Source organism: Rhinopithecus roxellana, chromosome 19, assembly GCF_007565055.1.
Source record: "Rhinopithecus roxellana isolate Shanxi Qingling chromosome 19, ASM756505v1, whole genome shotgun sequence".
NCBI lineage: Eukaryota > Metazoa > Chordata > Mammalia > Primates > Cercopithecidae > Rhinopithecus > Rhinopithecus roxellana.
The window spans coordinates 61,190,766-61,330,279 of record NC_044567.1 but is presented as its reverse complement, the minus strand read 5'-3'; the positions used below and the strand labels follow the sequence as shown (position 1 = coordinate 61,330,279).

The 139,514-nt window shown below is 52.4% G+C and overlaps 4 protein-coding genes and 1 long non-coding RNA gene across 7 annotated transcripts; 1 reads left to right on the top strand and 4 right to left on the bottom strand.

Moving 5' to 3' along the window:
- Positions 1 to 15,443: 15,443 nt before the first annotated feature.
- Positions 15,444 to 20,206, bottom strand: LOC115894870. Of its 2 annotated transcripts, none has more exons than XR_004055091.1 (3): positions 20,084 to 20,206; positions 18,573 to 18,699; positions 15,444 to 17,640 (listed from the first exon to the last, which is right to left on the bottom strand). It is a non-coding gene; the product is annotated as an uncharacterized LOC115894870 (long non-coding RNA). The 2 variants fall into 2 exon arrangements; XR_004055090.1 differs by lacking the exon at positions 15,444 to 17,640 and adding an exon at positions 18,166 to 18,225.
- A 20,737-nt stretch (positions 20,207 to 40,943) lies between these two features.
- Positions 40,944 to 44,024, bottom strand: GPR142 (G protein-coupled receptor 142). Its single transcript, XM_030923504.1, has 3 exons — positions 43,931 to 44,024; positions 42,901 to 43,059; positions 40,944 to 41,815 (listed from the first exon to the last, which is right to left on the bottom strand). The coding sequence occupies exons 1-3, from the start codon at positions 44,022 to 44,024 to the stop codon at positions 40,944 to 40,946; spliced, it is 1,125 nt and encodes a 374-aa protein (XP_030779364.1).
- Positions 44,025 to 52,149: 8,125 nt separating this feature from the next.
- On the top strand, positions 52,150 to 57,936 carry BTBD17 (BTB domain containing 17). The gene is made up of 3 exons (XM_010387683.2): positions 52,150 to 52,277; positions 53,822 to 54,098; positions 56,622 to 57,936. Exons 1-3 carry the CDS (start codon positions 52,193 to 52,195, stop codon positions 57,694 to 57,696), a joined length of 1,437 nt encoding a protein of 478 aa, XP_010385985.1. The 5' UTR covers positions 52,150 to 52,192; the 3' UTR covers positions 57,697 to 57,936.
- Positions 57,937 to 58,558: 622 nt separating this feature from the next.
- On the bottom strand, positions 58,559 to 87,848 carry KIF19 (kinesin family member 19). Its single transcript, XM_010387684.2, has 20 exons — positions 87,686 to 87,848; positions 85,610 to 85,690; positions 72,405 to 72,515; positions 71,674 to 71,761; positions 71,230 to 71,366; positions 70,054 to 70,179; positions 69,449 to 69,643; positions 67,918 to 68,064; positions 66,533 to 66,655; positions 65,068 to 65,233; positions 63,844 to 64,018; positions 63,514 to 63,712; positions 62,272 to 62,542; positions 62,069 to 62,190; positions 61,467 to 61,600; positions 61,119 to 61,224; positions 60,839 to 60,926; positions 59,833 to 60,230; positions 59,448 to 59,607; positions 58,559 to 59,209 (listed from the first exon to the last, which is right to left on the bottom strand). Exons 1-20 carry the CDS (start codon positions 87,722 to 87,724, stop codon positions 59,079 to 59,081), a joined length of 2,997 nt encoding a protein of 998 aa, XP_010385986.2. The 5' UTR covers positions 87,725 to 87,848; the 3' UTR covers positions 58,559 to 59,078.
- Positions 87,849 to 99,539: 11,691 nt separating this feature from the next.
- Positions 99,540 to 134,496, bottom strand: DNAI2 (dynein axonemal intermediate chain 2). 2 transcript variants are annotated; one of them, XM_030923695.1, is made up of 13 exons: positions 134,314 to 134,496; positions 131,059 to 131,220; positions 129,131 to 129,252; positions 126,211 to 126,353; positions 124,813 to 124,926; positions 115,822 to 115,961; positions 114,185 to 114,307; positions 110,123 to 110,346; positions 104,881 to 105,016; positions 104,105 to 104,251; positions 102,012 to 102,239; positions 99,970 to 100,120; positions 99,540 to 99,658 (listed from the first exon to the last, which is right to left on the bottom strand). In XM_030923695.1, exons 1-12 carry the CDS (start codon positions 134,494 to 134,496, stop codon positions 100,025 to 100,027), a joined length of 1,818 nt encoding a protein of 605 aa, XP_030779555.1. In that variant the 3' UTR covers positions 99,540 to 99,658; positions 99,970 to 100,024. The 2 variants fall into 2 exon arrangements, with proteins under 2 accessions (XP_030779555.1, XP_030779554.1); XM_030923694.1 differs by lacking the exons at positions 99,540 to 99,658; positions 99,970 to 100,120 and adding an exon at positions 101,283 to 101,414.
- Positions 134,497 to 139,514: the final 5,018 nt, after the last annotated feature.

The window sequence follows — 139,514 nt, the reverse complement described above, 5'->3', positions numbered from 1 at the left end:
ACAAAACAAAAAACCCAACTCCATCCAGGTGGGGATTTCATCCCAAATCCACATAAGATATTTGGGGGAAGAGTTTTTGGCTACCTACATGCTGCCAAAAAGATGCACTGTGGGTATTGGAGAGAGATGGTCTGAACTCTAGGATGAAGAAACTGAAGCCCCCCATGGGTCAATCATGCTTTTGCTTATTTTTGTTTCATTCGAGCTTTTCTGTAAGGAGCTATGAGAGAGACTGCATCCTGATGGCAAGCCTCTTCTGTCTGTTTCTTGCCCTGAGCCTTCTGGCCCTCTGGGCCTCACTCTAGCTGTGGTCAGTAGGCATCTGCCATTATCCCAGGAGACCTGATTACAAAGCTGCTGTCCTCTTATTTCTCTGGGGAGCATCCTGTTTTGCAGTTCTGCATCTGACTTAGGAGTTGTAAAACACAGTCACTGTGATGACAGCAGCCCGGAAACCTCTAGCCCCCTGTGCTAACTCCCCTGGGCTGCCATAACAAATTACCATGAACTGGCCAGGTGTGGTGGCTCATGGCTGTAATCCCAGCACTTCGGGAGGCTGAGGCAGGTGGATCACCTGAGGTCAGGAGTTTGAGACCAGCCTGGCCAACATGATGAAGCCCCGTCTCTACTAGAAATACAAAAATTAGCCGGGTGTGGTGGCGGGCACTTGTAATCCCAGCTACTTGGGAGGCTGAGGAAGGAGAATTGCTTGAACCTAGGAGGCAGAGATTGTAGTGAACCAAGATCATGCCACTGCGCCCCAGCTTGGGCAACAGAGCGAGACCCTGTCCAAAAAAAAACCAAACAAACAAAAACACCCCAAAAAACTCAAATTGTCATGAATGTAGTGGCTTAAAACAACAGAAATTTCATTCTCACCGTTCTGGGGGCCAGAAATCTGAAATTAAGGTGTCAGCCAGGCTACTCTCCCTCTGAAGGCTTGAGAGGAGGATCCTTCCTTGCCTCCTCCAGCTGCTGGGGGCTCCAGGTGTTTCTTGGCTTGTGGCTGCATCACTCCAGTCTCTGCCTCTGTGCTCCCGTGGACTCATCTCTGTGCCTCCCACATCTCTGTGTCTCCCTGTGTCTTCTCCTTTTCTGTCTCATAAGAACACTGGTCACTGAATTTAGGCCCTATCCTAAACTAGAATGATCTGATCTCAAGATCCACATTTTAATTACATCTGTGAAGACACTTATTCCAACCAAGGTCACTTTCCGAGGTTCCAGGTGAACATCTCTCTCTTTCCCTCTTTTTTCTTTTAGAGGAGCAGGTGGGACACATTTCAACCCGCTCTGCCCCAGCCACCCTGTCCCCGTTGTGTGACGTTGCTGTGAAATAAATAACATCCAGACATAGAGGCTTCAAACAGCAACAACCATCTTATTACCTCCCATGCTTTCTTTGGCCAAGGAGTCCAGGCAGGGCCTGGCTGGGCATGATCTTAGCTCCCTGCAGCCTCCTCCCAGGCCTAAATGATCCTCCTGTCTCAGCCTCCTGAGTAGCTGAGACTACAGGTGTGCACCACCACTCCCAGCTAATTTTGTTTGTTTTTTGTACAGACCAGGTTCTAGCTCCGGGTCTTTCAGACAGGTGCAGTCAGGCAGTGCACGCTGCTGGGACAGCATGGGGCTGAGGTAACAGGGGACTGGCAGGCATCTGTGTGTCCTCCTTCCTTCATGTGGCCTCAGGGCCTCTCCCTGTGGGTAGTTAGGGCTTCCTCAGCGGGGCAGCCTTAGGGAGGTCCGCCTGCTTCCCGGAGAGCGAGGCAGACAGCACGCATTCTTTGATCTGGCTTTCGGCATCACAGAGAGTCACTTCTGCTGTGCTCTGTCAGTTGAGACAGCCCCCAAAGCCTGTCCTGCCCCAGGGTTTTCACCAAGTCTCAGCAGTAGAGCTCTCTTCAGCAGCAAACCTCCGTTTACAGCTGGAGAAATGACATCTCCCTTTACAGCTTCAGTAACTAGCTGCCAAGTTATCCTAACTAAGGGCAGAGCCACAGCTGGATCCAGGAAGCTGACTCCAGGGCTCATGGCTACTGCCTGTCCTTCCTCCAGCCTGAGAAAGGGGGCCTGTCTGAGTCGAAAACTGCTCTCCAGCTGGGCGTGGTGGCTCACGCTTGTGATCCCAGCTGTTAGGGAGGCAGAAGCAGGAGGATAGCTTAAGCCCAGGAGTTCAAGGCCTGCCTGAGCAATATAGCCAGACCCTGTTCTCTAAAATATAAAATAAGGTCAGCTGTGGTGGCTCATGCCTGTAAACCCAGAACTTTGGGAGGCTGAGATGGGTGGATCGCTTGAGGCTAGGAGTTTGAGACTAGCCTAGCTAACACGGTGAAACCTCATCTCTACTAAAAATACAAAAAATTAGCGGTGCATGGAGGTGCACACCTGTAATCCCAGCTACTCAGGAGGCTAAGGCAGGAGAATCACTTGAATCTGGGAGGCAGAGGTTGGAGTGAGCTGAGGTCATGCCACTGCACTCCAGCCTGGGCAACAGAGTGAGACCTTGTCTCAAAATAAATAGGCTGGGTGTGGTGGCTCACACCTGTAATCCTAGCACTTTGGGAGGCCAACGTGGATGGATTACCTGAGGTCAGGAGTTCGTGACCAGCTTGGCCAACATGGCGAAACCCTGTCTCTACTAAAATTACAAAAAAAATTAGCCGGGCATGGTGGCACACCTGCCTGTAATCCCAGCTACTCAGGAGGCTGACGCAGGAGAATCGCTTGAATCCTGGAGGTGGAGGTTGCAGTGAGCCGAGATCATGCCACTGCACTCCAGCCTGGGTGACAGAGCGAGATTCCATCTCAAAAAAAAAAAGAAAAAGAAAAAAAGAAAGAAAGAAAGAAAAATAAATAAATAATAAATAAAAATAAAAAAAGAAAACTGCTCTCCAGATGGTTCGAAGACAACAGGGATGCAATGAAAGGAGGCCTGTGGACCGGTAGCCAGACAACCTGGCTTCCAGCCCTGGCTTTGCCGTTTCTATTTGTGTGGCCTTAATGTAGTTTCCTGCTCGATCACAAAAGGGAGGATGCCTGCCCAGCTGCCTTTCATGGTTATCGTGGGTGAAATGTGATGAAATATATTAGAGTGCTTGGAACACTCGTTACTGCTCTTCAAATAAAAGGTATTGTGTGCTGTTTTACTCCTCCGAGTGCTGCAAACATCCAGCTGTTTTACAAATATTTGTGGATTTTAATGTAAAGATTTCCTATCAACCCCAGAAGGAGTGCCACCCAGCAACTCTACCCTATCACCCGGACTGGTCTCACCAGGGATACCACTAGGTAAAATCATTAACGAGGGGCTGTGGATTTTGGGGCTTGGGGGTCCTTGTGGCCCCCAAGTAGCCAGTGAATGAGGTTGGGAAAGGAGACGGCTGTGTGAACATGCTATCCCAAAACTTAGTGGCTTAACACAATTTATTTTTCTCTCTCATGGTTGTGTGGGTTGATGGAGCTCAACCGGCCAGTTCTTCCTCAGGGATCTCTGTGTAGCTGCAAGCAGATAGCCGCGGGGGCTGTGGTCATCTGAAGGCTCAACCAGGCTGGATGTCCAAGATGGTGACTCAGGGCTCCTCCATGTGGCCTCTCCAGCAGTACAGCCTGGCTGCTGCTGCTTTTTTTTTTTTTTTTTTTTTGTGAGAGGGGAAGGGTCTTGCTTTGTTGCCCAGGCTGGAGTGCAGTAACATAATTTCAGCTCACTGCAGCCTCCTCCCAGGCCTAAGCAATCCTCCCATCTGAGCTTCCCGAGTAACTGGGACCACAGGTGTGTACCACCACACCCAGCTAATTTTATATTTTGTAGAGATGAGGCGTCACTGTTGCCCAGACTGGTCTCCAACTCCTGGACTCAAATGATCCTCCTGCCTTGGCCTCCCAAAATGGTAGGATTACAGGTGTGAGCCACTGCACCCAGCCCCAGGCTTCTTAAATGTAAGCTCCTGGCTTCAAGAGCAGGTAGACATTGCCAGTTCTCTCCAGGGCTCCAGGCACACCTGGCACAGAGTCACATGCTGACACCACCATATTCTTTGGTCAAGACACCTTAGATTAAATGGGGTGGTGGAGAAAGGGACTGTACCCATCAATGGGACAGTGACAGGGAGGAAAGGAAGTGATGCCCACTACCACCCGGAACGAGGGCCAGTCCCAATTCTAAGCCTCCTCAGCTGCCCAGGTTAGAAGGTTTGTCACTGTGACAATGTAGGGGCCCTGGCTTTGGCTGGAGAGTGTGGGGAGCAGCAGAGATCCCTGAAAAGAAAAGCCGCTGAACAGCCTTAGCCCCTCCCCAGCCGTCCAGGTGCTGCTGGGTTGCCCGGTGCAATGGGAATTAGAGCCCTGGGCCACCAAGGTCAGGGCCAAGATACAGAGGCCTGTCCCTGGCCACCATCCAGCCTGGCCTCCCTCCCACATCCTGACCACAGCTCTGACCAGGCAGTTGCGTGGCTACATGGGGGTGGCTTCTGATTGTCCAGTGGGCAGCTGTGTAGGCACAGGTGCCAAAGCCAACCAAACAAACTTTTCATTGAACTGGCTATCTCTTGGGTAAAGAACTGGCCACAGCTCCACGTGTTTACATTTCTCAGGCTTAGAGGAGCCGGTGCCATGTGCAGCCAACCTCGCCTCTCCTGTGTGTTTTCTGGCCTCACCCCTCCTCCTGGCCCCCTGCAGTGGCTTCCCTTAAACTGGCACTGCTCCCCAGCTTTCCAAGCCATCCCCTGCCTCGCCAGCTGATTTCTGTCTTTCTTTGTCCCTTTATCTGCCCATTCTCTCATTCTACAATCATCACTGGGGACCTCAGAGTGGCTGGGAACCGGGGACATTGGGAACCACCCTCCAGATTTCACATATAAATGCTGGGCGTGGGGGCTTATGCCTGTAATCCCAGCACTTTGCGAGGCCGAGGCCGGTGGATCACCTGAGGTCAGCAGTTTGAGACCAGCCTGGCCAACATGACGAAACACTGTCTTCACTAAAAATACAAAACTTAGCTGGATGTGGTGGCCCACACCTGTAATCCCAGCTACTCAGGAGGCTGCACTCCGGCCTGGGTGACAGAGCGAGACCCTGTCTCAAAAAGAAAAACAAAACAAAACCAAAGTTCACACATAAAATATTCATTTCCTGTCACTGATGAAAGAAATTCTTATAAACTGGGTGACTTCAGAGATATTTATCCTCTCACAGTTCTCAGGCCAGATGTCCAAGATCAAGGTGTGGGCAGGGCGGCTTCCTTCTGGAGGTTCTGGGGAAGAACCTGTTCCATTCCTCCAGCTTTGGGGACTCCCAGAAATCCTCAGCGTTCCAATCTCTGCCCCATTGTCACAGGGCCTTCTCCTGTAAGTCTCAGTATGTCCTTTTTTGGTTCCTATAGGGACATTTTCATTGAATTTTGGGCCCATCCTAATCTTGTATGATCTTATCTAGGTCCTTACCTTCTTCTTCCTTTTTTTTTTTTTTTTTTTTTGAGACAGGGTCTCACTCTGTTGCCCAGTCTGGAGCGCAGTGACATAGTCACAGCTCACTGCAGCCTCCACCTCCTGGTGTCAAGTGATGCTCCTGCCTCAGCTTCCTGAGTAGCTGGGACTACAGGTGTGCACCACCACACTTGCCTAATTTTTGTATTTTTTATAGAGACAAGGTTTGCCATGTTGCTCAGGCTGGTCTCAAACTCCTGGGCTCGAGCTATCTGCCCACCTAGGCCTCCCAAAGTGCTAGGATTATAGGTGTGAGGCACTGCACCTCGTCCTTACCTTAATTCTATCTGTAAAGACCCTATTTCCAAATCGGTCACATTCTGAGATTCCAGATAGACTATTAAATAGTGAGGGATGCTACTCAACCCCTTATGCTACTCAACCACTGGGATGCTCATCCCATAAACCGCCAAGGAGCCTTTCCACCAAGGGCCATTAGCTTCCCAGGAAAGCCCGGCAGGTGTACCAGAGACAGGACCCCAGCTGAGTCCATGGTGGCTCAGAGGCACTGCCCTCTTCTTCTGCAAAACATGAAACCGTAGTTATCCCAATAAAGCTTCTCACCTGCCTTTTGTCTGTGGAGGTTCCCAAGGCTCCTCACCCACTCCTGTCCTTTTCTTCTTGTATATTGGCTTTCATATTTTCCTTTGTTTGTTTGTTTGTTTGTTTTTGAGATACAGTCTTGCTCTGTGGCCTAAACTGGAGTACAGTGGCGCGATCTCGGCTCACTGCAACCTCCGCCTCCCAGATTCAAGCAATTCTCCTGCCTCATTTTTTTAGTTTATTTATTTATTTATTTATTTTTTGAGACAGGGTCTTTCTTTGTCACCCAGCTACATTGCAGTGACATGATCCCTGCTCAATGCAGCCTCAACTTCCCAGGCTCAAGCAATTCTCCTGCCTCAGTCTGCCGAGTAGCTGGGACCACAGGCACGTGCTGCCAAACCTGGCTAATTTTTGTATTTTTTGTAGAGATAGGGTTTTACCATGTTGCCCAGGCTGGTCTAAAACTCCTGAGCTCAAGCTATTTGCCTGACTCAACCTCCGAAAGGGCTGGGATTATAGGCATGACCCATAAGGCCCTGCCTGAGTTTCATCTTTTTATCCCCATTTTACAGGTGAGGAAACTGAGGCTCAGAGAAGCAACAACTTGCCCAAGGGCACATAGATTTAGCTGTAGTCAAAAGGAAACTACGGGGCCAGGAGCGGTGGCTCACGCCTGTAATCCCAGCACTTTGGGAGGCTGAGGCGGGTGGATCACTTAAGGTCAGGAGTTCGAGACCAGCCTGGCCAACATACTGAAGCCCCATCTCTACCAAAAATACAAAACTTAGCTGGGCGTGGTGGCGGGCACCTATAGTCCCAGCTACTTGGGAGGACAGCTGATCCTAAAGAGTGCTCAGACCTGCCCTAGGAGGTGCCTGGCGAATTACAGCTGGGTCAGCAAACTACAGTCCACAAACCAAATCCAGCCTGCCACCTGTTTGTATAAATAAAGTTTTATTGCAACACGGCCATGCCCATTTGTTGCCTTGCTGTTTGTCTGCTTTCATGCTGTACTGGCAGAGCTGAATAGTGATAGAGACCATGTGGTCATGAACGAAGTTGAAAATGTTTGCTATTTGACTCTTTACAGAAAAAGTTTGCTGAGCCCTGAACTGGGGAGGCGGTGGGGCCTCAGGATGCGCTCTGCATGACATGGTTTCTGTCTGGGCTCCTGATAGAAAAGGGGAGAGATTTGTGTTTCCAATCAGAGACAGTTCATTGGATGTGGTATCTGTGTCTGTGTCCCAACCCCGCGCGCTGGACTTGTTCAGGAGGGGAGCAGGGTGGGGGTCGGAGTGGTGCTGACTCAGGACTGGGTCCTCCCCACCGATTCTCAGGGGCCACCCTGCTCACTGAGCAGCTGCAGCCCCCCTCAGGCTCAGGACAGCCACTAGCGCAGGACAACTAGTACCCCCTCCCCTGCAGGTCCAGGTAGCGGCAGGAGGACAGGACAGAACTTGTTTTCAGCACACAAGGAATCCCAGCCCCACCGTACCCAAAAATGTCTGCAGAGCCTGGGGCCGGGAGGTGAATTCCTGAGTGAGCCCCTAACGAGCTCATCTGTGAATGCGACCTGATTGGTGTGGCTGGCTGGAGAGGCTGGGCTCCCTGCCTTCCCTGCCCTCTCCACAGAGAGAGGTCCTAGGGGTTCTGCCCTCCTGTCATTGGTCAGAGTGACAGTCAGGACTGCCCCATTAGGAACAGCGGTGGTCTCTTTCTTGGGTGCCTTTCCTTGCTCCTGGGGTATCCTGGCATCTGCAGCTCTTTTCTCAGATGTGGGAGGGGCTCTGGGGAAGGGAAGGCCTGCCCTGGACAGATCTCAGCCATATGGGGGGATCAGAACACGTATTCCACCTGCGAGCGGCTTCCAAACAGCAACTAAGCACGTATAGAGGCACACGACCCCATTGCTCCTTGCTGCCCGGTGAAGTTGTGCCAGCCCCTGGCTGTGTCTTTGTGCTTGGAATACTGGCCAGGCTAGCCACTGCACCTGCTGAGCCGTTGGCATGCCCTGAGCCCCCAGCTGCACCAGCTCCTTGGGAGGATGGCCTCTGTGCCCAGGTCCCTTACTCTGGTGGGCTGCTGCCCCAGCGATTGATTTTTAAATGTGTTTTGTGCTGACTCTATTCTGTTCAGCAGCAGTGCTCTTTCTGGCACCATAGTGCCGGCCTGCAGGCTGGGCTGGCCAGATAGCCAGGGAGAAACACATGCCCCATGCCTGGGAGGCTCAGAGAGAGGAGGCAGAAGCCAGACTCACAGTCAACAGAAGCCATGGAGGGGACCTCAACCCAGGTCCCCATCCTAGCTGATTTCATCAACACCCTCAGGTTTCAAATATCCCTGGGCTCAGCCTGTCATGCTGTGAAACTGATGTGAGTGACTCTGAGCTAAGCAACTCACAACACAGGCTAAAAAGGGTAACTGGCAGCTTAGCAGGGCTGGAGACTTTTGAAGACCACAAAACACATTATTACATTACCATACATGTGAACATTTACAAACTTTTTTTTTTTTTTTTTTTTTTTTTGACACAGGGTCTTGCTCTGCTGCCCAGGCTGGAGTGCAGTGATACAATCATGGCTCACTGCAGTCTTGACCTCCTGAACTCAGGCAACCCTCCCACTTCAGCTTCCCAAGTAGCTGGGACTATAGGTGTGCATCACCATGCCCAGCTAATCTTTAAAATTACTTGTAGACATGGGTTCCACTCTGTTGCCCGGGCTGGTCTCAGACTACTGGGCTCAAGGGATCCTCTCACCTTCGCCTCCCAAAGGGTTGGAATTGCAGGTATTAGCCACCATGCAGGCCTATTTTTTATTATTCATATTAGAGATGGGGTCCCGCTACGTTGCCCAGGCTGGTCTCAAACTCCTAGGCTCAAACAATCCTCCTGCCTCGGCCTCCCAAAGTGTTGGGATTATAAGTGTGAGCCACCATGCCTGGCCTACAAACTTTTTCAATCACAAAAGGAATCCGTAAGTTAAACCATTTCGAAACAAGATCAGAATTAATTGAAAACAAAAGCAGAATAACCGCAGTTCTCTCCATTGGCTCCCATATCCTCTTCCCTACAGAAGCCATTCTGAACAGTTTGGGCTGCCTCTTTCCAGATGTTTTCTGGAAAACTTGCTTGATTGTTTGAGTCTTGCAACAATTCTGAGATGAGCAGGTCAGATCGCATAGCTGCCAGTTTATAGGTGAGCACAAGGGGCTTGAGGAAGTCATTCTTTGTCCCAGGTATAGTAGCAAGCCAGCGACAGAGCCAGAAAGAGCTCCTACATCCCAGGCCTCGCCCATTTCTCTTTCCCCTGGGACTGGCTGTCCTAATGAGTGGCCCATGACTTCTCTTCCCCAAGCTGATCATCTTGTTCCACAAACAGAAAACTCAGAGGCCTCGTTTCAGGTAGTAAACGAGACAGCGACCTGCTCTAGAGGCCTTGGCTCTCCAGGCCTCTCAGGGATGCAGGGAGGGCTGGAGCAGGGGAGTCTTCCCAGGTCCAGGACTGGGGAGCTGGGAGTGGAAGGGCAAAGGACAGCTGGCTCCCCAGTCCCAGGAAGAAGGCCAGTAGGATTCTTTTAGTGATTCCCACTCACTTCAATCCTTCTCTTAGCTTTGGTGTTGAGTGGCAGTCTTGTCTATTCTAGAAACCAGAGAATTGGAAGGCAGTGTGTTCAGATCTGACAATCCCAGAACAAGACAAGATGAACTCTCGCTCTACCTTTAGAAGAAATTGTAGGTGCAGTTTCAGGCAAGCTATTTGACCTGATGAAAAACATGTTTCAAAAGGATAAGTAATACCTTCCAGGACGAGTCAGAAGTGTTCTTACCATTTTGCTGTCAAAAACGTGAATATAACTTGGCCTTGCAAACTAGTGGAGAACAAAATGCACAGACCAACTCCACAGTGAGAAAAGAAAGCAAATCTGCACACTTCATATGCCTTAGGCAAAAGGCAATCTGTTCTCCCAAGAAGCAGGCGAATGGCTGTTTTTTTGAGTTTTCTATAAAATCAGCATTTCTCCCTTCCTTGGAACCTACCCAAAGGTTCTACCTAGAACTCTGAGTGTCAAAATCCTACCTAGAACAAAGAGTAAAATTGGGTCATCATAAGCCTATGCCTTGTAAAAATAAGTTAAAAACAAGGGGCCGGGCGCGGTGGCTCAAGCCTGTAATACCAGCACTTTGGGAGGCCGAGAAGGGCGGATCACGAGGTCAGGAGATCGAGACCATCCTGGCTAACACAGTGAAACCCCGTCTCTACTAAAAAATACAAAAAACTAGCCGGGCGTGGTGGCGGGCGCCTGTAGTCCCAGCTACTCAGGAGGCTGAGGCAGGAGAATGGTGTAAACCCGAGAGGCGGAGCTTGCAGTGAGCTGAGATCCGGCCACTGCACTCCAGCCTGGGCGACACTGGGCGACACAGCGAGACTCCGACTCAAAAAAAAAAAAAAAAAAAAAACAAGGAAAGGTGGTAGATACAGACAGATGATTCTAAAATGTCTATGGAAGGGCAAAAGAATTGGAAAAGCCAAACAATTTTGATAAAGAAGAATAATAAAGCAATAGGACTTATAATCCCACTACTCTCCTTGAAGACTTATGATAAAGTGGCAATCGTCAAGACAATGGGGTATTGGCAAATGGGTAGAGGCCAGCAGTCAATGAGAGAGAGTAGAGAACACAGACATAGACCAAACACAAGTAAACCCAACTGATTTTTGACAAAGATGTCAATTCCATCAGTTTTGACAAGACGTAATTTAACGAAGGAGAGCAATCTTTTCAACACATGGTTGCAATGATTGACATCCACATTTTAAAAAAGGAGGGGACCTCAACCTAAACCTCATACCTTCCTCAAATGTTAACTTTTATTATTATTTTGAGACAGAGTCTCGCTCTGTTGCCCAGGTTGGAGTGCAGTGGTACCATCTCAGCTCACTGTAACCTCTGCCTCCCAGGTTCAAGCAATTCTCCTGCCTCAGCCTCCCGAGTAGCTGGAATTACAGACACCCACCACCGTGCCCAGCTAAGTTTTGTATTTTTAGTAGAGATGGGGTTTCACCATGTTGGCCAGGCTGGTCTTGAATTCCTGACCTCAAGTGATCTTCCCACCTCGGCCTTCCAAAGTGCTGGGATTAGAGGCGTGAGACACCATGCCCAGCCAGTCTGTAGTACTTGTAGGAGCACAAAATGGAGTAAGACATTGAACTTCACCAAAATTAAAAATTTTGCTGTGTGAAAGACACTGTTAAGAGAATGGAAAAACAAAAAATAGAATGAGAGAAGATGCAAATCACATATTCCACAAAGAAACGTGTATCCATAATATATAAAGAACCCTTAAAATTCAACAACAAGAAATAAATAAATCCAACTTGAAAGGGGCAAAAGATTTGAATAGACACTTTACCAAAGTGGATACACAGATGGCAAATAAGCTCATGAAAAGATATTTAACATTATTAGCCGTTAAGGAAATGCAAATTAAAGGCATGATGAGATACCACCACATGCCTAGTATAATGGATAAAATTAAAAAGATTGACAATGTCAAACACTGCCAAAGATGTAAAGCACCTAAAACCTTCAACATTGTTGGTAGAAATGCAAAATGGTAAAGTCACTATGGAAAACAGTTTGGCAATTTTTTATAGAGTGAAGCATACACATATCATGTGTTATTCTGCTCGCATGCTGCTAATAAAGACATACCCAAGACTGGGTAATTTATAAAGGGAAAAGGTTTAATTGACTCACGGTTCTGCACAGCTGGCGAGGCCTCAGGAAACTTAAAATCATGGCAGAAGGGGAAACAAACATATCCTTCTTCACATGGCAGCAGCAAGGAGAAGTGAAGAGTGAAGGAGGGGGAAAGCCCCTTGTAAAACAATCAGATCTCGTGAGAACTCACTTACTATCATGAGAACAGCAGCATGGGGGTAACTGCTCCCATGATTCAATTACTTCCCACCAGGTCCCTCCCATGACACATGGGGATTATGGGAACTACAATTCAAGATGAGATTTGGGTGGGGACACAGCCAAACCATGTCATACCACATGACCAACAATTTCAGTTCTGTGTATTCCCAAGACCAGGGTTTCTCAGCCTCAGTGCTATTGATATTTTGGACCAGATCATTCCTTGTTGTGGGGACTGTCCTATGTATTATAGGTTGTTTTGCAGCATCCCTGACCTCTGCCAACCAGATGCCAGCAGCACTTCACCCTGACAATCATAAATGTCAGAGTCATTGCCAAATGTCCCATGGGAGGCAAAATTGCCTCCAGTTGAGAATTACTGCCTAGAGAAATGAAAACTTTTGTTCACACAAAAATCTTTGCACAAGTATCTACAGCAGCTCTATTCATAATCACCGAAAACTGGAAACAACCCAAATGTCCTTCAATGAATGAATGGATAAACAAACTACGGTATCCCCATACAATGGAATACTACACAGTAATTAAACCAAATGAACTACTGATATACACAACATCTGCGATGAACCTCAAAGGCATTATTCTAGAGAAAAGAGCCAGTCCAAAGGTTATATCATGTAAAATTCCATTTCTTTTTTTTTTTTTTCTCTGAGATGGAGTCTCGCTCTGTCACCCAGGCTGGAGTACAGTGGCACAATCTTGGCTCACTGTAAGCTCCGCCTCCTGGGTTCACGCTGTTCTCCTGCCTCAGGCTCCTGAGTAGCTGGGACTACAGGCGCCCGCCACCTCGCCCGGCTAATTTTTTTGTATTTTTAGTAGAGCTGGGGTTTCACCGCATTAGCCAGGATGGTCTTGATCGCCTGACCTCGTGATCCACCCTCCTCAGCCTCCCAAAGTGCTGGAATTAAAGGCGTGAGCCACTGTGCCCAGCCATAAAATTCCATTTCTATGACGTTCTCCAGAAGACAAAATTACAGGGACAGAGAACATATAAGTGATTTCTAGGCAGAGGCTGGGGTGGGGAAAGAATGTGGCTCCCTGAAGGGGACTCGAGGAGGTTTCTTGGGGCGATGGAACCATCTGTATCCTGATTGTGACGGTGATTATGCAAATCGAAGCAACAACGACAACAAAAATCAACTTTACTATATGTTCATTTTATTTATGTTTATATATTTTTATTTTCTGAGACTGTGTCTCACTCTGTCACCCAGGGCCCAGGCTGGAGTGCAGTGGTGCGATCTCGGCCCGCTGTAACCTCCATCTCTCAGGTTCAAGTGATTCTCCTGCCTCAGCCTCCTGAGTAGCTGGGATTACAGGCACCCACCACCACATCCAGGCTAATTTATGTATTTTTAGTCGAGACAGGGTTTTACCATGTTGCCCATGCTGGTCTCAAACTCCTGACCTCAAATGATCTGCCCTCCTTGGCCTCCCAAAGTGCTGGGATTACAGGTGTGAGCCACTGTGCCTGGCCAGTTTTACTATATATGAATTTTTGGAAGTAAATAGAAACAAGGAAGGGGAGGTGAATTAAGAAAAAGGAATTTTTTTTTCTTTTGAGACAGAATATTGTCTTATTGTCCAGAGTGCAATGGCGCGATCACAGTTCACTGCAACCTTCACCTCCCAAGTTCAAGCGATTCTCTCGCCTCAGCCTCCTGAGTAGTTGGGATTACAGGCATGCGCCACCATGCCCAGCTAATTTTGTATTTTTAGTAGAGACAGGGTTTCTCCATATTGGTCAGGCTGGTCTCAAACTCCCAACCTCAGGTGATCCACCTGCCTCGGCCTCCCAAAGTGCTGGGATTATAGGCATGAGCCACAGCGCCCAGAACTCTAGCCTCTTTTATAATTTAATCACCTCCCAAACGCCCCGCCTCTTAATACCATCGCATTGGAGAGAAAGTTTCAACATATGAATTTAGGTGGGGCACAAACAGACCACAGTCCAAAAAGTAACTCTCCCAAAAGTCACTCAGGTAGGATGCAGCTGAGCTAGAATCTGAAGCCATCCTCTGATAGCTGGTGCCTGAGCCCATATGTACTTTGGTCTAGAGTGGAAATGAGGATAGCAGTGACCCAAGACCCTAGGTCTTGGCTGCTATAGGGTGAGGTAGAAAAAAGCATGTGATGGGGAGCCCGAAAACCTGGATGCCGCTGGGTGTGGTGGCTCATGCCTATAATTCCAGCACTTTGGGAGGCTGAGGCTGATGGATCACCTGAGGTCAGGAGTTCGAGACCAACCTGGCCAACATGGTGAACCCCTGTCTGTACTAAAAATACAAAAATTAGCCGGGTGTGGTGGTGCATGCCTGTAGTCCCAGCTACTAGGGAGGCTGAGGCAGGAGGATTGCTTGAACCCTGGCGGCAGATGTTGCAGTGAGCTGAGATTGTGCCACTGCACTCCAGCCTGGGTGACAAGGGAAAACCCTGTCTCAAAAACAAAACAAAACAAGGCTGGGTGTGGTGGCTCACGCCTGGAATCCCAGCACTTTGGGAGGCCAAGGCAGGTGGGTCACCTGAGGTCAGGAGTTCGAGACCAGCCTGGCCAACATGGTGAAACCCCGTCCCTACTGAAAATACAAAAATTAGACGGATGTGGTGGTGGGTGCCTGTAATCCCAGCTATTTGGGAGACTGAGGCAGGAGAATTACTTGAATCCAGGAGGTGGAGGTTGCAGTTAGCTGAGATCGTGCCACTGCACTCCAGCCTGGGCAACAAGAACAAAACTCTGTCTCAAAAAACAAAACAAAACAAAAATACCTGGAGGTGAGTTTTGGTTCAGCCACTTGCTGTGCGACTTACACGAAGTCACCTCCCCTCCCTAAGCCTCCATTTCTTCATCCAAAAAGAAAGGACTGCACTCTGGATTGAAAGCAGCAACAGAAATGAAACCGTTTGCAAAATATGAATGTAAAATGGAATGATCTCTTCTCTCCACCACCTCGTTCTGTCCTGGAACTTGCTTGCCTCTCAAGTACTGGTGTCATTTTATCTTATTCCGTTACTGAGCTGGGGCTCACCTTTTTTTTTTTTTTTTTTTTTTTGAGACAGAGCCTCGCCCTGTCACCAGGTTGGAGTGCAGTGGCGCGATCTGGGCTCACTGCAACCTCCACCTCCCGGGTTCAAGTGATTCTCCTGCCTCAGCCTCCCAAGTATCTGGGACTACAGACAAGCACCACCATGCCCAGCTAATTTTTGTATTTTTAGTAGAGACGGAGTTTCACCATGTTAGCCAGGATGGGCTCGATCTCTTGACCTCATGATCTGCTTGCCTTGGCCTTCCAAAGTACTGGGATTACAGGCATGAGCCACCATGCCTGGCCTCACCTTTTAAACTGTTTTTTAAAAGTAAGTAACATGTTTGCCTAGTTCAAAACAATATTTTTGAATTTGTATTGCTTTTAGAGATGAGGGTCTCACTGTGTTGCCTAGGCTGGAATGCAGTGGCTATTCATAGACCCCATCATGACTCACTGCAGCCTTGAACTCCAGGCCTCAAGTGATTCTTCCGCCTCAGCCTTCCAAGTAGCTGGGACTACAGGCATGTGCCACCTGGCCCAGCTAACATATTTCAAAATGCTCAAGTTACAAAAAGGTATATGCTTGCCTCTGTAAAGCCAATGAAACCAATTTTGGGGTATCCATCCAGAGATATTCCTTAGCACACACATTAGACTGGCATAGACATTGCTTCTCTGTTACCCTCCTTTACCCAAACGAGAACGTGCCATTTCGTCCATTCATCAAGAGTTGATACCAGCCAGCCCCACAGCCTGTTCTGCTCCTTGATTTCTTTCGTTTTGTTTTTCCTCTTTCCAATGTATCTAGGACACGGTTCCATATTCGTCCATCAATGGTTCCAGTTATCTCTTCTGCCTACTGTGACCCATTGCATGGGAACACTGCAAGTGTGGAACCAGTCACCTATGTAGGGACCTCCAATTCTTTGTCATTATTACAAATAATGCTGCCTGGGTCATGTCATAAATGTGCACGCATAGCTGGGTGTTCCATTTCTACAAGTAGAATTGCTGGGTCAAAGAATGTATGCATTTAGTAGATAGATATTGCCAACTTGTCTTCCGAGGAGACTGTATCATTTTACAACCTGCTAGCAAAGCGGGGTAGTGGCTTCGCCTTCTTGCCAAGCGAGTGTGTCCCAAAAGCTTGCATTTCCGCCAATCTGCTCGGTGGAAAATGGGGCCTGGGTATAGTTTTCATTGGCACTTTTCTCCTGCTAAGTGAGGTTGAGCGTCTTTTCAGCGTCCAGCCCTATGGCTGGCTCCAGGTCCTCTCCGTACACAGCCTTATGATTGGCTCTGCAAGATCCAGGACTGCATTTGTGTTTCTGTCTTCCGGCTTCTCGCTGAGTCACTCCCAAGAAGGAAAGGGCAGCAGGCTCAGGTTATTTCTGCCCGGGCCATCTGAGCTGCCAGTCCTGGGAAGACCTTGGCCTCCTGCACTCCCTGTGGGCGCCCAGCACCTGTGCGCTGCACCTGTCAAACCCAGGCTTCCTGGTCCCCCTGGGAGGGATAGGGGCTGGCAGATAGGGATTAGGCCAGACATCTTTGTAAACCAGGCATCAGAGGACCCAGCTAGACTGGAAGAAGGAAGATTTGGAAGAAACCAGCGAGCAAAGCCCTAAGCTCTAAGTGACAAAACGAGAGGAATGAGGCTGAATGGAGGGAAGAGATTTAAGTTGTTGAGAGGACTTTGGGCAGAGAGAAGGTGGTGAGCCACCGCCGAGGGATGGTAAACTTGGGAACAGCTGTCACGGAAGTCACGTGAGATGCACTGTGTAGCTTCTACCCTGGCTCCGTGGCTCATCGTCACTTCAGGGTTAGTGCTAAGAGCTGCCTAGGGTGGGAAGTAGAGACGGCCTCTTGCCTGTGCATGGAGAATTCAGGCCACGCATGCAACCAGCCACAGGCCTGGAGAAGCCCCTCTCTCCACAGGGACCCTCTCTAAGCAGGGTCTGGGCATCTGCAGGGCAGCTATGGTCAGGTGGTTGTAATTTAAGCTCAGGGCCGCCCTGTACGTCTGGCTGAGTCTTGCTCACGGAAGGTCGAGAGAAGCCAGGAGAAGCCGGTGGCTGGATTCCTGGGCCCCTGGGGAGTCTGCAGCCTGTTATTTCCTGACACAAACAAAAAGTAAATTTGCACTGGAAATTGCTGAGGCAGAGTCATCCTGGAGCTCCTTGAAGGATGGGGACTTGCAATTTTCTAACCTCCAAGGCCTCTGACCCCTGGCAGCTGGGCTTTTCCATCTGTGAGCTTCAGTGGAGACCCTCAGGCCTAGTCTAGGCTCAACGACCATCCACAGTCAGAGCTCTCCTGCCTGCTCTGCTGGGGCCAGCAATCCCAAGCCAGACTACAGAAGCGGACAGGGAGAGAGGGTTGCGGTATCTGGGACCCCATTTCAGTTCCATCCAGGTGACCCACGCTGCTGTGTCAGAGGGAAGATGAGCCACCGCTGATCTTTACCCTAGTCCTGACCAGAGACCGACGCTGCTGCGGCAGGTGGCATCCTGCGTGGCGGGCAGGCAGGGTGGGGCCACCTTCCTGAAGCCAGCTTCTCAGAGTCTCTCAGTGCCACATTACCAAGCAGAGTTTTGAAGAACTGTAGCTAGGGATGCTCTCCTTCCTCCAGCTCTTCAGCCTCTCTGGGGGAAAAACACAAAAAGTTGAGGTTGTCCCTGGGGCCACCACGAAATGCTAAATTGCTTTCTGAGAGAATTGTCACCTCTTTCTGCTTTCCTCCACCTCTCTATTGCCCTTCTCCACCTCTACCCCACCACTGGAGGCTCTGCTAGGGGAGCTGGGACTGAAGACATGAGCTCCCTGACTGTGTCCCAAGGGAACCTGGAGCATGTACTGACTCACAGCCCACTTCTGCGACTGCGAGTCATATTACTTCCCATGTTGCTGCACCACCCTTTTTTTTTTTTTTTTGAAACGGAGTCTTGCTCTGTCGCCCAGGCTGGAGTGCAGTGGCCGGATCTCAGCTCACTGCAAGCTCTGCCTCCCAGGTTTACGCCATTCTCCTGCCTCAGCCTCCCGAGTAGCTGGGACTACAGGCGCCCGCCACTTCGCCCAGCTAGTTTTTGTATTTTTTAATAGAGACGGGGTTTCACCGTGTTAGCCAAGATGGTCTCGATCTCCTGACCTCGTGATCCGCCCATCTCAGCCTCCCAAAGTGCTGGGATTACAGGCCTGAGCCACCGCACCCGGCCGCTGCACCACCTTTGCTGATAAAAAAAAAGAACCCTATGTTTTGGGGGAATAAATGTGCTTTTGGCTGTGAGCCAGGCACTATTTGACAGCAGATGGATGATGGCCCAGGCCAGCTGAGTCAGCCAGACTTTAGAGCAAGCAGTGTGAACCAAGACAGGGATGGGAGCCAGCCAAGGAAAGTGAGGTACAGGGATATTTGAAGGTTTTCATCCTGGGAGTTTAGTCAGCACCTTGTGCAACTTGATTTACACTGGGGGCCAAAGAGGGACGTGTATTATGAAGGGTAGGCTAAAAAGCAGTCACAAATAGACTACCAAATGTATAACAGCTCAAATACCTTAGGAATTTATTTCTTACTCACATTAACAGACCAGGACGAGTGTTCCTGATTAGACAGTGGCTTTCCTCCATGTGGTGATTCAGGGACCCAGGCTCTTCCATCTCAGGGCTCTGCCCTTTTCTAGGGTCTCATTGGTACCTATATCCAGCTGGCAAAGAGGAGGGAAATGATAGAAGAAGCACACGTGCTTTTGATGCCTTGGCTCAGAGGGGCTGCACAGCTTTTCTGCTCACATTCTACTGGTAGGAATTTGTCACGTGGATACACCCAGTTGCAAAGGCAGCTGGGAAATGTAGTCTCTGTTGTTAGTGACAATGCTGTGCTATGACAATGCTGTGCTATGCATGGAGATTTTGGTAGCCAGCTAACCATCTCTGCCACACGTCCCAAATCAAGCCATTTAGGTCACAAGACCGGGAGAGAGAGCAAACTCATTTTGAGTTTTTGTTTTTGAGACAGGGTCTCACTCTGTCACCCAGGCAGGAGTGCAGTGGCATGATGATAGTGCACTGTGGCCTTGGCTTTCTGGGCTCAAGGAATCCTCCCACCTCACCGTCCCAAGTGGCTGGGACGACAGGTGTGTACCACCATGTCCAGCTAATTTTTTTGTATTTTTTGTAGAGATGGGGTTTCACTATGCTGCCCAGGCTGGTCTGAAATTTCTGGATTCAAGGAATCTGCCCACCTTGGCCTCCCAGAGTGCTGATATTACAGGTGTGAGCCACTGCGCCTGGCCTTTTTTTTTTTTTTTTTTTTTTTTTTTTTTGAGACAGGGTCTTGCTCTGTGTCCAAGCTGGAGTACATTGGTGCAATCATAGTGCACGGTAGCCTCAACTTCCTGGACTCAAGCAATCCTTCCACCTCAGCCTCCCAAGAGCTGGGACTACAGGTGCATGCCACCAGGACCAGCTAATTTATTTTTATATTTTGTAGAGACAGGGTCTCCCTATGTTGCCCAGGTTGGTCTCAAACTCCAAGGCTCAAGCTATCTACCCTGCCTTGGCATCCCAAAATGCTGGGATTACACGCATGAGCCACCGCGCCTGGCCATTCTGGGTCTTTAATTAGGGAGTCCTGCCTGAGTAACTTGCTAGAAAGGATTTTGCTTTTGCCAAGGATTGAAAGATCCAACAGCATCAGAACTGGGCAGAAATACAAGGGCAAATTAACAGAGAAGAAAACTGATAAGAAACCTGGATAATGATAATAAGAAGCTGTGCGATTCCCCTGCAATTGGTTTATCTGTACATAGTTCGTGCCCAAACTTCCCAGCCTGGGCATAGAAGCTTGGGCCTCTGGCAGAAGCTGTGCGAACAAAGACGTGGATGGTTCTTTGTGGAAGAAAGGGGCACAGCCAGAGTGCGGGGTGAGGCTGCAACTTCAAGGCTGTGGGAGAAATCAGAAGGCCTCCTTTGCCTCCTCCCCTGGGATCAACATCCATGCCCTGGAACCTTCACTGTGCAGGCACCTGTATTAGGTATTATTTCTGCATAACAAATTGCCACAAATTTAGCAGTCATTTATTTGCTCACGGTTCTGTAGGTTAGACATCTGGGGCAGTCTTCACTGGGTCTCTGCTTAGGATGTCAGGAAGCCAAAATCAAGGTGTTGGTCAGCCTGGGCCCTCATCCAGAGGCTCTAGGGAGGCGTCGACTTCCAGGTTCACTTAAGTTGTTGACAGAACCCACTTCCTTGTGGTTGCAGGACTGAGGTTCCTGTTTTCTTGCTGGCCGTTGGCTGGGGGTATCTCTGAGCTCCTAGGGACTTTCACAAGTCCTTTCCATGTAATGCTTCCTGCACCTTTAAAGCCAGTAAACGTGCATCCAATTCTTCTTGTGCTTAGAATCTCTCTGACTTCCCTTCTGCTATTGGAGAAACTCTCTTCTTTTAATAAGCTCGTGGGATTAGATCCAGCCCACTCAGATAACTGACCTACTTGGAGATCAACTGATTGGTAATGTTAATTACACTGCAGATCCCTTCTGCCATATAATATAGTATCATCAAGGGAGTAACACACCCAGGCACAGAGATCATGAAGCCGTCTAAGAATTCTGATTCCCACAGTGCCTGAAGCTGTGGGTCTGGGACCCAGAATGGCCTACATTGAAGCTAAAAAGACTTTTGCTTTCTGGCCAAAGAGTTGCCCCACTTGGTTGCACACAACTGTGGTGGGGTGATCGCTGGGCCTGGTCCCAGCTCTTCCCATACACACAGGAGATCTAGAGACAGAGAGGAAATGGCCCCTCCCCCTGCAAGCTCCTTTCTCTTGTCAAAAGACAAAATTACAAAAATGTAAAGATCTTAATTGGCTTTTACTTGGATTCTAGAATTGGGCAACACCTCACCTTATACAATAGAATGAGTATTCGGATTGAGCTGAGCAGTAGAGGTTGGCTTTGAAAGCAGAAACAGAACAAACATCAGATTTCAAAGTTATTTTCCTTGTAAGATTAAAGCAGAGGGGACTTCCTTACCACGCCAGCTAAAACTGGCCCGTTTGGGGATCTGGTTATTATCCCTCCCTCTCCTGATCACTTGGAATGTCAGATAAACAACGTAGTGTCAACTGGGCGACGCGGAACTTCAGCATGAGTGACTCCATTTCGGTTTGGTCTGCTGGGCCTCGTGCAGGGGCTCAGCCCAAGCCAGTGGCTTTCTGTACATTTCATTGAACACCCTCAGAGCCTCATGGTGACTGCACATCCTGACGAGAGGCTCAAGACTGTGCGGAGCACTCTGAACCCAAAACAAATACAGCCTGGTGGCCAGGGCGGCGGCTCATGCCTGGAATCCCAGTACTTTGGGAGCCCAGGAGTTCGAGGCCAGCCTGGGCAACATAGTGAGACCCGCAGCTGCTACCAAAATTTAAAAACTAACCAGGTGTGGTGGCGTGTGCCTGGAGTCCCAGCTATTCAGGAGGCTGAGGTGGGAGGTTGAGGCTGCAGTGAACTGTGGTCGTGTCACTGCACTCTGTCCAGCCTGGGTGACAAAGTGAGACCCTAGCTCAAAAAATAATAAAAATAAGAAAAAGAAAGAAAGGAAGAGAAGGAAAGAAAGGAAAGGAAAGAAGAAAAGAAGGAGGGAAGAGAGAAAGGAAGGAAGGAAAGAGAGAAAGGAAAGAAAGAAAGAGGAAGGAAGAAAGAAGGAAAAAGAAAAATAGAAAGAGAGAGCAAAAGAAAGGGAGAAGGAAAGAAGGAGAAAAAAGAAAGAGAGAAAGAAAGGAAGAGAGAAAGAAAGAAGAAAGAAAGAGAGAAAGAAAGGAAGAAAGAAACAAAGAAGAAAGAAAAGAAAAAAGAAAGGGAAGAAGGGAAGGAGAAAGAAAAAGAAGGGAAGGAAGGAAGAGAGACAGAAAGGGAGGAAGGAGGTAAGGAAGGGGGAGGGAGAGAGAAAGAGAAAGGAAGGAAGGCAGGAAGGAAGGCAGGCAGCCTGCCTGGTCCCACTACCAGGGATCTCACCCACTAATGGCCCCAACCTGCCTCCCTGATACTCCCCCACTCTCAAACTCTGGTCTCATGCCCTGAAGAGAACCTCAGAGTTTTCTAATCTCCCACCTGCTTGCCTCCCCACTCCCCCTACACCCCCTCTTAGGGAAGGGCAGGCCTAGGCACAGTGACTTCAGGACTTGGCTCTTTCTGGGCATTCCCTGGCCCACCTCCTGGCCACCCAGATGGTGTTCAACCCAGAGAGGCAGCTCCTGGCCTGTGCCCTGCAGATAGCCTGATATTGGGCAGGGTAGGGCAGGGGAAAGAGGAGGGGGAGGACCCTGCTCACGGGGCATCCCACAACCATTTCTCAACCCGGCCGCTTGCCTGGCTGTGGGCACCCAGATTCCTTGAGAGTCTGCCCTTAACACACTTCCAGGGCTTTGCTTAACGTGCTTCTAGCTCCCTTCAATGCTATTATTTGTAGCAAGGCCATGCGGGAGCCTCCTCTCCCCTCACCCAGACCCCTCTCCCCTACAGTTACACAAGAATGTAGGGCACCTGCAGCAAAAACCACCAAAAGCGTTTTCTTAGCTGCAGGGCCTCGCCCTGGGGTCCCACTGAACAGAACAACCCTTTGAGCAGCTACCTTATTCCGGCTCACGAGCTGATGTCTGAGACTCAACCTTGGACTTCCCCTTCCTTGTCAAGTTTCAGGTCCTGGAAGATTTGAAAAGGGGCCTCCTCTCTGCAGTTAAACAACTTAATTCGAAACTCCCATGCAAAGTCATCTGCCTGGTCTTGTGGCCCTTCCTTCCCTCTGGGATAGCAAGAGGCATGGCGGGATTGTCTGCAGAACAAGGGGTGTGGGTGGTCAGAGAGCCCGGGGAGCCAAGATTCCGTGGGGCCCGGAAACTGCAGTGGCAGCTGGACAGGACAGGATTTAGCACAGCAAGGGCAGTGAGACTGGTGTGGCTGGATATGTCTGCCCTTTCAAAACCAAAAGGAAGGTATCCGATTGACCAGAGGAGATAAGCCTGGAGGAGAGAGGCTGGGAACTGCTGCTGGAACCTCAGAGAGGTAACAGAGGCTTCTGAACCAGGCTCCCTCTCCTCCCAGTAAGGACCATAAGCCACTGTAGATTCTAGGATGAAACCAAGAGTACCTTTTGCCAAATTCGAGTTGTTACCCAACCAAGCAGCTCTGTCAGGGAAGCATTTTGTCTTGCAACTCCTTTGTTTCTGCATTTTTTCATCCTGTCTCCTCTAAACCTCTGGTTTCTAAACCACTAAGGCACTCCTTTCTCCCAGGGACTCCATCTTCAAACCCCTACTGTTGACCGGGTGCGGTGCCTCACGCCTGTAATCCCAGCACTTTGGGAGGCCGAGGTGGGTGGATCACGAGGTCGGGCGTTTGAAACCAGCATGGTCAACATAGTGAAACCCCATCTCTACTAAAAATACAAAAAAAATCAGCCGGGGTGGTGGCAGGTGCCTGTAATTCCAGCTACTTGGGAGGCTGAGGCAGTAGAATCGCTTGAACCTGGGAAGAGGAGGTTGCAGTGAGCCGAGATCGCGCCATTGCACTCCAGCCCAGCTGACAGTGCGAGATTCCGTTTCTTTTTTTTTTTTTTTTTTTGAGACGGAGTCTCGCTGTCACCCAGGCTGGAGTGCAGTGGCCAGATCTCAGCTCACTGCAAGCTCCGCCTCCTGGGTTCACGCCATTCTCCTGCCTCAGCCTCCCGAGTAGCTGGGACTACAGGCGCCGCCACCTCACCCGGCTAGTTTTTTTTTGTATTTTTAGTAGAGACAGGGTTTCACCGTGTTAGCCAGGATGGTCTCGATCTCCTGACCTTGTGATCCGCCCGTCTCGGCCTCCCAAAGTGCTGGGATTACAGGCTTGAGCCACCGCGCCCGGCCCTGGGATTCCGTTTCAAAAAAAAACAAAACAAAACAGAAAAACCCTACTGTTTTCGTCTCTCCTTCTGCTCCTGCCCAGCCCATGCTGCATTCCCTTCTCTTTAGCTTTCAGGGCCCAAGCCTTCTGCTAGACCCCTTTCTGGAGAAAAGAAGGACAAGAGGAGGCTGAGGACCTGAAGCTGAGACGCCTGCAGGCTGGATGCGGAGACCCTTGTGTTACCATCTCCCGCAGCAGCAGCATAGTCAGAAGGGCCACCTGCTGAGGTGGGAGCAGCGAGGGGCCACCTCCCCTCCCTGACTCATGCTCCTCCTGTGTGATATTTTGTGGTTGGTGGGATGGTCCCGGGCTCTGGGACTGAAGTCTTTATTGGGTTGTGACCACACCCCTTGTGGATGGCCTGGGGATTTTCAGCCCAAAGCCGCCAAGCCCTTGGAAAAATCAACAGCCACACCTGTTTCTCACAGATAGTCTTTTTTTTCTTGTAGGTGTGGCTCTTCCATCTTGAGGTCACAGAGGAACTGAGGCACAGGGAGAGTGACCCGGATGCCGCAGGGATCACCAGCCAGCCCGCTCACACGGCAGCCACTTTTCAGGAGTGATTTCTTTGGCTTCTTCCATAGGCCCAAGAAACCACTCGCACTCACCTGACCAGCCGGAACCCAGGGGAGCCGGCCTTAATCCTGGCCTCCCTGGGGCTCAAAAGAATCTGGATCACAATAGGTAGGGTTAGATTACTTGGGCCAGCGCCTCACTTCACAGATGTAGAAACCGGGGCTTAGGGAGGGGCCTAGGGCCATGAGGCCAGTCCAGGACATGGTGGCACAGGCAGCCTGGACACCTGGACCCCAGGTCCACAGGACCTCCCAGTCACTGTTGTTTCCTTGGGGTACCGTTTTACTTTCTTTCCTTTTTTTTTTTTTTTTTTTGAGATGGAGTCTCGCTCTGTCGCCCAGGCTGGAGTGCAGTGGCCGGATCTCAGCTCACCGCAAGCTCCGCCTCCGGGGTTTACGCCATTTTCCTGCCTCAGCCTCCGGAGTAGCTGGGACTACAGGCGCCCGCCACCACGCCCGGCTAATTTTTTTTTTTTTGCATTTTAGTAGAGACGGGGGTTTCACCGTGTTAGCCAGGATGGTCTTGATCTCCTGACCTCATGATCCACCCGTCTCGGCCTCCCAAAGTGCTGGGATTATAGGCATGAGCCACCGCGCCCGGCCGGGGTACCGTTTTTCTTCCACCACAAATGCCTTTCACTGTGTAGCCCTACAATATGGTCAAGGGAGTAACTCTGGGGACAGGGATGGAGTCCATGGAGCCGGCTTAGAATTCTGCCTTCCCTAGTGCCTGAGGCTCCTGACCCTCCCCACCTGGTTGGATCCCCAGGCAGCTCCTGGGAGGAAGTGCCCTCCCCCTCTATTGACTGCCCCGCCTCTCAGTGAGACCTGACAGCTGTCCCCAATATATTAATTATAACAATGTAACACCGTGGGGTGCACACTCTCTTGACTCTCACCCTTCCGAACTCCAGGTCCCTCCTGGCCAAGCTGACCCAGACCCACAAGTCTCTCAGCCGGTAGTTCCTGGCTCCAACCAAGGACCTGTGATTCTTGCAGGACGCCAGAGAAGTGGGTGGCCAAGAGAAAGAACCCAGCGGTGTTGTTCTCGTTACGCCTCCTCAGCCGAGACCCCTCCCTCTCTTCTGGCCTTCCTCTCTGGTTTCCTCACTGACGTCATAAAAATTTGTATTCATTCATTTAATAAATACTTATTGAGAACATGCTTAAAGTACTGGGGTAATTAAGAGTGGGAGACGGGGGAAAATGAGTCAGCTGTGAACTTTGCCTGCAGAAGACTGAGCGTATAAATGCTCAGAACCAGCAGATTCCTGTCCAGGTTCCGAAACTTACTAGTTCTGTGACCTTAGCTACGTCAGCTCACTTTTCTGATTCCCAGTTTACTTGTCTGAAAAACTAGGATGGTACTCACAGACTGTTGGTGAGAGACTGACTCCACAAATGGCCAGTGGCCAGACCAGACATAAAAATAGATCTCTGACCCACAGTCTGCAACAACCGGCCCAGGAAGCCCTGCCATCCTCTACAACAGCTGGCCCAGGAAGCCCTGCCATCCTCTACAACCGCCGGCCCAGGAAGCAGCCTGCTATCTGTTGGCTACAAGTCATACTTGCGGAAGTCAGGCCACCAGCCCTAATGACTGGTCCAAGAAGTCAACCAATTGACTCCACTTGGCCAGGACTTGATTTGTAATTGACAGTTTCCCTAATTCTCATCCCCACTTTCAATTTGTCCCCATTTCCAAGAAAAAGTCAAATATGGGCTGGAGGCAGGGGCTCACACCTATGATCCCAGCACTTTGGGAAGCTAATGCGGGTAGATCTCTTGAGCCCAAGAATTTGAAACCAGCCTGGGCAACACAGTGAGACCCCATCTCTACAAAAAAATATAAAAATTAGTCAGGCGTGATGATACACACCTGTAGTCCCAGCTACCTGGGAGGCTGAAGTGGGAGGATTGCTTAAGCCCATGAAGTCGAGGCTGCAGTGAGCCCAGATGGCACCACTGTACCCCAGCCTGAGCAACAGAGTGAGACACTGTCACACACAAAAAAGTAAAGCCAAATATGCCCCTCTAACCAATCCCATAGGATGCCCTGTCATCTTCTAGTGAGCTGCTTCCAGTTTCCTAGGCCCACAGCTTCCATCAGGGTAAACCTGAAGCTGCCCTTTCCTTTCCCCCTCCCCTCCCCTCCCCACCTTTCCCCTCCTCTTCCCTCTCCTTCCCTTTCCCTCCTTCCTTCCTTCTTTCCTTCTTTCTTTTTTTCTTTCTCTCTCTTTCTTTCTTTTTTTCTTTCCTTTCTTCTCTCTCTCTTTTTTCTTTCTTCTCCTTTTTTTTTTTTCAGGGTCTCATTCTCACCCAGGCTGGAGTTCAGAGGCACAATCACAGCTCAGTACATCCTTGAACTCCCGGCTCAGGTGATCCTCCCACCTCAAGCCTCCCAAGTAGGTAGGACTACAAGTGCATGCCACCACACTCGGCTAATTTTTTGTATTTTTTGTAGGGATGGGCTTTTGCCATGTTGCCCAGGCTAGTCTTGAACTCTTAGGCTCAAGTGAGCCCCCTGCCTCGGCCTCCCGAAGTGCTGGGATAACAGGTGGGAGCCCCCATGCCTGGCTGAGTTACACAAAAACAAACAAAAAAACCTTACCTTCCTTTTGTTCCCAGACAGCTGTCATTTCACATGCTTACTTTATCTTATGTAAAACACAGATTTATTAAGCACACCTCTTTTCATGTGTAAAATGTGGATTCACTGAGTACTAATCAAAGCCTCACAAGAATATAACCACTTCCCTCATTGCCTGCTCGCCCTCCCTTCTCCTTTCTTCCTTCCCCTCCTGCCTGCTCGCCCTCCTTTTTTCCTTTCTTCCTTCCCGTCCGGCCTGCTCTTCCCTCTTTAAATTTATTTTATTTATTTATTTATTTATTTATTTATTTATTTATTTATTTTTGAGACAGAGTCTTGCTCTTGTCGCCCAGGCTGGAGTGCAGCAGCATGATCTCGGCTCACTGCAACCTCTGCCTACTGGGTTCAAGCGATTCTCCTGCCTCAGCCTCCCAGGTAGCTGGGATTACAGGTACCCGCCACCACACCCAAGTAGTTTTTGTATTTTTATTAGAGACGGGGTTTCACCATGTTGGCCAGGCTGGTCTCCGACTTCAGGTGATCCTCCCGTTTCGGCCTCCCAAAGTGCTGGGATTGTAGGTGTGAGCCATCACGCCCGGTCCCCTCTTTAAATGTTGAAGTCCTCAAAACTCTTTGGAAAAAGCACAGGCCACAGATCCTACTGCAACGTGTGTTTCTCTTTCTCTGGTGCCTCCTCAACCTTGGCAAATAATCCTCTAAATCAATCGAGTTCTGTCGCAGACACTTTTTGGCTTACACCACCCGAAAGCTTCCCTACCTCGCCCGCCTTTGAGTACCTCTCAAACACAGGTGGCAGTGGCTGCCCCTTGTTATACAGCAAGCCCTGAATCCCGGCCTTTGCACCTTCTCCTTCATGTTCTCTGTTTATTTTTATGTCGGAGTAGAGGAGTGAGGGAGTGTGGAAGAGCTGGTGAGTCCAGAACTCCAGAAATGTGAGGTGGGAAGCCCGTGGGCAGGAGAGCGGCTGGAGCCTCCACATCACTGTGGGAGCTTCCTCCAGGCCACTGACCTGAGCTCTGGCGTGGACACTGGTTTGGGGCAGCCTCCTCACATGCAGCCATGCGAGCCCTGTAAGCACAGGCCCCTGCGCCCCTTGGCATCAGAAGTGGGGCAAAGGGAGTCCGGGCACGGTGGCTCATGCTTGTAATTCTAGCACTTTGAGAGGCCGAGATGGGCAGATCACTTGAGGTCAGGAGTTCGAGACCAGTCTGGCCAACATGGCAAAACCCTGTCTCTATTAAAAACAGAAAAAATTAGCCAGGCGTGGTGGTGGGCACCTGTAGTCCCAGCTACACAGGAGGCTGAGGCAGGAGAATCACTTGAACCCAGGAGACGGAGTTTGCAGGGAGGCGAGATTGCACCACAGCACTCCAGCTTGTGCCATAGAGCGAGACTCAGTCTCAAATAAATAATAAATAAATAAATAGGCCGGGTGCAGTGGCTCACGCCTGTAATCCCAGCACTTTGGGAGGCCAAGGTGTGAGGATCACAAGAGGTCAGGAGTTCGAGATGAGCCTGGTCAACATGGTGAAACCCTGTCTCTACTAAAAATACAAAAATTAGTTGGGCGTGGTGGTGGGCACTGTAGTCCCAGCTACACGGGAGCCTGAGACAGGAGAACCGCTTGAACCCAGGAAGCAGAGGTTGTAATGAGCTGAGACTGTGCCATTGCACTCCAGCCTGAGAGACAGAACAAGACTCTGTCAAAAGAAAGAAAGAAAGAAAGAAAGAAAGAAAGAAAGAAAGAAAGAAAGAAAGAAAGAAAGAAAGAAAGAAAGAAAGAAAGAAAGAAAGAAAGAAAGAAAGAAAGAAAGGAAGGGGGCGGGGAGGGAGGGAGGAAGGAAGGAGGGAGGGAGGGAGGGAGGGGGGGAGGGAAGGAAGGAAGGAAGGAGGGAAGGAAGGAGGAAGGAAGGAAGGAAGGAAGGAAGGAAAGAAAGAAAGGAAGGAAGGAAGGAAGGAAGGAAGGAAGGAAGGAAGGGAAGGAAGGAAGGAAGAAGGAGGGCAAAGGGGGCCAAGCAAGAAGAACCTCAGAGGTGGGGCCAGGCCACCAGGCCAGCCAGGGCAGTGCCTCTCCATCCATCTCAACCACCCTTCCCTTCAGACCACCTCTGGGTACATGTTCAGAGCCCAGAGGGATACTTCTGAAAGCCTGGACCCAGGGCTAAGCCCCCATGGGCACAGGATGCTCATGGGGAGGGGGAACTGAAGCCCCTATTCTCAAATCTCCTAGGGGATTACGTCATGACCGAGTGGAGCGCTGCTGCTTCTCTCTCCAAGCCTCTTGCACCATCCTCCTTCTCCCTAGAAGTGCTCCCGGGACCACAGAGGGTGTGAGTATTCCCTCCCTTTGCCCCCAGGTCTCCTCCAAACCCAGTGTACCCTGCAGAGTCCTCTGGCACCCCTCCAGCTTCTCCCTGGCCTCCCTGTCTCTTACCTGGGCTAACCCTCTGGCCTCCTAAGGGGTCTCTGGCCTCCTGATGTATCAGTTCATCCTCCCTAATACCCCCAGCAGGATCTTTCTAGAACATGCCCCTAAGAACCATCAGGAGCTCAGTGTGCTGTATGAAGACCTTCAGTGTCAGCACCAGCCCACCATTCCAACATTATCTTCCATCACCCCCTTTCTACCCACTAGGTCCCGGACACACCAAACTACTCACCGTTTTTATCTAACTCCCAGCATTAGAGTTAAGGGGTATGTGCTCCTGTGTGCTCAGACACACAAAAGACTGACTGACTTCACCTTGAACCTGCCTTCTAGACCCAGGCTCTGCTAACACTAGCATCTCCCTGTGCCTTGCACACATGGCTAGATGTACAGAAGCCAGAGAGCAACAGGCCGGTTCAAATCCTGCTTCTCCGACTAACTAGTGTTCTTTGGGCAAATTGCTTAAACTCTCTGGCCCTCAGTATGTCCACGTATAAAATGGACATGACAAGAATTCCTGCCTCGTAGGGTTATTGTGAGAATGGAATGAGACAGTGCATATAAGAAACTAGGCCTGGCCAGGCGCACTGGCTCACGGCTGTAATCCCAGCACTTTGGGAGGCCAAGGCGGGCGGATCACCTGAGATCAGGAGTTCGAGACCAGCCTGGCCAACGTGGTGAAACTCCGTCTCTACTAAAAATACAAATATTAGCTGGTCACGGTGGTGGGCACCCATAATTCCAGCTACTTAAGAGGCTGAGGCAGAAGAATCACTTGAACGCGGGAGGCGGAGGTTGCAGTGAGCCGAGATGGTGCCATTGCCCTCCCGCTTGGGTGACAAGAGTGAAACTCCATCTCAAAAAAAAAAGAAAGGCGGAAAAAAAAAGAAAGAAAGAAAGAAAGAAGGAAAGAAAGGAAAGAAAGAAAGAAAGAAAGAAGAAAGAAGAAAAGAAAGAAAGAAAGAAAGAAAGAAAGAAAGAAAGAAGAAAAGAAGAAAGAAAGAAAAGAAGAAAGACAAGACGAAAAGAAGAAAGAAAGAATAAAGAAAAAGAAAGAAAAGAGAGAGAGAGAGGACAGAAAGAAAGAAAGAAGAGAGAGAGAGAGAGAGAGAAAGAAAGAAAGGAAGAAACTGAGCCCGGGGGGTGGGTGTGGTGGCCTATGCCTGTAATCTTGGCACTTTTTGGGGCAGAAGCCAAAGGATTGTTTGAGGCCAGGAGTTCAAGACTAGCCTGGGCAATATAGCGAGACCCCACCTCTAAATAAAGAAAAACAGACAAAAAACACAGAACCCAGTGCCTGGCACATGGAGACGCTCACAGGCTGTCTGTATTCTGTTAGGTGCCTCCAACAGCGAGCTCTGTTTCTCCTGCTTCTACTCTGAGCTAAGGCTTAGGTGCCTCACGGGGAACTGAAGTTTGGTAACATTTAACTAATTAATTAAATTATTGTTTAAAGACAGAGTCTCCCTCTGTCACCCAGACTGGAGTGCAGTGGCGAGATCTGGACTCACTGCAACTTCTGCCTCACAAGTTCAAGCGATTCTCCCATCTCAGCACCACGCCCCCAGTTCCCCGACCAGCATCTGGGATTACAGGCACCCGCCACCACGCCCAGCTAATTTTTGTATTTTTAGTAGAGATGGCGTTTCACCATGTTGACCTGGCTGGTCTTGAACTGCTGACCTCCAGTGATCCGCTTGCCTAGGCCTCCCAAAGTGCTGGGATTACAGGCATGAACCACCGGGCCTTCATGAAGTTGGGTAACAGAAGTGACCACAGATTTCATCTAGCTCAATTTGCATTTTGCAAGTCAGATAACTGAGACTCTGAGATTAGAAAGGACTCTCTCAAGATCACATGGTGAGTGGGTGTGGCGGAAGGGCCTGGAATCCTGGGCTTTTGTATGTGCTTTGCCTCAAATCACAGAGCAGCTTACGTGCCTTTATTAACTTACTTTTATTTTCCTCTGGAAATAGTATCAAGTCAAACAGTGTCCTTATAATTTGCAGGTACTAGGAGAGGGCCCTTTGGGAAAGGGTTGCATTAGCTGCCTCCCTGAGGGTTCATGACACAGAAAGTTCTAGAAAAGTGATGCCCCTGGTTAGGGGAATCAAAACAGGATCAGCTGGCATGGCTGGGTGGCAAGCGGACCCTGGGTTGCTTCCAGAGTGGGCTGCTGCTAACTGTAGCAAATCAAGTCTTTCTCTGCCGGCTGGAGGAGCTGCTACTCTGGTGTGCAGGTACCCAAGGCCTTAGCAGGTGTGGCTGGAATGCCACTGGGTCGGGAAAATGAGGTCTAGGACAAGCAGGAGACTCTCTTGGGTCTAACTGGGCTGATCCATTCACCTAGGAAGAAGAAGAAAGGAGGGGCCGTGGAGATAAGCCAGTAAGGCCAAGCCCTTTGTCCTGGCCCCTGGGGACAATCCTGGGACCGGAAAGCCAAGATCTCCAGAGATATCCTTCGGCCCTAGGCAAGGGTACAGACTCGCCTGTTAAAAAAACAAGCAAGCAAACCAAACATCTTCTTTGTGAACTGAACCTCCAGAGGTCCCAGGTACTTGGAGGAACTGGAATAAGGTGATTCACAGGTTTCCCTACTTAAAGTCAAAATACAGCCCTTAGCAACCAGTCCCGCCTAGTGGTTACCTACTGAATACATTGCTCTCCCTGAGGGCAGAGCCCTTGGAAATACTCTCCAAGGAGGATGTAGAAAAACCTGTCTGCCCCTGTCTCCACTGGCCACACCAGAGCTGCTGTCCCAGAATGAAAGCGCAGCTCTGAGAGGGTGGTCACCTGGACTGGCCAGGGCTGTGCTCCTACGGTGCTCCCTGGTCAGGGGTCCCAGCCATTTCAATAGGTGGTAGGAGCTCTTCCAGCCAGCCCTGCCCCATCACCTTCCCCGTTAAGCTGTTTCCAGTCCTTTTTCACAATCCTTCTACATCCCTAGGAGACAGAGTCATTGGGCCCTTCTTTCAGGGATACAGAGCAACCTCCTCCCCCAACCCCACACGCAGGGCCTCAAAGTCCTCTCTGAGACCACAGCCTTCCTAGGCTGTGGTTAAAGCCACTTAAAGCCAACTCACATACCTGCCCCTTCCCTCCATTTAGATGGGTCCCCTCCTCCATCCTACCCGGCTCCCGTGGCACTGCCTGCCCACCCCTCCCTCTGAAGAGCAGTGTGGTAAGGCAGGGGCTGCGGTGCCAGGGCATTTTGGCATGCCTTTCCCTCCCTACCCCGCCCCGCCTGCTAAATATATATCTTGGAGGAGTCCAGGAAGGAGCCACCACAGATGTGATTAACTCTTTCACCTCCGGCACCGTGGAGAGAGGGCAGGCTGGAAGGAGCAGTGGGAAGTGGGGGTACCCAAGTCCAGACTAGAGGAGCCCCCCCCGCCCAGGATCAGCTGGGGGATGGGAGGACTCAGCCCCTCACACCAGGCTGGGAGGAAGGGGTCCTGGGATTCTGGGAGGGGGCTGGTCTGTGGGAAAGAGACCCTGAGTGCCCTTACTGTCCCCATCCACTCAGCCCACCTCCACTGTTCAGAAGGAGGAAACTGAGTCAGGAGAGCTCAAATCTCATGGCAATCGTCTGGTAAAGTCAGGCCCTGACCCACTTTCTCCAGAAAGAACTGAAAGAAGACCTCAACTCTCTTTTCAAGAGAAGGTGAGGGAGGCCAGGCAGGAAACACACCTTCCCCCAGGTGGGCCTCTTCCCAGGCCCCTGAAGTGAGGTGTGCAGGCCTCAGATGGAGGAGGTGGGTGACTCAAGGCAGGGCTCTGGGTTACCCCTCACCTTCCCCTCTTTCCCGAGTGGCAGCACCCAGCATGGCCCCTCACTGAGAGCTGCCTGTGCGCCCCCTGAAAGGCACCCCAGGGGTTCACCAGGCCCTGCTATCTAGGTTTGGGGGGTGGCGGGCTGGAGAGGGTTGGGGTCGGGGGGAAGCAGGGAGGGGAAAAGACTCTCCCACGTCTGCCTGGTGACAGAGGGAGGGTGTCAGCTCTAGGCCGTCTCCAGGAACAGCCCCCCAGGGTTCCCTGTCCACCACTGCTCACGACCCACCCCAGTCTTTGGCCATCTCCCTCTCCTCACCTTCCTGACCCTTTCTCTACCCTGTTGGGCGGGACTCCTGCCAAGGCCCAAACACTCTTGGAGGGCAGGATGCCTAAAGCTGCCGTGAACAGGAACCACTGACCTGGGTGGATCCAGGTGGAACTACTGGGTGGGGCTAGCCAGACCCCAGAGACTCTGACTGAAGCCCTGGGGCTCTGCAGCCTGGCAGGCCAAGCTCCTCAGAGTGGGGAGGGCAGGTGAGCAGAACCCGAGGCCAGCAGGATGGGCTGGCGGGACCCTGCCGAGGAGAGTGGAGAGAGAAGGAGGATGAATGAGGAGAGGCCCTTCACACCACTGTGCACAGGAAACCACCAAAGTCATCTGAGAAAATTGCAGGGCCCTGTAGCCCCGGGGCTGGCCAACCCCAGCTTGGCAGACGTGGCTTTAGGGTGGAGGAGACTGACAGAGGGTACAAAGGCTTCCCACCCAACTAGTTGGTGCTGGCTGCTGGCTCGGGGCAGGCTGTTTCTTTGCAGTAACTCGGATCTTCCTTTGAACCTGGCTTAAAGGCCTGCCCTCCCACTCCCTGGCCTGATTGTCCAGCCAGTCCTGCAGCGCCCCCTGCTGTCTGAGCTGACAGGGACATGCAAAAAGGGAAGGTGGGCAGAAAACCAGCCAGGGAGCTCAGGCCACCCCCACCAACAAGAAGGCCAGGGAGGAAAGATTTTTCAAGACGCCCCCATGCCAAGGGCTGTCCCTTGGTCCCTGCCAGCCAGCACCTCTGTAATCTGGTCAACCAAAGGGCTCAATGTTTTCTTCTTTTTTTGAGACGGTCTGGCTCTGTCGTTCAGGCTGGAGTGCAGTGGTGTGATCTCAGCTCGCTGCAGCCTCAAACTCCTGGGCTCAAGTGATCCTCCCACCTCAGCCTCCTGAGCGGCTGGGATTACAGGTGCCCACCACCATGCCCAGCTAATTTTTTTTTTTTTTTTTTTTTTTTTTGTATTTTTGGTGGAGACAGGGTTTCGCCACGTTGCCCAGGCTGGTCTCAAATACCTGGTCTCAAGTCATTCTCCTGCCTTGCCTCCAAAGTGCTAGGGTTATAGGCCTGAACCACTGTGCCCAGCTGGCTAAATGCTTAATTTGGAAAATATGGTCTTGCTCTCTGGGCCAGGGTGCTGAATGGATTCTGCATGATCCCTCTGGAAGCTTGTCTCCCTGTCCCCATCATGTCACCCACCCCACCATTGGTAAGCCATCTCCTAGGCCCAGGCATGGCGAGAGGAAGGGAGTCTTGTCGCCTTGTCAGAATCAAGGGACACTCACGTCTGTGGACTTGAGCTCCATGAAAGATCCCAGAGCAGAAGCGACAGATGTGGCTCCCTTTTATCCAGCCAGCATGCCTCCTCTTTCAGACTGAAAGAAAGAGGGGAAGGGGTAGAGGAGCAGAGCACTCATGGGGGCGGACTAAAGTGAGCATGGGAGTCAGAGAGATGGGCGGAGGCTGCGTGTGCAGTGGGGCCTGAGAGCATGCCCTGGAAGCAACCTGGGTGCGCTGATATCCGTTCCAGAGACAAAAAGAAACATGCTGCTAAGGCCAGGCATGGTGGCTCACGCCTGTAATCCCAGCACTTTGGGAGGCCGAGGTGGGCAGATCACCCGAGGTCAGGAGTTTGATACCAGCCTGGCCAACATGGTGAAATCTCGTCTCTACTAAAAATACAAAAATTAGCTGGGTGTGCTGGCACGCGCCTGTCATCCCAGCTACTTGGGAGGCTGAGGCGGGACAATAGCTTGAACCCGGGAGGCGGAGGTTGCAGTGAGCCGAGATCGAGATCGCACCACTGTACTCCAGCCTTGGTGACAGAGCAAGACTCCATCGCATTAAAAAAAAAAAGAAGAAGAAGAAGAAAGAAAAAGAAAGAAACGTGCTGCTAAGGGGGAGTGTGCAGTGATAGCACTGCAAACCAGAGCAACTGGGAAACCCAACAGAGGGAAACAGCTGCTTGAGGTCTGAGCAATGAGGAACCCAGAAAAGGTGCCAGCAGCAGCACGACACCCCACCAGAGATCACATAAGAGTGGCTGAGGGAAAAGGGGGCCCGGAACCCAATTGTGATTAAGAAAATCAAGAAGGGCCAGTGCCGTGGCTCATGCCTGTAATCCCAGCACTTTGCGAGGCTGATGCAGGAGGATTGCTTGAGCTTACGAGTTGGAGACCAGCATGGATAACATAGGGAGACCTCGTCTCTACAAAAAAAAAAAAAAAAAAAAAAAAATTAGCCAGGCATGGTGGGTGATGCATGCCTGTGGTCCCAGCTACTTGCGAGGCTGAGGCCAGAGAATTGCTTGAGCCTGGGAGGTTGAGGCTGCAGTGAGCTGTGGTCGTGCCACTGCACTCTAGCCTGGGTGGCAGAGCGCGACCCTGTCTCAAAAAAGGAAAAGAGGCCTGTAATTTCAGCACTTTGGGAGGCCAAGGCAGACACATCACTTGAGCCTAGGAGTTCAGGAGCAGCCTGGGCAACATGGTGCAACCCCCATTCAGAAAGAAAGAAAGAGAGAGAGAGAGAGAAAGGAAGGGAGGGAGAGAGGGAGGGAGGGAGGGAGGAAGGAAGGAAGAGAATGAGAAAAGAAAGAAAAGAACCTTTTCTGAATGAAAATCTCAGTGTGGAAATTAACAGGCCCGCCTCCGGGTACCTGTTCAACAAGATTGAATCTTCAAAAACTTCAAAATCTTCCAGGAAGAAAGGAGAGATCATGTTTAAAGATACGAGACTGGCTTTGAGTCCTGTTACGCCAGCCAAGGAGAAGCGAAAGGTGGGGACGGTTCGTATACAGCCGAGAGAAAAGTGACTTTTATTAAAGCCTGGATCCACAGCCAAGGAACATTTGTCTTTAAAATACCCATAGTTTCCCCTGAACCAAATTCATATGTTGAAGACCTAATCCCCAGTACCTCAAAATGGGACTGCATTTGGAGATAGGGCCTTGAAAGAGGTGACGAAGTTCAAATGAGGCTGTTAGAATGCGCTCTCATCCAACCTGACTGGCGTCTTTATAGGAAAAGATTAGGACATGCAGGAACACTGGAGGTGTGCACGGAGGGAAGGCCATGTGGGGACACAGGGAGAAGAAGGTGGCCTTCTGCAGGGCAAGGAGAGAGGCCTCAGCTCTAGAGGTCCTAGAGACCGAAGCTGCTAACACCTTCTTCTTTTTCTTTTTAGACAAGTTCACCCTTTACTCTGTTGCCCAGGTTGGGGTGCAGTGGCGTGGTCTTGGCTCACTGCAGCCTCGACCTCCTAGGCTTAGGTGATCCTCCACTACATCCAGCTATTTTTGTATTTTTTGTAGAGACAGGGTCTTGCTATGCTGTTTAGCCTGGTATTGAACTCCTGGGCTCAAGTGATCCCCCTGCCTCAACCTTCAGAATTGCTGAGATTATAGGTGTGAGCCACTACATTTGGTCGATACATTGTTTTGAACTTCCAGCCTCCAGAACTGTAAGAAAACACATTTCTGGCCAGGCACGGTGGCTCATGCCTGTAATCCCAGCACTTTGGGAGGCTGAGGCAGGTGAATCACTTGAGGTCAGGAGTTCGAGACCAGCCTGGCCAACATGCGAAAGCCTGTCTCTACTAAAAATACAAAAATTAACCAGGCATGGCAATGTGTGCCTGTAGTCCTCGCTACTTGGGAAACTGAGGCAGCAGGATCACTTGAACAAGGGAGGTGGAGGTTGCAGTGAGCCGAGATTGTGCCACTGCACTCCAGCCTGGGCGACAGAGCGAGACTCCATCCCAAAAACAAACAAACGAAAACACGGATGTTGTTTAAGCCACCCAGTCTGTGGTATTTTGTTATGGCAACCCTTGAAAACTAATAGAGTCCAGGAAACAATTTGTCAACCAACTTCCAAACAGCAAAAATCATATATAGGCTCGGGAAGAAATGAAAGACACGTGAGAAATAACCATCCTCAGATATTAACAAAGGATGATTGATAGTAAGATCAACCAGCACATCAAACGTGTGGAGGGAATTGTTAGGAAAGAAGCTCAGACTCTCAAAAAGGATTTTCTTTAGCTAAGATATTTCAGCAGATGGGTGGGTAGGGTATGGAGGGAGAAGGGAAGAAGGATAAACTGAAACCATTTAAGTCTTTTTCTCCTCTAGAAGCCAGTTGAGAGATTGGCAGATTTAATAATACTTTTCATTTACATTTCAGTGACATGCTTACCAAGGCGATTATCACTTCATTTTATTAAAGGTTACATGAATGCTAAAAAGAATGTTACCGTGTGTGTGTGTGTGTGTGTGTGTGTGTGTGTGTGTGGTGTTTTGAGTTGAAGTTTCACTCTTGTTGCCCAGATTGGAGTTCCATGGTGTTTCCATGGTGCAATCTTGGCTCACTGCAACCTCCGTCTCCTGGATTCAAGTGATTCTCCTGCCTCAGCCTCCGAGTACTTGGGATTACAGGTGCCCACCACCACGCCCAGTTAGTTTTTGGACTTTTCAGTAGAGATGGGGTTTCACTATGTTGGCCAGGCTAGTCTCGAATTCCTGACCTCAAGTGATCCGCCCACCTCTGCCTCCCAAAGTGCTGAGATTACAGGCGTGAGCCACTGCGCCTGATCACCTAATGCATTTTATTAGGAAAATGTGATACTGATTCTCACATCGGATAAGCCCAGCACTAGAAGTTCTAAGCAATGCAAAAGATCCCCGAGAGTGATCTGCCTCTAATCTTCTACATTTGAGAGCACCTGCAAGGTGTGGGGTGGAACAGCAATGGACCAGGAACCAGGAGACTTGGGTTTGAGTCTCAGCATTGCTCTTGAGCAGCTCTGGGCTAGGGGTATACCATTTAATCTCTCTATGCCTCAGTTTCCTAAGTTTGTAAAACAGTCACAATACTCCGGATGCAGGGGTGTTTGAAAACACGGATATTGCCCCAGCCTGTTGGTATAAGTGAAGTTATAGGAATATTAACACTGGGGTTATGGTGGCTCAATGCAAAATTGCTCGACCAGCCTGGCCAACGTGGTGGAACCCCGTCTCTACTAAAAATACAAAAATTAGCTGGATGTGGTGGTGTGCGCCTGTAATCCCAGCTACTCGGGAGGCTGAGGCAGGGGAATCACTTGAACCCAGGAGGCGGAGGTTGCAGTGAGCTGAGATCGCGCCACTGCACTCCAGCCTGAGCGACTGGGTGACAGAGTGAGACTCCATGTCAACAAAACAAAACAAAACAAAACAAAACTGTGTCTTGAAAGAGCTTCCCTAACAGTTTCTGGAAGTTCCTGGTTTCACTGGTGCTCAGAGACAGGTGAGCTAATCTTGCAGCTGGCCTCCTGGAAGACAGCCCCCCAAGACAGCTGAGGAAGGCATCCTGTCTCTGGCCTAGACCCAGCTGCTGTTGCCATCCATGGAGACACAGATGCTCTTCTCTGATACTGGGGTCTCTCCTGCAGGGTCCCTGTAGGATGTTCTATCTAGTTCTTCATCCATGGAACTTTGTGCTTTCTTCTCGTGCCCGCTTCTGTAGGGCAGGCTCAGGCTGGGCTGGGGCCGACATTGTCCCCTGCCTGGGGACACATCTGTGTGTGCACACGGAGGTGCGGGCAGGGGGGTCCTCCATCCTCAACAACTGCTCAGCGTCAGTGTAGACCATCCTGGAGCAGAAATGTTGGGCTTACAGGCCCTCAATCCTTTCTCTGAACTCGGCACCACATGTGTCTTGGAATTCAGAATACGTCAGAGCAGAGGAAGGTGCTGTGTGGATCTAGTGGTGTGTGTTTGATCACAATCTGTGGGGTGTGGACAGCAGTGCATGATCACTCCACTAGCAGTCCCGGGTGGGGCTTGCAGGATTCACAATCACAGGACAACATCAGGACCAGAAATCACGTCAGTTCAGGTCACATTATGCACTAAATGTGTTTGTGGCAAATTTTGGAAACATGTTTTGGCTTTTTGGAGTTGAGAATCATGGCTAACACATTGGAGACCCACATTATCCTCTTTCTGGGTTAGCTGAACCTCCCTGTCTGGACATCCCTGCTCTGGGGAGAAGCAGAGAGGCAAAGTGGAAAGCCAAGCATCGATTATGCATTGACTGTGTGCTGGGAGCACAAACAGCTCTTTCACTGATGTCATCCCACTAAGAGGGTGGGGGCAGGTCTGAACCTCCCATTCAGGACAAAGGTCAGCTCAGCCTGACCAGGAAGCAGAAAGTGGTACTGGCTGAGCGCTAATGTGTTTACCCACAGCCTGAGCAGGTGGGAGTTCCATCTGCTAATGTCTCCCAGCTACCTCTCTGGGATGGTGGTGCTGAGGAGAGAGGGGCCCTGGAGAGGTGCCCTGGAGAGGCTGGAGGTGCTGAGCAGAGCTCCTCATGGCTCTGATCGGCTCTGCCAACTCCCCCTTCCCATTGGTGGAGGAAAAGACCTTTCCCCAAAGGGCGTGGGCTCGGGGCGCTCAGCAGAATCTCAGGGTCATCTCCGGCTAGGTCCTCCTTTCCTATTCTCCTAGTACCCTGGGTTAAGAGACCATTTTCTTTCTCCTCATTGGCAACAACAAAAACTACAGCCCCAGTGCTGGTTCTGGGCCCATGAACCTGTTCTGGCTTAGGGCAGGGAGTAATGTGGAATCGAACCAGGGTGTTGGAGACCTATGGGGCTGTGTCTCCTGTGGCTGGACAGACATGGGCCTGGGCTCCTCACATCTGATTTAAGATCACCCCTTTCTGGCTGGCCCTGGGGGCTTTTGTCCCCCAAGCAGTCCCCTCCCATTGTTCAGCTCAACCTCTTTGATTCCCCCAGCCTAAGAAATGCTTTAGGTCCTGAAGATATCTTCCTTTTCAAACTCTTGGCATTGCCACTGGGAGCTGGAGAGGTGATCCATTCAGGGAATGAGAGGCAGGCACCAGGAAACGGGGGTGGGCTGGAGACAATTCACATCCATCCATCCATCCATCCATCCATCCATCCATCCATCCATCCATCCATCCATCCTTCTGTCCATTTTTCCATCCATTCAACCAACATTTATCTGCATTCATGATGAGCCAGGTAAAATGCCCCCCTCAAAGGAATGCCCACAGCACTGATGTTATTAGCCTGTTCCTGGCAGTGCCCTTTCATCTTCCCAGGAAATAGGGATTGCTGGTGAAGCAAATGTGAGAGTTGGTTAAGTTGTCCTCCTCTCTACCTGGGAGCCACACCCAAACGAGGAGCCTCACCCCCACCCAAGGAAAGCAAGTTGTTGATAAACATTTTTTGAGCACAACCTCAAAGGCCCCAGTACATATGGCCATGAGCCACCCTGAGCTCCCCAGCTGGGCCCCTTTCTCTACACTTCTGCCCCTTTGGGGAGTCCCAGAGGCTCCATCACAGGCTTTGCCGCCTTGCCCTCTGGCTGTGATGCCAAAGTGCAGGGCAGGTAGGCATCGTGGATGACCTGTCGGACAGTGACCCGGAAAGTCTTGCTGACAAAGCAGTAGAGGCCAAAGTTGACTGCCGTGTTGAGCATGGCCACCATATTGGCCACATCCAAGGCCAGGTGGACCCTCCAGTCGCGGTGGACAGGGGCCACATACATGTGGTAGAGCATGACAAAGACCCGGGGTGCCCACAGGAGGGTGAACAGTGTGGTGATGCCCAAGAGGATGGCTGTGCTCTTGCCCACCCGGGGCTGCAGCCCACTCTGGCCCCTCCTCCGCAGACGGTGGATGATGGCCGAGTTGGTGACCAGGAACACACCACAAGGGATGAAATAGACAGTGAGAAAGTGAGCCCACTTGAGGACCTCGTCCAGCGTGCTGGGTGAGTCAGCGTCTCTCCACACGTCCAGCCACCAGTAGAAGGGGATGCCGGTCAACAGGGCAGCACTCAGGATAGCAGCAATGGCCCGGCGGGTCCGGCCTGGGGACGAGGCGGCCCGATGGTGCAGGGGGTGGCACAGGGCAGTGTAGCGGTCAACCGTGAGCAGGATGGCGATCCAGACTGAGGCGTGGTTGGCAGCAAACTCCAGGATGTTGGCCACGCGCACCACAACCTGGGGCACCTGGCGGGCCAGCAAGGCTCCCTGCAGGAGGAAGCCCGCGAACACGATGACCACCTGGATGATGATATCCGAGGCCGTGAGTGCCAGAAGGTAGTAGTAGGAGGGCTTCCTGGTCCTGGTGGCAAGGCGGCCCAGGGCCACTGCGGTCAGGAGGCTGACTGGTCGCAGCCGAGGTCAGGGAGGGGAGAGGCAGAGGCATCAGAAGAGAGCTCAGACTCTGTTTTCCAAGGTGTCGCCATCGCCCCTCCCCATCTGTGTGTGCAGAGGCTGTGCTGGCTTCTGTTTTTTCTCCTTCTAGATTCTTCTGAAACTCCACTTTGCCCAGAAGGCAACCCAGGCCAGCTCTGCCCTGTCCATCCACTGCAGGCCACTGGCTGTACCCTAGTTATACACAGGTAAGTGCACATGGCAGGGTATCCTCAGAAGCCACCTGTCCTGGCCGGGCATGGTGGCTCACGCCTGTAATCCTAGCACTTTGGGAGGCCAAGGTGAGCAGATCACCTGAGGTCAGGAGTTTGAGACCAGCCTGACCAACATGGAGAAACCTCATCTCTATTAAAAATTAGCCAGGCATGGTGGTGCATGCCTATGATCCCAGCTACTTGGGAGGCTGAGGCAGGAGAACCACTTGAACCTGGGAAGCAGAGGCTGCAGTGAGCTGAGATCACACCACTGCACTCCAGCCTGGGTGACAGAGCGAGACTCCATCTCAAAATAAATAAACAAACAAACAAACAAACAAATAAATAAATAAATAAAGAGAAGCCACCTGTACTATGGCATTGTCCTTCAAGTCCTTTTTAGGTTTTCTATGTCCTCCAGAATGGAGGCGTCCCTGGCCACAGGCATGGGTTTAGCTATCAGACTTGGGGAAAGCTCCAGGACTGAGACCACCCATTCTTCCCATATCCGTGCACCTACCTCTGCCCCCAACTCTGCTCTCTGAAGGCATGGGCAGCACAGGGAGCTTGGTACTCAGCTCAGCCAGTTCCTATGTGAATTTTGTTATCCTAAGAGGGTGTTCACTGCTGGGGAAAACTTGGGTTTAGCTGTGAGCACCCCCAATCCTAGCCCCTTACTTTTATTCCCCTCCAGTGACCCAGAACACCCTGACAATGGCAAGGAAAGACCAGGGGTCTATGATCCAGGGCCTCAGGGGTCAACACAGAGGACTGGCACCCATTGAAGAAGGATCCCCGTTTCTGGCCAAGCCCAAGTCCCCAGACCCTAGCTCCCCACTCACCAGGCAGCCCCAGGCCCAGCAGGACACTGTAGTAGATGACAGGGATGACGCCAGCTACACATGGGGACCTCTCTGGGATCTCTGGCCAGTGGCTTTCAAACTCCTGGCTCAGCCCGCTGCCGTTGGGTGTGGGCAGCAGGGTCACTCGTGGCTGGCCAGCTAGAAGGGGCGGACGGGCAGAGTCAGAGCCTCTGGTCTATTTCTAACCTGGCTGGGCAGCAGCCCCGCCCTGACCTGGGGTCTTTCTAGTCACCCTGCTCTGTGCAGACCCTCTAGTCAGACCCAGCTGAGTGCACTGTCTGTTGCTGTGAGAATTCTTGCCAAGACCACCCTCACCCCCACCCCACCCTACTCCCTCAGTGGCCCGGCTGCCCCACTAATGGGAAGTCCGTGGCAGCCATAGACACCACTGCTCCCCATGGGTCCTCACCCTGCCTAGCAGGGGCTCGGAAACAGGATCACGGGGGCACTTGTGGAGATGCAGGCTCCTGGGCCTCCTCTGGGCGGGCTGAGCCAGAGGGTCTGAAGCGGGGCTGCAGCAGCCATGCTTGTCATCAGCATCTGGGCGATTCTGACCCAGGTGACGCCGGCCACACACAGGGACCTCTCTGGGAGGCCCACAGTGGAGGCCCCAGGGCTGCACAGCTCCACTCAACAGCTGTCCCCCTCTAAGGAGAGGCTGTTGCTAGGGCCCCTCTTTTCTAAGCTAAAGAGACCCTCTTCAGAGGTGAGCACCACTAAAGCTGGAAGGGCCCAGGTCCACAGAGGGGGAAACTGAGTCCACAGGGGTAAGGTGGCTGGTCTAGGATGAGCACCGTCCACTCTGGCCCCTGTTCCCCTGAAACCACACTGCATGTCTCTTTCAGGTAGAACTCCAGCTTTTCGTTTCCTGCTGCAGCCCAGGGGCTCACTGCTCACTCACTCTCAGCTTCGGCCCCTACTCCACCCTCTAGGTCCCTAACCTGCCTCCTGTTCCCTCCTGCCTTTCCACCTGATTGCCCCCAGCACACCCTACTTCAAGATGCCTTACCTGTCTCTCGTCCCTCAAGCCCCATGCTCTGGGGAGCTGAGTCCTGGGTCACCTGTGGCTTTTCCTGAGGGTCCCCGCAGTCCCCTGTCAGCATCGCCAGCTGCACCTCTCACCCCTTGGCTCTCCAAGTGGTTGCCCCAGGATCCTTCCTGAGACACTGAGCCTATTAGTGCAGCGGGGTGGGGCGGGGGAAGGAGGAGGAAGGAATCGGTGGGCGGAGGCACCAGGGAAAGAGCGAGGGTAGATGCTGGTGGAGCAAACCAGGGGCCTCTAAGGCGCGCAGGCAGGAGAAGGGGTTGGGCTGGGCAGGGGCTGCAGCTTCAGGAGAGACGAGCTGAGGGTGGCGTGAGGTTCACAGGTCTGTCTATGCCTGGGGGAGCAGGAAGTGAGGAGAAGAGGCAGGATGGCAGGATGGGGGTTCTGGGGGGCTGCCTCCTGCCCCAGGGCACTCTGGGAGCTGGCCTGGGTTCAGCTGGGGTCACATCCTGAGGCTGAGGACTTTGGGGACAGGCAGAAGGACTCAGGGTGCTGACTCTGAGCATCCAGACTGGGAAGGAAGAGAGAAGAGCACCTCTGCGAGGAGTTGGGGGACTCGTGCCAGGTAGGAGGGTTGAGGCTGCCACAGACAGGGCTATGATCCCAGGAGGCCCAGGGGACCAGCTGTACAGGGTCAGTCCTGCAGTGACCATGGTGGGGGAGGTGGAGGCTGCCCCCAGGGGCAGGGTGGCAGGCAGTCATGCACAGGGTGGGGCATCCCCTGGGAGCAGCCAGACCAGGCTGCCTGCAGCCGGTGCTGGGAAACCACAGTCCTGCAAGCTGTTGTTTTCCTGGCCCTAGTGAAATGGATCATCCCTCAAGAATATCAATCCCTGGCAAATAAACACCAGCCGGTGCCGGTGAGCACTCAGAAGAGACCAGAATCTGCAGCTCTGGCTCCCCTGCCCTAGAGGAAGAGTGACTGGAGCAGCCCACAAGCAGGCACCTGGTACATAGATGCCCCATAGACGGCCTTGGGAGGAGAGCTCAGGCCCCCCTGGAATCACCTCCCATGGCCTGTCCTCTGGGAATGCAGCAGAAAATATGGCAGGAAATATAGGGAGCTTCCCAGCTCTGGGAGTTAGATCTCACATCCGAGCCTGGAATCCCCTGCCCCAACACCCCCTCGGATACTCACAGCAGAGGCTCTGCTGTCCCCTGGTGGCCACATCCTGACCCCGCAAGCCTGAAAGTCCCATGGTTTGGCCAGGCACCCTGGGTGGCACAGTGAGACTGGAGAGGGAGCTGCCTGCTCAGGAAATGTCCTCTGGTGGAGTGCTGGGACCCCAGCCCCAGAAAGTGCAAGTAGCACAGATGACACCCCAGGCCACCACCTCCTTGCAGCTAGGGTGAGAGAAGGCAGGACCTCTCTTCAAGGAGCTGCCATGGGTGAGGGGCAAGGAGGGTCCCCGTCAACATTTACCGAGTGCCTACCCTGTCCCTACACCTTTTAAAATTTTATTTTATGTATAGATATATAGAGAGTTTGGGGTCTCGCTGTGTTGCCGCGGCTGGTCTGGAACTCCCGGCTTCAAGTGGTCCTTCTGCCTCGGCCTCTCAAAGAGCTGGGATTACAGGTGTGGGTCACCATGTCAAGCCCACTTTGTTTTTTTGAGGGATGTACACTTGATTGGAAACTTTAAATATTCTTCAGACAGAACACAATGGTTTCAACCAAGGCTCTCACACAGGCTACACACAAAACTAGAGCTCCCTGGATTCAGAGAGAGGAGAGGGAGAGATGGAGGAGGGGACTAAGTTTGCTAAAATTATGCCCCATGCACGTCCTTCCAGCAACTTAGAATCCCACCCCATAGAAGGTCTGTTCTGGGTTCACCTGGCAGAAACTGCTGGAGTCCTTGGATCGTCCTTTTTTTTTTTTTTTTTGAGACGGAGTCTCACTCTGTTGCCCAGGCTGGAGTGCAGTGGCGTGATCTCGGCTCACTGCAAGCTTCGCCTCCCAGGTTCACACCATTCTCCTGCCTCAGCCTCTGAGTAGCTGGGACTACAGGCGCCCGCCACCACACCCGGCTAATTTTTTGTATTTTCAGTAGAGACGGGGTTTCACCATGTTAGCCAAGATGGTCTCGATCTCCTGACCTCGTGATCCGCCAGCCTCAGCCTCCCAAAGTGCCGGGATTACAGGCGTGAGCCACCACGCCCATCCCCTTGGATGGTCTCATTCGGAGGTCCCAGCTTCCCCGTGTGACCTGTGGAGACCTCAGCCACCTGGAATGGCTGAGCCAAGAATGCTGGCTTTTCTGTGCATGGGACACTATTGATTTGTCTTCCTCAGTATATGCTTCTGTACCCAGGACAGCAGTGATGTCTTGCAGGGAAGTGGGGTCCCACTGGATCTTGTGCATCCATGGGCAACATCATAATACTCATTGCTGACAACACTGGGATCCATGGTTCAAGAGGTGGAGCCTGGAGATGTCTGGCTCAGTGGCAGCAGCAGACAGGACAGGGCAGCCAAGTCATCAGCCAGCACACAGCCTGTATAGAGGTGAGAGGCCCCTTCTTGGTGGTGGCATTTCTTTCCAACATGGTGTGGTATCAGCGGCCAGGGTAGGCTGCTAGCCCACGGGGGAAGGGATTCTATCCACAAGGCAGACAGCTCTGAGTCAGCCTGGGCAAGGTGAAAGATGTTATGAAGACCCAGCTGTACACCTTAACTTTTTTTTCTTTATTTTTTTTTTTTGAGATGGAGTCTCGCTCTGTCACCCAGGCTGGAGTGCAATAGTGTGATCTTGGCTCACTGCAACCTCTGCCTCTTGAATTCCAGTGATTCTCCCGCCTCAGCCTCCCAAGTAGCTGGGATTACAGGTGCCCACCATTATGCCCGGCTAATTTTTGTATTTTTAGTAGAGATGGGGTTTCACCATGTTAGCCAGGCTGGTCTCGAGCTCCTGACCTCAGGTGATATGCCCACCTGGGCCTCCCAAAGCGCTGGAATCACAGGCATGAGCCACCACGCCCGGCCACACCTTGACTTTTTTGGTCTCTGAAGTCTTCAGCTCTGATCAGTCCAGCCAGAGCTACCAGGCATGAGCACAAGGGTCTCTCTCTTTCTCTCTCTTTTTTCCTTCTGCCTCCCCATGCTTCAAGACAGGGTCTCACTCTGTCACCCATGCTGTGGTACAGTGGTGTGATCATAGCTCACTGCAGTCTCGAACTCCCAGGCTCAAGCAATCCTCCTTTCTCAGCCTCCTGAGTAGCTGGGATTATAGGCATGTGCCACCACACCCAGCTAATTTTTGTATTTTTTGTAGAGACAGTGTTTCACCATGTTGCCCAGGCTGGTCTCGAGCTCCTGGGCTCATGCAATCCACCTGTCTCGGCCTCCCAAAGTGCTGGGATTACAGGTGTGAGCCACTGCATGTGGCCAAGGATTCCTTCTTATTTAAGGTTTTTTGTTTGTTTATTTGTTTGAGACAGAGTCTCGCTCTGTTGCCCAGGCTAGAGTGCAGGGGTGCAATCTCAGCTCACTGCAACCTCTGCTTCCTGTGTTCAAATGATTTTCCTGCCTCAGCCTCCCAAGTAGCTGGGATTACAGTCACCAGCCACCACGCCCGGCTGATATTTGTATTTTTAGTAGAGACAGGGTTTCACCATGTTGCCCAGGCTGGGCTTGAACTCCTGACCTCAAGTGATCCGCCTGCCTCAGCCTCCCAAAGTGCTGGGATTAAAGATGTGAGCCACCGTGCCTGGCCTCATATTTATCTTTATGTGCTCCCCTAAGTACACGGGTCCTGAAACTTAAACCCATGATTTCCTGTCCCCAATCCAAGTGACCCAGTGACTCAGGGAACCCTAAATCAGGACAGGAGGCACTACAGATGCAAAGGAGGATGCCAGGTAGGGCCAGGCTGCGTCTGGAGCCCACCCCTCTGAGGTGTTATCACAGTCCAGTGTCTGATCACCCCCTTTGCAGATTCAGAAACTCTTCATCTGGTCCCAAGCTTGCAAGAGTTTTCCATTACTTTTATAATACTAGAGATTCCTTGTCCAAAGGGATCACTTATCACAATGGGAAAAACTTTCCTCAAAAGACAGCATGGGCCGGGCGCGGTGGCTCACGCCTGTAATCCCAGCACTTCGGGAGGCCGAGGTGGGTAGATCATGAGGTCAGGAGATCGAGACCATCCTGGCCAACGAGATGAAACCCTGTCTCTACTAAAAATACAACAATTAGCCAGGCGTGGTAGTGGGCACCTGTAGTCCCAGCTACTTGGGAGGCTGAGACAGGAGAATCGCTTGAACCCTGGAGGCAGAGGTTGCAGTGAGCCGAGATTGCACCACTGTACTCCAGCCTGGCGACAGAGCGAGACTCCATCTCAAAAAAAAAAAAAAAAAAAAAAAAAGACAACATGGGGTTGTGGAAAGAAAAGTCAAGTAGCCAGGTGCAGTGGTTCACACTGTGGTCCCAGCTACTTGGAAAGCTGAGGCTGGAGGATTGCTTCAGCCCAGGAATTTGAGGCTGCGGTGAGCTATGAAAGTGCCATCACACTCTAGCCTGGGTGAAAGAGTGAGACCCCATCTCCAGCAACAACAAAATCAGAAAAAAGAAAAGTCAAGCAGAACTCAGAACTCGAAAAATAAATCCTGCCTCTGAGGTTCCTGGTCCTAAGACCTCAGACACATGGCTGGGCTATAAACACTCCCGTCTGGGGCGGGAAGTAACACTCCTCTCTGGGATGGTGCTGGCCTGTGAACTCATCAGACTTGCCTTCAAGGAATTATGGAGCTCCCAGATCCACAGGGCCAATATATGTGTATATATATGTGTGTGTGTGTATATATGTGTGTATGTGTATATATATGTGTATATGTGTGTGTTGTGTGTGTATGTGTATATACATGTGTGTATATATGTGTATGTGTATATATGTATATATGTGTGTATATATGCGTGTGTATGTGTATATATATGTGTATATGTGTGTGTGTATATGTGTCTGTATGTATATATGTGTATATGTGTGTGTATATGTGTGTATATGTGTATATATGTGTGTGTATGTGTATATATGTGTGTATGTGTATATGTGTGTATATATGTGTATGTATGTGTGTGTATATATGTATATGTGTGTATATATATAAATGTGTGTATATACATGTGTATATCTATCTATCTATATATATATGTGTATATACATGTATATGCAGTGCTGCAGATCCTTCCTCTCAAAGACTTGGCCAAGCACTGTGGCCCATGCCTGTAATCCCAGCACTTTGGGAGGCCAAGGTGGGAGGATCACCTGAGGCCAGGAGTTCGAGACCAGCCTGGCCAACATGGTGAAACCTTGTCTCTACTAAAAATACAAAAATTAGCTGGGCATAGTAGTGCACACCCGTAATCCCAGCTACACAGGAGGCTGAGGCAGGAGAATTGCTTGAACCCAAAAGGTGACGGTTGCAGTGAGTTGAGATGGCGCCACTGCACTCCAGCCTGGGCGACAAAGTAAGGCTCCATCTCAAAAGAAAAATAAAAAAGACTGCTCAGGGCAAACACCTGGCTTCCTGTCTCCCGCCCCAGGACACTCTCCCATACATAAATATGCAAGTACACACACCACACACACATATCCACAAATATGCATGCACACACAACACGCACACACACATATCCACAAATATGCATGCACACACAACACGCACACACACATATCCACAAATATGCATGCACACACAACACGCACACACACATATATAAATATGCACATGCACACACACACTGCATACACGTGTGCATATGCGTAACACACACAGAGCACACATACCACACACATGCATATACACACACAACACGCACACACATATAAATATGCACATGCACACACACACTGCATACACGTGTGCATATGCATAACACACACACACACACACACACACAGACACTCCAGCAGTGCTCAGTTAAGAAAATGAGAACAGAGCATGCCTCTATGTGGAAAGCTAGTTTCTAAATCATTCGAAGAGGGCCAGGGATAAGGGAGGTTAGAAATAATGGGAGGTGGGGCCTGCCAGAGACGGGGAGTCAAAGGTGACTCTCCCGGGTCTTCTTGATGATCCAGGGCCTCCCAGCTTCCTTCACACTTGAAATGCCACCAATCTAACTCTAGTAGGTAGAGCTTGTCTTGGGGTGCGTGTAACAATTGTCTGGGAGTACTTAGAAAATACAGACAGCCAGACTCTGCCCCTGAAAATTCTGGTTCCAAGGTGGAGCATGGGAGATTCTAATGCAGGTGGCTACCCTTCAAGAATGACTGATACAAAATTAGCTGGGCATGGTGGCACTGCCTGTGTCCCAGCTACTTGGGAGGCTGAGGCAGGAGGATCGCTTGGGCCTAGGAGTTTGAGGCTGCAGTGAGCTATGATTGCGTCACTGCACTCCAGCCTTGGTGACTGAGAGATTCTGCCTCTGGAAAAGCAACACAAAACAAAGAATGACTGATGCAGAGGCTGAAGGAGGCTGGAGTTGAGAGGCACAAATATCAAATGACAGTTTTCTGAATAGTGGGTTCTCTTATCATCAATAACATTCCTATTGAAAGCACTGTGCTTGGAAGCTGGGATGCCCTCAGGGACAAGGGCTGCCCTGCTGTGTGGAGACTCGGACTTGCTGGGTTGAGCCAGGACATGGTACAGCCCATGGGAAGGGCAGGCGGGCAGCCAGTGGGCAAGGGATAGTGGATTTGGATGAGGGGAGCCAGGCATGAAAGTCAGGGCAGCCGGAGGGGTTTCCGCTGGGCTGGAGATCTCTAACTCTGCCAACCCGGACGAGGCAGGTGCCAGACCCAGTTCTTGCTCTCTCTGTGGTTCCAGAGAGGGGGTGGAGCTGTTGGGTCTCTGTGCCAGCCAGAGGCAGAAATCAATGCATCGAGCTGGCTCCTGGGATCCAGAGAGCCAGGGAGAGGAAGATTCAATTCATCCCCAACCCAGAGCCCTGCCTCCGAGTCAGATCCCTTGGGAGCCACCCACTTCAGTTAGCCAAGCTCAAAAGAGTCCCTCCCATGAAGAGCTGGGGCAGACCCTGCTGGCTCCCTGCAAAGGTGAGGACTCACAGCATGCTGCCACACACACACACACACACACGCGCTTCTGCTGAGCTCTACACCTCACTTTCCTCTCTCTGTTGCCTTTGTTTTTAGAAGAGCACTCCTCTGCACTAACCCAACTGAGACTGCAACCTAGCTCCCTGCCTCAGTCTCCCTACAGTGGGAGTGAGACACCAGGCCTGCAGCATGCCTCCTCGGAACTCTGGAAAAGGAAAAATTACAGTTGGAAAGTAGACAGAAGCTGGTAAAAGAAGCCTTCCAAGGAGGTGAACTCAGAGGCCTGAGGTCACTTGGAGAAGGAGAATTCAAGTCAGGAAACAGCAGGGCAGACAGCACCCAGCCTTGGGCTGGCTGGAGCGCAGAGCTGGAAGGTGGCCAGCTCCGCTCTGGGCAGGGGTCGCCCATGCAGTGGTACACAGGGCAGGGTGCATCTGCTCTATGCCCAGCCCTGCCACCTGGCTCAGCTTGCCCCTGGGGGAGGTGACAGTGACAGTCCCTACGGAACTTTCCTGCCAGCCCATCACCCTCCCCACAGCACTCCAGGAACCTTCTTCAACAAAGAATATGAAACTGATACCAGTTGCCCATGGGCCCCTATTCGAGAGACCCCTGAGCTTTTCTCTGAGGAGCTGACCCACCCCAAATGGGAGTGGGGGAGGGGTGGGAGCCTCAGCCGCCTCTCCTCTCCTCTTCCAGGCCCTTCCTTTGCAGCCGGCTCACCATGGCTCTCCAGCCACGATGCTGCCAAGTGCGCTCTGTGCCAGGGCTGAGGCCTGGGGTTGGGGGAGGCCAATGGCTGCCAGTGGTCCTGGAGCCCCTTGCCTATTCTCCAGAGAGCCTGAAACTTTCCAGGGAGAAGCACGGCTAGCCCTGCTGGGTGGTAAGGAGATTGGGGGAGGAGGGTTCCGGATCTGTTCCCCTTGGGGGCCCACAGGCAGCACAATAGCCCCCGGGGCTGCCGCTCTCTGGCTTAAATGGTTGCCTGGGCAACAGCTGGGGCCAGTTTCCACCAATCCATGGAGGAGGCTGAGTGGGGGAGGGAGGCCAGGCAGGAAGGGGGGTGCCGTCCCCTTGTGCTGGATCCTTTATAAGGAAGAGGGATGTGAGCAGAGTGGTCTGGGCTTCACCGTCCCTCCAGTGGACTTGGGGGCTGAGCACAAAGATGCCTAGGAGAGGTTACTCCAAGCCTGGGTCCTGGGGCAGCTTCTGGGCCATGCTGACCTTGGTGGGCCTGGTCACCCGTGCAGGTGAGTGGGCAGTGGGCCAGGTGCGGGGCAGGGTGGAGCAGCAGGATGTCCCAGCGCTGGCTGCACTCAGCCGTCCGGGAGGGGGCGGTGTCCAGCTGCTGGGGAGAGCACGGGGTGGACTGGACAGCTCCACGGACTCATTTCTCTGAAGGAAGGAGGGGCCGGGCAGGCAGGCGGGCAGGGGTCTTAAGGACAAGAGGACCCTCCATCGCCCATTGTCCTGGACAGAGGCTGAATGGGGACGCCATCAGCATTCAGGTCCTTCAAAGTGACAGCGGGGGGAGGCAGGGCTGGGAAATGCACTACCCGCTTCTCTCTCACCCTCCCTTTCTCCCTTGGCCTCCCTCTCTCATGCACAGATGCTCTGCTTCTGTGTGAGCCTCCTCTCCTGTGTGCACCACGGGCCTGCGTGTGCTGTGCGAGCGCATGTGGCCGGGGCCCATCTGCTGCTATCAGGCCCCCGCCCGCCTCCCTCTGCAAGGCTCCCCTTGCTGTTCTCGCCTTGGGAAAGCTGCTGACAGTTTCTGTAACTGAGTGCACATCCCCATCTGACTGTCAGGGCATCCGTGGAGCATGAGAAAAGGGCCGGCCTAGCCAGCCTCAATGCTTAGTTACCCAGGAAGTTCTGTTCCAGCACCAGCTGGCCCTTAGCACTTTCTCCTGTCCCCTGCTGGCCACCCACAAAAAATGGGCTTCTGTCTCAGAGATCAGGACCCAAGAGGGAAGGGCTGGGCCTGGAAAACAGCTTCCCTTCCACACCTGCAGCCTCATCGCACACCCGCCCCTCTCTCCTGCCACTGCTCTGGCCTCCCTAACACTCTCTCTTCTCCCAGTACCCCAGGCCCATTCCCTTCAAGGGCCTTTGCAGGGCTGGATCCCGCCTTGGCACTGGTTCCCTGGCTGGCTCCTTTAAAACTGGAGTGCTTATTTGTGTGCGTCTTACCTGTCTGATATGTCAGTTTGTGCTTTTATGAGCATAAGAACTTGGCTTACTTTGTCCACTGCCATATCCCAAGCTCTTAGGAGAATGTTTAGCATATAGTAAGTGCTCAGTAAATATTTGTTCGTGAAGGCACCAAGGGGTTAGATGGACAATTTGTTAGTGAAGGCACCAAGGGGTTAGATGGACAATTTGTTAGTGAAGGCACCAAGGGGTTAGATGGACAATTCTTTAGGAGGTGAGAAGGGTGGGACCACGAGTTTCCTCAACCCTTGCCTGGGGAGCTGGCAGCATGGAAATGAGTTCTGGGCATGTTGTCCCAAACCTGAGCACAACCTCTCCCTGCCTGAATGCGCCCCCGTCCAAGAGCATCCTCTTGGGGTTTGCACTGGCATGACCTTCCCACCCAGGATGTGTTTGTGTGTCACAGATGCATCCACGCGCCTCGTGGGCACAAACAGGTGTGCCCACACAGTCTGCCTAGGCCCACCTTGCCCTCTGCTCACACCCATGCATATGTCTCCAGCTGGTCGCTCTCCACCCCCGACTGAGGTCCTGGGCCCAGGCGCCCTCTCAGGCTATGCTGTGTTCCTCCCTGCTGCAGCCCAGAGAGCCGATGTTGGCGGGGAGGCAGCTGGCACCTCCATCAACCACTCCCAGGCGGTGCTCCAGCGCTTGCAGGAGCTGCTGCGACAGGGCAACGCCAGTGACGTGGTTCTGCGGGTGCAGGCTGCAGGCACCGACGAGGTCCGGGTCTTCCACGCCCACCGCCTGCTGCTGGGACTGCACAGCGAGCTGTTCCGGGAGCTGCTGAGTAACCAGAGTGAGGCAGTGCTGCAGGAGCCACGGGACTGCGCCGCAGTGTTCGACAAGTTCATCAGGTGGGACGGAGAAGACTAGGGGGAGGCTTCATCCCTTCCTCAGCCCCCGGCTCCTCCACCTACAGGGTCAGGGAAGCCCAGGCCCTTAGAGGTTGTTATGCCCGTTTCCCAGGACATCACTGGGATGACAGTGACCCCTGCATCCCTTCTTCCACTGTACAGCTCCCTGTTTTTACCCATGTCATCTGCACAGTTTGATGTCACTTTCGGTTCCTGGTAACCCCCTCAGAGCTGTTTCCAAACCTGGCCATGGGACAGCTTTTTAAAACTACAGTTTTGGGGCTGGGCATGGTGGCTCATGCCTGTAATCCCAGCAATTTGGGAGGCCGAAGCAGGCAGATCACCTGAGGTCAGGAGTTCAAGACCAGCCTGGCCAACATGGTGAAACCCCGTCTCTACTAAAAATATAGAAAATTAGCTGGGTGTGGTGGCATGCAACTGTAATCCCAGCTATTCGGGAGGCTAAGGCAGGAGAATCGCTTGAACCTGGGAGGCGGAGTTTGGGTTTGCAGTGAGCTGAGATCGTGCCACTAGACTCCAGCCAGGGCAACAGAGCAGGATTCTGTCTCAAAAAAACCAACCAACCAACCAAACAAAAAAACTACAGTTTCATGAGTCCCAACCTGGATCATCAGTTTCAGGTCTAGGGTTAGGACCAGCAATCATTTTTTATTTTATTTATTTACTTTTTATTTTCCTAAATATTCCATTATAGAGGAATATTTTTTATTTCAAAGCATCTCTGTGGTTTTGGTGTTTGGCCAGGTTTGGAACCACAGGGCTAGGGAGTTGAAAAAGTTAGACAGCTCTCTCCACCTCCTGCCTCCTGCCATGGTGCTGCACAGGGAGTGCCATTCACACTAGTGTCTAAGAAAGTAACTCTGTTCTAACGGCTCAGACGAGATGCCTGCAGAATTCCATACATTGCTTCCAAGTTCCAGGCAACAGGAAGGGGGATAAGACAGAAGGGCAAAAAGGGTCTTCCTGTTATCCTGAATCAGTTGCATTTAACCAGCCTTCCTGCAAATCCCAAACTGTGCCCATTGACCAGCAGTTAGTCGCATGGCCATGCCCACTATCAGGGAGCCTGGAAAATGTGGTCTTTTATTCCCAGAGGCAATCACGCAGGGGAAAAGGGAGAAATGGATGTTGGGGAAGATGGCTGGCAGTGGCTGCCGCACTCCTATAGGGGAAAGTGCGGTGCCATGTGCCAGTGGGGACTGGCAGGAAGGGTGAGCAGCGGGACAGCAGCAGATGAAGTGAGAGGGAGAGATACTCAGTACAAGTGATCATCAACAGTAGGAGAGGAAAAAGAAAGGTGACGTTGGCCGGGCGCGGTGGCTCAAGCCTGTAATCCCAGCACTTTGGGAGGCCGAGGCGGGCGGATCACGAGGTCAGGAGATCGAGACCATCCTGGCTAACACGGTGAAACCCCGTCTCTACTAAAAATACAAAAAATTAGCCGGGCGTGGTGGTGCGCGCCTGTAGTCCCAGCTACTTGGAGGCTGAGGCAGGAGAATGGCGTGAACCTGGGAGGCGGAGCTTGCAGTGAGCCAAGATCGCGCCACTGCACTCCAACCTGGGTAACACAGCGAGACTCCGTCTCAAAAAAAAAAAAAGAAAAGAAAAGAAAGGTGACATTGCAAAAAAGAAATGGGGGGCTCACACCTGCATTCCCAGCACTTTGGGAGGCCAAGGTGGGAGGAGTGCTCAAGTCCGGGAGTTTGAGACCAACCTGGGCAACACAGAAAGACCCCATCTCAAAACAAAACAAAACAAAAAAAAGCTGGAGTGTAGTGTCATGATCGTAGCTCACGGCAGCCTTGAACTCCTGGGCTGAAGCTATCTTCCTGACTCAGACTCCCAAGCAGCTGGGACTACAAGTGTGTATCACCAAGCATGACTAATGTTTTAACTTTTTTTTTTTTTTTGTAGAGATAGGGTCTCGCTATGTTGCCCAAGCTGGTCTTGAACTCCTGGCCTCAAGCAATCCTCCCATCTTGGCCTTCCAAAGTGCTGAGATTCCAGGTGTGAGTCACTGGCACCCACCGGGCCTGTAGCAAGATTCTTTATTCTCCTCTGGTTGTCACAATAACTCTGAGGAGTGTGTGCCACTCCCCCTTTCCTAGATGATTAACCTAAGGTTCACTGAAGTTAAGTGACTTGCCCAGACTCATGGCAAGGAGAAGGCAGGCCATGGATCCCAACCAGACTGTAAACCCCAACGGCAGGAGCCACCTCTGTTTTGTTCTGGCCTAGAGCTGCAGGCCTAGTACAGGCACAGTCAAGGCAGGCAATTTCTGCATCACCACGGAAACGGAAAGAAGAGCCTGTGAAGTAAGAATGGGCTGGAAGGGTCCTTGAAAGGAAAACATGGGAAGCCTCAGGGTGGGGCTTCCACTGTGTTTGCACCTGAACTGTGAAGCTCCAACTCCAGGCCGGGTCCCCTGTGGACTCAGAAAAAGCTATGTTGGGAGGTGGGTACCGTCCTGACCCCACCCCACCTCTCGGTCTCTCCCGCAGGTACCTGTACTGCGGGGAGCTGACCGTGCTGCTGACCCAGGCCATCCCCCTGCACAGGTTGGCCACCAAGTACGGCGTGGCCTCCCTGCAGCGTGGCGTGGCCGACTACATGCGCGCGCACCTGGCGGGAGGCGCGGGCCCGGCGGTGGGCTGGTACCACTACGCGGTGGGCACCGGGGACGAGGCCCTGCGCGAGAGCTGCCTGCAGTTCCTCGCCTGGAACCTGTCGGCCGTGGTGGCCAGCGCCGAATGGGGCGCCGTGAGCCCCGAGCTGCTATGGCAGCTCCTGCAACGCTCGGACCTGGTGCTGCAGGACGAACTGGAGCTATTCCAAGCGCTGGAGGCCTGGCTGGGTCGCGCGCGGCCGCCCCCTGCCGTGGCCGAACGGGCACTGCGCGCCATCCGCTACCCCATGATCCCACCAGCACAGCTGTTCCAACTGCAGGCGCGCTCGGCCGCCCTGGCGCGCCACGGCCCCGCGGTGGCCGACCTCCTGCTGCAGGCCTACCAGTTCCACGCCGCGTCGCCGCTGCACTACGCCAAGTTCTTCGACGTCAACGGTAGCTCCTTCCTGCCCCGCAACTACCTCGCGCCCGCCTGGGGCGCCCCGTGGGTCATCAACAACCCGGCCCGCGACGACCGCAGCACTAGCTTCCAGACGCAGCTGGGCCCGAGTGGCCACGACGCGGGCCGCCGGGTCACCTGGAACGTGCTTTTCTCGCCGCGCTGGCTGCCCGTCAGTCTGCGGCCCGTTTACGCGGACGCCGCGGGCACAGCGCTGCCCGCCGCGCGCCCCGAGGACGGCCGACCGCGGCTGGTGGTGACGCCGGCCAGCAGCGGCGGCGACGCGGCGGGCGTGAGCTTCCAGAAGACCGTGCTGGTGGGGGCGCGCCAGCAGGGCCGCCTGCTGGTCCGCCACGCCTACAGCTTCCACCAGAGCAGCGAGGAGGCCGGCGACTTCCTGGCGCACGCGGACCTGCAGCGGCGCAACTCGGAGTACCTGGTGGAGAACGCCCTGCACCTGCACCTCATCGTCAAGCCCGTATACCACACCCTTATCCGGACCCCCAAGTAGCCTCGGGGTCGGGGAATAAAGGCCTGGCCTAGGTGCTCCTTGTGGGTCTGGGAAGGGCAAGGCGAGTGTGGAGGTGGCAACAAGCCTGGTACCCTGGATGGCCAGGTGCCGGCCACCCTAGGGCTGGGGTGGAGTCCAGGTGAGGCGTGGTAGACAAGATGACTGGTTTCAAGAGCTGATTTCACAGCTGACTTGAAGGAACATTCTTGGTCCTGAATAAACCGATGCTCAGAGTGGTAAGGGGATGATTGAACCACTCAGTTTCCGGGTAAAAACAACCTGGGGAGGATCCTACAAGCCAGGGGGTTTAGGGGTTTCACTCCCCTCTGTTGAGCTTTTCCCCCCACCCAGACACAGAACTAGGCTAGGTAAAAGCATCCACGTGGTCACAGCAACCCACCTGCCTGGGAGACAGGGAGCACCACATTCCCCTTGCAGGGGAGTCAGGGAGCGCCCCATTCCCCTTGCGGGGGAGTCAGGGAACACTCCATTCCCCTTGCAGCAGTTTCCTCACTTTGAGGCTGAGGGGCTTAGCTGGGCAGTTTCTGAGCCCTGACCTTGAGGAGCAACCGCCTCATCTGGGTTGTGAGACTTTCTGGCATCTGGGCCGCTCCGAGTCCCTGATCTCTCCTGGGAGGGTGCCTGGGCAGGTGTGAAGACCGGTGGGCTAGGGACATAATGGATCTTGCCAGCCCTACCCTGGGGAGAGGCCTCAGGATCCACAACAAAACCCCTCTCCCCCAGGTATCTGTAGGTTGGTGTTATACAGTGAGCCAGGGGTAGATGGGGACTGGGGGGAAGGGTAGAATCTTAGTCATGGCCACCCCACATTCCAGACAAGGTCAAATTTCCAACACAACCATCAAGACCCAAATGGGATTTTATTGTTAAAAAAGGAAAGGGGAGAAAAGGCCACTGCCAAGTAGCAAAACCAGATTCCCTCCCTCACCCACATCCCCAATTGTAATAAGTGAAGTGCCTGGCGGCGCCTCCCCAACCATCCAGGATGCCCGTGCCCCACACGTGGGCCAGGAGCCCCGTCTCACTGCCAGCGGCTTTCCTCCATTTCCAAGGCCAAGGCTGGCCTCATGGCTGTGCAGGGTTTTGGCAACAGCATTCTGTCCAGGGCTGGGAGGCCAGGGAGCCCAGCCATCCCAGCCATGTCCCCTGGCCTCACCTCTTTTCCCCGGTGGCACTGAAAGCATGGGAGGGTTGGGCAGACACCCCAGTTCCTGGGTCTCAGGAGCCCCAGCCTGCTGAGATGCTGAGATCCTGAGCTCCTACTTCCTGGTCATCTCCACCTGCCCAGCCTCCACCTCCCATGCCCTGTTAGACCCCATTCAGTCTTGGGCGGCGAGAGAGCCTGTTCCAGGCAGGGCCCCTCAGTTATGCCGGGAGCATCCATCTTTGCCACGGGTGCTTGTGCCGTGGGGCAGGCGGGGCCCACGGGTAGCCCGTCGAGAACCACCAGCTGGGTTGGGGGGAGCAGCCAGGGGTGAGGAGTCCCCCGGGCCTGCAACAGGGAAAGGGGCAGGATCAGTGGTTTCGGAATGCCTCCCCAACTCCTCTCCCATCACCCAGTGGCCTTGAACTCTATGGGCACAACGCCAAGATGCCAGTCTCATGAATATTCTGCTAGAACCATGCTTCCAGCAAGGGGCAGCCAGAGGCGCAGGAAATGCAATGTGTCTTCTCTGCTGCCCTGCCTGGTGGAGACTTCCCCTCCCCATCCCCTCCTTGCCCATACTGACCTGTGTTCTGGCTTGGAGGGAGTTTGACTTTGGCCAAAGGTAGTGTGACCTTTCCCAGATGCCGGATACCAGGGGCTGGGTGCCTGCACACTGGCATCCTGTGGTCTGAGAGGCACTCCGCCTGATGGGACCCCAGGAGGTGTGTCTTGGGGCGGGTGAGCTGTGATGGTTGAACAGTGGGGTGAGGATGAGAGCGGCACAGGGATCTGCTACCAGGATCTGTCCCAGCTACTATACCGGGCTGGGGACACAGACTTTGTGGAGGGTGGTATCTCCAGGTGTGGGGTAGGCTAGAGGTGCCCTGGAGCCTTTGGAGAAATCCAGCCCTCAGGCCCCCAGCTGCTATGGGAGTGCCTAGACACCCCACCCCTACGCCTTGCCTCACCCCTTGCCCGGCGACTTCGAAGGATCGGGACCTCCGCTTTCTTCTCTTTGCCTCCAGCGACTCCTCCCTTTTCTTGCCCAGGTTTTTTTTCTGGCCACGCAGCCAGGGCCCAGGGCCGTCCCCATGATGCCCGACTGCCCGAGACGGGGCCTCGCTCATGCTGCTGGACAGGTTGTCCTCACTGGCAGCATGCTGCAGCATGGGGCTGGGTGGCCGCTTGCAGGCCAGCAGGCCTGGTGGCCGCGCATCGTCGCCCTCGCTCAGCGAGTGCAGGGACAGGCTGCTGCGCTCTGTCGCAGGTGCCAGCAGGTGTCGCCCCTCGGTGCCCAGGGCCTGCGAGCGCCGCCGGGCGGCCTTCACTGAGATGCACTTGGTGCCAGTCATGATCTCCTTCCTCTCTGCAGCGGGACACAGGGAACCCCCAACCCGAGATCAAGGCCACCTCTTAACACCCTCCTCTGACATGGCAGACGTAGGTAGGAGCCAGACTGCCTGGGTTTCAATCCCAGCACTTTCCAGGGGTTTGCTATGCAAGAAACTTGGGCCCATTTCTGAGCCTCACTTTCATCTGCAAATGGGAGATGGTAAAACTAATGCCATCGGTTATTTCCTGGATTAATTGAGAAAATGGGCTCAACCTACATTTTCAAGGGGGTAGCCATTGAATTGATATTTGCTATTAGAGTGATTACTGAGTGGAGGCGGCGGCGGGGGGTGGGGGACACAATTCTCCATGCCACATGTCTCTTTTCTAACTTCCAGTTTTGCCCCGGTCTCTCTAAAAAAGAGACCTTTTTGCCTCAAGGTCTCTCCTTGACGTAGAGGACCCTTAAGTGTCCTTGACTGACTAATCCTCAGGGGCAACGGTGCCTCTTCAGAATGTGTAGGACCCAATGCATGGTTGCACTTGGCAGTGAAGAGGGTAGGAAAGGGCTTTGGACTGGGTGATCTGAACAGTTTAGACAAGGCCAGGCGAGGTGGCCAGGGCAGCAGAGGGCACACATACCTTTGTGGGACAAGGGGATCTCCAACAGGATCTCACTGCTGTCGGGGGAAGAGCTGTTCCAGCTGCCCAGGCTGTCCTGAGCCGGGGCCTATGAGGTGGAGTGGTTGGGAGGAGAAAATCCTTAAACACAGCAGGGACCCCATGCCCCATTCAGCAGAGACAGTGGGGCCTCAGGCTGGTGCCGTTTGGGAAAGGCTCCATTCCAACTGCTGCTGTCCACCCCCATGTCCCGCACCCACTGCAGGGGAGCTCGTGGGGCCATCAGGTACTGAGAGCTCACCTCCTGCATCACCAGGCTGCCGAGCTGGATGGGAGGTGGGGTGGGCACAGAGGAGCTTTTTGCCTGCCAGGCCCCAGTACCAGCCTTGAACACGTGGTGGCCTTCACTGAAGTTGGCAGAGGAAGATGAGTGGCTGTAGACCAGGCTGTCTCACCGAGGTCCCACCCCCACCCCCGGGGAGAAGCTTTTGGTGTGAAAGGAGAGAGAACCCAGGAGTCCTGGCTCCAGACCTGGGCCACCTGCTCCCTCTCATTGCTGCTCCGTGTTCACCATTTAGCCTTAGTCTGGGTTGGCCTCTCTGGGACAGGGCACAGGGTGGGGGCTGGGGCAGGTGGCCCCCCTTCTCACCTCTCTGTGCTGAGGGGAGGGAGAGCGCTGTTCTGCAGGCGCTGGGCATCAGAGCTCAGTGTCTTCACACTCTCCGGGTCAGAATCTGGGGTCAGCGAGGTTCCTGCTGGGGTAATTTTGGGCAAGGAGCTGTCCTGGGGAGGAGGGAGCCAGGATGGAGAATTAGAAGATTTGGTCCTGGACCAAATCAGCACAGAGTCACGAAGGCTCACAGGGTGACAAGGGTTGTAAGATGGCCTGGGAGCCGCAGAAGGGCAGTGGGCTGGTGTTTGGGTCCTCGGGGGTAAGCTGTGGTCTGCTAGGCATCCCCAGTGGCACTGCCTGATGCTTGGTCTCCTGGAAGGGCACCTGGGGCCATTTGTGATATCTCAGATGGCCAGCCCTGACCCTCAGACCCTGGGTGGGAACAAGCGATGCCCAGGAGTGCTCAGGGATGAGGGTCTTACTCAGGCTCGACAAGGCTTTGGGTGGGGTAAGAAGGAAAGGGAGTCAACTCCCTGGGGTGCCAGCCAGCCTGGTCCTGTGCCCTCCAGCTGCCTGCAGGCAATGCCTTGGTCATCAGCACATGTGCCCATGTTCAGGCCACCCAGGCGCCCACCCACCTGCAGGGCCCTGGAGGCCACTTGGTCCATGATGGTGGCCCGCTCCAGGCTGCCCTCCTCCAGTTCCCGCAGGTACATTTCGTAGAGCTCTTCCAGGCGCTGCGGGATGGCCAGGTTGTAGTCTGCCAGGAAAGGGGCAGGGCTCAGCGAGTGCCAGCGGCCCCCCCGCGGGTGGCTCAGATGCGCGGGGGCGTGGGCCCTACCGTCGATGATCTGCCGCTGGCCCTGGATAATCTCGTCGCATAGACTGCGGTGCTGCTCCAGGCGGCGCACGGCCTCGTGGCGGTGGCGGAGCGCACCGTCGCGGAGCAGCGCGTGCGACTGCATCTCGGTGTTCTCCACCTCGAGCTCGTGCACACGGCACAGCAGGCTGAGCACCTCGCGCTGCTCCTCGGAGCCGATGCGCCGGGGCAGCGTCTCCTCCAGGCGCCGGCCCCGCACGCGCAGCTCCCGGCAGCGCTGCTCCAGCGCCAGCTGCAGGAGGCGCAGGTCAGCACCTGGCAGCGGGGAGAGGGGTCCAATCCGCCTGCCCAGCCCGTCCTCGCCCCTCCAGCGCCTGAACTCCAGGCATCTGTCTGGAGCTCCAGGCTGAGGCCAACCCTGAAAGCTAAATCTTGGGCTTTACAATCAGGGACTGCTCCAAGGTGGCCCCTCAGTGTCCACCTTCTTGCCATCCTGACCTCAACCCACCCCTGGAACTAGCTTGGGGGATAGCTACTTAACCCCAGCCCATGTGACCCCCTCAGGGCTCATGACACCCTACAGCCCCCCTGGTCTGGGTATGCCCCAGAACAGAAGGCAAAGATCTGTTATTGGGAAAACCCTAATTATATTTTTTTCTTTTTGAGACAGGGTCTTGCTGGACCCTAGGCTGGAGTGCAGTGGTGCTATCCCAGCTCCCTGCAACCTCTGCCTCCCAGGTTCAAGTGATTCTTATTCCTCTGCCATCCGAGTAGCTGGGATTACAGGCATGAGCCACCACACCAGGCCGTTTTTTTTTGTTTTGTTTTGTTTTTTTTTTGTATTTTTAGTAGAGACGGGATTTCCCCATGTTGGCCAGGCTAGTCTTGAACTCCTGGCCTCTCAAGTGATCTGCCTACCTCAGCTTCCCAAAGTGCTGGGATTACAGGTGTGAGCCATGGCGCCCGGCCTGGAAAACCCTCATTATAACATTAGTTACCATTTTTTGAGTCCTTGGTATGTGCCAGGCATTTATGTAATCTTCCCAGCAACCCCATGAGGGCTGCACCATGGACTGCTCCCATTTTACAGGTGGGGAATGTGACACACAGAGAAGTTAAAGAACTTAGCAAAGTCACACAGGATTTGTGGCCTGAGTTCCCAGGTCTCATGGCTACCCCCACCCCGGCCCCTCCGCCTTGCCTCTCAAACCTGCTCACCCTGTCCCCTAAACCCGCTCTCCCTGCCCCCCAAACCCTGGACACCTTCTGCTTGCGCAGCTGCTTCTGCTCGCCCACCAGGGCTGCGATGCTCTCCCGGGCTGCAACCACCTCGGGCGGCTCCAGGATGTCTGGCTGGTCATCGCCTGTGTCTGAGTCCCTCTCACTGTCGTCCTTAGCGTAGCACTCCTTCCGCTGTTCCTCCCGCCATTTGAGGGCCCTGCGGGACTTCTCATGCTTCCAGCTGCCACAGCCCCACCCAGAGAGACAGGGCATTCAGGCCATGGGGGCAAAGCACAGTGTACAGCCACAGCTCATGCTCCTTCGTCCCAGGCACAGGGGTGGGGCCTGGAGGGTCCTGGGCAGGGGACTTACCCGGCGATGGTGAGCAGGTGTCGGGAGGTGTCAATCTGGACCTCCATGGCGCGGTTCTCCAGTTCCATCAGGCGCCTCCGCACATCCATCTGCTCCTGGAAGGCGCTGACGAGCTGCTCCCGAAGCTGTCCCATGCCAGCCTGCTCACCCTGCCCGCTGTGCAGCTGGACCTCAGCTGCCGGTGAGGGTGGGTAAGGTAGAGGAGGAGGCAAGTTCAGCTAGGAAAGCCTGGGCCCACCTGGGGCCCTCCCCTCCCTTTCTTCCCAACTCAGTGCTCCCACTTCCTGTCCAACTATTTCCTCCAGGAAAACCCCCTAGATTACTACATCCTCCCACATCCCACTCCCACATTGAATCTTCAAGCTGTTGCCCAAAAGCGATTTCCAGCTCCTTGGTATGAACTGGGCTCCTGCTAACCCTTACAGCACCTCTGTGCCAACAATAAGAAGGGGTGCCCTTAGAAACTTTACTGTCTGTGGCCAGGTGCGGTGGCTCACACCTGTAATCCCAGCGCTTTGAGAGGAGGCCCAGGCGGGCAGATCACCTGAGGTCGGGAGTTCGAGACCAGCCTGGCCAACATGGCGAAACTCTGTCTCTACTAAAATTACAAAAATTACTGAGGCGTGGTGGTGGGCACCTGTAATCTGAGCTACTTGGGGGGCTGAGGTAGGAGAATCGCTTGAACCCGGGATTCAGAGGTTGCAGTGAGCCTAGATCATGCCACTGCACTCCAGCCTAGGCAACAGAGCGAGACTCCGTCTCAAAAAAAAAAAAAAACTTTATTGTCTGCTCTCTCTTATATTAGTAATTTTTTTTTTTTAAAAAGAAGCTTTACTGTCTGTTGGAAAACCATCACAGCAAATATGCAGGTCTATAAGGAAACAGAGCCCATTCCGGTGCTGCAGGCATGACCTCACAGTCCTACGCCACAGACCTTAGTGTGTGCCCTGTACAACTCATTGCTCACGTGCCTCTCCCTTGTGGGATCCCACCTACTCTTCCAAGGTGGGTTGTAAAATGGGGTTGTGATCTCTGGCAACTGTCTGAAGCAGAGATCACAACCCCATTCAGCAGCTGAATGCGAGGAGGCTCAGAGCTGGTGAGTGCCCAGCCCCACCACCCAGCCAGGAAGAGCCCGATTCTGGATTTGAACACATGGCCTGATCCCAGAGCAACGTGAGGCTGCCTGGAGGGGCTGCCACCCACACAGACCCACAGGCGCACCTTGGATGTGGCGGATGTCACCCCGATCCTGCCGGCCCCGGGCCTGGCCCCGCCCAGTCTGCGCATCAATCTTGCACTTGAGTCGCTGGATCTCGCCCCGCAGGTCAGCAATGATGCTGGTGTACTGGGCGATGTGGTAGGAGACGTTCAGCAGGTTCTGCTTCACCTGCAGGGAACATGTAGAGAGCGGAGGGGATGCAGTCAGCCCAGGTGCCAGGTCCTGCCTCCGTGCACTCACCAAGGCCTACCTGCAGGGGCTGCCTTTCTTCCCCCTGCCTCTCCCAGTCTTTCTAGGTGATAGTAATGGCCTCCTTTCCTCCACTTCCACAACCTCTTGTCACAGTCACTGCTAGAACTCATCAACCTTCAGTAGCTTCCTGAAGGAATGAGGGAACATCCTCATTCCTCCACCCATTGTTGAAGGGCCATTCCCATCTCTCTGTTTTCCTCTGGGCTCACCGTTCCTGCATGAACATCTCGCTCCAGTCGAAGGCCTGTCCTGCTCCCCCCATGCCCACCACAGATGCTATCCCCTTCCTGCCTTTGGAACCTGCACCCTCCCTGCTCCTACCCTTCTGGAATGTTTTCTCAGCCTTCAGGGTCCCACTTACAGTCTCCAGAGAGTTCCACTGGACCCCAACAGCCCATCCCCACCTCCTGTTCCTGTCTTGCCCCAGCACCTACCATTGGCATCATTTACCCGCTATTAGTAATATTCTGAACCATCAATGAGCTGTTTCAAGAATGTGTCTCCCGTCCCCCATGGAGGGGTTAGAATAAAACTTAAAGCCCTCAGGACAGCAGCTTGTGTTAGGTGTTGGGAGAATGTTCCCTGCATGCTAACATACATGTATCCATTCCCACTCCTCTGCACACGAACAGGCAGAAATGGATTTCTAAGTGGATGGCAAGGGTTCCGACATGCTTACAGACAGGTAAGGACACGGACTTGGAAACGGGGCAGATCTAGTTTCCATCCTCAGCGTCATCACTGACCAGATGGGAAGTCACTTAACTTCCTTAAACCTTGCTGTCCTAATCTGTATATGGGAACAGCAATAACACTGCTGTTTTTTGAGGATCAAAGGAGGTGGCATGTGAAAGGGCTGAGCAAGGGCTCAGTGAAGCTTGCCTCCTTGCTTCACGTCATGAAGAGGTGCTTTGGAAATGCAAAGGTCTAAATGAGCATCTGAAGACGAGGAAGGTAAGAGAAGAGGGGGTGAGGCAGGGGGAGCACAATCCTGGGACTGGAGGAAGCGGGGACCCTTGGGAGCTCTCGGCTTCCAGGCAGAGGAGCAGGGTTTGGAGGTGCAGGGAAAGTGTACAGGTGACAATCAGCTAGGGAATGAGGCCAGTGCAGCAGTGGCTGGTTCCAGAGAGTGGGGTGGGGTGGCAGGGATCAGCCCAGGGGCTTGAATCTCAGCCCAGGAAGCTGTGTCCTGGTGGACAATCCAGGGGCCCTCACCCTAGTCTTAATGTTCTTGGCCCGGCCGGCGTAGGTCAGGGTGTTCCGGGACTCCTCGAAGGCACTACTCGCAGGACTGATGTGAGCGATCATCACTGTGCGGCTGTTTCCTCCCAGAGAGTCCTGGATGGGAGGTGGCTGTGGTCAGTGGGAACTGCCTCCCCAGGCCTTCCTCCTGCCAGGCTGTTCACGATGCCCTCCCTGGTGAGTGCAATCTCTCTCTCTCTTTACACTCAAGGGATCTGGCTGCTGAGCGTCATATGGTGTGAGGCTTGGGAGGAAGAAAGCCCTGCTCCAGCAATTACCAGCTGTGTAAACTTAAAAAAGCTCCTTCACCTCTTTAGTTCTTTTTTTTTTTTTTTTTTTTTTTTTTGAGACAGGGTGATCTGTCGCCCAGGCTGGAGTGCAGTGGTGCTATCTCGGCTCACTGCAACCTCCACCTCCCAGATCCAAGCAATTCTTGTGCCTCAGCCTCCCGAGTAGCTGGGACTATAGGCGCCTGCCACTACGCCTGGCTTTTTTTGTATTTTTAGTAGAGATGGGGTTTCACCATGGTGGCCAGGCTGGTCTTGAACTCCTGACTTCAGGTGATCCACCTGCCTCAGCCTCCCAAAGTGCTGGGATTCCAGGCATGAGCCACCACGCCGGATCTTCCTTGTTTTTTAAGGGTACAGTCCTTTTGCAATTGTCCCCACCTCCCCGGCTTCTAGGTGTAGTCGTGACGGCAGGTGATGGCAATGTTAATTAAGTAAGCGGTGACTCTGATATTAGACCAGAGAGGCCTCTGACTGGATCTTACTTCCAGCACTTACTAGTGTGAGCCCTTAGGAACATTACCTAACTGCATTGTGCCTCAGTTTGCTCATCTGCAAATGTAATCCCTCACACTCATAGAGTTGTTGACAAGATCTAAGGAGCTAACAGAGTGAAGTACTGAATTCACGAGTCCAGCCAGGAGTGGACGCTCAGTGATGCCACTATAATTTAAGGCCAAGGACACCCCTGCACAAAGGAGGCCACCCCCAAACAGCAGACCTGTGGGGCTATGAGGCTGACTGCCCACCTGCACCCCCAAATCTAGACGGCTCTGACCCACAGCCCTGGGTGGGGGTATCATGGGCTCCTTTCCCTTCCCGTTGCCCAGCCTTTGGTTAGGGTTGCCAGATAAAATATGGGATACCCAGTTCAATTTGAATTTCAGATACACAACTAATTTGTTTTAGTATAAGAATATCCCAAATATTGCATGGGACGTATTTACACTAAAATAAATTTTGCTGTGTATCCTGAAGTTGGAATTTAGCTGGGTGCCCTGTATTTTCATTTGTTCAATCTGGCAGCCTCACCCTCGGTGCCCAGTGCCCAGGCCCAGCTGTGGCTGCTACCTTCAGGAGTCGGGTGAGCTTGCTGTCACGATAGTTGATGTACTTGTTGCTACCCTTGTCGCTCAGGGCGTTGATGCAGTTGCCCAGTGCCAGCAGTGAGCGGTTGATGTGGGCCCCCTCCTTCATGCGCTGCCCACGATTCTGTGTCTGGGGGTGAGCAAAGGGCACAAGTGTGGCCTGATGAGGCCGGGGACTGGGTTTCTCCCCAGCCACCCCATCGATGACCTGGTGATCCTGGGTAATAAATCCCCAAGGACCTTGTGGCCGTCCTCCCACCAAGGCCATTGAGCGCATTGGAGAAGGTTAAGAGACCCGAAGGCCTCTGAACAAGAGTGATGGGCTGACAGCTTCTGAGGAGGGCTGAGATGGCCGGTTCTCCCCAGGGCAGGTGCCGTGGCACAGCCTGACACACAGTGCCATGGATGAGATGGGAGCGAGGTTGCTTTCCAGGCAGCCCAGTTGAGAGCCAGCAGGACCACAGGCACTCCAGAGGGTGCTCCAGGGAGCAAGGAGGGAAGTACATGCACATGCATGCAGAATGTGCATGGTGGCGGAGGGCAGGTTCCTCTCCTTTTCTTGGGCCTGCAGGAGCATGTCAAAGCCAAGGAGGCCCTTTCTGCAGCTCCCCGTAGGAGGTGGCTCTGCCCAGCCTGGTGAAGCCGGGACCAGCTGGCTCCAGTGGCTGAAGGGCACTCTCCTCCCAGGCCTCTCCTCTGTATCCCTTCCAAAAAGCCCCCTAGGCTTTACTGGATGGGAGGGGTGAGTTTCTTGAAACTGCCCTGTTCAGATCCGACCCCACATGTTCAAACACGAAAGACTGTTCATTCTTTCTGGTGCTGTCATTCCCCTTGCATTTGTTCCAGTGCCAGCAATGGTGACATCACCCAGCCTCATTGCTCGGGTGACCATAAAACCCCCAAGATTGCCTGCACGTGGGAGCCCAGACCTACACCAGCGGGGTGGTGCCGCCACCGAGGCTGCAGAGCCCAGCAAGCAGGGCTTCATGAGAGGGGACAAAGATGCTGCCAGAAATGGGTGATGGGGACCTTCTCCTCTTCGTGATGTGACTGGCTGGGTCCTCTCCCAGGATGTCCCAAGTGCCCCCCAGTCAGGGGATACTTGTCTCTCCCTGCCTCCAACTACTCCTTTGGGCCCATTCATTGTCTTCCCGGATCTCTCTCCTAGGGCAGCCAGTCTCCTTCCCTGGAGAAACCCACATCCTCCTTCCCCTTCCCACAAGAGCCCCTTGGCTCTTCCTGGGATGCCCTACCCCATTTCCCCCCACCCTGCTCTTCTGGGACGTTCCTCACTTCATTAACCCAGGGGTCTCCACTCATCCCCGCCACCTCATTGTGACATCCTCCCCGCTCCAACTCCTAGGAAGCTGAGATGCCAGCGTCCCTGTCCCCACCTCCCAATCTTTCTCCCCTGTACCTGTGGTGCTGGCCTCACATGGGAGTCACCGTCCCTGCCCTCCGCTCCTCCTTGGGTCAGCCCTCCCTCCTCTGCCCAGCCCAGGTCCCAGCCTCACCTGGGAGGCACGCTCCGAGCCAGCCAGGTCGATCATGAACAGGCGGCCCTGCCGCACCTCCTGCAAGATGTTCTTGACCCGGCTGCGCTGGCGCACGGCCACCTGCAGCACTGCGTGGGAGCGGGAGGACGTCTGGTTGGCAGCCGTGGGCTCCTGGGTCCTCTGCCGGTTCCCCTTCATCAGCAGCTGCATGATCTGGGTGGGAGGGAGGAGAGGCAGCTCTTAGCGACTGCTGGAGATGCTCCAGCAGAGAGGAGCCTGAGGGGGCTGGCAGGGAGGGTCCTACTTCTGAGCGGTTGGGAAAGGGCAGGCTGGAATGGGCTGGGCTCCATGCGCCGAGAGGCCTGGGGTGAGCTTGGCTCTCTGGAGGACAGGGTCTCTGGGTAAATGGAGAGGCAGTGTTGCCTGGTTACCCTCCCAGGGTCAGCGTGGTAGGGGCACTGGGGCAAGTGTGAGTCCCCTCCTTGCTGCCACTCAGGGTTCTGCCTATCTGTCCCAGCCTCAACTGAGTGGGCAGCAGCTCCGTGGCTTCAGTCCCTGCCCCTCCTGCCCCTCAGGCGGTGAGCTTCCTCTCAGTGGCTCCTGGCTGGCCATACAAAACTCGCCTCCTTGGCATTGATGGTGGAGACTTCGGTGATGCCGGCCACCTGGATCACCCCCTTGGAGTCCTCCCGCAGCTCCAGGTAGCCCAGGGAGGGGTTCAGCAGGTCCCGGATCATCTCATTGTAGATCTGATGGGACAGTTCGGGGAGGGATGGGTGAAGGGAGTCTAAGGGCAAGAGATCAAGGTCAAGGCCGAGTCCCCTTTCCTTTTGTGCAAGAAAGGGACGAGAGTTCACACTTCCTGAGCCCAGGCTCCTCTCAGAAGAGCCCTGACTAGGAGGAAAGGCCCTTTCTTTCCTATGGGGTCAAGGGCTTTAGCATCCACAGGAAACATCGGGCTGCTGGAGCCATGGTTACAGGAGGCTTCAAAACCAAGGATCACTCCTTTCCAGACAGGGTGGGCACCGGGCAGCGCCCTGAGTTTGAAACCCCCCCCCCTCACTTACTGTGTGACATTGACCTAGTTGCATGGGGACCTGACCAATGACCAGAACCCCTTTCCCCCACCCGGTGAGGAGCCCTGTTCATTGCTAGGCAACCCCTGTGCTCTTTCTGGGGGCACCCCCACCCCATAAAGCGAGTCTTGCTGGCTGAATCAACACCTTGTTGGCCAGCAGCTGCTGGTGCTCTGCCTCACTGCCTCCTTAAGATGTCACCCAGGAGATTATCAGCTCCCGGAGGAGCCAGACGAAGTCCAGCCTCCCACCTCTTCTGGACTCTGTGTGTCTCCCCAGCCCCTGATATCCCATCACTGTCTGGTGATAGTACTCCCACGGGGTGGGCACCAGGAGGCTGTGGCTGGGTGGCAAAGGCCCATAGGTTCCAGCCTGTATGTATATGTTCAGTTTTCACTGTACTCACACACACAGAGTCGCTGGAGGCAGCCTGGCAGGGCAGACAGGGTCTGCTCTAAGGAATGGGCCCGTGAAGATGGTGAGGTGTTGAGCCTGGCACAGGGCAGAAGCTGCAGGGTCCGGAGTTTGAATCCCCGCCCCCTCGCTTACTGTGTGACATTGGTCTAGTTGCCTAACCTCTCTGATGAGCCTGCAATGTTTGTAAAGTGGAGCTCACAATAGGCATGTGGGAGGGCAACAGTGATGAGCGCCCTGGGAAGCTGCCCAGTGACCAGCCCCAGGGAGGTAGGCCAGCCCCATATGAGCCTAGGCTGGGGGACTCACCTCCAGGTAGGACATGGAGACCTCATACTCCATGTCATTGCTGGTCTCCTCGATGGCACGGAAGAGGTCATTGAGGGTCCGAATGTAAATGCCGGGCTCCTGGTCTGTGCCCAGCATGGTGTAGGTCTTCCCACAGCCTGGGGCAGACCAAGGTGGAGGGTGACCAGGGTGGAGTTGGGAGGGAGGCCTTGCTGGGCAGGCACTCCTGGAAACTGGGGTTTGTCCTCAAGGCTGGGCCCTCTCAGACGGCCAGGGAGGTGGTGGGGAGCAGGGAGGATGATGCTCCTGGCTCGGGATGGGGCTTCTGGGGCTGGAGGGCCCTGGGTAAGATTTGGAGCGACCACATCCTTGATTCCTGCCCCAGCTGGGGTCGGACTAGTTGGAGGGTGATGGGGATTACAGGAGCACTGCAGTCCTCGCCCACAGTCTGGGCATTCCCCTCACCTGTGGGGCCATAGGCAAAGACAGTGGCATTGTAGCCTGAGATGACGCCTTCGATGAGGCTCTTGGTGGTGGCCTGATACACCATCTCCTGTGAGGAAGGAAGCCTGTCGGGGCCGGGACACAGGCGGGGCACAGCACAGGCACCCACTGGCTCGTCCTGACCTCTGATAGGAGAGGGTTCTGTCCCTGGAGCCCCAGCCCCAAGGTGAGTGGGGGTGGGGGGTGGGGTGGGGGAGGGAATGTCTCTGCTTACACTCACGGTGGAGGACGCCAGGCTGAAAGGGAGCCCAGGACACCTGAGACGCCTCCCTGCACAGCTGCCTCCTGGCCCCCAGCCCTGAGGATGCATCACACCTGTTCCTGGAAGCATCCCGCAGATGGGCAAAATGGGGGTCCCCGAGGAGGGTGTCAGCTTCGCCGAACCCACCCTCTGTCCCTGTCCTCGCACCAGATGGCCTTCAAGCTCCTTTTCTGGCTCGGTAGGAGCCAAGCGAGGTGTCCCATGTAGGGTGGTGTCTGAGTGCCAACGCCAGTGCATCCGTGTAAGAGGCCAGGTGTGTGGGCCTTGTGTGCATGAGAACTTTCCTGAATGGGGAGGGCTCAAGGAACAGAGGGTGAGCAGGTGGAGTGGAGGCTGAGGTTCAAAGGCAGGGACCCTGGAGGGCCCCTCCTGAGTGGGGCTAAGGGTGGGGAGGGGCTCCTGCATGTCTTCAGCCCAGGCCCTCCCTCACCTGGGTGGCAGTGAAGTCAAAGGCCACGTCGAACAGGTAGGACTTCTCCCGGGAGCGATGTGCCCGCAGGATGTCATCGGGATCCTCCATTGGGTCCATGAGAACCACCATCTGCAAAGGTCCCCGGAGGGAGACCCACGGTCACCTGGGATCCCCAGGTCCCCATGAGGTCAACCCTCAGGGATTAACAAAGTTAACCCCTTTGTCGATCAGAGGTAACAAAGCCCATCTGGGCTCTGACCCTAGCCCAGGACGTGGGCAAGGGGTGGGAGGGGCCAGAGGCCGAAGTCCAGGTCCCAGGTCCCACTGGAGGTAGGTCTCAGAGCCACAACCCAAACCTGTCCTATTCAGCTTTCCCATGTCGGGTCAGGCTTGCCATCACCTGGCCTTGGATACCCAAAGGGGACACCTTCCTGACAACAAGCAATTACCCCTGCAAGGCCGGTGCAGCCCCAGGGGAGCAGAGCACACACAGGTGATGCCCAGGCTACCCTGGGGGCCTGCCCCTCACTGCAACACCACCCCCCATGCGGCCTCTGCCAAAGAGGAGCAACAGCAGAATGGAGAGCATCTGTCAGGGTTCATTTTGTGTCAGGACCTGTTGCAAGCACCCACACACACAGTGTCTTTTATTTATGTACTTATTTTTAAGACGGAGTCTTGCTCGTTGTCTAGGCTGGAGTGCAGTGGCGTGATCTCGGCTCACTGCCACCTCCACCTCCTGGGTTCAGCGATTCTCCAGCCATAGCCTCCCAAGTACCTGGGACTACAGGCGCATGCCACCTGTATTTTTAGTAGAGATGGGGTTTCTCCATGTTGGCCAGGCTGGTCTCAAACTCCTGACCTCAAGTGATCCACCTGCCTCGGCCTTCCAAAGTGCTGGGATTATAGGCATGAGCCACCATGCCTGGCCTCACACAGTCTATTTCAACCCCAGCCATGACCCCAGGCTAAGGCCAGCTATGACTCCCACCTTACAGATGAGGAAATCAGGGTCCAAAGGAGTCACACCCCCCAGGTCGTCACACATCAGCAAGGGGAGACCCAGGGTGCCAACCAGGCTCTGAGTTCAAAGTCCACTGACTCCTGTCCACCTCGCTACAGCCCTGCCTGCCCCGCCTCACCCCTCCAGGGCAGACCCTGGGGCAGGGCAAAGAGTCGCAGGCAGCTGGGTGGGGGTGAGGTCAGCACGCTGGGCTTGGGGAGCTCTGCTCGCGACTGAGAGGGGTGAGGGAACTGCACCAGTGGCCCTTTGCAGCTTTGAGCCTGAGCTGGGAGTGGAAGGGGGGCAGAGGGGCTTGGGCTGGCAGCCAGGACAGGGCATGGGTGGGCCAATCCCAGCTGGGGCTCCCCTCCCTGCAGGGTAGGAGTGGCAGCACTGTGTGTGTGTGTGTGTGCAGGTGTGCACACCTCCTGGCATGTGTGTTGAGACACAGAAGGGTCCTGGCCGGGTTCTTCCCCTCCTCCAAAGGTGACTGAGGGACCCATTTTCCACTCTGACCCTGCCTCTGCCCCTGTGCCCTTGGTGTGTGTTGAGCCTTGTCCCGAGCTCTATGCAGAGATGCAGAGGAAGGACGCTGCATCCTTGCTGGGGGCCCTAGTCTAGGGTAGGGGTGGGGACAGAGTCAATGCCAGACTCGTGGAAATAACGGGAGACATTCAAAGACGCGTGGGAGGGCGTGAGTTTGGAGGATTTAGGATGAGGGGAGCAGGGGCAGCAGAGGAGAATCAGTGCAGGCGCTGAGGCCCTTGTGACCTCTTATTGGCGGTCAGGCCTGGGTGTAACCTGCCTGAGCCTCCGTCTCCTCCGCTGTCAGATGGGACAGCAGCATGATCCACCTGCAGGCTGGGAAGACCCTGGAACAACGTGTAACGTGCTTGGGCACAGAGCTGAGCATGTGCCGAGAGCTCAACAGTCTTTGTTCAAGGGGCTGTTAAGAGGGCAGGGGTGGAGACTGAGAGTGGCCACCTGCTGCCCGCACCCATGACTCTGCCATCAAGTCGAGGCCCACAACCCCACCCTCACCATGGAGAAGGTCATTGGGATTCCACAGGCCCTGCACCTGCCTGAGGTCCCTTTGAACCATAGTCCCTGTCCTTCTCATGCACCACCCCCAACCACTGCACCATGGAGGTGCCCCCTGAGAAGCAGCTGGCACCTCTAAATGCTGCTCTGTGCCTGGGGATGCCTGGGCTCCCTGGGGTCCGGGCTCGTGCCAGCCAGGGGAAAACGAGCCACCACCACTGTGCTCTTCATGAGAAGGGAGGACACTCCCTGGGGCCATGGGTGCTGAACGGAGTGCATGACGGCAGCCTCAGCCAGCAAGCGTGTCTCATGGGTCCCCTCCTTCAGTGGGAGGGAAGGGGCGAGGGAGGTAGGGCATGGGCAGCCTTCATTCCCAGCCCCTCCTCCCAGCACAGAATCACCATGATCATCGTAACCGAACCCTTCACCTTGAGTCATCACGATGGTGATTCTCAGACGGGGAAGTTGAGGCACAAAGTCATGTTGCTAGGAAATCGCAGAGCCAGGACTGGGGCCTGGCAGTCTGGGTCCTGGCTGGCACCCCGCCTACCCTCCTAAACCACCTCTCACGCACACACTTCCACCCCTGCTCCCAGGGGGGCCTTGTGGGGTGGGGTAGGTAGGGGAGTTCCCACCCCGTCCCTCAGTAGTTCCTGTAATTCCAGGAAGCCCCAACACCCACAGTGTGCATTAGCCTGACCTAATTCAACCGGGAATAAGATACTGTCCGAGGAGGTAAACCAAGTCCTAACAGCGGGCAGGGTGCTGAGGAGGGTGGGCTGTTATAGCGGTGCCCCATGGAAGCAGAGACAGGGGTTATGCTTCCTTCCTGGGTCAGCAGGGGAGCCAGGGCTGGTGACAGTCCCAACAAGGGCTTGGGAACAGATAAGGCATGAGGGGTGGCCGCTCCGGGGTGAGGAGAGGTGGTGAGGGGGCAGCAGGCAGCAGAGCTGTGAGCACAGCCGGGCTCCGTGGATCCAGGAGGTCCTCGTAGGTCCCTCTGGGTCCACCCAGATCGAGCTCGCAGATTTAGGACGCCCAGTCCCAGGAGGATGACAGCCCTGGGGCTCCCACCAGACTCCCACAGCATTCTACGTGTGCCCTGGGTCAAACCCCCTTCCTTCACCACCTGGACTCCTAGGGTAGGTTCACACCTGTGCTCATTGCATCGAAACTAACCTATCACCACCAGGTATCCGGCAAGGCCCCTTCTGGGATTCTCAGTGGAGGAGGGGAGAGGGAGGCGGCTTTCCAGGAGGCCTGACCCTGGCAGCCTCATGTGGAAGTCTTTCCCAATCAGATGGGATTCCAGGTCAGCCAGCTACAGGAGAGAGCTCTAGATAGGACGGACCAGGGAGCTTTGTGCGGGGAAAAGAATGAGGCCACTCACTCAGGCTCCCTGCCAGCTGATCAAAAGCTAGGTGGTCACAGTGAGCCTCTTCCAGGATCTGGACCCTGTCCCAGGCCCCAAAGCTAGCAGCATGAGCCCTGCTCTAGTGTCTGACCCGACTGAAGGTAAAACCTGGCTCCGAGTTCCCCAGTACAGGTTCCTATGGGACGCAACCAGAACCCAGCCAGCTGCTCCCACTCTTATCTCAATGCCAGTGGTCCTGTGGACACAGGCAGGACCAGTGGCCTGAAGAGCACCCCCTGGGAGAGGGGCCTTCAGTGCTAGAGAGGGTGAGCGGCATGCACCAATGACCATCCCACCCATGACCTTCAGACAACCTCCAGACACTGCCAAGTTCACGGTGTCCTGGGCATTTGGTTCCTTTAGCTAACCAGGCTCCTGTAGTACAGTCAGGACAGCTGCCACGATCCCCGCTTAAAGAGGGCTTTGTCTGGGTTCCATCTGTCTGGGCTCCAACCCCTACCCCACCCTCGAGAGCATCACCCTATTCCTGTCCCCTCTAGCACACAATGGAGCCCTTGTGCCCCTCCACCAGGTGAGCTGAAGCTGAGCTGGGGAGGGGTGGGGACAGGTGCTCTGAGCTGCCCGGGAGACCAGCACGGGGTGTTCAGGCCAGGTCAACACACTTGCTGAGCAAGGTTCCAGAGAGAGAGTGCAAAGGGAGCCCAGGTTTCCTGCCTTCCGACACTCAAGGATCATTTCAATAACCAGGAAAGTGCGCGAGTACAGGGAGGCACCTAATCCCACACCTAGAGGAAGACTTCCTGGAAGAGGTGGCACTAGCATTGAGTCCTAAAGAATGAGAGATGTGGAATGGAGAGAGAATTTTGGACAATTACATGAGCAAGAAAAAGAAGCGATGGGCAGGCTGTGGCACTGGTTCTCAGCTCAGATCACTGGGGTTTCTTGTGAGAAACACAGGGTTGGGAAGAGAGGGCTGCAGCTTCACCTTCCATCCTCCATGCCAGGGATCTTCACTGCACAGACCTGAGAACTGATGTGTGCATCCACAGAGGCCAGCACACGAGTACCTCACCCACCCAGGCAGCCCCCACCCCCATGAGCACAGGCAGTCCCTACTCAGGGAGGCTCCTCTACATCCTCTGAGCCTCCCTCTAAAGACTCCCCTGGTTGGCACACAGCAGATGTCCAAGGGACGTGTGCTGAATAAAGCTGCCATTTTTGGGGAGTGGTGATTGTGCCAGGCACAGTGCCAACAGCTTGGCATGTGTTTTCCCTGACAGCTTAAGAGTGGGCACTCTTGCCAGGCGCAGTGGCTCATGCCTGTAATCCCAGAACTTTGGGAGGCTGAAGTGGGTGTATCACTTGAGGTCAGGAGTTCGAGACCAGCCTGGCCAACATGGCAAAACCCCATCTCTACTAAAAATACAAAAATTAGCCGGGCATGGTGGCACGCTCCTGTAGTCCCAGCTACTTGGGAGGCTGAGGCAGGAGAATCACTTAAACCTGAGATGCAGAGGTTACAGTGAGCCAAAATTATGCCACCGCACTCCAGCCTGGGTGACAGAGCGAGACTCTGTCTCAAAAAAACAAAAATAAACAAATAAAAAAAGAGAGGACACTCTTATTATTGCTTGCCTGGAGATGAGGAATCGGTTGGGTTAAGTAAATTACCTAAAGCTGTACTGCCAAGTGCAGAGCTGGGCAGATTCAGAGCTGTGGGTCTCAGAACCCAGCCTGCCCACCATGCCTCTCCAAGTGCACGAGTGGACAAACAGCTGCCTGGCTGGGAGGGAACACCCGCTTGTCATAGGTGGAACTGTGCCCCACCCCCCCCCCCCAGATTTCATGTTGTGAAGTCCTAATGCCCAGTGCCTTAGAATGTGACCTTATTTGGAAATGGAGTTGTTGCAGGTGTAATCAGTTGAGGAAGGATGAGGTCATATTGGAGCAGGGTGGGCCCTTTATCCACTATGACGAGCGTCGTTATAAAAAGGGGAAATTTGGGCACAGATCTGCATAGAGGGAAGCCACTAGGAAGAGACACAGGGAGAAGATGCTCATCTAAAGCCAAGGGGAGCCAGGCACGGTGGCTCACGCCTGTAATCCCAGAACTTTGGGACGCCGAGGTGGGTGGATCACCTGAGGTCAGGAGTTCAAGAGCAGCCTGGCCAACATGACAAAATCCCATCTCTACTAAAAGTACAAGAATTAGCTGGGCGTGGTGGCGGGCGCCTCTAGTCCCAGCTACTTGGGAGGCTGAGGCATGAGAATCGCTTGAACCCAGGAGGCAGAGGTTGCAGTGAGCTGAGATCGTGCCACTGCACTCCAGCCTGGGCCAGGGAGTGAGACTGTGTTCCATAAATCAATCAATAAATATAAAGCCAAGGAGAGAGGCCTGGAGCAAACCGTTCCCTGCTGCCATGTGGGCTGTGGACTTCCGCCTCCAGAACTGTGAGACAGTAGGTGGCTGTTGTTGAAGCCACCCAGTGTGTGGCACTTTGCTACAGCAGCTTGCAAACTAATACGACATCCAAGGCAGGCCCACCTGCCATAGGGAGCTGAGGGTTGCCACACCCCAGGTGGGGCTTCGGCCAGCCCCTCCCCCAGTCTTAAGCAGGTGGGCTGAGCGTGGGCATTCTCTCTCACGGCCTCCCGGGGAATGCATTCTCATGCTGGCTGCACACTGGGCACCTGTCCCTGGGAGGTTTCAATGGGAACTTTGCTCACATGGGAGGCGGGCAGCTTCATGCCAGAGCTCTGCCCCTCCAAGCCCATCTGCCGCTGCAGCTCCAGGCTTCCAACTCAGCAGAGGCTCTGGCTTGAGACTCCACCTCCATGGCCTCCTCTCCCAGCCCTGCTCTTAGTTCAATGTAGATTTTGACCTTTCCAGAGTTCCAGATGGAGTTGGAGTCTTTAAGCCTGGAAACGCAAGATCCTGTAGGGAAGTGGGGGCCTCAGGCCAGGGAAAGGAGGTCTCATCCATAAGCTGCATCCCCATCAGGGGACCAGGCTCATCCCAAGCATCTCCTAGGTGAGAAATACTTTGCACATAGCATGTCACACTACTAAGCTGCAGCTGCATTTATCAGCTCTGCAGTTTTAACAGGATTCTTTCTGGCCCTCAAATGGCTGAGCACGGACCAGGCTTTCTCAGGCTTGGCACTGTTGACATTTTGGGCTGGATCATTCTTTGCTGTGGGGGCAGTTCTGTGCATTGTAGAATGTTGAGCAGCATCCCTGGCCGCTACCCACTAGATGCCAGTCGCACCCTTCCCCCTGGTTGTGACACTGCCAAGTGTTCCTGGGGGCAAAATCGCCCTGGTTGAGAACCACTGACTTAGATCATTCCTCCTGCAGCCTCCAAGGCTAATGGCAAAAATCTCTGAGGGAGGGGGTGCCACAAATGAGGCTCCGTTTGACATTGCTGTGTGACTTTTAGGAAGCTCCAACGTTTCTCTGGGCCTCAAGTTTTTCCCGGTTAGAAGTCAGGAGGACCAACAGGGCTGTAGCCTTGAGAGAAGAAATCATATTATATCAACACCCCCATCCTACTCAGGAAGCCTCAGCAGAGAATCTGGCTCTGGCGTTATCTGCAGCCCAGGGGGCCAGGCCACAGCCCCTTCATTCCTACAGGTAAAAACAAACCATAACAAAACCTGATTCTAGGTGGATAGCACACTTGTAAGGCTGTTTCTATTTTTGTTTTTTGGTTTTTGGTTTTTGTTTTGTTTTTGTTGTTGTTTTTAAAGGAGAATTTGTTGCTAGTCATGTTTCTAGTTGTAAACATACCATCCTGGGAGTCCTCAGTAAAGGCAACGTTTATCCCAGGAAGGGTGTCCCTGGGGCCTGTCAGCCTTCAGGCTGGATGGAGAAGGCCAAAGTTGACCCTGCTGAGCTCATAAAGCTTAGCTTTATGCCCAGCTGGCTGCTTAGGACACAGCCACGCCTGGCCGATGTCCTGGTCAGATCCCCACCTTGTTATAGGATTCTGAGACCTGGAGGCTTAGGATGGGGAGCATGTATAACCGAGAATATACTAGGGCTGTGTCTCTCAAAGGGTCTGCAGATACCTTCCCCAGAGTCACCCAGGGAGCTTATAAAAATGCAGATTCTCAGGCACTTCCCACACGCACAGAGTCAGAATCTGGGGGGAAATGGGCCCATAAATCTGCATGTTAACAAGCACCCTTCCTTGTACCCATCCAGACGCTGAGTGGAAGGATCCTTGCAACCTAGAGGATTATGCACAACAGCCAAAAAGTGAGAACAACCCACAGGCCCATCAACTGATGAAAAGATAAACAAAACACAGTGAATCCACACCTCAGACATTATTCAGCAAAAGGAGTGAAGTTCAGGTGACTGGATACAGTGGCTCACACCTGCAATCCCAGCACTTTGGGAGGCCAAGGCAGTAGAATTGCTTGAGCCCAGGGGTTTGAGACCAGCCTGGGCAAGATGGCCAGATCCCATCTCTACTAAAAATTAAAAATCGACTGGGCATTGTGGCATGTGCCTATAGTCCCAGCTACTCAGGAGGCTGAGGTGGGAGGATTCTTTGAGCCCAGGAATTCAAGGTGGCAGTGACAAAGTGAGACCCCCATCTCTTAAAAAAAAAAAAAAAAAAAAAAAAAGGAATGAAGTTCTGGTAGGAGCTATAATGTAAATGAACTTGAACTTCAAAAACATTAGGACCAGTCGGGCACAGTGGCTTATGCTTGTAATCCCAGCACTTTGGGAGGCCAAGGCAGGTGGATTACTTGAAGTCAGGAGTTTGAGACCAGCCTGGCCAACATGATGAAACCCATCTCTACTAAAAATACAAAATTGGCCAGACATGGTGGCACACACCTGTAATCCCAGCTACTCGGGAGGCTGAGACAGAAGACTCACTAGCACCCGGGAGGCAACAGTTGCAGTGAGCCGAGATAGCGCCACTGCATTCCAGCCTGGGTGACAGAGCCAGACTGTGTATCAAAAAAAAAAAAAAAAAAAAAAAAAAAAAAAAAAAAAAAATTAGGACCACATACTACATGATTCCATTCACATTAAATGCCCAGAATGGCCAATATGGAGATGGACAGTACTTTAGTGGCTGCCTGGGGCTGGGAGGGGCTGGGGACACAGCGGGGTGGCTAAGCGGGGAGAGGTAAAGAATCCCAACCCCCTCCCCCAGCTCAGCTCTTGGGGCAACAGGGCCAAGCAGCGTCCAGATGGTCGGTGTGCAGGGAGTTTCCCACCTCGCTGCCCCCAGGCAGGCAGGTGGGCTAAAGATAGCTGTTCCCACAGCACTCCCAGGCTGGGGCTGACGTCTGTCACCTTATACTTTATGTATCTTTCCCAACAGCCTCCCAGTTGCGAGGCTGCAGCACCCCCCTTATATTATCTCCTTTAATCCTCTCGACAGCTCTCAGGGTGGGTGGGGCAGGTTTCCTGTTCTCCTGTCTTCTGATGAGGAAGCAGAGTGCCCAGGGAGGGTTTCAACCTCCCCACCAGTATGCGGCCAGGATGACATGGCAGGGCTGAGAAAGCCTGGGTGCTCTGGTTCCCGGTCCCGGGCTGTGTAGCCCCGTTCTCGGGAGCCCAGGGCTCCTCTTGCCTCCATTTCTCCTTTCCATCCCAGGACTCGCACTGTCCAGCCCGATGTCCCCCGGTGGCCCTTCTGCCTTCACTCCTCTTTCCCTTCCCACTCTCACCCTGCCCTCCTGGCTCCGGCCCCACAGTTGGGCCTGGTGGGAGCCCTTACCTGGCTCCACAGCACCTCGGGAGTGGAGGGGGATGGCAGTTGGACTTCCAGCAGATAAATGCTAATGATGGGATTATACACATGGTCAGTTGACTTAAATCCTGCAGACAAACACAGCCTGGGAGAGCTGGGAGGAGGGCCCACGGGCTGCAGGCTTTGGGAGGGATGGGGGACGGAGGAGGTGGCTGCTTGGTCTGTAGTTTTTTCCCCCACCTGGAATGCTGGGGCCCCACCAGCCTCTCAGGCTGTCCCTGGCTCCTCTTGGGCCCCAGAGGTAAATTAAACCAGGCCCACCTGGTGCTTCCCCACTTCCTGTGTTTACGCATTAGGGTCTGATCTCACCCCAGGAGCTACTAAGACATGGAGCTCCTACCATACTTCCAGGAACACACACACACACACACACACACACACACACACACACACACACACACACACACACTGAGGTGTCCATTTGGGAACTGTCCTGAGTGCTCTGACACAGGAAGAGGGAGCAGGAAGGCTCAAGGGCCAGGTTTTGTTTACCTCTGGGACCCGAAACCATCCCATATTTCAGCCCTTGAAATACATTCACATTTATTAACCCCTATGTAGACACGTGCCAGGCACTGTGTTATGCACTGTGCCTACGTTAACCACAGGGACCCTCTAAAGAAGGCATTGTGACTACTAATGGAATTGAATGGGGCCCTGGAATCACAGGCCTTCCAAGGCACCTGGACTATCCCCATTAAAAATCTAAACCAGCTGGGCGAGATGGTGCCCGCCTATAGTCCCAATAGTTTAGGAGGCCAAGGTGGGTGGATCACTTGAGGTCAGGAGTTCGAGACCAGCCCGGTCACCATAGTGAAACCCCGTCTCAACTAAAATTAGAAAAAATAGCCGGGCATGGTGGCACGCGCCTGTAATCCCAGCTACATGGGAGGCTGAGGCAGGAGAATTGCTTGAACCTGGGAGGCAGAGGCTGCAGTGAGCCAAGATCATACCACTGCACTCCAGCCTAGGTGACAGAGTGAGACTCCATCTCAAGAAAAAAGAAAAAAAAAAAAAAATCCAAATCCGAACTCCAGCTTCCCCAGAATCCAAGCACCCTGGGCTCCTATTCCAGAGGACCCTCCATCTGTGGGAATGTCCCCTTCTGCCAAGCCTCATTGCCACAATCTCCCTCATTTGAAGTGTCCCCAGGAGAACAATGCCTAGACTAAAGCAGGCTGTCCTAGGACCCCTCATGGTGGCCCAGCCCAGTGGGTTCCTGCATCCCCAGTCTACCTCTCCCCACTCAGGATACACATGTCCTGGCTCAGCTCCCAGATACACCCACTTGCCCATGGGGCCTCCAGGCCTTAGGAGGAATGACAGAGGCCCCATCAGTGAAGCTGATGAGGACTGGACCCCCGAGCCTCCCTGTGGGCCAGGGCTGTGGGCGAGCTACAGAGCCACTGGAGTCGGGTGAAGGTCAGGAGGTGGGGGGACTGGTCAGGTCGGGATGAAGGGTAAGGGGGGTCCATGTCCATTTGTTATTAGGAGAGTCCCAGCCTGGTAGTTATGACTGCTCCTAAACTGCAGTCCTCCATTAGAAGGGCTGGGCTGGGTCCCTGGTGCAAGCCAATCTTTGAACCCACTGGGGACAGAAGGAGCTTAGGGCCAGAAGCCCACAGGAAGTTTGCATGGAGAGCCCTCCTCAGTATCAACCCAGACAAGACTCTCTGCACCTCCAGCTGACAGAGGAGCAGCCCTGTTAGAACCGCCCAGCTCGGAGGCCTTCTCGGAGGTGGAGGTGTATCTTGGCTGGATTACGCCAGACCCAGAGAGGGAGCCCCTCCCGCTCCACATGCAGGGATAGAAAGGAACCAGTGTTTGCCATGTGTGGGCACACAATGGGCTGTCCCCTTGACAGGGAGCATTTCCATCAGCACCAGTTAATCTTTATCAGCCCCCACGCAGGCTAGGAGCCAGGAGTAGCAGAAAGAGTCAGCATTGTCCCAACCCCAAGGACCTGATGTCTTCGGGACAAGTTGGACAAATAGAGTGGCTTTGCCTGGAAGGAGGTTTCTCTTCCTGAGCTCTATGGCTCCTCTCCTGGGCCAATCCAGCAGCCCTGGGAAATTTCAGTCTCTAACAGACGTTGATAAATGACATCTATGAAATGTCCTACGTGCCAAGCACTGGGTAAGCAAGTGCATACATTAGCCTAAAAGACCCTCTAAAGAAAGCATCATGACATCTATCTCCACTTACACATGAGGCAACTGAAGCTCCTGGAAGCAACCCGCGCCCCCCCCACCCCCGCCGCCCCCCACCCAAGTCTGCACAGCTGGCAAATGGCAGAACTCCTCAAACTACTGTTTATGTGCGTTCATTCTGCTCCAGCTGAGCCTGACCCATTTAGACAGGGTCTTCCCAGTCATCCCCTGCTTTCCCCAAGGTCTTTGAGGAAGCCCAGCCTTTTCCAAGAAGGAATATGGGAAAAGAAATGAGGACGCACTACCCATGGCTCTGCTGTGCCCACAGTTCCACCATCACTGCTGAAGAAAGGCTTGAGTGGGCCCCTCGCCCTCGGGAGCCCAGAGGCAAGCAGGCATTGGAAGTGTGCCATCTGCCTCTGGTTTGCTTATCCTGGGCACGGGGTTTCATGAGTCCAGCCCGTGGGACCTGAGCCCAGGTGCCTCAGGTGCTCCCGTGTGCCTTTCTCTGCATTGTGCTGTGCCACCCAACTTCTCTGAGCCATTAGCACAGCCTACCACCATGATGCTCCTACCTGGGCACCAAGCCTGCCCCTGTTGCCCCCACCACTGTGCCTGTGTGCATCCCAGCATGAGTCCTCAACTGCCTACCCAAACAAACATCCTGGCCATGGTCTACAGGGTATGTGGTTTGGCCCAGCCCATTTACACCTCTTGCCCCTTTCCCTCCTCCTTAAGCCACACTGGCCTTTTCTCAGCTACCCAATTGCATCCCAGTCCCTCTCACCACATGCAAGCCCCTTTGCACATGCAAGCCCCTCAGGTCAACATTTCTCCATTCTTGCACACTACTAATGAGCTCTTCACCCTTTATGTTTTCAGCTCAAGCACGGTTTCTTTTTTCTTTTTCTTTTTTTTTTTTTTTTGAGACAGAGTCCCACTCTGTCGCTCAGATTGGAGTGCAATGATGCGATCTTGGCTCACTGCAACCTCCACCTCCTGGGTTTAAGCGATTATCCTGCCTCAGCTTCCCGAGTAGCTGGGACTACAGGCACGTGCCACCACGCCCAGCTAATTTTTTGTATTTTTAGTAGAGACTGGGTTTCACCATGTTGGTCAGGATGGTCTTGATCTCTTGACCTTGTGATCCACCCTCCTCGGCCTCCCAAAGTGTCAAGCACAGTTTCTTAAGGAAGCCCTCCCTGACCTCCAGGTTTACGTGTTATCCCCTCTTACCTACTCTCATGCCGCTAAGCATTTCTTTGCAGCCCTTGTTAGCTGCAAACTCATGTTTGTTTGTGAGGCAATTCTTTGATGAATGCCTCATCTCTCCACACTAGACTTAAGGTAATGGAGACAGAACAGGGTCTTTTCTGTTCACCACAGTTTCCCAGTTTCTAGCACAGTATCCAGCATGCTGCTGGTACTTGATAAACACTTATTGCCTTGTGTGCCCTGCCTTCCTCATCCTGGTGACATGAGGACAAAGATTGCAAACAGAGAGCCAAGGATTTTGCCACATGTGAACACCCTAGAGGTGAGTTTTAGCTCTCGACCATATACATATGTGCTCTGTGGGTAGTAGGCATATTAGGGTGGGAAAGTCAAGCAATGGGCATATGAAAGGTAAAGGATCAGGACCCACCCAGGCTAGGGAAGCTCCCAGTTGTCCTTGGATCAATCTAGGAAGGCTTCCTGGAAGAAGGGCCCCCAGCTTCCTTCCTAGGTGGTGTCATCAATAGCACAGCCAAGAGTTCAGTGAGTAGAGGAAGGATGGTGCTGCAAGCCACAGGGGCCCTTTCTGCCCTCACCAGGTGAGTTGAGCCATCTGAGCAGACCTCTGTACTGTAGCTCCTGCTGCAGGGCCCTGCATACCTGCTCATCCACTTTATGGGCGATGAGGGTAGCTCCTTCCTCCAGCTCTGCCACGCTGATGGGCCGGACCCGAAGTGCCACCTGGGAAGGAAAACCAAGCCCCTGGGATTAGAGGGAGAGGACTATGCTGGCCTTAGAGAGACCCCAGGCAAGAGCCCCTGGCTTCTCTAGCATTCAGCCATCTCAGGCCTCCTTTGTCCTAAGGAAAACTGTGCCTAGGTCAGAGGACAGCAAGTGTTGTCCTGTGTTGGACTGTGTCTGAGTCGATGAGTCTCCCCAGGAGCCCTGGTCTCCAGGGGAGAGAGCTGTCTGCTCCTCCAGCCTGCCTCAGCCTCATGCCCAAATAAAACACTCGTAGCTCCCCTGGGCTTGAACTTGGGGCACCGGCACTGGAGCAGCCTGTCTGTGTTTCTGTGAATGATGTGCTGCAGGGGTAGGTGCAGGCACGGCTTTGGGATGAGGCCTGGTAGGTGCGATGGAGCAGGGAACATCCCCCATCATTCTAACAGCCTGTGACCACATTCCTACACCGAGGAGAGTGTCACCTAGAGCCCCCACCTCTGTCTGTCCTCCAGCCAGTGCGAAATGGGTCTCATCCTGTGCATGAAGCTCCCTAAAGAACTGGGTAGAGTGGGAACATGTGTTCTGCTGATCAAAGGGAAACTGTTGCTGGGTGTGGGGGTAGAATGAACGGCCCTCTGGCTGAGTGAAGACTCCTTCAGGACTGGCATGATGGCTCATGCTTGTAATCCCAGCACTTTGGGAGGCCGAGGCGGACGGATCCTGAGGTCAGGAGTTTGAGACCAGCCTGGCCAATATGGTGAAACCCCGTCTTTATTAAAAATATGAAAATTAGCTGGGCATGGTGGTGCATGCCTATTATCCCAGCTGCTCGGGAGGCTGAGGCAGGAGAATCACTTGAACCTGGGAGGCAGAGGTTGCAGTGAGCTGAGATCGCACCACTTCACTCCAGCCTGGGTGAGAAAGTGAAACTCTGTCTCAAAAAAAAAAAAAAGTCACTTTCAAAGGGACCTACACTGCCTGACGGGGTCATCTTTATTGGCCTCTTCAGCCAAATCCCACAGGCAGGAGGGGAGAACCCTTCGTCCCTGCTCCCAGGGGCACACAACACACGCCAAGGCCAACCATTTTCAAAGAGACACATTCTAAACAGCAGAGAGGATGTCCTAGAGCCCAGGGCTTGCTTGGGGGCTGGAGCCGAGGCTCCTGTTTGGAGAAGCAAGCCCACACTTGAGAGATAGGGGACTCTGGGGGCAACATTATCCTCCAATTACCTTACTGTCCACCTTCTGGTGATGAGGCCCTTCTCCAGATCTCAAAAATTCGGGGATGAGGAAGCGGCTTGCTGAGAGAGACACCTACCCACCCACAGTCGGTGGTGGCCTCAAGGTCACTGAATCATCCCCCTTGTTGCTCTGGCCTGGGCACCACTGATGATCAGGAATTCGACCTTCCCCTCCACAGCCCCCACTCTCACCTCCCCGTCTGTCCCAGGCCCCCGGGCTCTGTGGGGCCATCGTAGCTGCATCTAGCACTTCTCTGAAAGTGCTACATCTGTGTTGCAGCCCAAGAACCAGGCACTCCGGGCCCCATCCTGATACCAGGGGCCCTTGTCTTCCTACTGGTGATGCCCAGATTCGTTTAAACTCCTGACCTCACCAGGGCTGGGGTAGCCTCTGCTTAACCGGAAACCCCCCACCTTCCTTCTGGGGGCAGTTAGGTCAAGCCCTCCCTGCGCCTGGCGTTTCTGAATGAGAGAGCAGAGATTCATCTGCACACGCTTTGAGGGCGGGATCCCCCAATGGGAGGGTGGAAAGGTGGGGGTGGAGTTGAAGTTGGGGTAATTTTCAGGCTCAGCAAAGTCTAAAAAGGCCGTAGCGCCTTCCTGACACCCAACCTGCAGGACTTGGGGAAAGTTGCTCTGAAGAGTCCCGGCCCTGGCCGTTGCCTGCCCTCTCAGTGGGGTGGCGGCGAGGGGACAGGACTCTGTCTGCTGGAGGCCGACTGAAGTAGACCACGGAGCGGGACGGGGAGGAGGGTCTGAAAGGGTCTCACCATAAGTTGCTGGTCCTTGGAGTCCCCGCTGTCCTTCATGCTTGCAGCAGATGGAGGGGCTCAGGCCGCGCCACTGGGCATGGCCCAGCCGCACCCCCACCGCCGCCGGGTCGCGTCCGCCCGCTGCTCGCTGCCCGCAGCCTCGCCCGCTGCCTGACAACCCGAAACCAACAACGCGCCAGCGGCCAAGGACGCTGACCGGAGGCGGGGCGGGGGGAGGGCCTGGACGTCGCCGCTCCGCCCCCGGCGCCCGCCCCTCCCCGCGCTGAGGGCGAGAGTTGGCCGCCTCCGCCCGGGAGGCCCCCGAGCCTGCGCCGCTGCGCGACGATGTGCGCCCGGCTGTGCGGCCCTACGGCTCGGTGCGTCTGTGCGTCCGCCTGGCGCCTCTGCGTCGGTTCGCTAACTCCTGCGCGCCCGCCAGCGCCCCTCGGCTCGCGGCGCAAACCCGTGCCACTGCCCTTTAGGGCGCGCCCCGCCTGCCACGCTGCCCCTTGGGACACACGCATCTGCCGCCCGCCCGTCTGCCTGTCTCTGGGGTCTCCAGGGCGGCGGCTGGCGGCCTCAGGTTGCCATACGCGCCACGTGCATCGCCACAGGTGCCTCTGGTGTGGGTGTCTGCACCCACTGCGCATTGGCATGGGTGGTAAAAAGTTGTCCCTGTGCTCAGGCCACCGCCCAGTGGTATGGAGCGAGCACCTCTATTACCTGGGGCGTGCTACAGAAGAGCCTGACTCAGTGCATCCCACTAGCAAACAAGTCTCTACCCCTGAACCCAGAATCTAGGTCACGATGACTGGGTCCGTGCGCCCTGCTGGCTCCCTGCCTGCTGCTGGAAGAGCCACAATACTGTGCAAGAAAGTCTAGGTCTGACGCTACCGCCTCCATTCTTGGCGACAATAACAACGGTTGCACTCCCAGGGAACACAGGGGAAAGGTTCCTGTCCTCAGGAGGCCCTGGGAAAACAGGATTTGTGTCCCAGCTCTGCCTCCAACTCGCCCAGCCACCTGGAGCTGGTTTTTCCTGCCTCCCTGGGGCCTCCGTTTCCTGGAGGATGTTGGTGCACCCTGCCGATTCTGATGTCCATCCTCTGTGTCCTCTGCCGCCACCGAAGCTGAGGCCGGCAGCCCCAAGACTGGGAGAGGAAGCCACGACGGGGTTCACTTTCCAGGGAAGGGGCTGGGAAAGGAAGCACTCGTGTCCCCAGGGCTGCCTCAGACTGCCTGGGGCCCCTCAGAGGCAGAGGGTGATGCCAGCCTGTGCCCTGGGACTGGCTGCCCCTGAGGAGCCTGTGTTGGGAATGGTTATAAATAAACAGCAGCAAGAAGCAGTCGTCAGCCTTGGCTTTAATAAATAGATAAACCAGGTAAAGCTTGGTGGAAACCAAACTCTCCTGCAGGGGATCCCAGATTTTGTCCTGTTCTTTGGCCTAGGCTGCCCCTTAGGCCGGACAGTTTGCAAATGGACATGCTGTGACAAGAAGCGGGTCGGGTTTTTTGCTTTTGTTTTTTTTAAGACAGGGGTTCACTCTGTCACCCAGGCTGGAGTGCAGAGACACAATGGCACGATCACGGATGGCTCAGTCATGGATGGCTCACTGCAGCCTCGATCCCTCAGGCTCAAGTGATCCTCCTGCCTCAGCCTCACAAGTAGTTGAGACTACAGGTGCGCACCACCATGCCTGGCTAACTTTTTATATTTTCTAGAGACAGGGATCTCACTGTGCTGTCCAGGCTGGTTTTGAACTCCTGGACTCAAGCAATCCTCCAATCTCAGCTCTCAAAAGAGAATCAGGTAAGTTTTAGGGGTGTGTTGTGCTTGCATTTTGGACTCTTGAAAAGAACCTATTTGGATTAGTCAAAGAGGCCCCTGGTCAATTGAGCTATCGCTATTTTCCTTTTTCTTTTGTATTCCTCCACATGCATCAATCCCACCCAGAATGGCCCATAGTGATTTTTGGTTTTGTGGTTTTGTGGGTGGTTTTGTGTGTGTGTGTGTGTGTGTGTGTGTATTTTGACAAGATCTTTCTCTCTCTCTCTCTTTTTTATCTTCTGCCTCCCCAACCCTCAAGACAAGGTCTCACTCTGTAGCCCAGGCTGGAGTGCAGTGGTGCAGTCACAGCTCACTGTAGCCTCAACCTCCTGGGCTCAAGCGATTCTCCTAACTCAGCCTTCACAGTAGCTGGGATGACAGGCGCATGCCATCACGCCTGGCTCATTTTTTTTTTTAAATTGTTGTAGAGGCGGGGTCTTGAACTCCTGATCTCAAGCGATCCTCCTGCCTCAGCCTCCCAAAGTGCTGGGATTACAAATGTGAGCCACCGCGCTGGGCTTATAGCGATTGATGGGTAAAAAATAAGCTTCTTGACTGGGTGCAGTGGCTCATGCCTGTAATCCCAGCAGTTTGGGAGGCCAAGGCAGGCAGATCACTTGAGGTCAGGAGTTCAAGACCAGCCTGTCCAAATGGTGAAACCCCGTCTCTACTAAAAATACAAAAATTAACCAGGCGTGGTGGCAGCACCTGTAATCCCACCTACTCAGGAAGTGAGGCAGGAGAATCGCTCAAGCCCGGGTGACAGAGGTTGCGGTGAGCTGAGATCGTGCCATTGCACTCCAGTCTGGGCGTCAGAGTAAGACTCCATCTCAAGAATAAATAAATAAATACATACATAAACAAATAAGAAACTTCTAAGCAACAAATCCCCACCCATCTTACATAAAGACTCATCACAGTCAGCTATGTTCTCAAACAGTGTCCTCTGTTTGACTTCTGGGTTTCGTCAATTAAACCACCATCCCCTTTGTACCCACCCCTTTAAGGCACTTTTTACTGCCTCTTTTTTCTCATCTTCTACATTCAACTCCTGAAGGTTCTACATCTGCAAATGTTTCTTCTCTTCATCGTCTCTTGCCAAGCCCTGAGCTCCAGTTTTTACCCCTTCTCACCTGGACAATGTCATGGCCTCTTGCTATGCCCTGGCCCCACCGTTTTTTGTTTGTTTGTTTGTGTTTGGTTTTTTGTTTTTTTGAGATGGAGTCTGGCTCTCACTCAGGCTGGGGTGCAGTGGCGCAATCTTGGTGCACTGTAACCTCCGCCTCCTGGATTCAAACGATTCTCCTTCCTCAGCCTCCTGAGTAGCTGGGATTACAGGGGCCCACCACCACACCCAACTCATTTTTGCATTTTCAGTGGAGAGGAGGTTTCACCACGTTGGCCACAATGGTCTCGAACTCCTGACCTCAGGTGATCTACCCGCCTCGGCCTCCCAAAGTGCTGGAATTACAGGTGTGAGCCACTGTGCCTGGCCCCAGCCCCACTTTTGAAAGGGGAAGAGATCTGACAGGCAGAGACGTCCTGTGTTCTCTAACACAGAAGTAAAGGCAGACACCTTACTCTCTTCAGCCTCCTGCCTGGCTTCATTTAAACTAATTCTGCTCTGTGGGCTTGGCCTTCCCCTCACCTTCACTGCTTGCTTATTATCCCAAATAAATACTAGAGCCAGGCCCTACACTGGGACCTTTGCTCATGCCAGTCCTCCAACCCGGTATACCCTTTCCAGCTTACTTCTGTCAAATTTCTCTTCATCCTCTATATCAGACCCCTCCTCTCCTAGTCCACGGAACTCTCATTATGCCCTTACAGAGCGGGAATCAAAGTAAGCCTTGCTCGGGCAGAGACCCAGGCACTTGGTGTATGCTCAGTCCATGTGTTCTGCATCCTGGTCCTGCCCTGGAACCCGTTCCTGTCCCTCCTCTCCACTCCCATCACTGCTGCCTGCCGCCTGGGACTTCACAGTTTCTCAACTGGATGACCATGTACACTGCCTGGTCTCTTGCCCTGGTTTCTTTGCCTCCAGTTTGGCTCCATTCCCTCACTGCTCTAGGACAGATGGGTGTCGTGACCTTACCTGAAATCCTGCCTGCCATGGTGCCCCATTGCTTTCTGTTTGGGGTTGGCCCTTTAGCCTGTAGTTGCAGCCTTCCCTGCTTCTTCTTGGCTCATCCGCTTCTACCACCCTTGCTCTGGCCATGCTCAACCACATGGAGTCCTCTGCATGAGCAGCTTTTCTCTCCTCCCTGGGCTTTGTTCCTGCCGCTCTGTCCTGGAAGTCTGTTTCCACTTATCTATCTGGCTAACTCCTTCTTCCAAGCTCAATTTACGTGTCACTTCCCCTTTCCTTGGGGGAACTGCCTCTTCTCTAGTCCTTGTCATTCTGGTGGAGCCCATCACAGCATCCTGTTCCACTCCCAGCCGTGGCAGAAGGCATGCAACCTGGGCTTGGCCGTGGTCATAATGATTGGTTCAAGGGGATGGGCTATGACCCACATTAGGCCAATCAGAGCCTTTCCCTGGAATTTTGTTATACTGGGAGGGAGGAGCTCTCTCCTGCCTTTTGGATTACTGGCTGAGATGACTAAAATCGGTGGTGGGGGGGTCATATCTAATTCCACCCCTTATCCAGTGAAAGCAGCTTCACTAAAGCAGAAGTGCATAAAACTGAGGCAAAGAAAGAAGCTGTGCAGAGAGATACCAAATGACAATATCTGAGTTGCTGGATGCAGCCACACCTGAAGCTGTTAGCTCTGGTCTTCCAAGTTTCTTGAGCCAATAAATATTCTTTCTTGGCTTTAGCTAGCGTGGGTCTCTGAAACGTGTGACCAGGAGTCCTGACAAATACAGGGGTGACAGCCTGAATCCCACTGGATTAGGTCTCTCTCTCTCTCTCCCCCTCTCTCTCCCTCTCTGTGTCCTCTGTCTTGCTTTGTCACTCAGGCTGGAGTGCAGTGGCGTGATCTCAGCTCACTGCAACCTCTGCCTCCCAGGTTCAAGCAATTCTTATGCCTCTGCCACCCAAGGATCTGCGATTACAGGAAGGCGCCACCATGCTGGCTAATACTTGTATTTTTAATAGAGATGGGGTTTTGTCATGTTGGCCAGGCTGGTCTCAAACTCCTGAACTCAAGAGATCACCTGCCTCAGCCTCCCAAAGTGTTGGGATTATAGGCATGAGCCACGGCACTCGGCCTAGGTCCTTTTTTCTATATACTTCTCTGTAACAGCACTCACCACTGGAGATCACAACCATCAGTCCATTTGTCTCAGCTGAGGGGCTGGCTCTGTTGCCCAGGCTGGTATGCAGTGGCACTGTCCTGGCTCACTACCACTTCTGCCTCCTGGGTTCAAGTGATTCTCATGTCCCAGCTAATTACAGGCACGTGCCACCATGCCCAGCTAATTTTTTCTATTGTTAGTGGGACCCGGTTTCACTGTGTTGGCCAGGCTGGTCTCAAACTCCTGGCCTCAAGTGATCTGCCTGCCTCAGCCTCCCAACGTGCTGGGATTACAGAGATGAGCCACCCGCCTCCAGCCAAGCTGGCTCTTAACTTGGTATTTCCAGTACAGTGTCTAGTGAGAGTTGAGTCAATGAATGGCAGAAAATCTACTCGAGCGAACCTGCCCACACACAGCAATAGCATTTGATTTAGACCCGCATGCAAACATTTAAGATCCTTGCAAACAGCTGACATCGCATCAAAAAAGGGATTTAAGTCAGATGTGATGGCTCATGCTTATAATCCCAACACTTTGGGAGGCCGAGGCAGAAAGATATCTTGAGCTCAGAGTTTGAGACTAGCCTGGGCAGCATGGGGAGGCCGCCCCTGTTCCCACCACCATGCTGTCTCTAAAAATAATAAATAAATAAATAAGCCAGGCATGATGGCGCACACCTCTAGTCCCAGCTACTCGGGAGGCTGAGGTGGGAGGATCACTTGAGCTCAGGAGGTTGAGGCTGCAAGTCAATTATGATTGTGCCACTGCACTCCAGCCTGGGCAACAGAGCGAGACTGTGGAAAAAAAAGAAAAGAAAAGAAAAGATAGAAAGGAAGGAAGGAAAGGAAGGAAGGAAGGAGGAAGGAAGGAAGGGAGGGAGGGAGGGAAAGAGAGAGAGAGAGAGAGAGAGAAAGAAAAAGAAAGAAAGAAGGAAGGAAGGAAGGAAGGAAGGAAAGAAAGAAAGAAAGAAGAAGAAAGAAAGAAGAAAGAAGAAAGAAAGAAAGAAAGAAAGAAAGAAAGAAAGAAAGAAAGAAAGAAAGAAAGAAAGAAAGAAAGAAAGAAAGGAAGAAAGAAAGAGGAAGGAAGGAGAGAAAGATAGAAAAGAGAGAAAGAAAGAAAAGAAAGAAAAAAAAAGAAAAGAGAGAAAGACAGCCTCAGCTTTACCTCAGCCCAGGAAACTAAGGTTTAGCATGCACCTGCAATCTGCCAGAGTCACGTTAGGTGCTGAATATGTGTTGTCACAGTTAATCTTCACTAGAATCTCATATTTACCTGTGAGGGTCCTAAGGCTCAGGGATGTTGAGAAACTGCTGTTCGTGGTCAAACCACATACATCGAAGGTTACTAAAAACTTACTTGGGCTCAGGCTTTTGTGAGCTCATTGAAATCTTCATTGATTTGCCTGAAGTGAGTCCTCCAATGGGCAAAACCTCTCTTGCTTAATAAAAAAGCTGTTGCTGCCAAAGCAAGTGTGGATGGCATTGGTGACCATCTCCAAGTAGCAATGATATTTGCTTTCTTCTTCTTCTTTTTTTTTTTTTTTTGAGACAGAGTCTTGCTCTGTCACCCAGGCTGGAGTGCAGTGGTGCAATCTCAGCTCACTGCAACCTCCGCCTCCCAGGTTCAAGCGATTCTCCTGCCTCAGCCTCCCGAGTATCTGGGATTAAAGGCATGTGCCATCATGGCCAGCTAATTTTTGTATTTTCAGTATAGACAGGGTTTCACCATATTGGCCAGGTTGGTCTCAAACTCCTGACCTCAGGTGATCCGCCCACCTCAGCTTCCCAAAGTGTTAGGATTATAGTCGTGAGCCACTGTGCCCGGCCTGATATTTTCAATCAGAGATATATGACATTCTCCATCTCCCCCTGAACCCACCTGCAGTTGGAAGCCACTGGTTTTGATAAGCCCTGAGCACTTTCTAAAGCCCGTTGGCCCTCTAGAGCTCTGGGGCAGCCTGGGCAAAGTCCCACCTCCTCGTGTTCTGGGCATGGCTACTCACAGGCTTGGCTCCTGGAGCTATGATGCGGGAGGTGAAATGGAAGAGAGTTATTGGGAAAACAAAGCGTGGATTGAGGACTTTTCTCTGAAACCCCAGCATTTTCTTCCAAAGTTGGGGTGCAGATGCTGAAAGGACCCCAATAAACAAATCCACAAGTCATTCTAGTAGCTCCTGTACTAACCTAGAACTTGCCACCGGCCATGAGGGCCATCCCAGGTGGTCGTCAGATGCTTCTAAGTGAGGGAGGTGATAGACGTTTATTGAGCACTTCGTTTGAATCCAGTGGCTCATGTGTTATTTCATTTACTCGCCCAAATATTCCTGAAGGTAGATAGCAGAGGTGCAGAGAGGTAAGTAATTCCGTGGCCATCACCCCACTCCAAGCTGCCATCTCTTTTGCCTGACACCAGTGTGCTCCCAACCAGCCCCCAGGTTCCTCCCTCCAGGCCTCCCTCCACCAGCAAATGCTTCATCAAACCACACCCCTGCTTCTCAGTGATCTTTGGAGCAAGGTTAACATCCTTTTTTTTTTTTTTTTTTTTTTTTTTTTGAGACGGAGTCTTGCTCTGTCGCCCGGGCTGCAGGGCAGTGGCCAGATCTCAGCTCACTGCAAGCTCCGCCTCCCGGGTTTACCCCATTCTCCTGCCTCAGCCTCCCGAGTAGCTGGGACTACAGGTTCCCGCCACCTCGCCCGGCTAGTTTTTTGTATTTTTAGTAGAGACGGGGTTTCACCGGGTTAGCCAGGATGGTCTCGATCTCCTGACCTCATGATCCACCCGTCTCGGCCTCCCAAAGTGCTGGGATTACAGGCTTGAGCCACCACGCCTGGCCAAGGTTAACATCCTTGACATCAAGCCCTGCCCCAGCGGACTCTTGCTGTCCCTGGCTGGTTCCAGGCTCTAGCCCTTACTCTCTCCAGCCACACTGATGACTCCCTGTTGGTCAAACAGAGCAGTACCAGCTTCTTTCCTCCTTCTGGAATTGTGTGTGCAGCTGCCCTGCCTGGGGTGCCCCTCCACACAGATGTGCACGTCATCACACATGCACACAGATGTGCTCGCATGTGTACACACATCTCTGCCTCATGCTTGTTCTTAAGGTCTCAGCTGCATTGTCCCTTTCTCAGGGAGGCCTTCTGGCCAGCTCCTTCTTCTCTGGAGTCTAGGTTAGTTCTTCCTGTTATCCCTCTCATGGCACCCTGTACTCATCCTTAACATGTACTTTGCACAACTGTCGTTCTGTAGGTATCTGCCTATCTATCAGCTTTCCCTGCCTCCCACTGGTATACAGGCTCTGGGAGGCGGGGCCTGAGTCTGGTTTATTCTCCACTCGTGGCCAGTGCCTGGCACAGGGCTGAGTATAGGCAACATTACCCGGACGGCAAGCTCCCGAGCTGGGTTCAGACTTCCTGCCTGGAAACGCCGTGAAAACACTGCCTCTATCTACACTTCCCACCAGTGCTGCAGGCTCCCGCAGGACCTCAGCACACAGAGAGGCTGCCCGGGGGTCTCTGGATGCTGACCTTGGTAGGCCATCAGTAGTCACTTAAAAACATTTTTAATAGGCGGAGTACGGCGGCTCACGCCTGTAATCCCAGCACTTTGGGAGGCCGAGGTGGGTGGATCACTTGAGGTTAGAAGTTTGAGACCAGCCTGGCCAACATGGTGAAACCCCGTCTCTACTAATAATACAAAATTAGCCAGGCGTGGTGGCGAGCACCTGCAGTTCCAGCTACTTGAGAGGCTGAGGCAGGAGAATTGCTTGAACCTGGGAGGCGGAGGTTGCAGTGAGCAGAGATCGTGCCATTGCACTGCAGCCTGAACAACAAGAGGGAAACTGTCGCAAAAATATATATATATATATATTTATATTATATTATATATATAATAATATATATGTATAATATGTATAATAATAATATACATATATATGATAAAGATGAGGTCTCCTTAGTTTGCCCAGGCTGGTCTTGAACTCCTGGGCTCAAGTGATCCTCCTTCCTTGGCGTCCCAAAGTACTGAGATCACGTGTGAGCCACTGCGTCAGGCCAGCAGTCACCTTTGCCTCCTACAAATTCCCGGTGAGGCCAGCATGGGAGGTCAGTGAAGGTCATCGTGCAGGTTGGCAGCGTTGACACCGCACCCACTGAGCTCGTGCTGCCCTTTGCGGTGTGCCATCTGCGGGGCTCTCCTCTCTGCTTCTATAGCCGCTCCTCAAATGCCTCTTCAAATGTTGTGCTTGCCCGGTGGCATTCTCTGCACCCACGAGGGACCTGCTGACTCCAGCAGGCGGCCTCCTTTTGCAGGCACAAACCAAGGGCCAAAATTCCAGTTCAGCAAAAGAAGGTCATCCTGCGTTCGAGTTCATGGTGCCAGTCTCTTACAGGGGCCTTCAGTGTGCTCAGGTTAGCGTGTGCAGAGCCCGTACTTTCTCTTGGGACACTCCACTTGGGTAGATTTTTCTCTAAATTGGGCCTCTCTACCATGACTCCACTGTCTAAAATGCAGGATGCCGAGCAGGGTCCCTGTCTCTACCCACTCAATGCCAGGAGCACTCCCCTCACCAGTTGTCCCCAGACACTGACAGATGTCCTGTTGGTCGCAAAATCTTCCCCAGTAGAGAATCGCTGCTCTAAGTAGGGTGCTCCTGAGGACAGCCCTGGGGCTCTGTGTGTCCCCGCGCAATGAGGGGCCTGCTGGCCCCTCGTGGCCCCCTCTGTCTGATGCTGGAATGACAGGAAGCGGAAATGGCCCAGCCCACTACTCTTACCAGGGTCCTGGGAGTGCAGTGTGCATGGTGTAAGCTGTAGGGCTGGGACTCTGGGCTGAAGTCTCAGCTCTGCCACCCACTCCCATTAGACTCAGCAAGTTACCCACCTCTCTGTCTCGCCTGCCACATCCATAATGTGCGGATTGAAGATAGTGAGATCGCTCCTGGGCTGCTTGTGAAGAACAAGCACTCAGTGTAACCTGAGATTGTTTTTATCAAGGTTAACCACAGTCGACAACTGAATTTTTCTCTTTGGGTATGAGAGGCAGCTGGCCCTCGGTCCCTTCTCAAGGAGATTATTTTATTTTATTTTATTTATTTATTTTTGAGATGGAGTTTCGCTCTTATAGCCCAGGCTGGAGTGCAATGGCGTGACCTCAGCTCACTGCAGCCTCTGCCTCCCAGGTTCAAGTGATCCTCTGTCTCAGCCTCCCGAGTAGCTGGGACTACAGGCGTGCGCCATTAAGCCCGGCTAATTTTTTTTGTATTTTTGGTAGAGATGGGGTTTCGTCATTTTGGCCAGGCTAGTCTTGAACTTCTGACCTCAGGATCCACTCACCTCAGCCTCCCAAAGTCCTGGGATTACAGGCGTGAGCCACCACGCCATTTTATTTTATTTTCAAGACAAGGCCTTGCTCCGTTGCCCAGGCTGGAGAGCAGTGGTGCAATCGTGGCTCACTGTAGTCTCGAGCTCCTGGGCTCAAGTGATCTTCCCACCTCAGCCTCCTGAGTAGCTGAAATTACAGGGGTGCGCCACCACACCAGGCTAATTTTTGTATTTTTTATAGAGATGGGGTTTCCCCATGTTGCCCTCGCTGGTTTTGAACTCCTGGGCTTAAGTGATCCTCCCACTTTCGCCTCCCAAAGTACTGGGATTACAGGTGTGAGCCACTGCACCCAGCCAAGGAGATTCTTAACATGGGCATTTTTCTTTCTCTTTTTTTTTTTTTTTTTTTTTGAGACGGAGTCTCGCTCAGTCGCCCAGGCTGGAGTGCAGTGGCCGGATCTCAGCTCACTGCAAGCTCCGCCTCCCAGGTTCACGCCATTCTCCTGCCTCAGCCTCCCGAGTAGCTGGGACTACAGGTGCCCACCACCTCACCCGGCTAATTTTTTGTATTTTTAGTGGAGACGGGGTTTCACCATGTTGGCCAGGATGGTCTCGATCTCCTGACCTCGTGATCCGCCAGCCTCGGCCTCCCAAAGTGCTGGGATTACAGGCTTGAGCCACCGCGCCCGGCCCTTTTCTTTCTTTTTCTAAATTAGAGATGGGGGTCTCACTATGCTGTCCAAGCTGGTCTCGAGTGATCCTCCTTGACTCCTGGGCTCAAGTGATCCTCCTGTCTTGGCCTCCCAAAGTGCTCAGGTTACAGGCGTGAGCCACGACACCTGACCAACACAGGCATTTTTCAAGGGCACTTTGGGTCCCTGCCAAGGTCACCTGCCATCCACAGGATGATGATGGTCAGGGCATTGTTCCTCATGCACGGCTGGCACTGAGGTGCCCTCTTGACCTCCTGATGTCTCTGGTAATGGTCAATGACTGCTCTGTTGAGCTGTGGTTTCAGGGCACCCCCAGGGCAGCCCAATTCCCACCATGGAGTCCCCGAGAGGCCTGCGCAGCCTCTGGCCCACAGTTGATGACTGTGGGCAGGGTCAGGAATGAGCTGCCTGGGCTCCTGTTCCCGCTCTGCCCCGTCACAAGTTCTGAGACTTGGGCATGTCCCTGTACCTCTCCTGGAGCCTCCTGTATAGTGTAAAGATGATAGGAGCACACAGTTCCAGGGATGTCGTGAATGAATTACACGAGTTAATGTCAAAGGCTCTGGGTGCGGGATGCATTACACATACTAACTCATGGCATTGTTATGATTCATTTAATTTTACAAGAATTCGGATAACAGAAAGCATTCAGTTGCAGCAGAATAGCCAAGCTCGTTCCGCCCATACCCTCCCACACACTTGGAGGCTCCTGTCGTGGCAATGTGTCCACATGGTCAGGGAACTGCCTGGAAAGGCATTTTCAAAGTGGACAGACTTTCTGTTCCTGATTTGTAGATGGACGAGGAGGGTCGATCGTGGAGGAGCAAGCCTTCTCCGCTCCCGAAGGTCTTCCTGAGGCCCTGCCATGGCCAGCGCAAGTCTGGTTGAGGGTCTGCAAGATTACAAACAAGATTGCTGGGGAGCCTATGAGAAGATGAATCCCAGGCAACATCCAGGGCCAGGACTAAGGTGGCCTCGGCCTTGGGGTGGGCTCAGGATGGCTGAGACAAGGGGGCAGCCAGGTCCGGGACAAGCCCTGCCCCTTCCCTCCCTCCAAGGGGTGGCTCAGGACTCAGTGCCCAGTGAGTCAGTGGGGGCTAGTGATTTGTAGGGGTGGGAGTCAGGGCCCGATACTCCCCAGCCACCACCCAGTGCTGCTTTAAGGGGGAGCTCAGCCCCCCACTTGTGAGAGCAGGGCAATACCAAGAGGTGGGAAAGGAAGGCACACAGGGACAGCGGCGCAGTCGAAGGCTGACTTCTAGGCTAATTCTTCTTCCACTTCTTCACTCTTTCCTTCCCCCGCTGCTTCCTCTCCCTCCTCCACTGCCTGGTCTTCCTCTGGACTTGGTTGCTGCTGCAGGGGAAAGACAGCACAGAAGTGTTGGTGTTGGTGGGGGGCAGGCCTTCCCCACTCCCCTGGGATGTGAACCCCACGAGGCCCAAAGCAGCCAAATGGCTGAAGCCTGGGTCGCTGAGCACTCTGGAACCTGTGGTGCCAGCTCTGTGGCTGGCAAGGGTCCAGCCGGTGCAGAAGATGGGCAGAGCTGGGGGAATCTGCCAGACTTGTGTACACGCCTGGCTTCTGCCATGTGCAGACTGGGAGGTCTCGGGCTAGCTCCTCCGAGTCTCCTTGGCTCCCTCACCCATAGAGAGGACAGGACACCTTGCAGGACTGTGGCCAGGATTAGAAATAGTGGGCATAAGGACCCAGCCTATGTAAAACGGCTTCAGTGCCACATGGCACTTTGTGACCACCAGTGTTTTGGGCCAACTGCAGACTAAGAGAGAGACAGGAAGTCTGTGGCAGGCAGGAGGAGGAAGGGGCCAAGTTCTGTGAACCTGAACCCCTTCCAAGGCTCAACTTCTTCATGCAGAGTGTTCAAGCCATGGTGAGAAGCACCTTTTGGGACTTATGTCACAAAGCATGGTGCCTGCCAGCCACCATTGCATTGTAAAAGGTGGCCAGTGTCATCTTTGCTTTCCACAGGGCTGTATAGGCCAGGAGTGGTGAGTGGGAGGAGCCCTGGACAAGGCATCAGAATCCAGGATTCTAGTTTTGCCTCCACCAGAAGGGGAGGGAGCTCTCTGCCCCACCTGTATTACCCAGTGTGAGAAGAAAACATCTCCTAACCAAGCACCCTCAAATGCAAAATGCACCTGTGGAAATCGCAACTTTAGACCAAGGGGGAGGGAGGCAGAAGAGGAAAGAAGTCACAAGGTGGAACCAGTTATCTTCTCTGTGTGCTCATGTGCCATCCTTCGCTCTGTCCACTCTATCAGGGACCAAGAACTTGCCATACAGCTCTTCTTGCCAGCAGGCGTCATGGGTGAGTGCTCTGTGCAGATACACTGGACCCTGTCTCAGCAGGGCCCACACTTGGTTTAATGCTCTATTGTCACCATTTAAAAATTCTCAGTACTTTTTAAATGAGGGCCCTCACATTTTCATTTTGCAGTGCCCCCAATCCCCAAGTCTGCAGCCAGGCTTGCCTAGAAGGGTAAATCCTGGCATATACCTACTGTTTCTTTTCCTTTCCACACTGCTCTTTAGTTCTTTCATACCTTGGCATCTTATCTGTGGGGCCTAAAGGAGGTGACCCAGACAGACAATGTCTTTTCTTCCTCTCTCTGCTGGTACAAAAGAGAGCCTGGAAGGTGACCAGACACCATCTTTATAGCAACATCTCCTCATTTTCCAGATGGAAATGAAGGAAGCAAGAAGTGAAGTGACCAGCTCAGGTGATACAGCTAGAAAGTGCTTTAGAGCTGGGGCCATGGGCAGATGAGCTGACCACAGGTCACACTCCTGACACCAAATCTGGGTAAGCCAGCATGACGTGCACACCACTAATATCACAGCCCTTCCCTCCAGGGGTCTCAAGGTCCATTCCTCTCTGACAGCTCACTTACCTCTAGGACCCTTGTTCAGTCACTCAACACACATGTTCCCTCCTTCAGTCACTCAACACGCATGTTCAAGATGTGCCCTTTCTGGGAGGAGGGAGGATACCAGGAGGCATGGAGTATGGTTCCTGCCTGTTAGGAACCTGAAGTCTGTTTGGAGACTTAAGATTCTTTGGAAGGAAGGGAATGATTCTTCCCATTCGCCAGGTGAATAAATTAAGGTCCAGCAGGTAAGGCTACTTGCTCGAGGTCACCCAGGAAGTCAGCAAGCAGAAGCAGAACCCAAGTGCCATGTCTCCCGCCCAGTCCCCAACCCACCCAACCCCTGTCCAGGCCCTTACAGGCATTGGCGTCAGCTTTATGGCGTCTGCCTCCTTCTTCTTCAGCTCCGCGAAGATGATGTCAAAGAACTCCTCCTCAGCCTTGCTGACCAGCGCCTCCAGGTCTATGGTCAGATCCTCGTCCGTCTGCTCCTCGTCCCTGCCCTCCGCCTTGCCCTTCTCCTTCAGCCGCATCTCCCGGTGCCTGGCCTCCAGGATCTTCTCTCGCCGGGTCTCACGCTCAAACATCTGCGTACATAGGGACAGAGAGAGCCAGGTGGGGAGAGGGCGGGACAGCAAGCGACTCCAGTACAGGGGCCAGGTGGGGCTTCTGCTGAACTCTCCTCGCTCTCCGTACAGTCCCTGTACTGTAGAAGTCTGTACCCAGGGCTGGTGTCAAGGAAGGAGGGCTGAATATTGGGGTTGGAAGGCTGCAGCAGGGACGCTGAGTTACTCAATGCCAAGGAGCGTGGAGTTGCAGGACCACAGACGGAAGAGCGCCCTTTGGGGCTATGAAATATGGCAGCCTTGGCCCAACAAGGACCAGCTCAATAGTGAGATCCCAGTCTCAGGCAGAGCCAGGAGGCTCTCCCAGCCTCAGCACAGGGGTTTTCCTTTTTTGTTTTGTTTTGTTTTTGGGAGGGAGTTTCACTCTTGTTGCCCATGCTGGAGTGCAATGGCGCGATCTCGGCTCACTGCAACCTCCGCCTCCTGGGTTCAAGCAATTCTCCTGCATCAGCCTCCAGAGTAGCTGGGATTATAGGCATGCGTCACCACACCCGGCTAATTTTGTATTTTCAGTAGAGATGGGGTTTCTCCATGTTGGTCAGGCTGGTCTCGAACTCCCAATCTCAGGTGATCCCCCCACCCCCCCAACCTCGGCCTCCCAAAGTGCCGGGATTACAGGCATGAGCCACTGTACCTGGCCCTAGCACTAGGGGTTGTCAATTCCACAGTGTTCCCCATGGTTCTGGGGAGTTGCCTACAGGGCTGCTTACTGGGGAAGGGATGTAGGAATGGATCTCAGTCCCCCTCTTCAAGCCCCCTTCCATCTGGCTTCTCTATTGGCATTCCACTAAGCCTTCAGGCCAGGCACAGTGGCTCACACCTGTAATCCCAGCAGTTTGGGAGGCTGAGGTGGGAAGATTGCTTGAGCCCTGGAGTTTGAGAACAGCCTGGGCAACATAGGGAGACCCTGTCTCTACAAAAATTAAAAAATGAGCCAGGCATGGTGGTACATGCCTGTGGTCCCAGCTACTAGGTAGGCTGAGGTGAGAGGACCAATTCAGCCTGGGGGGTGGAGGCTTGAGTGGGCCATGATTGTGCCACTGCACTCCAGCCTGGGCAACAAAGCAAGACTCTGTCTCAAAATAAAACAAAATAAATAGATACAATAAAAATACAATACAATAAAATAATTAGGTCGGCCACGGTGGCTCATGTCTGTAATCCCAGCAATTTTGGAGGCCAAGGTGGTCAGATCATCTTAAGGCCAGGAGTTCAAGAACAGCCTGGCCAACATGGTGAGACCCTGTCTCTACTAAAAATACAAAAATTAGCTGGGCGTGGTTGTGTGCACCTGTGATCCCAGCTACTCCGAAGGCAGAGGCAGAGGAATCACTTGAACCTGAGAAGCAGAGATTGCAGTGAGCTGAGATCTCACCATTGCACTACAGCCTGGGCAACAGAGCATGACTTCGTCTCAAAAATAAATAAATAAAAATAATTAAATTAAATTAAAATACAATATAATACAATAAAATACTAAGCCTTCATTTGAAAGGTTCTACCAAAAAAAAAAGGGGGTTTATTTGAAACTAGACAAACTGACCAAGTCAAACCTCTTTGATTTATAGGTAAAAAACTGAATCCTGGAGAGTGAAGTGACTTACTGAAGCCCACTTAGCTGCCCAGCAGTTGAGCAAGGGCAAATGGACACGCCTACACCTATTTATGGGGCCCATGTCAGCACACCGCACTGCCTCCCCAGAAATGTGCACCCATGTCCTAGGGGGTGGGAGGGAGGGGCCATCTATTGTTCTGACTAGCCTGCTTTGCGGTGGGGCCAGGTCGGGACGTGCTGGAGGGGTTCTCCCCAGGCATGCGGTGCTTACGGAAGAGGCTACGTTCTTCTCATTCCTCTGGAGGGTAGAGAGCCCAGGTGAGACCTCCAGCAGGGTGGTTGTCCCCAGCTGGGAGCCGCAGGCGATGAGACACCCATTGTCCTGCACCCGGAGGCAGAAGAGGGCCTCGTCACACACCTGTTGAAGGGGCCGGGCAGACCCAGGTAGAGGAGAGAGAAGCAAAGTTACAGGTGTCTGATTAATTGGCCCCTGGGGAGGCTCAGCCACTTGGCTCTGTTCAAACACCCTCAGGGACGCCTCTGCTCCACAGGATGAAGTTCAAACTCGGAGACTGGCTGTCAAGGTCCTTGGCTTCCCTGCCTCATCTCCCGCCCCACCCCTTCACTTCTGCCTTACAGTCACCCTGTGGTTCCCCAACACCCCCACCCTTCCATGGCCCCAGCCAGCAGGGCTCAGCTCTGGCCACCCTGACATGAAGGGGAAGGTCCAGCAGCCAACCTCCAGGGGCTCTGAAGGAATCAGCCTGTGGGCAGGAGACGCCAGGTACCTGCTTTTGTTTCTTTTTAAATTTCCCTCAGGTGGTTTTGTTGTGCCACCAGGGTGCCAAGTTCCCCAGGCCCCTTAACCTTTGTAGGAGCAGCACTCCAAAGCAATCTCTGCAGTCAGCCTGCACACGGCTCCCCCACAGAGGCCCAAACGCACCTGGCCACACACTGCACACGTGCTCACAGTACCCCACACTCACACCCACGCCGGGGCCTGGCTCCCTGAGGACCTGGATGCACGGGGAGGGATATGCGCGTGACCTTCAGGCTGAGGGCGGGATCACACTGCTTGAACACAAAGTCCCAGATGTCCAGGGTTCCATCCATCTTGGTGGTAAAGAAAACGGCTGGCCTCGTGGGGCTCCAGGCGGCATCAGTGAGGTAAGCCATGTGGTACCTGTGGGAGGTAGCCCACATCATGGTTGGAGGGACAGAGGCTTCTGAGCCACAGCTCGGCTCATTTGGTCCCTTCTGGGCTCCAGGGTATCAGAGTCTTGCTAGGCAGGAAGTTCTTCCTTGTGTCTGACTTCTAGCTGTGCTGACCTCACTCACCCACAGCTCACAGGTTGCCTTTTTTTTTTTTTTTTTTGAGACAGAGTCTTGCTCTGTTGCTCAGGCTGGAGTGCAGTGGTGCGATCTCGGCTCACTGCAACCTCCGCCTCCTGGGTTCAAGCAATTCTCCTGCCTCAGCCTCCTGAGTAACTGGGATTACAGGTGCGCCCATCACCACACCCAGCTAATTTTTTTATTTTTACGAGAGATGGGGTTTCACCATGTTGACCACACTGGTCTCGAACTCCTGACCTCAGGTGTCTGACAGGCTGCTCTTTAAAGGGTTCTGGGCTGGTCATGTGCAGTGGCTCATGCCTGTAATCCCGGCACTTTGGGAGGCCAAGGCAGGAGGATCGCTTGAGCCAGGATTTTGAGACCAGCCTGGGCAACATGGCAAGACCCTGTCTCTACAAAAAATAAAAAAATTAGCCGGGTGTGGTGGCGAGCACCTGTGGTCCCAGCTCCTCAGGAGGCTGAAATGGGAGAATCGCTTGAGCCCAGGAAGTCGCGGCTGCAGTGAGCCATGTTTGTGCCACTGTACTCCAGCCTGGGCAACAGAGTGTGACCCCGTCTCAAATAAAATAAATAAAGGGCTCTGAGCACAGCTCTTCCCGTGGGCTGGCCGCTGGCATTTCTCTGCTGCTAACTCCAGGCTGCAGGCACGTGTTGCTGTACCTGGTCCCAGCCCTGGGACTCAGGGATGGGAGTCAGAGGAAGGACATGCCCAGAAAAGCTGCTGCTACTGAGATGAGGAGAGTGCCATTTCCTACTTTGTTTCATGTGGATTCTCAAGAATTTCTTCAGTAAAAATGGAACATTTTTTTAAAAAAGAGACACACACACGTGCACACACAGTGGAGTCTTCAGATTTTCACCTAGACCTCTTCTCCCTTCCTGCATTGCAGTATAGTTGTAGCTGGTGGGCAAGGCAGAGACAACATTTCCCAGTCACCTTTGCAACTGAGTATGTTGACTGGTAGGCCACAGTGGGAGAAATGATCAAGATGAAAGAAAGGATCTAGGCTGAGTGGCTCATGCCTGTAATCCCAGGACTTTGGGAGGTTGAGGACGGTGGATCACCTGAGGTCAGGAGTTCGAGATCGGCCTGGCCAACATGGTGGAACCCCACTTCTACTGAAAATACAAAAATTATCCAGGGGTGGTGGTGGGGGCCTGTAATCCCAGATACTCAGGGGGCTGAGGCAGCAGAATTGCCTAGGAGGTGAAGTTTGCAGTGAGCCAAGATCGTGCCACTGCTCTCCAGCCTGGGCAACAAAGAGACTTCACTTAAAAAAAAAAACACGGAGATGTTTGGACAAGCAATGAATAAGTTTTAGTTTAGTATATACCAAATATTGCATGGGACATACTTATACTAAAAAAAAATTATTATTTTTTTTTTAATTCAGATTTAACTAAGTGCCAACTATTCTTTTTTTTTTTTTTTTTTGAGATGGAGTCTCACTCTGTCACCCAAGCTGGAGTGTAGTGGCGTGATCTCGGCTGGTCTTGAACTCTTGACCTCAGGTGATCCACCCGCCTCGGCCTCCCAAAGTGCTGGGATTACAGGCGTGAGCCATCCTTCCCAGCCCTCTTTTTTTTTTTTTTTTTTGTTGAGACGGAGTCTCGCTCTGTCACCCAGGCTGGAGTGCAGTGGCCAGATCTCAGCTCACTGCAAGCTCCGCATCCCGGGTTTACGCCATTCTCCTGCCTCAGCCTCCCTATTTTTTTTTTTTTTTTTAAAAAGACTGAGTCTCACTCTGTCCCCCAGGCTGCAGTGCAGTGGCATGATCTCAGTTCACTGCAACCTCCAATTCCTAGGTTCAAGCAATTCTCCTGCCTCAGCCTCCTAATAAGTATCTGGGATTACAGGCATGCACCACCAAGCCCGGCTAAATTTTTGTATTTATATTAGAAACGGGGTTTCACCATCTTGGCCAGGCTCATCTTGAACTCCTGACCTCAAGTGATCCTCCCGCTTCAGCCTCCCAAAGTGCTGGGATTACAGGCATGAGCCCACCGTGCCTGGCCCAATGCCAAATATTCTTATTTACCAAATTTGTCTAATAACCCAGGTTCTAGGACACAGGTCCATCAAGTTCCTCTAGGAATCAGCCCTGTGAAAGACCTAAGGGTGCTGTGCTTGACACCCTGCCCTCACTGTTCCTTTCACACAGCCCTGGCAGCCTGCAGGACCTAAAGACATTGGCAAGGCTCCTAAAGCCTGTGAAGGGCTTCATGTCTACTGGGAACCCCCTGCTTGCTATGAGGCCTGGAACTGTGGGGAAAAGAAAGAGAGATCAGACTGTTACTGTGTCTATATAGAAAGAAGTAGACATAAGAGACTCCATTTTGTTCTGTATTTGAGATGCTGTTAATCTGTGACCCTACCCCCAACCTTGTCCTTGCAAGAGACATGTGCTGTGGTGACTCAAGGTTTAAGGGATTTTGGGCTGTGCAGGGTGTGCTTTGTTAAACAAGTGCCTGAAGGCAGTGTGCTTGTGAAAAGTCATCACCATTCTCTTAATCTCAAGTAACCAGGGACCTCAAGTCGCAGGGACCTCTGCCTAGGAAAGCTAGGTATTGTCCAAGGTTTCTCCCCATGTGATAGTCTGAAATGTGGCCTCATGGGAAGGGAAAGACCTAATCGTCCCCCAGTCTGACACCCGTGAAGGGTCTGTGCTGAGGAGGATTAATATAAGAGGAAAGAAGGCCTCTTGGCAGTTGAGATAGAGAAAAGCATCTGTCTCCTGCCCATCCCTGGGCAAGGGAACATCTCAGTGTAAAACCCGATTATATGTTCTATTTACTGAGATGGAAGAAAACCGCCTTAGGGCGAAAGGTGGGACTTGCTAGCAATGCTGCTCTTTATGCACTAAAAAGGTTTATGGAGATGTTTGCATATACATATCAAGGCACAGCACTTTTCCTTAAACTTATGTCACAGTGATGTTTATTCATATATCTTACTGCTGACCTTCTCCCTACGATGATCCTATCATCCTGCCACTTCCCTTTTTCTAAGATGGTAAAGATAATGATCAATAAATACTGAGGGAACTCAGAGACCGGTGCCTGCGTGGGTCCTCCGTATGCTGAGCGCCGGTCCCCTGGGCCCACTTTTTCTTTCTCTATACTTTGTCTCTGTGTCTCATTTCTTTTCTCAAGTCTCTCGTTCCACCTAACGAGAAACGCCCACAGGTGTGGAGGGGCAGGCCACCTCTTCAGGAACAATGCGCTGCCCTTCTCAGCCAGCGTTCCTACCCCTGTAGAATGACATCGAACCAGGTTTCTGCTCCCAAAGCAAGGACTGGCTGAGTCACAAGCCCCGGGGAGCTCCTTAACAAGCCCATTCCTAGGCTAAGCGTAAGATTCTGTTAGTACCCCCAGGGTTGGGGCTGGGAATCTGGATTTTAAAAAAATCACTCCTCAGCCAGGCATAGTGGCTCATGCCTGTAATCCCAGCACTTTGGGAGGCTGAGGCAGGTGGATCACCTGAGGTCAGGAGTTTGAGACCAGCCTGGCCAACATGGTGAAACTCTGTCTCTACTAAAAATACAAAAATTAGCTGGGCGTGCTGGCGTGCGCCTGTAGTCCCAGCTACACAGGAAGATGAGGCAGGAAAATCGCTTGAGGCGGAGGTTGCAGTGAGCCAAGATCTTGCCATTGCATTCCAGCCTGGGGGACACAGCAAGACTCCATCTCAAAAACAAACAAACAAACAAAAACTCCTCCCAGGAGATTCTGATGCAAACAGATGTGGGAAGCACTGGAACCAAAGATGCTCATTAGGGTTGAAGGTGGCACTGACATTGCAGCAGTCTGTGGCTCTGTGGGCAGGAAAGGAGCCCCAGGATGTTTTTTTTTTTTAGCAAGAGAAAAAAGGAATTTATTTATATATCAATGCACAATACCCTCGGGAGCGCCCGGGAGTGAGTGACTCAAGGGGGTGATTAGAATTCAGGCTTATTACCTAACTTAAGAGATGAAGAGGAGGAGGAGAAAGGGCACTTTTAGGCAAGGTACAGGGGCCCTAAGAAAAACGGAGGGAGATGTGATAGTCCAAGCTTCTCTGGTCTAACCGTTGTGCTCACAGCTGTGTCAAGCTCCTTGTCTGTTGCTCCCCTCAGAGGAGTGGGCACTGAGCAAGACAGGCTATGCCGCATTGCTGAATCGTACCAAGGCACCCACATTTCCCAGCCAAGCTTCCTGGGTTCACACCCCAGCTCAGCTCCTCACTAGCTGGGAGAGCAGGAGCGAGCGGCTTGGCCTCTCTGTAGCCCATTTCCCTGACATGAAAAATGAGATGAGGAGAAGAGCAATGCTGCCTCCTCCTAGGGGTATTTTGAGGATTATGAAAATTAAGCCAGCCAGGCGCAGTGGCTTACGCCTATAATCACAACACTTTGGGAGGCCGAGGTGGGCAGATCACCTGAGGTCAGGAGTTCAAGACCAGCCTGGCCAATGTGGCGAAACCCCATCTCGACTAAAAATACAAAAATTAGCTGGGCATGGTGGCAGGTGCTTGTAGTCTCAGCTACTTGGGAGGCTGAGGCAGAAGAGTCACTTGAACCTGGGAGGTGGAGGTTGCAGTGACCCAAGATCACGCCACTGCATTCAGTCTGGGGAATTAAGCAAGACTGTGTCTAAAAAAGAAAAAAAAAAGAAAGAAAATTAAGCCATGGCCATTATTTTTAGCAGCTGGGTGGTTTGAAGCCTGTTGCTTTGTGGAGTGGCTGGAGCAAGTCACTTGCTAACACGAGTTCGGGTGTTTGTGGAAGGCTTTTTTCTCCATTTTACATATGGAGGCTCAGGACTCTCCCAGGCCCAGCTGGGCCCCCTCCAACCCCTCCTGTCCCCAGCATCCCCTCCTGTCCCCAGCATCCCCTCCTGTCCCCAGCATCCCCTCCCGTCCCCAGCATCCCCTCCTGTCCCCAGCATTGCCTCTTACTTGGTCCACATGATGGACGATTCCCGGCTGTCTTCAGACCAGATGCGGGCTGTCCAGTCACCAACCGTCAGGAAGTTCTTCGGGTAGAAGGGGTTTCTCTGGAGGGCGTAGATGGGGCCATGATGACCCGGGAAGGTGCACACAATCTTCTCAGCTGACGTCTTGGCCTTGCGGTTGCAGGAGATGATGATGCCCTGCTCAGTCCCCACCATGAACTTGGTGGGCTGTGGAAGGAGTGACACGGGGCGGGGGAAGGCTCCATGAACCATCAACTCGGATTAGCGGGCATGGACAGGAGCCTGCTTGGGGGGTCTGCAGGCCCTAGAAAGGCCCTCAGATCAAGCCTCGGCAAGGGCTGTGGCCCCTCCTGGAGAGCTGTCCCCACTCTTCCCGGGCTCCTCAGACCCCACCTTTCTGGAAGTTGCTCAAGGAGCCTGTGCTGAATGAAGTCCTCCCTGGCTCCCCTGTGCTGAATGAAGTCCTCCCTGGCTCCTCCAGTCCTGGAGGGTCATCACTAGTCCCTTCTGCAAGCATCACTGTGTCCTCGAAGCATTTGGCCATCAAGATCCTGAATGTTTGCTTACAGAGAGAGTAAAGAAGACCCAGGGAGGGGACGCAGGGTGGTCCACCCAGATCACTCACAGGATGGGCAGAGCCTTCCGTGGCAGGACAGTGACATTTGCCATAGCATTGTCCAGGGTGATGTCCCTGAGAACTCAGAGCAGGTGACCAACCAGCACTCAGGAAGCCACCTGGCAGTCGGTGATATAATTCGTCCCCCTACTGCTGGTGGGTGAGCTCTTTGAGGGGCACAAGCTTGTCTGACATGGGTCCATCGCCCACGAACTGAGCTTTAGTAGTTACTCACTTTACTGCGGACTGAATGCACAAAGGCCGGTCTCCTGACTCCTGACCCAGTGCTCCCTCTGCGTCTCTGAGCATGACCCCCTCCATCATGCAATGCCCTGCCTTGTTTACTGTTCCATGTCTTAACTTCTGGGCTAGACTGGACAACCTCCACCAGCAGGGCCTGAGCCTACAATGGCGCTGTGTCCTCAGCATTCCAAATGGAAAGAACAGCTGAGTGAGGTAAGGGAGGGGCACACTGAGGGGAGGGCCTTTGTCCGTGGGCTCAGATGCCCTCTGCCGGTGGAGAACCTGCCCCTGTAGCGCTCCCAGGTTTTAGGTGGAGGTTGCAGTGAGCCAAGATCATGCCACTGCACTCCAGCCTGGCCTACAGAGCAAGACTCCACCTCAAAAAAAAAAAAAAAAAAAAAAAAAAAAAAAAAAAAAAAAAGAAGAAAGAAAGAAAGAAAGAAAAAAAAATGAAAAAGAACTCCTAGTTTATTTATTTATTAAGACAGGATCTGGTTCCATTGCCCAGGCTGGAGTGCAGTGGTACGATCTCAGCTCACTGCATCCTTGACCTTCTGGTCTCAAGCAATACTCCCACCTCAGCCTCCCACGTAGCTGGGACCACAGGCACACACCACCAGGGTCAGCTAATTTTTGTATTTTTTGTAGAGACAGAGTCTCCCTATGTTGTCCAGACTGGTCTCAAACGCCTAAGCTCAAGTGATCTGCACACCCCGGCTTCCCAAAGTGCTGGGATTACAGACCTGAGCCACTGCACCTGGCGTCTCCCCCAGGTTTTTTATTTTTATTTTTTAAAAAACGTATTGTTTTATTGTGCATTTTCTCTACCAGAAAATTACTAAAATGATAAATATAAAATCTCTAGAAAATACCCAGAATATGGCCAGGTGTGGTGGCTGAGGCATGAAAATCACTTGAACCCGGGAGGCAGAGGTTGCAGTGAGCCAAGATCATGTCACTGCACTCCAGCCTGGGCAACAGAGTGAGACTCTGTCTCAAAAAAAAAGAAGAAGAAGAAAAAAAAATTAGACTGGCGTGGTGGCATGCGCCTGTGGTCCCAGCTACTCAAGAGGCTGAGGCTTGAGCCCAGGAGGTAGATGTTGCAGTAAGCTGAGATCACACAACTGCACTCCAGCATGGGCAACAGAATGAAACCATGTCTCAACAAAACAAAACAAAAATCTGGGCTTCAAGTTGGGTGTCAAGGGCAAGTGAAAAGACCAAGCTTGAGAGGTCCAGAGAAGAAAGTATTCAAGCCGACTGCACACTGCCCGTCGGTGAGCCGGGGAGAAAGGCCACCCAGATCCGAGTGGCCCATCGTGCCTCTGGCCTCAGACTTCGTGGCAGGCTGCAGGTGGACACTCTGGGCCTTAGAGTTGGAACCCTGGGTTTGAGTCCCGGCTTTACCAGGTACTAGGACTCACAACGTAATCTCATGAACACTCATCGTGTGTATCTGGCAAGTATGGATAAAAACTTTACCCCACGACATGGTTATAGGCGATTGCACGAGCTTATGAAATCAGGCAGCCACAAGTGTTCAGCACACTGTGTGCACCCTGCAAGGGCCAGACATGGAGGAGATGGCCCTAGTTGTGATGTGGTCACATGTCTAGCACTTGGCCCAGAAAGCCTTGCTTCTGGGACAGAATGTTCTCCTGAGCCCTCGCCACCCCAACCTCCATGCCCAGTGCCTTGTCCTCTGGGGAGGGGTCAGTTGACTTGTCTCCTCATCCCACCAACATTCATCTCTCAGCCTTGAGCTAGGGTTGCCCAGGCAGGTTCGAGGCCAGAGCCTCCCAAAGCCCTAGGAATGATGGCACATGACCCCGAAGCAAACAAGTGACACCTCCAAGGGGGAACCAGGCCTGGGCTGCACTGAGACATAAACCAAGACTTAGCCCAAGCCAAAAACCAACAAGGGAAAGGGATCTTCTTACTCTAGTGAGGAAGTCTTCCTTTACTGCTTCTAGAAGCTTCCCTCCTCTAACACATTTGCATTATGCTCAAACTTTGATATTTCCTGTTTTTCTTTTATTTTCTTTGTTTTTTTGAGATGGAGTTTCACTCTTGTTGCCCAGGCTGGAGTGCAATGGCACGATCTTGGCTCACCGCAATCTCCACCTCCCGGGTTCAAGCGATTCTCCTGCCTCAGCCTCCTGAGTAGCTGGGATTACAGGTGTACACCTCCATGCCCAGCTAATTTTGTATTTTTGGTAGAGATGGGGTTTTTCCATATTGGTCAGACTAGTCTTGAACTCCCAACCTCAGTTGATCCGCCCACCTTGGCCTCTCAAAGTGCCAGGATTACAGGTGTGAGCCACCATGCCCGGCCCTTTTTTTCTTTTCTTACGTAGGGACAGGGTCTTGCTATGTTGCCCAGGCTGGTCTTGAACTCCTGGGCTCAAGTGATCCTCCCACCTCCCAAAGTGCTGGGATTACAGGTGTGAGCCACTGTGCCTGGCCTCACATTGATACTTTTCTTCCTTTCTTTTTCTTTCTTTCCTTCCTTCCTTTTTCTTTCCTTTTTTTCTCTCTCCCTCTCTTTCTTGCTTTCTTTTTTGGTAAAGATTTGGGGGGTCTTACTATGTACCCAGGCTGGTCTTGAATTCTTGGCCTCCCAAAGTGCTGGGATTACAGACGTGAGCCACCCTGCCCAGCCTAAACTTCGATATTTCTTTGTCATTCTTTCTCAGTTACTGAACATTGAGACCATGCATGTGCTCTGGTTTTCTAAGGAGCCTGGTCTGACCTCATTTTCCTATCCAGAACCTCTTCTTTCCCCGGAGGAAGGCAGGTGGCCAGCCCAGGGCCCCGATGCCAGGCAGGGCCAGGACCTGGGCTGGAGTCCAGGCCTCCCTATGTTGGTCCTGGGCGTGACCTTCCCCAGGAAACAGGGCTTTTCTGGAATTGTCCTGTCAAAAGATTGCCCTCTGCGTTCAGCTGGGCCACGGGCCAAAAGATGACTTGGTGCCATGACAATGGTGTCCTTCTTTGAGAAGCTCTGCTGCCCCCTGCTGGAAAGTTGCTGTAAAGGCCACACACGTCTAGGATGTGGGCGGGAAGGTTGGCCTCCCTGGGCTGATGCTGGGTTCGACAAGCACCTGATATCCTAGCAATGGCCTGTCTTTAGCCCTGGCTGCCCTTTCAATGCAAGTCAGGGAAGGGACAGCAAGTGACACTCACCAAAGTAGATTCAAACTCCAGGGAGATGGCCCCCAAGGCATTTTCCAACTGCTCCTTTTTGGTGATGTCCATGATCACGACCTCAGTGGGCTCACTCATCTTTCGGATGTCCCACCACATGACCTGGCAGGAGGTGGGGCGACAGTGAGACTTCAAGGCCCTGTATTTCCCCTGGCTTTTGCCTCTTCCACCCTCGCCCCACCTTCCTGGGGTCAGCCACTGGGCCACAAAAGATGGAGCTCCCAGCAATTTGTGGGAGCAAATACACTTTGAGGATTGCTGCTCTGTCCCCAGTTCCCACACCTGGCTGATCATCAGAGTCACCAACAAGCTTCATACAACCCAGATGCTGAGGCCTCGCCCTCGACCTACTGAATCAAAACCTCCAGGTGCAAGGCCAAGAATCCGTGTATGCCAAGACTCCCTGCAATAAGGCGATGTCCAGCAATGTTAAAAATGCATGTGTGCAGCCAGGCGTGGTGGCTCACACCTGTAAATCCCAGCACTTTGGGAGGCTGAGGTGGGCGGATCACGAGGTCCAGAGATCAAGACCATCCTGTCTAACATGGTGAAACCCTGTCTCTACTAGAATAAAAAAATAATAATACAAAAATTAGCCGGGCGTGGTGGCGGGCGCCTGTAGTCCCAGATACTCGGGAGGCTGAGGCAGGAGAATGGCATGAACCCAGGAGGCGGAGCTTGCAGTGAGCCAAGATGGCACCACTGCACTTCAGCCTGGGTGACAGAGCAAGACTCCATCTCAAAAAAAAAAAAAAAAAAAGCATGTATGCTCTGACCTAGAAGTCTCACTGCCAGCAATGTCTGCTGTAGATGTATCCCCGCATGTGTGCAATAATCTGTGTATAAAGATGCTCTTTGCTACATTTCTTGGGGGGTAGCAACAAAATATTAGAATCCATATATAAATTATGTTACACCCACAGGATGCAATTATTAACAGGCAGGGGGCGGCGGTGTATGAAATATGATGAAACTATCTCCAAGGTACACACAGTGAAAAACATCAAGTACAGACTAGAGTGTAAAGTGTGCAAAAAGAAAGCGTGAAGAAGAGAGAGATGTGTTTCCTTGCATATGCAGAGACTAGCTCCAAAGGCAGACATAGGAGAGGGAGGGAGAGGAGGAAGTGCAGGCAGAGGTGAGAGGAAGGCATTTTCTTTTTTGCACTCTTTGGATTCTATTCCGAGGGCATGTATTATCACTACTCAATTTAAAAATAAAGTGCATGGCCGGGCACGGTGGCTCACGCCTGTAATCCCAGCACTTTGGAAGGCAGAGGTGGGTGGATCACCTGAGGTCAGAGTTCGAGACCAGCCTGGTCAACATAGTGAGGCACCATCTCTGCTAAACATAAAAAATTAGTCAGGCATGGTGGCAGGCGTCTGTAGTCCCAGCTACTTGGGAGGCTGAGGCAGGAGAATTGCTTGAACCCAGGAGGTGGAGGTTGTAGTGAACCGAGGTCGCGCCATTGCACCCCAGCTCGGGCAACAAGAGTGAAACTCCATCTCAAAATAAAATGTGTTAAAGGAAATGTCCCCAGGGATTCTGATGGGGAACCAGGGAACAGTTACTGCCTCTCCCTGCCCTCCCCTCCCCAGTGTCTGGCTGGTGGGTACCTGCCCATCTGTGGATGCTGAGAAGCACTCGGTGCCCGTCTTCGACTGCAGCCAGATGGTGCCATACACAGGGTCTCGGTGGCTGAACTCAATGGTGGATAGCTCCGCCACCAGGCTGCCCTTTCGGGTGTCCCAGCAGGCTGGTGAGGAAGGAGATGAAGAAGGAGTGGAGGGGGGCACAGGCTTCCTTCCTTGGGGCAGGGAGCAGAGGAGAGAGGGGGGCTGCTGCTTTTGGTTTGGCAGATATGTGGTGTTTTAGAATCAGGGTTTGGTTCAAATCAGCCTGAGTTTCCTATCAGCCCCCACAGACTCTCTAGAGAGACTCCCAGAGTGCAAGCTTCATTCAGTTCCTTGAGCCCCTCCCTACCCAACACTCGGCCCTGGGAAAGCCTCTGGGGATAGCATAGGCATAGTGGTAGGGGAACACATGAGGGTGGTCAGGGAAGGCCTCCTGGAGGAAGTGACAGGTAGCTGAGATGGAAGATGAGCCTCAGGGTGGAGGGAGCCAGGCGAGAGGAGAGCCGAGTCCCTACCACGGGGAAGAACACGTGGAAGGGCCCCATTTAGGGACTCTCTCTGCTGCATTAGCTCTTTCCCTTTTATCCTCTGTACCTCTGCTGCCTCTGCTGGAAAGAAACTCACAGAGGAGCTTTAGCCTTTACTGTGATCTGTTATTAGTGCTTTGCCAAGAAAGACGGGAAGGTTATCTGTCCTTTGTCCTGTTAGATTTCGTTTCCATTTTCCCATGAATGCACAATGAGGGCTCACCCTGTCACTCGGAGCTGTTTCTAGGAAAGGCCGTTTTGTAAAATAACAAAAGTGCTTAGTTCATAAGCTTTGACTTAGTATTTCTCCAAGTCCAAGGCATTTGCTCCTGAACTAAGCTGGCCCAGAAATACGTTTCCTTAGATAAGCCTGCTCAGCCAAGCACAGTGGCTCATGCCTGTAATCCTAGCACATTAGGAGGCTGAAGCAAAAGGATTGCTTGAGCCCAGGAATCCAATACCAGCTTGGGCAACATAGTGAGATCCCGCCTCTACAAAAAATTTAAAAACTAGCTGGGCATGGTGGCACATGCCTGTAGTCCCCGCTACTCGGGAGGCTGAGGTGGGAGAATTGCTTGAGCCTGGGAGGTTGAGGCTGCAGTGAGCCATGATCGTGCCACTGCACTCCAGCCTGGGTGACAAAGCAAGACCCTGTCTCAAAAAATAAAAATAAGCCAGGTGTGGTGGCTCACACCTGTAATCCCAGCACTTTGGTAGGTTGAGGTGGGTGGATCACTTGACGTCAGGAGTTCAAGACCAGCCTGGCCAACACAGTGAAACCCCATCTCTACTAAAAATACAAAAAATTATATTTTTTGTATTTTTAGCTGGGCATGGTGGTGGGCACTTGTAATCCCAGCTTCTCAGGAGGCTGAGGCATGAGAATCGCTCGTGCCTGGGAGGCGGAGGTTGCAGTGAGCTGAGATCACGCCACTGCACTCCAATCTGTGCAACAAAGCAAGACTGTCTCAAAAACAAAACAAAACATAAAAATAAATAAAAATAAAAGATAAGCCTGCTCTACTTTGGCAAAGCAGTGCTCGAGGGTAGGTCCCACTGGGTCCTACATGGTCCCTAGACGGGCCGTTCTTGGAGCAGCAGAGCGCCAGAGTCTGGGCTGGTATGAGCCGGCATGAAAAGCCATGGAAAGAGGTTATGAATAATGAGTGAGGCAAGGCTCCTGAATTAATCATGGCAAAGTGGCTCCGCTTCGGGCTTTTAGAGCTCTGGCACCCAGATAATTTGGCAGGGACGTTTATGGGAGCCCGGGTCTATTCCATAATCTGAAAGCTCCCTTGGGCAGGAGGCAGCAGGTCTGAGAGGGAGAGCCAGGCCTCAGGAAGCAGCTGACAACAGAGTTTCGGAGGAGGAGTTTCTCAGCATCCTGGCTCCCACTCCCAAAGAAGAAGCAGAAGTATAAGAACATACAGAGGGCCGGGCGCGGCGGCTCACGCCTGTGATCCCAGCACTTTGGGAGGCTGAGGCGGGCAAATCACGAGGTCAGGAGATCGAGACCATCCTGGCTAACATGGTGAAACCCCATCTCTACTAAAAATACAGAAAATTAGCCGGGCGCGGTAGTGGGCGCCTGTAGTCCCAGCTACTGGGGAGGCTGAGGTAGGAGAATGGCGTGGACCCAGGAGGCAGAGCTTGCAGTGAGCCGAGATCGCGCCACTGCACTCCAGCCTGGGTGACAGAGCAAGATTCTGTCTCAAAAAAAAAAAAAAAAAAAAAAAAAAAAAAAAAAAAAAAAAAAGAACATACAGAGGGGGAGGAGTGGGGAATGCTTTTCATGCCCAGGGTCAAGACTGGCCTGGGTGTAGTCATGGGTTGGATGTCTGGTGACTCCAGGGTCAGGGGAACAGAGCAGGTAGGGACATTCAGAGCCAATCCAGGCAGGTGACTTCTGATCTCACTAGAGATTTAAAAAAAAAAAAAAAAAAAAACAGTTTGGGCCAGGTTCAGTGGCTCACGCCTGTAATCCCAGCACTTTGGGAGGTCAAGGTGGGTGGGTCACTTGAGGCCAGGAGTTTGAGACCAGCCTGGCCAACACGGCAAAACTCTGTTTCTATTAAAAATACAAAAATTGACCAGGTGCGGTGGCATGCACCAGCCACTGGGGAGGCTGAGGCAGGAGGATCTCTTCAACCCAGGAGGCGAGGGTTGCAGTGAGCTGAGATCGCATCACCGCAGTCCAGCCTGGGTGACAGAGAGAGATTCTGTCTCAAAAAAAGAAAAAAGAGAAAAAAAGGGTTGGGCGCGGTAGCTCATGCCTGTAATCCCAGCACTTTGGGAGGCAGAGGCAGGCGGAACATGAGGTCAGGGGTTTAGACCATACCGGCTAACACAGTGAAACCCCGTCTCTACTAAAAAAAATACAAAAAATTAGCTGGGCATGGTGGCGGGCACCTGTAGTCCCAGCTATTTGGAAGGCTGAGGTAGGAGAATGGCATGAACCCAGGAGGTGGAGCTTGCAGTGAGCCAAGATCGGGCCACTGCACTCCAGCCTGGGCGACACAGCAAGACTCCATCTCAAGGAAAAAAAAAAAAAATCAGTTTTCCAGGTGTGCCATCAGCAAAATCCATGAAGTAAGGACTTCCAAAAATTATCTCCTCCATAATAGCAGTGAGAAAACTGGCAAAAATGGTCAGAATCAACTTTTTCAGAACTCTGGAAATTAGCCAGAGGCTTAGGGCAGTCGGGAGAATGTTTATTCAAGAAAAACAGTAGAATCTTGGTAAAAACAGTGGCATTTTCACTTGCCCTAGTTAAGAATGCACACACTGCAGTTCTGTGGTGGCCTTGAAAATTCACATCCTGCACTCCTGATGAAAAACAGCAGCCTGGCGCCACAAGAGGGAGCAGAATGGGGCTGGAGCTCCTTTCAAGTCTCATGCCCAAAGAACTGTCATTATCTGAGTGTCCTGTGGTTCCCTGATAAGGCTCCTCTTGCAAGGTTGGCTGTAATTGACTTGGTTCAGCCTTTGCCTGGTGTGAAAAGTCTTCTCATCAGGGTGTAATTGCAGGCAACTGATTAACTTTGCAGCTTCCTGAGGCAGTGGATAACAGGTGGGGCAAGGAATAGACCGATGAAAAAGCTTAAAAGGAAAAGCTGGGCCGGGTACAGTGGCTCACGCCTGTACTTTGGAAGGCTGAGGCAGGACTGCTTGAGGCCAGGAGTTCACAACCTACCTGTTCAACATAGCAAGACCCTGTCCCTATTTTTCTTTGTCTCTTTCTCTCTCTCTCTCTCTCTCTCTCGAGGCAAGATCTCACTATGCTGCCCAGGCTAGTTTCGAACTCCTGAACTCAGGCGATCCTCCTGCCTCAGCCTCCCAAAGTGTTAGGATTACAGACGTGAGCCACTGTGCTCAGCCTCTATTAACTTTAAACAACAAAAGTAGATAAACAAAAGGAAAAGCTGAAGCATGATGTGTCCACGGGGCTTTGAAAAGATCTGACGTATTCCTAGGAGTCTAGAAAGTCACAAGCATGGATAGTGCTGGGTACATGCCCAGGGCTGTGTCATGCTCAAGAAAGCTGGTAAAGCCCTAAATTCTCATCTCTGGCTGACCTCATCTCCGCACAGACACTAAGGCAGAGTTGACAACTGCCTGGCTGGGTGTGAAGGCATGCTCACACATGCACACAGAGCCCCTTGGCAGAGAAGAGGAGATTTTTGCTGACAAATGCTTAAGGAAATCTTTGTCCAACCATTAACTAATCACGAAGCTAAGCAGAGACTATAAGTGGTCACACGTGACACAGAATACAGACTTTCCAGAACTAGCTAAGAAAATTCATTAATGAAACAAAGAACAACTACAACAAACAGCAACAGCGCACACTCTGGGAGGTATGTCAATCTGATTTGCAAAGTTGCCACATTAAATCATACAAAAAGTATAGTTTTTAATAAAAAAAAGTTATAAGACATGCCAAGAAATACAAATGTGTGGCCCAAACACAGGAATAAAAAAAGCAATAAATAGAGACTGTCCCCAAGAAGCCCAGATGTTGGACTAACTAGACAAAGGCCTCACATCAGCTGTGCTAAACATGTTCAAAGAAAGAAGTCACGTTGAAAGAACTAAAGAAAAGCCTGAGGTGATATCTCACCAAATAAAAATTACAAATAGACAAAAATTATTATCATTATTATTTTTGAAGACAGAGTTTCACTTTGTTGCCCAGCCTGGAGTGCAGGGGCACAATCTTAGCTTACTGCAACCTCCGCCTCCTGGGTTCAAGCAATTCTCTTGCCTCAGCCTCCCAAGTAGCTGAGATTGCAGGCACACTCCACCACACCTGGCTGATTTTTTTTTTTTTTTTTTTTTTTTGTATTTTAGTAGAGACAGGGTTTGACCATGCTGCCCACGCTGGTCTTGAACTCCTGACTTCAGGTAATCCTCCCACCTCAGCCTCCTGAAGTGCTAGGATTACAGGCATGAGCCACCACATCCGAACAAGACAGAAATTATTTTTAAAAGAAAGAACAAAATAGAAATTCTGGAGTCATTAACCAAAATAAAAATATAGTAGAGAAGCTACAGGATGGCATATTTGAGCAGGCAGAAGAATCACTGAATGTGAAGATGGACCAATTGAGATTACGTAGTCTGAGGACGAGAAACAAAAGAGAACAAAGAAAAACAGAGTCTAAAGACCTGTGGGACACCATCAAGCATGCCAACTTACACATAATGGAAGTCATAGAAGGAGAGGAGAGAAAGGGTAGGAAAAAATATTTGAATAAATAATGGTTGTAAATATTCCATATTTGATTTTTTTTTTTTTTTTTTTTTTTTTTTGAGACAGAGTCTTGCTCTGTCACCTAGGCTGGAGTGCAATGGCATGATCTCGGCTCACTGCAAGCTCCACCTCCCAGGTTTATGCCATTCTCCTGCCTCAGCCTCCCGAGTAGCTGGGACTACAGGTGCCCACCACCACACCCAGCTAATTTCTTGTATTTTTAGTAGAGATGGGGTTTCACCATGTTAGCCAGGATGGTCTCGATCTCCTGACCTCGTGATCTGCCTGCCTCGGCCTCCCAAAGTGCTAGGACTACAGGCATGAGCCACCGTGCCCAGCCATATTTGATTTGTTTAAAAAAAAATCTACACATCCAAGAAACTCAATGAATTCCAAGTGGAATAAACTCAAAGATATCCATACCTAGAAACCTCATAATCAAAGCTGAAGCCAGAGACTCTTGAAAGCAGCAAGAGAAAAATGACTCATAACATACATGGGATCATCAATAAGATCAACAGCTGAAGTTGGGTGCAGTGGCTCACGCCTGAAATCCCAGCAACTTAGGAGGCCAAGGTGGGAGAATTGCTTGAGGCCAGGAGTTCGAGACCAGCCTGGGCAACACAGCAAGACCCCATCTCTACAAAAATTAAAAAATAAAAAAGTAGTTGGGTGTGGTGACGTGCACCTGTCATCCCAGCTACTTGGGAGGCTACTTGGGAGGACTGCTTGATCCCAGGGGTTTGAGGCTGCAGTGAGCTATGATCATGGCACTGCACTCCAGCTTGGGTGACAGAGTGAGATCTTGTCTCTAAAAAAAGAAAAGAAAGAAAAAAAAAGAAATGATAAGGGAATTAAAATGGTACACTAGAAAATATGTAACACAAAAGAAGGCAGTTATGGAGAAAGAACAAAAAGATTTAAGACATACAGAAAAAAAAAGCAAAATGGCGGATGTAAACTTTATCAGTAATTAAATTAATGTAAATAGATTAAACTCTCCACTTAAAACCAGAGATTGACAGAATAGATTAAAAGGAAAAAAACCATGATCCAGGCTGGGCACGGTGGCGCATGCCTGTCATCTCAGCACTTTGGGAGGCCGAGGTGGGCACATCGCTTGAGGCCAGGAGTTTGAGATCAACCTGGCCAACATGGTAAAACCTCATCTCAAAAACACAAAAATTAGCTAGGCGTGGTGGCCGGCACCTGTAATCCCAGCTACTAGGGAGGCTGAGGCAGGAGAATCACTTGAATCCAGGAGGCGGAGGTTGCAGTGAGCTGAGATCACGCCACTGCACTCCAGCCTGGGTGACAGAGTGAGATTCTGTCTCAAAAAACAAACAAACAAACAATCTATGATTCACCTGTATGCCAGCTACACGTAATCTACAAGAGACATACTTTATTTATTTATTTACTTTTTATTTTTTTGAGATGTAGTCTCGCTCTGTTGCCCAGGCTGGAGTTCAGTGGCATGATCTTGACTCACTGCAATCTCAGCTTCCCAGGTTCAAGCGATTCTCGTGCCTTAGCCTCCCAAGTAGCTGGGATTACAGGTACATGTCACCACACCTGGCCACAAGAGACATACTTTAGATCCAAAGAGGCAAACAGGTTAAAAGTAAAAGGATGGGGAAAGATATACCATGTAAATGGTAACCAAACAGAGCTGGAGTGCCTGTCTCAAAGACAGACAGACTTTGAGATGAGAAATGCTACTAGAGACAAATAAAGACATTATATACTGATAAAAGGGTTAATTCACTAGGAAAACTTAAGAATTATAAACAAGTGCATGTACTGAATAACACAGCCTTAACATACAGGAAGCAAAAGCTGACAAAATTGAAGAAGAAATACACAAGTCAACAATAATAATGGCAGACGCCAGTATCCTACCTTCAACAATAGACATAGCCACTAGGCGAAAGACCAACAAGGAAATAGAAGTCTTGCCAGCACTATAGACAAGACCTCCTGGGCATCTGTAGAAAACTCCACCGGACAATAAGCAGAATATAGTCTTCTCAAGCGCTCATGGAACATTCTCCAGGATAGACAATATGCTAGGCCATAGAGCAAGTCTCAATAAATTTAAAAGATTGAAATCAGGCCAGGCGTGGTGGTTCATCCCAGCACTTTGGGAGGCCAGCCGAGGCGGGCGGATCGCTTGAGCCCAGGAGTTTAAGACCAGCGCGGGCAGCATGATGAAACCTTGTGACTACAAAAACTACAAAAATTAGCCGAGCGTGGTGGCACACGCCTGTAGTCCCAGCTACTCGGGAGGCTGAGGTTAAAGGATGGCTTGGGCCCAGGAGGTCGAGGCTGCAATGAGGCGTGATTGCACCACTGCACTCCATCCTGGGCAACAGAGTAAAACTCCGCCTAAAAAAAAAAAAAAAAAGAAAAGAAAATGATTATAAGGGAATACTGTGAACTATTATATGTCAACAAACTAGACAACTTGATGAAATGGAAAAGTTCCTAGAAAGACAGAAACTACCAAAACCAATTAAAGAAGAAACAGAAAATGTCAAGAGGATCTATAACAAGTAAAGGGACGGAATTGTAACTTTTAAGCTTCCAATAAAGAAAAGCCAGAGACCAGATGGCTTCACTGATGAGTTCTTCCAAACATTTCGAGAATTAATACCGGCCAGGCATGGTGGCTCACACTGGTAACCCCAGCACTTTGGAAGGCCAAAGAGGGAGGATCACTTGAGGTCAGGAATTTGAGACCAGTCTGGCCAACATGGTGAAACGCTAACTCTATTGAAAAAAGACAAAAATTAGCCAGGCGTGGTGACATGAGACTAATCCCAGCTACTTGGAAGGCTGAGGCAGGAGAATCACTTGAATCGGAGAGGTAGAGGCTGCAGTGAGCCGAGATCGCGCTCCTGCACTCCAGCCTGGGTGACAGAGCTAGACTCCATCTCAAAAAAAAAAAAAAAAAAGAAAAGAAAAAGAATTAATACCAATTCTTCACAAACTTCCAGAAGGGGACACTTCCCAGCTCATTCTATAAGGCCAGTATGATCCATATCCGTTAGCATGTAAGTTTCCCAGGCTGCCTCTCCCAAAATGAGGCTCCCCAATGCTCTCATCATCCCTTTACGGCGGCCCCTAGTCAAATATTGTCTGATTTTATACGAACTATAGTTTTTAAAAACTGTTTATTTTGAGCTAATTTTAGACTTACGGTAGTAACAGGAGACACTGCTGAGGTGTCAGCCGAACCTGCCTCGCCTGTGTCTGCAGTTGGTCAGCTATGGGAGATCCCCACCCCACTTAGTCTTCTATGGCCAAGTCCAGGCTTCCATGTGAGCAGCAGCAGGACTGGCTCTAAGAGCCTGGGTCCCAGCCAGGCTCAGTGGCTCACACCTGTAATCCCAGCACTATGGGAGGCCCAGGTGGGTGAATCAACTGAGGTCAGGAGTGCGAGACCAGCCTGGCCAACATGGTGAAACCCTGTCTCCACTAAAAATAACAAAAAAATTAGTCCGGCGTGGTGGTGGACACCTGTAATCTCAGTGACTCGGGAGGCTGAGGCAGGAGAATCGCTTGAACCCAGGAGGCAGAGGTTGCAGTGAGCCGAAATTGCGCCACTGCACTCCAGCCTGGGCAACAGGAGTGAAATTCCATCTTAAAAACAAAAAACAAAACAAAACAAAAGCCTGGGTCCCTCCTTACCTATCTGTCCATTGTAGCAGCCACCCAGGAGCACGTGGGAATCTTTGGGGTTGAACTCCAAGGTAACAAGTGGAGATGATGGCTTCAGAGCAAGTTCAGGCTTGTTGGGGTTCTCTATAAAGCAGAAAAAAAATATCCCATCAGGCCTGGAAAGAAAAGGACAGGATCAGCAAGTTTCACCCCTTCTGCGGGTGGGTAGTGGGGACATGGTGGCGGGGGGAAGCCTGGAAGCCCCTCCAGTCTTTCCCCAGGCTGCACCCCCTGGTCCACCTTGGCCAGAATCTGGCATTCTTGACCTAGGGGCTTTGCTGATGGTTTTTATTTTTGGTGAACAGGGTTGGGGTGTGCCTATGTGTGTGATAATTATATTTCTAGTCCAATTCCCGGGTTTGGTGTCAAATAAGGTTTTGATACTAAGGTTTTTACGTAAAGTCAACTCTCTGCCAGTTTCTTCAAACCAGGTCTCTGGACTGCAGATAACGACGAGTCTACCCCATGGGGCCGCTGCCAGAACTCACTGAGCTGCCGGGGTGTCGGGTGTTAGCTCTGTGCCTGGCACCTACACGTTTATTTTAATAATGCTGCCAATGAAGGGAAGCTAGAGAGCATGAAGCCACCACCACCCTCTCCCTGCCTGCGTCTTGCCAGCCCTTCTGTAGACAATGGTTTGTGCTAATAAAGGGACACGCTGCTCCTGCAGGCCGTGAATTAAAGGCAAGCGACAGGACAGACGGGACAAAGGCCCAAGTTCCATTCCACTGCCCCTGAGTCCCTTCTCAGTCTGCTGGACACTCTTTCCATACACTCCTTTTTCTTGTTGTTGTTGAGACAGAGTCTTGCTCTGTCTGTCACCCAGGATGGAGTGCAGCGGAATGATCTCGGCTCACTGCAACCTCTGACTCCTGGGTTCCAGTGATTCTCCTGCCTCAGTCTCCCAAGTAGCTGGAATTACAGGCACCCACCACCAAGCACAGCTAATTTTTGTAATTTTAGTAGAGACGGGGTTTCATCATGTTAGCCAGGCTGGTCTTGAACTCCTGACCTCAGGTGATCCGCCCGCCTTGGCCTCCCAAAGTGCTGGGATTACAGGCATGGGCCACCGCGCCCAGCCTGATATGCTCTTTAGGAGCTAAGAATTGAGATCCCATGGGGTCAGGTCTTCATGCCTCCAACTCAGAATCTGGAATTGGGGGGTTTCCTGCTTCTGATTTGACTCTGCTTGGCTCTGCCTGAAACCAGACAAGGGAGGAAGGGGAAGAGTGGCTTCCTCCTCGACTGCGGGCCCCTCCCTTGAGGTACCAACCCCGTGAGTGTCCTTGACCTCCTCCCCCTCCCTCCCACTCCTTGGCTTGTGCTGGTCCCAGCCCTCAGCCCTCCCAGGACCCCGCTGCTTCTCACCCAGGTCCCAGATGTATGAATCGCTGCTCATGCCCACAGGCGCCCGCTGAAAATCTAAGCAGGAGTATGCCACTGCCAACTTCCTGTTGCCATCGGGATGCCAGGAGAGGTGCGTGGCAGCCCTCTTGATTTCCTGGGGGTCCCTGCAGGGGAGAGGGAAGAGAGCAAAAGGCGGAATGTGAGGCTCCCCAATTTCTCCTTTTTTTTTTTTTATCAGATGGAGTCTTGCTCTGTCCCCCAGGCAGTGGCATAATCTCGGCTCACCGCAACCTCTGCCTCCTGGGTTCAAGTGATTTTCCTGCCTCAGCCTCCCGAGTAGCTGGGATTACAGGCGCCTACCACTACGCCCAGCTAATTTTTGTATTTTTAGTAGAGACGGGGTTTCACTGTGTTTCCTAGGCTGGTCTCAAACTCCTGACCTCAGATGATCCACCCACCTCGGCCTCCCAAAGTGCTAAGATTATAGGCGTGAGCCACCACGTCCGGCCCCTTGAATGATTTCTAGTTCATCATCCTGCTCAGTTGGTCCATATATGAGGTCAGAGCCCAGCAGGGCTGGAGGGCAACAGGAAGGGCAGCCTCTGTCCCGCTGTGCCCTCTCCTGCACACCCCTTGCTGACAGCCATTGGCCCTGCTTGCACACCATGAGTCAGCCCTGCTCAGAAGAGTTCTTTCTTGCTGTGCTGGGACTGGGCTAGGTCCTTCCCAGGCCCCTAAGTCAGCTGTGGTAGTGAAATTCCCCAGAGTTGGGATCTGAGGCAAGTCATTTCCAAAACACCTTTCACTCCTCTAGTCCTGCATCTGCCAGACCCAAGGTCTGACCCCTGCCCTAGGTCCAGAGGCTTCCCGTCCACATTCCCCCGGCACCTCCCACTGCTCTATTCCAGCCTCCTGCTCATCTCCACTCATCTGATTGGACAGCCTTGCTTTTTTCTTCATGGTCAAAACTGAGGCCACAGAGCACGGTCCTTCTCACTTCCACCCACTTTCTGCAACTCCTTCCACCAGTCTTCGAGGCTGAGGAGTCCTTCTTCCCCAGTCCTCTCCCCATCCCTGTTCCCAAGCTCTCCTTCCTATCAACTTCTTTTGTACACCCTACAAAGGTGCTCTGGGATGGGTATTCAATTCCCGGGGCTGCTGCAATGAGGTCCCACAAACTGGGTGGCTTCAAACAACAGAAATTTATTCTCTCACAGTTCCGGACGCCAGAAGTCCAAAATCACAGATATTCTCCTCACATCAAGCATGTAAACATACATATACACATATATACACACATACACATATGCATACATTTATACACATATACAGATGCTCCTTGACTAATGATGTTGGCTACATCTGATAAACCCACAGTAAGTTGGAAATACCAGGAGCTGAAAATGCATTGTATACACCTCACCGACCCAGCATCACATCTTAGTTGAGCCTACGTGCTCAGAACACTTATATTAGCCTAGAGCTGGGCAAAATCACCTAACACAAAGCTTGTTTTATAATAAAAAGGTGAACAGCTCATGTAATTTTCTGAATACTGTACTGACAGCAAACACCAGAATGGTTGTACAGGTACCTGAAGTACGGTTTCTACTGGATTGTATTGCTTTTGCACCCTTGCAAAGTCAAAAAATGGTTTAAGTTGGGGACTGCCACAAAAAGTGGCACTCTGCACACCCTGTTCTGCACCGGCTTTGTTTCCATACTGAATCCTGGAAATGGCTCCATATCAGCACATAAGAAGATGCACTGCTCTTTTTTTTTTTTTTTTTTTTGAGACAGAGTTTCGCTCTGTCGCCCAGGCTGGAGTGCAGTGGCCGGATCTCAGCTCACTGCAAGCTCCGCCTCCCGGGTTTACGCCATTCTCCTGCCTCAGCCTCCCGAGTAGCTGGGACTACAGGCGCCCGCCACCTCGCCCAGCTAGTTTTTTGTATTTTTTAGTAGAGACGGGGTTTCACCGGGTTAGCCAGGATGGTCTCGATCTCCTGACCTCGTGATCTGCCCGTCTCGGCCTCCCGAAGTGCTGGGATTACAGGCGTGAGCCACCGCGCCCAGCCCCCTCTTTTTTTTTTTTTTTGAGAGGGAGTCTCCCTCCATTGCCCAGGCTGGAGTGCAGTGGTGCGATCTCAGCTCACTGCAACCTCTGCCTCCCGGGTTCAAGTGATTCTCCTGCCTCAGCATCCTGAGTAGCTGGGATTACAGGCGTGTGCCACCACACCCAGTTAATTTTCGTATTTTTAGTAGAGATGGGGTTTCGCCATGTTGGCCAGGCTAGTCTCAAACTGACCTCAGGTGATGCGCCCCCAAAGTGCTGAGATTACAAGCGTGAGCCACCATGCCCAGACTGCCCCGCTCATTTTCCCAGCCGCATGGCATTCCATCATGTGAGTGTAGCAGAACTGCTAGAACCAGTTCCCTATAAATGGACTTAGCTTGTTCTAGTCTTTGGCTGGTACACATCCTCTGCAGTGAATATCCACACCTGCGTTGATTTCACACACACACACACACACACACACCCGTGGGATGAATCCCTCGTGTCAAACTGCTATCCTCTGGGGTTATTCATGCATACACTCGCACGAGTGCAGGCCACAGTGGGGGCCTGTTTGCCCACAGTGCTGCTAGCTGCTCACGCTTGGTACTTGCACTTACTCTACACTGCAGGAACACGCCCCACTTGTACCCAGATTGGCAATTTCACTTTCTCTGGAGTCTGTACTCCCTTTCCATCAACCAGACCCGTCCCCAGAGCAGGGCCACTTCTCTGCTGGGCGCCTTATCACCGTGTGGCTTATCAAGCCCAGAGCACAGACAGTGCTGCACCCAGGGCATGCAGCAACTGGCAAGGAGTTGCCTTTGGGGGCGCCCATGCATAGGGGTGACCGAGGGTGGCCAGACACCTGCCTGGCCATGGTGCTACCTGAAAACATTGATGGTTTTAGCTGAAGGGGCCTCCTCCATCACTTCCACGGCCTCCTCGTCGTTGAAATACTCTTCATAGATGTCAATGGCATTGTTCTGCTTGATGCAGTGCTCCATGATCTAGGAGGGACACGTCGGAAGTTCTTAGTGGTAAGGGGAGGTCCTTTCAGATTGCCCAGGCCTGCAATGGAGTCTGGGAGGGACAGGTCATAGCCAGGGGCCTTTTCCCATCCACTTAACCATGTGCTTTCAATGGGGGAATTTTCAATTGGTTCTTGGGGGTAAAATAATATTACTTTTTATGTACACAGCATAGAAATACACGCAGCACATGAACAGATATACAGTATGTCTATGGCATTAACATTTGATGGGCTGGGTGCGGTGGCTCACGCCTGTAATCCCAGCACTTTGGGAGGCTGAAGCGGGTGGATCACTTAAGGCCAGGAGTTTGAGACCAGCCTGGCCAACATGGTGAAACCCCACCTCTACCAAAAATAGAAAAGCAAATTAGCCAGGCATAGTGGTGGGCGCCTGTAATCCCAGCTACTTGGGAGGCTGCGGCAGGAGAATTGCTTGAACCCGGGAGGTGGAGATTGCAGTGAGCCAAGATCACGCCACTGCACTCCAGCCTGGGTGACAGAACGAGACTCTGTCTCAATAACAACAACAGCAACAAACATTTTATGGAGGTAGGAGGCCATTAGAAAAAACACGAGGGGCAATAATGAAAAAAAGGTTGAAGAATACCATGCTAGCCAAACAAAATTATTATTATTATTATTATTATTATTATTATTATTATTATTATTTTGAGGCAGAGTCTTGCTCTGCCGCCCAGGTTAGAGTGCAGGGGTGCGATCTGGGCTCACTGCAGCTTCTGTCTCTCAGGTTCAAGCAGTTCTCCTGCCTCGGCCTCCCGAGTAGCTGGGACTACAGGCATGCGCCACCACACTTGGCTAATCTTTGTATTTTTAGTAGAGATGGGGTTTTGCTATGTTGGCTCAAACTCCTGAGCTCGAGTGATCTGCCTGCCTCGGCCTCCCAAAGTGCTGGGATTACAAGTGTGAGCCACCAAGCCCAGCCCAAACAAAATTATTAATCACTCACCATATATATGTGTGTGTGTGTGTGTGTGTGTGTAAAATAATATATTTAATCACTCACCATATATGTGTGTGTGTGTATATATATGTGTGTATATATATGGCACTCATCTCCTTCTTCCTGTCCTTGCAGACAGCTGGTTCCTCCACCCAGAATGCCCTCCCCTTTATCCCTTTATTGCAAATGTCCACCAAAGGACAACCAAGCCCTGCCACTTCTTCCTGATCCCTTCAGCAGGAGATTGACCCTGCCTCCTCATGGAGTAAAAGGACAAGTCACCCTTCTCTTTCAGCATTTCTTTCTTTTTGTGTTATCTGGTGATGTCTCTGTATTTGTCTTCGACCTCCAATGGACTGCAAACTCTTTGGGACAGGATGTATAAGAGATTATTTTTCTTTTAATTTAAATTTAAAATTTCTTTTTCCTTAAAACAATATTTTTTTGCACTGGCAATTATGTAGAACTATTATGTGAGATTCATTTTGCAACCTCTACTGTGCCTGGCAGAGGCTTGAAGCTCAGTCCGAATTTGTCAAATGAATGAATGATCCCTACTGGTTGCTGGGTGGGGCACCTTGGGGGTCACCTTTGCTCAAGGTCAGCCTCCTCCTAATGCCTGGTCAGCCCTTGTACCTGCCTGCCTTCCCTGTTGGTCTGCGATTGGGACCTCTGCCTGCTCCCAGAAAGAAGGCTCCTTGAGGCAGCAGCTGGTCCCCTTCCCCCAGCATCCACACAAGCCTCACAGGGAAGGCCAGGCACCCTCGGGGAGCTGCAGTGCTGGATGGGGCTTTCGCAGCCTGGGGCGAGAGGAAGCCTTACAGAGCCAAGCTGCATGATGGCGTTCACGTAGTTCTCATCTTTCTCCACCTTCTTACGGAAACGGATGGTCTGCTCCAGCTCCAGGGGGTTTACGTCCTTCGGCCAGCCCCCCTCGACATGGTTAACTCCCCTGGTCTCCATCTCAAACCGCTCCGTGTTGGCCTAAACAGAAAGCCGCAGGAGGAAAGATGTCACCCTGGTATACTCCCAAACCCTTGGCCGCTTCTGCAATCCAGGTCCCATGCGGGCTCCCAGGGCTGGATGCTGGGGTGCTCTGGCCAAAGCCACAGTATTTTCAGATGCAGGTGAGGAAATTCCTCGTGCTCAGGTGGGCACAGGTAGCTGCAACAGCGCAACCCTGTGGAGCCAAGCAGCTTTGCAACTGGTAGCTGTGGTCATGAAAATCCAGTTTTGACCTTATCTGAATTCTAATGGACCGGAGAAGCCTGTCCATCTGCTCTGTGAGAATCCAAAGAAAAGGCGAATAATTGGCCAGGCGCGGTAGCTCACTCCTGTAATCCCAATCCCAGCACTTTGGGAGGCCGAGGCAAGCAGATCACGAGGTCAGGAGATCAAGACCATTCTGGCTAACATGGTGAAACCCCGTCTCTACTAAAAATACAAAACATTAGCCGGGCATGGTTGTGGGCACCTGTAGTCTAGCTACTCGGGAGGCTGAGGCAGGAGAATCGCTTGAACCCGGGAGGCAGAGGTTGCAGTGAGCCGAGATCATACCACTGCACTCTAGCCTGGGCGACAGAGCGAGACTCCGTATCAAAAAAAAAAAAAAAAAAAAGAAAGAAAGAAAAGAAAAGAAAAAGTGAATAGTCTTTATTCACTCTATCATTAACAATGCCACCCTATCACTGACAACATCAGTGTCACAGAAATTGAACGTTAAAACTCCGAGTTTGGATTTGCTTTGCCTGTCCTTTGTAGCAGGGAGGACAGTTTTACACGTGGGTCTCGCCACTTTCCCTTCTTTCCTTTTTTCTTTTTCTTTTTTTTTTAAAGAGAGGGTCTCTCACTCTGTTGCCCAGGCTGGAGTGCAGTGGCATGATCTCGACTCACTATAGCTTTTTTTTTTTGAAACAGAGTTTCACTCTTGTTGCCCAGGCTGGCGTGCAATGGTGCAATCTCGGCTCACTGCAACCTTCGCCTCCCAGATTCAAGTGATTCTCCTGCTTCAGCCTCCTCAGTAGCTGGGATTATAGGTGCCCGCCATCATAGCCAGCTAATTTTTGTATTTTTAGTAGAGACGGGGTTTCACCATGTTGGCCAGGCTGGTCTCGAACTCCTGACCTCAGGTGATCCACTGGCTTCAGCCTCTGGAAGTGCTGGGATTACAGGCATGAGCCACTGCACCTGGCCAGTACAGCTTTGACTTCTCAGGCTGAAGGGATCCTCCTGTCTCAGCCTCCCAAGTAGCTGGGACTACAGGCGTGTACCACCACATGTGGCTAATTTTTGTTTTTGTTTTTCTTCTGTAGAGACAGTGTTTCACCATGTTGCCCAGGCTGGTCTCAAACTCCTGAGCTGAAGTGATCCTCCCACCTCTGCCTTCTTTTCACTTTATTTTTAAAAATTATTTATTATTTATTTTTAGAGACAGGGTCTTGCTCTGTTGCCCAAGCTGGATTGCAGTGGTGTGATCACAGCTCACTGCTGCTGTGAACTCCAGGGCTTAAACAATCCTCCCGCCTCCACCTCCCAAGTAACTGGGACCACAGGTGCGAGCCACCACAACTGGCTAATTAAAAAAAAAAAAAAAAAAAGCGTAGAAATGAAGTCTCACTATGTTGCCCAGGTTGGTCTCAAACTCGTGGCCTCAAGCATCCTTTCACCTTGGTCTCCCAAAGTACTGGGATTACAGGCCTGAGCCAGCATGCCCAGCCCTTCCTATTTTTAAGAAATTGTGGCAAAATACACGTAACATAAAATGTACCACGTAACCATTTCAAAGGGTACAGTGCAGAAGTGTTTTCATACACAGTGCTGTGCAACCATCAACCCCACCTAGTTCCAAAACTCTTACATCACCCAGAATGGAAACCCCATCCTCATGAAGTCACTCCCATCTCCTTTCCATTTTTAAGCCAGCTCTCACAAAAGGCAAAAGTCTGGATCAGCACCATAGGAAAGGTTAAAAAAAAAAAGAAGTCTGGAAAAGGCAGAGCTGCTGGAAAGACAGGAGGGCCCCCCAGGGTGTGGCCCACATGGCGGCCATTCTGCTTACTGGCTACACCACGGCCACAGGCCTTCTCATCCCCGAGACAGCAGCTGGTCCTGGGAGAGAAGCACCTACTTCATCTGAACTGTGAGTCACTGAAACCACCCACACCCACCTGACTGTTGGACGTGTTTTGGCCAAATCAAGTGATTTGGTTATCGTTTTAACTCAGCAGTTGTCGACCTAATTAGGGTGAATCACTTAGTCCATAGAGACAGGGAACTCTCTGGCCTCTGAACACATGACCACAACCCTCCACGTAAGTTCTCTTATCAGGGAGGCCCCTCTGGCCGGAACTTTCTGTGGGACACTTCCCTTTTCTCAAGCTGGGTAGTTGCCTGTAGATATGGATCTCTGCTCCCTCAGAATATCTCTCCCAAGCTGGGCACAGCGGCTCATGCCTGTATTCCCAGCACTTTGGGAGGCCAAGGCGGGAGGACTGCTTGGGCCCAGGAGCTTGAGACCAGCCTGGGCAACATGGCAAAACCTCGTCTCTACAAGAATTACAAAAATTAGCCAGGCATGGTGGTGCACACCTGTCGTTGCAGTTTCCAGGAAGGCTGAGGTGAGAGGATCTATTGAATTCGGGAGGCGGAGGTTGCAGTGAGTCGAGATTGTGCCACTGCACTCCTGGAAGACAGAGTGAGACCCTGTTTAAAAATATATATAACTTAAAGTATAATTAAAAAAAAAAAAAATATATATATATATATATCTTCCAGCTACACCAAATATCCACAACAACTCTGGTAAGTGTCTTCCAGGTGAAACAAGAGCTCTTGGGAGAGGGAACATTGTGATTTGCCCTCCCCTGGCTCAAGGAAGGCTGGTGCTGGGTCTTCCTCTGATCCTGGGCACTGCGTGGAACTCAGGGGGAGCCTCTAGCCTCACTTCCAGCTTCTGTACTTGGTTCACTCTAACTGGCTTTCAGGTGGACAAGGACCCCCAGAACCACTCACCTGCCCCAGCTGGCCGCCCTGCCTGGCCACACCTCACAGGCCGGGGCCCTTGGGGCAGGGACTCACCTCGTGTTCCGACATGCTGACCGAACACTGAATGCCGGTGTCCACTGGGTTCCGCTCCACGAACTGCTCGGCCAGCTCAGGGTTGGGCATGATGTCGATGTTCAGCTCGGCCTGGCGGTCAGAGAAATTGCACTGCTTCCCGAACTCGCTGCGCTTCTTGACGTACACGTACACAATCTCCATGGTGCCAGCTGCTGGGGGGAAGAGGGAGGGTGTGGGGTGAGGGACCACACCGGCCCCTTTCCCATCTCCACAGGTCCCGCCAGGACAGCTCCAGGTTCTCAGTCTGGTTGGGGCAGGAAGCGAGGGGTGGTAGGGAGATCCTAGGAATCTGTCCAGAAGCTGCATCTGCATTTTAAAAAATCCCAAGTGCCGACTCTATGCTAAGCATGACCCTATTTAGCTCGTGCAATTGTTCTCTGAGGAAGGCAATGCAAATCATCATTTCAGCCAGGCAAGGTGGCTCACGACTATAATCCCAGAACGTTGGGAGGCCAAGGCAGGTGGATCACCTGAGGTCAGGAGTTCAAGATCAGCCTGGCCAACATGGTGAAACCCCATCTCTACAAAAATACAAAAATTAGCCGGGCATGGTGGCTCACACCTGTAATCCCAGCTACTCAGGACGCTGAGGTGGGAGAATCACTTGAACCTGGGAGAAGGTTGCAGGGAGCTGAGATCATGCCATTGCACTCCAACCTGGGTGACAGAGCAAGACTCCGTCTCAAAAAAAAAAAAAAAAAAAAAAAAAATCACCATATTCTTTGAGGGAGTTTGAAGCTTAGATGCCCTCAGTGACTTGCCCAGGGTCCTATAGCTAATACATGCTGCAGCTGGCCTGAGCTGCTGATTCCAAAACTCTTACCCACCAAATGATACAGTTTTTGTCTTTTGTTTTTAGGTTTTTTTCTTTCTTTTTTTTTTTTTTTTTTAGACAAAGGCTCGTTCTGTCACCCAGGCTGGAGGGCAGTAGTGTGCTCACAGCTCACTGCAGCCTCAACCCCTGGGCTCAAGTGATCCTCCCACCTCAGCCTCCCAAGTAGCTGGGACCACAGGTGTGCAGCACCATACCTGGCTAAGTTTTGTATTGTTCTGTAGAGATGGGGTCTCGCCATTTTGCCCAGACTGGTCTTGAACTTCTGGGCTCAAGTGATCCATCTGCCTCAGCCTCCCAAAGTGCTGGGATTATAGGTATGAGCCACTGCACCCGGCACAATACGGTTTTCACTGAATCAGTGTTTATTGACAGGCAGGAGGAAATATTGATGGTGATGACTTTGGACTAAACTCCCTGCCATGCTGGGCATGAAACACACAGGACAGATTTGAGACCTCTGGGCCTCTTCTTGAACCCTTCCTCCCCAACCCGATGGCCCAACTCCCCACCCAATTGTCCAAAAGACTCATTGGTTGCCAGACTCTGGCCTCCACCACTCTCTGGGCGCTACCCTGGAAATCTCTTCCCTCCAACCAGGACAGAGCTGAGAGTCGACCCCAGAGAGAGAGAAAGCCAAGGGCTTCCCCAACAGGCGGGACACGGAGGCCTTTGGGAAAGCCTCTGACATGTGCTACTGGCCGTGGGGCACAGCAGGGAATTGGGAAGTGGGCTGGGCTGGGCCCTGCCTTCAAGTTCTGGGCCTGCCGTCACCAGCTACGTGACCAGGGCAGGGCCACTTAGTCCGTCCAAGACCTGACACACCCACAGGATGCTGAGAAGCGAAATGAAAGTGCTCCAGTGGCGTCAGAGGTGGGGTTCACAGGCCATGCAAGGAAGGGTTTCTCACTGATGCTGATTAGAAGTTGTAAAAATGCAATGGGCTGGGCCGTTTCCACATACTGCCCTTGACCTTTCTGGCTCCCCCATGACATCACTAGACCCCACTGGGTCTGAAGGCGTGCTCAGTGAGTTCAATGGCTGGCCCGTTGACCTGTGTGCCTGTCACATCACACCATGGAGTTAGCCAGAGATATCCCATCTGCTGGCCACCTGGGCTTTCAGAAATTGTGCCTTTGATAGCAAGTTCCCAGGGGCTCAGATTGTGGGTCCGTGCAAAGCTCCTGGGGTTGCACAGAGCCCTAGGACAAAAGATGTGGATGAGTGGCTGCTGCTGGTGTGGGGAAGATAAACTGAAGGAGAGCTTGCCTTGGTAGATTTACAACCAAAGGCCTTTCAACGCCCAAGAGATTAGGCGAGCAGGCCAGGCATTGTGGCTCACGCCTATAATCCCAGAATTTTGGGTGGCCGAGGCCGGTGGATCACTTGAGGTCAGGAGTTCAAGACCAACCTGGCCAACATGGCAAAAACTTATCTCTACTGAAAATACAAAAATTAGCCAGGCGTGGTGGCATGTGCCTGTAATCCCAGCTACTCAGGAGGCTGAGGTAGGAGAATCGCTTAAACCCGGGAGGTGGATGTTGCAGTGAGCCGAGATTATGCCACTGTACTCCAGCCTGGATGACAGAGTGAGACTCCATCTCAAAAAAAAGATTAGGTGAGCAGGTTTTGCTATTTTTTTTTTAAGTTTTAAATTTTAAATTTTATGGTTACATAGTAAGTGTATATATTTATGGGACACATGAGAGGTTTTGCTATAGGCACGCAATATACAATATACAATCATGGGAAACGGGGTATCCAGCCACGCTTGCAAGCATTTATCCTTTGTGTTACAAACAATCCAATTATACTCTTTCAGTTATTTTTAAATGTACAGTCAAATTATTTTAACTATAGTCACCCTGTTCTGCTGTCAAATGCTAGATATTAGTAGTCACATCATGGAGAACGGGGTATCCGTCCCCTCAAGAATTTATCCTTTGTTAGTTTTTTTTTTTTCTTTTTCTTTTTTCTTTTTTGAGATGGAGTCTCGCTCTGTCATCCAGGCTGGAGTACAGTGGTGCAATCTCGGCTCACTGCAAGCTCCACCTCCCGGATTCATGCCATTCTCCAGCCTCAGCCTCCCGAGTAGCTGGGACTACAGGCACCTGCCACCTCGCCTGGCTAATTTTTTGTATTTTTAGTAGAGATGGGGTTTCATCGTGTTAGCCAGGATGGTCTCAATCTCCTGACCTCAGTCTCAATCTCCTGACCTCGTGATCCGCCCGCCTCGGCCTCCCAAAGTGTTGGGATTACAGTCACCCCGCCCAGCCTATTAGTTATTTTTAAATGTACAATTAAATTATTCCTGACTATAGTCACCTTTTTGTCCTGTCAAATAGTAGGTCTTATTTATTCTTTCTTTTCTTTTCTTTCTTTCTTTCTTTCTTTTTTTTTTTTTTTGAGACGGAATCTCATTTTGTTACCCAGGCTGGAGTGCAGTGGTGCGATCTCTGCTCACCGCAACCTCTGCCTCCTGGGTTCAAGTGGTTCTCCTGCTTCAGCCTCCCGAGTAGCTGGGATTACAGGTGTGCGCCACCACGCCCGGCTAACAATGTTAACAAAAAGAGAAGCCGCAGACTTGGAGAAAATATTTGCAAATTATTTATCTGATAAAGAACTTGCATCCAGAATATGGAAAGACTGACCAGGTTCCCAGCACTATGAACAACAGTTTCCAGGCATGCTTCCTGCATGCCCAGCACCACTCCCAAAAGAGTGATCACAATTCTCATTAAAATTTCTTTTTATGAGACAGTGTCTTGCTCTGTCACCCAGGCTGGAGTACAGTGGCATGAACACGGCTTGCTGCAGCCTCGACCTCCCAGGTTCGAGCAATCCTCCCACCTAAGCCTTCTGAGTAACTGGGACCACAGGCAGACACTACCACATTGGACTAATTTTTTTTTTTTTTTTTTTTTTGAGACGGAGTCTCGCTCTGTCGCCCAGGCTGGAGTGCAGTGGCCGGATCTCAGCTCACTGCAAGCTCCGCCTCCTGGGTTCACGCCATTCTCCTGCCTCAGCCTCCCGAGTAGCTGGGACTACAGGCACCCGCCACCTCGCCCGGCTAGTTTTTTGTATTTTTTAGTAGAGACGGGGTTTCACCGGGTTAGTCAGGATGGTCTCGATCTCCTGACCTCGTGATCCGCCCGTCTCGGCCTCCCAAAGTGCTGGGATTACAGGCTTGAGCCACCGCGCCCGGCCATTTTTTTTTTTTTTTTGGGTAGAGGTGAGGGTCTCGCTACATTGCCCAGGCTTGTCTCAAACTCCTGGGCTCAAGTGATCCTCCTGCCTCAGCCTCCCAAAGTGCTGGGATTACAGGCACGAGCCCATTTTCGAGATGAAGAAACTGAGGCCTGGAGAGATGAAGTATTAATACATCGTCTAAGGTCACAGTTCTTCAGTTCAGGCAGAACCACCAGGCATGTCTGGCTCTAAAGCAGTGATCGTTAGTCCTGACTGCACATTTAGAAACACCTGGAGGGCTTTATGAAATCACAATGCTGAGTTTGAACCCCAGAAAAACTACATCAGAATCTCTCATCAGTATTTTTTTTTTTTTTTTTTTTTGAGAAGGAGTCTCGCTCTGTCACCCAGGCTGGAGTGCAGTGGCCAGATCTCAGCTCACTGCAAACTCCGCCTCCCGGGTTTACGCCATTCTCCTGCCTCAGCCTCCCGAGTAGCTGGGACTACAGGCGTCCGCCACCTCGCCCGGCTAGTTTTTTGTATTTTTTTAGTAGAGACGGGGTTTCACCGTGTTAGCCAGGATGGTCTCGATCTCCTGACCTCGTGATCCGCCCGCCTCGGCCTCCCAAAGTGCTGGGATTACAGGCTTGAGCCACCGCGCCCGGCCTTTTTTTTCCTTTTTAATTCTCCAGGCAATTCCATGTGTAGCCAAGTTTGAGGACCACTGATTTAAAGTGAGGGACTTAATCTCTCAACCAGCATTTCTCAAACCTGGGATCTTCCTTAAAAATATACAGACTCCCAGGCCTCTCTCTTGCAAATGCTGAACTAGATGCCTGGGGCAGGGTCTAGCATCGTGTTTTTCACAGTCACCCTAGAGGAACATGATTATCAGACCTGTGTCTAACCTACCTTCTCCCGCCTCCAGGGCTACAAAGAACCAGACCAGTAGGCCCTGGCCGCTGGCCCCTGAGAGGCAGGGCGGGAGCTGTGTGCCCCTAGAGGCATGTGCCAGGGGAAACTTGGACCCTGGAGGAGTGGGGTAGCAGGTGGGGAGAAGGAGGGTAGGAAGGTTAACCCTTTGCATCCATATATATTGTTCCTTGAAGACAGTACCACTCCCATCCCACTCCTAGCC

Excerpts from the sequence above, each read along its gene's own strand:
- GPR142 (XM_030923504.1), bottom strand. The coding sequence starts at position 44,024 with ATGCTGACAGGGGACTGCGGGGACCCTCAGGAAAAGCCACAGGTGACC. Across the intron at positions 43,060-43,930 it reads GCTTGAGGGACGAGAGACAG|CTGGCCAGCCACGAGTGACC; the intron begins GTAAGGCATCTT and ends CGCCCCTTCTAG. Across the intron at positions 41,816-42,900 it reads GCTGGGCCTGGGGCTGCCTG|TCAGCCTCCTGACCGCAGTG; the intron begins GTGAGTGGGGAG and ends GGCTGCGACCAG.
- DNAI2 (XM_030923694.1), bottom strand. The coding sequence starts at position 134,496 with ATGGAGATTGTGTACGTGTACGTCAAGAAGCGCAGCGAGTTCGGGAAG. Across the intron at positions 129,253-131,058 it reads CCATCATGCAGCTTGGCTCT|ATCATGGAGCACTGCATCAA; the intron begins GTAAGGCTTCCT and ends TGTCCCTCCTAG. Across the intron at positions 104,252-104,880 it reads ATCCCGCCCTCAGCCTGAAG|GTGTGTGACGAGGCCCTCTT; the intron begins GTCACGCGCATA and ends CCCCTTCAACAG.
- KIF19 (XM_010387684.2), bottom strand. The coding sequence starts at position 87,724 with ATGAAGGACAGCGGGGACTCCAAGGACCAGCAACTTATG. Across the intron at positions 70,180-71,229 it reads TCTCCATGTCCTACCTGGAG|ATCTACAATGAGATGATCCG; the intron begins GTGAGTCCCCCA and ends CTGTCCCATCAG. Across the intron at positions 66,656-67,917 it reads AGCTCACCCGACTCCTGAAG|GACTCTCTGGGAGGAAACAG; the intron begins GTAGCAGCCACA and ends CCTCCCATCCAG.
- BTBD17 (XM_010387683.2), top strand. The coding sequence starts at position 52,193 with ATGCCTAGGAGAGGTTACTCCAAGCCTGGGTCCTGGGGCAGCTTCTGG. Across the intron at positions 52,278-53,821 it reads GGGCCTGGTCACCCGTGCAG|CCCAGAGAGCCGATGTTGGC; the intron begins GTGAGTGGGCAG and ends TCCCTGCTGCAG. Across the intron at positions 54,099-56,621 it reads GTGTTCGACAAGTTCATCAG|GTACCTGTACTGCGGGGAGC; the intron begins GTGGGACGGAGA and ends TCTCTCCCGCAG.